The sequence below is a fragment of the Squalius cephalus genome (assembly GCF_949319135.1).
Source record: "Squalius cephalus genome assembly, chromosome: 4".
Taxonomy (NCBI): domain Eukaryota; kingdom Metazoa; phylum Chordata; class Actinopteri; order Cypriniformes; family Leuciscidae; genus Squalius; species Squalius cephalus.
The window spans coordinates 13,945,655-14,089,833 of NC_137125.1; the positions used below are offsets into that span (position 1 = coordinate 13,945,655).

Genomic DNA, 144,179 nt, shown 5'->3' on the forward strand with positions numbered 1-144,179 from the left:
TTCTAACAAATAATAATGTTATAGACATAAATTATTTCATAAAAATATTGTATACAGGTAACATTTGGGGTTTGGACATTTGTCAGCAGGATAATTTAAAAGGCAACAAAAATAAAAAGAGTGGCAGAAGAAATTTTAATGACAACATTACAATGTTTACATGGTACAATTACTGGTAAGCTACGTTTTTTTATTATTGCTTGACACAAATTTCACGATTTCAATTAAATTAAATTCTTGTGATTTGATTTAATATTGACTCATTTGGATAAATATTAGGTACACAAGATAGGTGTTAATTTTTAGAAAAAAATCTCACCTAATGCTGTAAACATACAGAGAGCACTATCAGCTGGTAGTATTATTTAAGGTTAAAGGGACATTGTGTAGGATTTTCTCCCATCTAGTGGTGAAATTGTATTTTACATTCAAACGAATAGTGCTTTCCAGCGCCTCGCTTTTTCAAATGCGTGTTGAATCTACGGTAGCCATTATGTACCAAAAAGCTATGACAGGAATCCAGGATGTCTTATAATAGCACTTCATCGAGTTTTCCTTCGGCTGAACTGGTTTGTTATTTCAAACAAACTGCAACTTGACACAAAGAACAAACAATTGTTACAGTTTTGAACAAACAAAACGTACAACCTTGTTTTTAGGGCCTTCTCTACTTTACTCAATAGCTGCTATTCATCAAAGAGCCTGTTTAACTTTTAACTATAAATGTTCTACTGTCTATATAATAAAATACACAACCAAGCAATGAAAAAAGCTTGTAATTAAGACCATAGCATTGATTTACCTGTCGAGAAGAAAGCAGGCAACTTTGAAAGCTTTCTCCTGCATTAGCTCTTTCCACCTGGAAAAAGCTATCCCGACATTAACACTTGTTTTTTGTAATCTCCGGTCACGTTTCCTTTTACGGTCTATAGGACTCCTTATCCTGTGACTCGGCATTTGTATGGTCCTCCATTATAAATAACCGTGCAGTGCAGCCTTTTAAACTTGGCGGGGCAGTGACAAGCGCCTCTCACTGCTCTGCTCCTCCGCTTCTGCTGGTTTCAGTCACGTGACGCTGGCTCTGAATGAAAATGCGTTGTGGAAACGCATTGGCTTAGTACTTTTTGTCCCTCTCTGCTATTGTAGTTTTTCAAGATGGTGGAACTACATGGAAGCCTCTGTGGACCTACCCATCCCATGTATATAAAGATAATAAATTCTTCGTTTACGAGGATAAGTCAGATCATTGGCAGAGGTATTTGTACACCATTGAGGACATATTTATGAATAAAAATATTGATTTTAGATAATAAAATACCTAAAAAACTACACATTGTCCCTTTAAAAATAACTCAAATTAAATATAATGTGTTTCTTATTATAATAACAACTAAAAGTAAAATTAAATATGTCAAGTAAAAATATAATAAATACGTAATATAGTACACATATTTAGCAAAATACTCTCTATAGCTCTTTTTTTCTAGCCAACTAATGTGCTATAGCCCGTATCATTAAATGGCTTTCCTGAGGTAAATGTTATGTGACAATTGTTCTCCAGCTATTTTATTGACCCCTTTCCGCGGTTGAAAAACACTGATTGATAGATATCATGTATGAGGAATATACATTTCTGTAAGTTGTACTGTATCTTTCAACGGTGTTCGTGTTTATTTACTATTAGCTAGTAGAGATGATTGGTTCACCTGCCGCTAGGGATCTGTCACGTCACATTTACAAGTGCCCAAACGGTATTTATTGTTTGAATTTCGTAATAAAATTGACAGAATCTGAGAGCTGAGTTTTTTTTATATCATAACTAACCTGATCTGTCTAGTCTGTCGGTCTCCGTGTCCTCTTTGCTTTGCGATTTTTCTGTGCGTGAGAAAATGGATGTGTGGCGTGAGAGAGTGTGAAAAGCGTCAATCGCGTGAGTCTCACGGTGAATGCGTGAGAGTTGGCAGCTCTAAGATTCAGCAGCCTTGAAATATCCAGTCAATTTAGGGATTTTTTTCAGGATATCTTGGTCACGTTGTTCTTTTAACCTTTGTATTTTGCGTTATTGTGCTCCACTTTCATGCTTTCTTTCGGCCAATCTGCCACTATGCCGTCCAGAAACAGCAGTGACATAAATTAAATTGATTGACATGATGTATTTTTTAAAAAATGTTTCGTATGGGCCAATTAGGGTCTTTTTTTTGTTCACGCTTAAGTAAATTTAAAATAAAAAAAAATTGTCTGGCCAATCCAAGGCCTCTGCCAGTGATGCGCGGGTTGATCCGAAATACGCTATTTTAGGGTAATGTGAGTGTGATTAATGCAGATAAGATTGTGAAAACTTTTGCAATGGTCCCGTGAAGAGACCGACTTAACCTGAATATCTAACGTTGCAGCTACGATAAAATGGCGCTCATTTTAAAACCGCGTTTTGACCTCTTGAGGACGGCATTTCACAACACCGTTATCAATGGGTGTCTCAATAAGCTTCCTAGGTCGTGAATCAGCTGATACTATTATTTTGTGTACTCAAATTCGTGCACTAAGTGATTTATATTAGTGATCACATAATCTTGTATTAGAATGATTTCTTTTTTTGATACACTTTGTATTGTACTATAGTCTAAGTATATTTCAATTATAGCCTAAATATATTACAATATGGAGTAAAATTGGTTGCAACTCCTGTTTCATAACAAATTTAAGGAAATAGCCCGAACTAATATAGTTATGTTAAATAATTTAATTAAAGGTCATTTTATTTTATTGTGATCAATTGTACTTTTATTTTTTTGTGATCAATTGTGGTTTTATTTTTTTGTGATCAATTGTACTTTTATTTCTCCATCAGGGTGTGGCCAACGTGATGCTCTGTCGCCATTGCAAGTTTACAGCCAAAAGCCAATCAATTCTCCTAAAACACTATCTTCTTGAGCACTGGCACGTGACGAGAACACTCCACTGCATTTACACACATTGTGTGTGTACTTTTAAAACCAAAGGTGCGTTAAAGACTCATCTGGCAAGATTTCACTCCGAAAAAAAAGTGAAACAGTTTTCTACATTCGGTTGCTCTGTTTGCGAGTTCAGTGACATCTGTGAGGAAAAGACATATTTTAGCCATCTTGCAAGCCATCTAAAGCAACATGAGACTGTAGCATGCCCTTTTGCAAACTGTACATTTGAAACCAATATATTGTCAACTTTTAAAACGCACAGAAATCGCAAACATAGTAAACGAACTCCACAGGATTTAAAAGAATCTGTTTTAACGCATTGCGAACAATTTGTAACTGAAGAGGGGAGTGAGGATATTGAGGAAACTAATGCTCCACTTGTGAACACCACTAGCGAGAATGATTCTTTAGATTGTAATACGTCATTGGAACACAAAGTTGCAGCACTATTACTGTGTATGCAAACAGTTCTTCATTTATCCACTAATGCCATTCAGGTAATAATTGAAAATCTTAACGATTTACTGTCTTTTTCAAGCTTGCATACAGTTAGTCTTATTAAGGACATTTTGCAAAGAAACAATTGTACTGTTAATGAAACTGTAATTTCAGAAATATCTGAAGTCATACATAAATCTAACCCTTTACTTGTCACTAGTGGAAAAGGGTCACTGGCAACACACCACAAACGATTAGCATATTTCAAAAACAACTTTACTGTAGTTGAACCCGTGGAATACGTTTTTGAAAGACCAAACAAAAAGTCATTTGTCTATGTTCCTATTTTAAAACTTTTAAATACTTTATTGAGCCGATCCGAAGTTTTTGAAAACACTTTCAATTCTTCAACGGAAACAACTGGAGTATATACTTCATTCAGAGATAGACACTATTATAAAGGAAACAAACTTTTTCAAAATGAAGATTTGCATTTGAGCCTAGGCTTGTACATTGATGATTTTGAAACTGCCAACCCACTGGGTACTTCGCGTAAAAAAAACAAGATAACAGCTGTTTACTGGGTTATACTCAATTGGCCACCACATTTTCGGTCAAACCTTGATTCCATTCAGTTGGCCCTTCTGGGAAAAAGTGACAATGTCAAAGAATTTGGTTATGAGAGATTCTTTGGTCCTCTGCTCAATGATTTAAAGATTCTTGAGAGAGAAGGCATTTTTGTAGAGCAGCTGGGTGAAAAAAATCAAAGGAACCATTTTTGTCGTTTCAGCTGATAATCTTGGTGCCCATGGTCTGGCAGGGTTTTATGAAAACTTTCTGGTGGATAAATTCTGTCGGTTTTGTCTAGCCTCTAAGAGTGAGATTCAAACAACTGAAGTACAAGAAGGAAACTTTCAATTAAGGACACCAGAATTGCATGATTCCAATTTGGAGCAGCTAAAATCTAATGAAAAATTGACAGATGTTAATGGTGTGAAGCGAGGCTGTGTTTTGCGAGATCACCTGTCTTATTTTCATCCAGTAACTGGATTCCCTCCGGATTTACTCCATGATTTTTTTGAAGGGATTGTCCCTTTTGAAATTGCTCTTTGTTTGCGGAAGCTGATTTCTGAAAAGATTCTCACATTGGACCAGCTTAACAACATCATTGAGTTATTTCCATATGACCATACTGATAAGGTAAATAAGCCACAAAAAATTCCAAAAACATTTGCATCTGACAAAAAGAAAAGTATTGGTGGTAACGGCCATGAGAATTGGACGTTGTTGAGACTTCTTCCGTTTATGATAGGCAGCCTAGTACCTGAAGAACAAAAGGCATGGCAAGTTTTAATGGACCTTAAGGACATAGTTCAGCTTGTAACCTCACCAACTTTTTCAGAAGATTCACTGTGCTATTTGGACTCAAAAATTTCTGATCATAGGCAGTTGTTCAAAGAGGTTTTTCCAAATGAAAAGCTTAAACCCAAGCACCACTTTGTTGAACATTACACTCATCTTATCCGCTGCTTTGGGCCCTTGCTTGACATGTGGACTATGAGATTTAAATCAAAACATAGTTTTTTTAAAAGGATCGTTCGTGACAGCAAGAATACCAAAAATATCCTGAAAACTTTAGCAAATCGACATCAACTGATGCTGGCATATGTCCTAAAGTCATCTAGTTTTTTTTTTAAATCAGTGCTACAAGTCAGCAAGGTCAAAACCATCAGAGCAGCTTCACTTGAACCAAACCTGAAGACTGCCATTGAAAGAAAGCTTGGGTGTCGTAACACTCTTTCTTTTGCTACAGCAGTAACTGTTCATGGAACAACTTACACAAAGGGTATGGCTGTCTCTGTTGGTTCATGTTCAGGATTACCAGAGTTCAGCATCATCCAGAATATTTTGATCACTGATGGTGAGGTTTCGTTGATTCTGAAAAGCCTGGCTGCATGGTACATTGAGCATCTTCGTGCTTACGAAGTTGTTGGAAGTGCCTTTGGAGAACTACACGTAAAGCTTCTCAAAGAACTTAATGATTTCTACCCTCTTACAGTGTACAAAGTTGGAAGAAAGCATCTGGTGTGTCTCAAGAGGTATATTCATTGCTAGTAAGTAATGTGCAGACCTACAAACACTAATACTTTATATAACTATATGATGATCTGATTGATTTCATTATGTTACTGTCTCTTATATTTCTGTACAGGTATCCTTTAGAACCATGTTGCTTCGTGTTATACTGGGCCCAGAAAACATTCAGAGGCTTGACCTTCCTGGAAAGCCATCATCACTGGAAGAGCTGAAGGATATAATCTGTCAAAAACTTGAATAATAATAAGAAGAATAACGTGATAATGAGTACTAGAAAGTTGCTAAAGCTTTAGTCGTGAAGCATTCATGCCTCAGTGAACCAGGGCCTGGTACTGGATGGCAGGGATGGAAAGTGAGTTTAAAGTTCAAAATGGCTAATTATCGACAGAAACTGCGCTCTACAGGCTGTAGTGAAGTACAGATCAACAAGAGACAAAGAGGTAAACAAGGTGGAACACTCAAAAAACCGAAAAGGGCAGAAATCAACTTTCTTCCTGATTTCCCAACTGGACTTGATGAAGCAGCACTGGAGGGGGAGAGAATGTGGCTTGAAGAAGAACTCAAGAAGAAGAATGTAAATCTAACCCAAGTCGATGCCAAAATGGACCTGACCTTCTCCCTAAGAAGACGTGAGGTGATTTCTGATCAACCACCTGTCACTACGATCAGACTAAGATGGCCAGCACTTTTCTTGGAACAACAAGTACGTTTAGCAAGTATTAAGTTAACCTATTTTAAGGCTGTTTTCACACTTGGCTCATTTGAAGCATTTGTTTTAGAAGGTGGTTAAAAAAAATCTTTGGTTCTCTTTTTAGGCATATATGAACAAATACGGTCCATTGTAAAATGGTGTGAAGTCAAACAAAGAACATGCAAAGTTGTTTCAAAACACAGAACTACAAATCTGCACATTGTCCTTAATGTTTACTTGTGTTATCAAATTTTGTTTTCCAGGTCTATGCAGAATTTAAAAGAATCACTGGTGTTGAGCTGAACTCAACTTTCCACAAATCCCTGGAAGTCAATGCCAAAGGTTTGATTGCGATGTATCGTTCCAGAAGAGGCGATAATGAAGATGAGTTGAAAGCTGTGCTAACAAGCCTAGATGAGCAGGTAAATTATCACACTGATAATATCACACGCTTGCATTTACTAAATATTTGTGTGTAAGGCTGTGCAATATTGCTAAAAAATAACACAATCAAAATTGTCAGTTAATATCGATAATTATCATGATAAATTATATCCATGCCCCATCTTTCAAAAAGGCGTAAATTTCTACGGCTTGTTCGACTTGAACTGGCGCTGCACAGACCAATCAGTTTATGACATCAAAGTACCGTGGAGCCGTCTGGTCTCTAATAATCGATCTCGCAGTACTTTGATGTAATTTACCGATCGGTCTGTGCAGCGAACAAGTCGTTCAAGTCGAACAAGCCTACAGTGTGCGCTGATCCAGTGCGTTGTGATTGGCCGAACACCTCAAGTGTGTTTTGGAAATGTCATGCCCCTTACCAAAATCACAAGCTTCAGCTTCCAAAGCAATTACAAAGACAGTAATGATGTCATTTTTACCAGATGAGTTGGATTCTGAAAATGCAAAGCCGATCAATCGGATACTCTTATGTATTTTCGGTAACGTTACACAAAGCTTTGTAACTTTGCAGATATTATGCACAAACCGCTACAGTACATACAGTACATAACACACTAAAGAAAAATGAAAACACAGCATATGATGCATCATATGTTGGTTATGTCATTATGTCATATTCTTGTGAGTTAATAAGATGTGGCTCTATTGCCTCCTGACCACTGTACATTCTAGTTGCTGTTATAAAATGAAGTCATTTGTAAAAATTAATGTAACCTATGTTTTTTGAATGCAGACCACAGACATAGCAATGCACCGAAGGTCAGCAGCTCTCAGAGGTCTTCAGTTTTATCTCAGAGAAAATATACCAATAGTAAAGACGATTCAGGTAAGTAAAAATACAAAACAAAACTGCTACTTGAGAGGTTTTATATAAATATTATGTATTAGAGATGTCAAAATTCACGCATTAATTTTTTTTTTTTTTTTTTTTTTTTTTTTACACGTTAAACGTCTTTAACGCAATTAATGCTGCATCTATTCTTTCCTGTCATCCTTTGACTAGCGTTATAGTAGGCTATATGCAGAGATGGGCATAAATACATGGAAATGTATTTAAAATACAAATACAAAATACTGTATGAAAAAATGTATTTAAATACAAATACAAAATACTGTGTGAAAAAATGTATTTAAATACAAATACAGTATTTTGTATTTTGAAAATACACAAAATACATGTGAAATTGGCCATCCAGTGCAGGTATAGGTCACAGTGAATGAAGAAACTACATAGGCCTACTGACTTTTCATTCCTAACCTCATCTCTGCCCTCTCTGTCATTCTGTCTTTCTTTCTGGCAATTACATATAAACTTGTGCAAAATAGCAGCCATTTATATACTTATTTCTGGTTACAATGTAGTCTATTACTTGTGGTGAACACTATTAAAAAAATCATACTGTATGTAAAACTGTGGAAACCTTTTCTGCTATCTAGCAAAGAATATGGATGGGCGATGTGGACAAAATCTCAATTTTACTTCACAGTAACAATATCATGGTTTCACAATTCTCAATATCAGTTTGATTCCACAGCATAAACTGAATTTCAAACTCTTTTGAGTTTTTTTTTGTTGTTGTTGTTGCTTTTTAAGTAATTTTATGTTTATTTTATGTAAAGTTTATTTGTTTCTATAAGTTTATTAAAATTAGAAAGTGTTTTAGAATTACTTAGATTCATTTATTTACACTGAAAAAAATTATTCATTGAATTTAAAGGAGTCATAACCTGCAATTTTCACTTTTCCACGAGAATCAATGTATGTTATGATTACCTAACGATTATACACTGGCCGGGAAGCCGATATTTAAAAGTGAAGCGTTTGTTTACCTCAGGGTAAATAAACCAGCGCGCGTGCACGCGCACTCAAATACGAGATTTTGATTTCAGCCCCGTCTTGACGTCATGACGGGGCAGGATATACCATATATGGACACCACAAACCTATGCCGCGGGAAGCCCGCCCCTCTCCCCCTCATATTCAGTTCAGAGTCGACTCGAGAAAGATGGAGAAACATAGTGCACACTGAGTTGCTCTGTTGTTGACTGCCAGAATCAACATGTAAATGTGTTTTCTCTCCCAAGAACGGACCAAGCTGTCAGGGACCAGTGGATTAAATTCATTTTTAATGACGCGGTTCCTACAACCCTTCCCACTGGCTTAACGTTATGTGTCTGTGCTAACTAAACATTTTACGCCGGAATCCTTCACAAATTTGAGGCAATATCAGGCGAAGTTGGCATCGAAGCTCGGGAAAAAGGGGCCATTTTCAACAATCAGACACTTGCCTGCAATTGAAACGGTAAGAATGATTTTTATTGCTCTACTGTGTGTAACAAACAGCAGCTAACTGCTAATGCGGCTATTGTATGCTAGCGGGAGTATTAGCTTCGAGGTAAACATGGGGAATGGCTGCTAACGTTACTTTGCAAACAACAAATGACTGAGATCATCATGAATTCGGCTATTGTATATTGATTGCCTAACGCTTATATATGAGGCGCCGTCTAGTTTGTGTGTGTGTGTGTGTGTGTGTGTGTGCTCGCGTCTTATATGAGTATGTGCGCGAGTTTGTGTGTGTGTGCGCTCGCGTCTCATATGAGTATGTGCGTGGAGAGTTCATATACATGTATGTGTGTCTACTTAGTATGTATGCAAGCGTGTTTCATATATGTGTGCGTGAATGAAGTTTGATTTAAACCCTAAACGGCGCCTCATACTTATACACTGGCCGGGAAGCCGGTCGCGGCCAGGTCGGGTTCATTCATAACTTGCGCCATGATGTCATTTGGGAATGATATGCTAAAGCGTTACCTGCGGTGTCAACCCCCCTCCTTCCTGCCACCAATCAACGCGCCCCTCATTTGCATTATTAAAATGACTGTCCACGACAGCCAAAATATCGCATCAGATCTCGCGAGACAATAATGCCTTCAGAAATAAGGGTCAGAGGAGCTCTGTGTTTATTTTTTTTCCACTTTTCTTTTTTAGAAGGGCCTGAAAGACTATAATAGAGCGTTGGGTATCCAAGGTAATACAAGGTTATGACTCCTTTAATAAAACAAATTATGGTAAGTGGTTGCACACAATTGATTTTAGCTACATTTAAACAAATGCATTAAGTAACTAAAATTAAGTTCAACTTAATGCCATCCATCCATCTTCTTCCGCTTATCTGGGGCTGGGTCGTGGGGGCAGCAATCTAAGCAGAGATGCCCAGGCCTCCCTCTCCCTGGACAACTTCCTCCAGCTCTTCTGGGGGGACACCGAGGCGTTCCCAGGCCAGCCGGGAGACATAGTCCCTCCAGCATGTCCTAGGTCTTCCCGGGGCCTCCTCCCGGTGGGACATGCCCGGAACACCTTCCCGGGAAGGCGTCCAGGAGGCATCCGGAACAGATGCCCGAGCCACCTCAGCTGGTCCCTCTCGATGTGGAGGAGCAGCGGCTCTATTCTGAGCTCCTCCAGAGTGACCAAGCTTCTCACCCTATCTCTAAGGGATCGCCCAGCCACCCTGCGGAGAAAGCTCATTTTGGCCACCTGTATCCAGGATCTTGTCCTTTCGGTCATGACCCACAGCTCATGACCATAGGTGAGAGTAGGAACATAGATTGACCGGTAAATCTTTCTTCACCACGACAGACCGGTACAGGGACCGCATTACTGCAGAAGCTGCACCGATCTGTCTGTCAATCTCCCGTTCCAACCTTCCCTCACTCGTGAACAAGACCCCAAGATACTTGAACTCCTCCACTTGAGGCAGGAACTCTCCACCAACCTGAAGTGGGCAAGCCACCCTTTTCTGACTGAGAACCATGGCCTCGGATTTGGAGGCGCTGATTCTCATTCCAGCCACTTCACACTCAGCTGCAAACCGCCCCAGTGCATGCTGAAGGTCCCGGTCTGATGGAGCCAGCATGAAAACATCATCCGCAAAGAGCAGAGATGAGATCATGTGGTCCCCAAACCAGACACCCTCCACTCTCCTGTCTGCGCCTAGAAATTCTGTCCATAAAAATTATGAACAGAACCGGCAACAAAGGGCAGCCCTGCCGGAGTCCAACATGCACCGGGATCAAGTCTGACTTACTGCCGGCAATGCGAACCAAGCTCCTGCTTCGGTCGTACAGGGACCAGATAGCCCTTAGCAATGGACCCCGGACCCCATACTCCCGGAGGACCCTCCACAGGACGCCGCGAGGGACACAGTCGAATGCCTTCTCCAAATCCACAAAGCACATGTGGATTGGTTGGGCAAACTCCCATGAACCCTCCAGCACCCTGGAGAGGGTATAGAGCTGGTCCAGTGTTCCACGACCGGGACGAAAATCACACTGTTTCTTCCTGGATCCGAGGTTCTACTATCGGCCGTGTTCTCCTCTCCAGTCCCCCTTCTTAAAAAGAGGGACCACCACCCCGGTCTGCCAGTCCAAAGGCACTGTCCCCGACCGCCACGCGATGTTGCAGAGGCGTGTCAGCCAAGACAGCCCCACAACATCCAGAGACTTGAGTTACTCGGGGCGGATCTCATCCACCTCCGGTGCCTTGCCACCGAGGAGTTTCTTGACTACCTCGGTGACTTCAGCTTGGGTGATGGACGAGTCCACCTCTGAGCCCTCAGCCTCTGCTTCCTCAATGGAAGACGTGACGGTGGGATTGAGGAGATCCTCGAAGTATTCCTTCCACCGTCCGACAACATCCCCAGTCGAGGTCAACAGCTGCCCACCTCCACTGTAAACAGTGTTGGTAGGGCACTGCTTCCCCCTCCTGAGGCGCCAGACGGTTTGCCAGAATCTCTTCGCGGCCGACCGGTAGTCCTTCTCCATGGCCTCACCGAACTCCTCCCAGGCCCTTTTTTTTGCCTCCACAACCACCCGGGGCTGCAATCCGCTTGGCCCGTCGGTACCCGTCAGCTGCCTCAGGAGTCCCACAAAACAACCAGGCCTGATAGGACTCCTTCTTCAGCTTTATGGCATCCCTTACTTCCGGTGTCCACCACCGCGTTCGGGGATTGCCGCCTCGACAGGCACCAGAGACCTTACGGCCACAGCTCCGAGTGGCCACGTCGACAATGGAGGTGGAGAACATGGTCCACTCGGACTCCATGTCTCCAGTCTCCCTTGGGATCTGGTCGAAGCTCTGCCGGAGGTGGAAGTTAAAGATCTCTCTGACAGGGGATTCGGCCAAACGTTCGCAACAGACCCTCACAGTACGTTTGGGTCTGCCGAGTCTGTCCAGCTTCCTCCCCTGCCATCGGATCAAACTCACCACCAGGTGGTGATCAGTTGACAGCTCCGCCCCTCTCTTCACCCGAGTGTCCAAGACATCAACTTAATGCATTTGTTTAAATGTAGCTAAAATCAATTGTGTGCAACCACTTACGATAATTTTTTTCATTAACTTCAACTAATCATTTTTTTCAGTGTACCCCTTTTTTATTATTATTTTTTATGTACAATAAAACTAAAGCGGAAGATTTTTGTGGTGTATCATTCATAAGTGCTTCTTTTTCCACTCCAACGTTCCAATAATTCCTGCCCACTAAAAGCTGCACGCATAAATTTGCTTCATAGGCCTATCTATGTAAATGATTTAGAAAAAGTTCCATCAATTCACACTTTATATCATCACTATGATATGTAGTGTCATATCACCAAGCCCTAACATGCAGTAATGCTTTAAACACATTTGACAAGCTATAGTTGATAAAAATCAACAACCGGTCAAGACTGATTGGCTTATGCCATTTTCCCACTTGTCTGTGCTCTTTTATTCTTTCATGTTAACTTAAGTGAATAATGCACTATTTTAACTTTAATCAACAATAGAATTGATCATGACATTCTCACCTTATTCCAAAAAATAAAATAAAAATCACTGATCCAATGCTGAGCTAGTGAATGTCTGAACTAGTTGATGCACAAAATCAATACCCTGATAAAGAGGTTGATTGGCAAAAAGTATTTTATGTATTTTGAAAATACAAAAATACTCATCTTAAATGTATTTAAATACAAATTACATTTGATTTTTTCCAAAGGCTGTAAAATACAAAATACAAAATAGTATTTTGTATTTCAAATACGTATTTTAAATACATGTATCTGAAATACTGCCCATCCCTGGCTATATGATCACACTATCAAGCGCGATAAGATGCAAAAGAGAAATTTGTTGCTGGTGTCCTGAATGTCTCCCTGTGAACATCTGACATGAGCACACAGAAAGCCACTTTAGACAGCAATGCCAATAGCACATTGAGTTCTCTTTCATGCTTAAAAGGACAAAAAACACAATGTTCTGAACGCCCATATATGGTGAGCGACCTTGTAAAGTCTTAAATTATTTAAAAACTCTTAAATGATTGTATAGGGTTGGGAAAAAATTTGATGTTTGTCAGATCAGGGTCATGTAAACTGACAGCAGCCTAAAAAATCTGCTGCAGTCAGTCATTGAACAAAAGAACAAAAAAAGAGAAATGACTCGCTGGTCTTTACTGACTCATTAGCCGCGTTTCCACTGTCGGGCCAGTGCGAGCCAGGGCTTTAAACGGGCCGTGCCGGGCTAATAGCCTCGGGCCAGTAGCACCGGGCCCAAAATCTGCTTCATTTCCACTGTCGGGCCAGCTCCACAGCGCTTCACTAAAACACGCCCTTAACACGCCTCTTTGGAGCAATGACACATAAACACATCATTTCACCAACAAATGGAAGTTTGTCAGAAAACTAATCGGAAAGAAATCACTGGAAACAGCGTGATCGCAAAATAAACGTGATAAAAGCGACCGTTTGCTGGCATTTTTGTTGTTTACTTGAATATTAAAAACCTAATCATCTATGTTTTACCACAGGTAGGCTAAACATTCATTTGTGTCAAAATTGCATAATTAGTCACACATAAATAAGTGGTTTAGCCTACTTTTAGGTCTATTTCACATTAGAAAGAGGACACACACTTATTCAGTCGCGTCTGTTTCTGTTTATTTGGTAGTTAGGGCTTTCAGAAAGAATGAAAATATGGGATGAATTTAGTATCAAAATGGTTAACACGTGCAAGCACACTTATCAATGAACTTGAAACATGTTGCAGAAATGTTTTATCCATGCCTTTCAACTTGCGTGTGCAAAATTCAAAATTGAATGAATGTGAAGCAATTTGTACAAATAGAGACATTTTTGTGAATACAAATGTTTTCCTTTGTATTAGTGTATCATAATTTGCGCATGCAACACAGAAGATGTGCATGTGTGGATCAGGTGACACGCGTGCATTTATTGACATCTTTTCTGAGTCGAACTTATTTGATTCATTTGAATTGAGACTTTCTTTTCGCGGTTTTTAAGCATTTCAAAACCCACACACAAACAACTACAAATGAATAGGCCTGGTGCTAATTATTAATGTGTGCACAACTACCCATCCAAGACATAAATGAATGCACGCGCGTCACCTGATCCACACATGCACATCTTCTGTGTTGCATGCGCAAATTATGATACACTAATACAAAGGAAAACATTTGTATTCACAAAAATGTCTCTATTTGTACAAATTGCTTCACATTCATTCAATTTTGAATTTTGCACACGCAAGTTGAAAGGCATGGATAAAACATTTCTGCAACATGTATCAAGTTCATTGATAAGTGTGCTTGCACGTGTTAACCATTTTGATACTAAATTCATCCCATATGAAAATGTCTACAAATATGCCACCAAAAATAGCCTACGACCTGAGGTCAGGAGCTCTCTCCCCCAGTAGGCTACAGTTATATTTTCAGTCATAGAAACAGAGAAAGTTCCCGAAAAAAAAGGTTGCTTTATTTTATGATAGTCTGGTAGGCTATAAAGAGACGAGACGTAGGCTACTGACAGATAAAATAAAACCAAAAAAAACATAATTGTGATAGCCTTTATGATTTGTCTGATTTCTTCAAGCATTCATATTTACTATGGTAATGGTTAGCGTGCATTTTGCATAGCGTATAAATATTTCTACCTTATACGGTGATCAAAATCCACATCGGATCACAAACAGAAGGCATTCAAACATGAAAGTGAGTTTTGTGGTAAATTATTTGATACGTTTTTAATGCTGACAGAATCATCCGGCGCTGCCGTCTCCAGACTCATGTAAACCCGCCTCTGTTCGTAACCACTCCTCTAGCCTGAGCTGGCCCGCTTTGGCTGTTGGCCCCGAGGAAGCCCCAGCGAGGCCCGATCAAGCCCCGGAAGTGACAGTGGAAACGCGGCTGGTCCTGGCACGCACTAGCACGCCCGCTCTGGCCCGACAGTGGAAACGCAGCTATTTAATGGAGATATCCGTGATATTGGCCTTCATTCATAGTACTTAGTAAAAAGATGCTATATTTATTAAATTGATTTATCCATTAATTATAGTCATTCAACATTAAAGTATAATTTAAAGCTATCAAAAGAAAAAAATACTTTTAATTTATATTAACTTGAACATTCTTCAAGAGGTTTTCAATGTTTTTGCCTGTGTAACCTTCTTGAAAACAGTGCTTTAAAGTTTCCAGGTATGTCTAACAATAATATTCAGGTAGGAAATATAATCGAATGTAAAAATTACACTGCACAGTCTTCACTATATAAATGAAATAGATTACTCATTACTAAAACATTAATAATACAGACTGCAGCATGTTTATTAGGCTGCTGTCACTTCAGAGGGTTATTTCAGCCAAAAATGACACATTCTGTTATTTACTCACCCTTGTGCTGTTCAAAACCTGTAAGACTTTTGTTCATCTTCGGAACACAAATTAGTATCCAGACAGGTAGTAAATACATTAAAGTAATCTACTAATCTCCCAACACTACTGACGAAAGCACCACTATGCATGTGTGTTGAGCAGGCGTTGCACATTGGAGATTAATAAAGTGGTAAATTTGTTTTATGCACAAAGCATTTACTTCATAAAATACTTGTTTTATGGAATGCTTTTTTTCGTGAATTAAATAAATGACGTTATTAGAGACTGACATGTTTGGCGCGTGTTTTTACATTTAGCGGTTGAAAATTAAGTTCAAGTAGTTTTGATGAACAGTTGTTTTTATTATCACATATAACAATTATCTTTTTCCCTCCAATTTATTCATCTATCTTATGTGGTTCAAACCAGAGAGGCAATGATGTGGAGAGGCAGACCAGAGGGATGCAAATTGGTCTCCTTGAGACAGTCATGATGCTGGAGGCCTGGATTCAGTGGTGGATGTCGCTGTAGTGGTGGAGGAAGAAGTTCTACTTAACGTTTCAGATGTACCAACTGCCTTTGGAGTGCTTTTTGGACTGTTCTACACTCTATATATTGATTATCCCAAACAGTGGAAGTACCTTTTTGAAGCAGTGCAAAAAGTATTTCTGGGTCTCGACAATGAGAAGTGTTCCGCTCGAATTCAGTCACTGAGAACCAAACTGTTGCAGGTGTAAAAAAAAAAAGAAAAGATCTTGTTTAGAGGTCAGAGGTGGTATAGGGATGACGTAAAAACCCAGAAGACTAATTTGCCACTGGTTCCCTCAAAATATTCCTATGCTTCTTAAAAAAATAAATAAAATAATATTAGGCTTTTTCAATTTGTTAGTGAAATAAGGTTTGTGGTAAACAAGTTGATGATCCTTAGATGTTTTATTCTACAATGATAAAAAAAAAAAAAAAACCTTTGGGGTGTATGAGTGTGTAGTTTACATTGCAGAATTCAAGTATTGTCAAATTGTGTTTACCACTGAGCTTATTTCACTAATAATCGAATCAGACTATCGGGTTTTGACATCACCCCTGCACAACTCGGAGTGTTATGATGCCAAATATTCAGTTGTTGTTTTTTAATACTTTTTATACTTATGAAATATCTCTGACATCATTTTGTTACCAGTTATGTTGTTGTTGTATTGTTATTAGTGGTCAAATCAATTAATCATCAGGGGTGCACATAACTGGTGCTCACGTGTGGTAAAAATAAACGACGCGCAGCAGAAAACATGGAAGGAAGCGCTTTTGAGTACCAACATTTTGGGCCAAAATGTTGGTACTCAAAAGCGCTTCCTTCCATGTTTTCTGCTGCGCGTTGTTTATTTTTACCACACGTGAGCACCAGTTATGTGCACCCCTGTTAATCATGATTAATCCCATCTAACATAAAAGTTTGTATATAATGTGTGTGTGTACATATATATATACAGGGCTTAAAGTATTCCGGCACCGTGCCGGATCTCCGGCGTGCGGCCATGAGGAAAAAAAAATTTGAATCTTGCATGCGGTTCAATATTTTCGAGTCAATTGATTTCACCTACCAATCATATGAAAGAAACGCAGCTCTACTAACGTTACAAGCCTATCAGAAGCAGAGCAGGGCGGGGCCTGGCAACACAGTGTGATTGAGATTTATATGTCACGTTAGCGTTGTCGGGGAAAGGAGCGCTAGTTCATGAAGCTTTGGATGATGTCCTGCACGGGCGTAATTTCCTATGGGGACACTTTCCAAAATCCCGTTGTCCTCCCCACCCCCACTCAAATTCGTTTGTTATGATGTTTATGATGTTTAACCGCACGCCGTCATTGCCACGGAGGAGCAGTGTATTACACTTTATCTGTGTAAAGTAGCTCACTCTGAATGTTCTAATGAGCGAGTAACTTAGCGGTTGCAGCACAGACAGCGATGAAACGCCAGAAACAACAGGTACGTGACTTTAATGTCATCATGGATGAAAAGAAAGAAAGGAGAGGTGTGAGTTGGTTCAGTAAATTAGCTCAGGTCAGGATAATCATATTTTCTGTCTACACCTGTTGATAACTGAGCTAACGTTAACATACACTGCTCCTTGGTAACTTCAGACTTGGCTAAATATTTAATTTGAATATTTAATTAAATATTCTGTGTAGCTTACAAAAAAAAAAAAAAACACATTCTGTGTAGGCCTACCATGAAAACGAGTCCACTTTAAACCGCAGCATTTTCTGTCAGCAATGTACAACAAGTAGCCTAACGTTAGTGCTGTCAAAGTAAACGCATGCGATTAATTTGTCCAGCTTTAACCATAGACTGTAAAAAATATGGACAAAGCGTCTGTGACGTCACCCATTGACTTTCTGAAGAACGGTTTTGAAGCCGTTTATGGGGGGTATGGGCGGCGCCATCTTGGAAAATCTTGGGAAATCCTAACCCCGCCCACCTTCTGACACAGCGCGTCACTCAGCTCACTCTGCTACTCCGGTTATCTTTGTGTATATTTTAGGCAACGAAATATGTTATAAAACACCATACTAACTCTTTTCGTTTTCATTTAAAGAAATCTTAAATATTATAGCCACACAAATGTGGTTCAGGCAACGCATATTGATTATATTCACTGCACATAACGTTTGCCTATTTATAAAAAAACAAAATATAAAACACAAACCTGCCTCTTTTCGTTTTAAATATAATATAAAAATATTAAACATTTTAATATGGTCCAGGCAATATGTGCATTTGTACTAAACAACAGATTTTGCAGTAAACAACATTATAGATCATCTTCGTTGTATTAAAATTTAAAATGACAAAACTCAACCCAGTCTCTTTTTGTTAAATTTCAGTTTTATCAATATTAGCCATTATAAAAGTATAAGTAAAAGGTATAAGAAGCTATAAAAATAAAGCAAACAATTCAGTCAAACATACAAAGTCAGCGCTCTGTCTAGTCTAACCATACAACGGTAAAGTTAAATAGCTTATAAAGTTATGAAACTTCCCCTCAGCCAAAACGATTGGCCAGGGAACAAGTTATAGATTCACAAAACCAAAAATCGCCCGTTAGATATACACAAGACGAATTATACCTCATGTTTAACCACTACAGAGACGCCAGGGTCAGCGGCGAACGACTAGCCGAGGAAAAGCTGTTCCAGGCGGGGTACATCGCGCTGAGCGCCCGGTCATCGCTGGATCTCACAACTGGATAAAATTTTCATAAATCTTTAAATAAACCACAGATTTGAGCTTTAAACAACTACATTCTCGCCTGAAAAACTCTTAAAACTACATTTCATGATACAGAAACAGTAGTATTATATTTCAAATGTGTTAAAAAAATGGCGCTTCTTATGTTGTCATTCTCCAGTTGGCGCAGCCTAAGCTGTCAATCAAGCTGTCAATCAAAGTTAACCACGCCCTTATTTGTCATACATTTTATATCTAAATACTATCTAAACTAACGAGTTAGAAAAAAATTCACTACCCTCGCCGTTGTCAGGCACTCGGAACCTATCGGAAAATACAATAAAAGTCCATGGGACCAACCTGTAAAAACATGAATTTATGCTGTGAAAACGGACATTTTAACATGGGGGCTATGGAGATTTGCTCCCTTTTGGGACCTTCCCCTAGCGGATTTTCGATGTATTGCAGTTTTTCGCACTTCCGGGTAGGCTTCATTTTTCAGATGAGAATGTTGCCCCTTGGCTTTAACGTGTTAAAATATTTATCGCAGCGTCTGTTCTTTCTGTCATCCTTTGGGTTATATGATCATGCTCTCCTTCACGCAAATGTTTTAAACTATCAATGCGCGAGAAGACAAAAGAGAACGCGCTGTCAGTGAATAATTGTCCTCCTGAAACACACACACACACACACAGAAAGACGCGCGCCAGTATCGCATTCGCAGTCGACAGCGCGCCATCGAGTTCCCTTTCGCGCTTGTACGAACCATAACACACACATTTAGGCTATGCCAAAATGTCAGTTTTGTCGAGTATCTTCACAAGAACAGTAAAATGAGTTAAATACAATCTTAAATAGTTCGTAAAGAGTAGAGAATGCTTGAGATCCTGTCAGCAGCGGCGGGTAAGTGACAGCAATTATCTCTGTTAGTAAAGTTAACCAAAGAACAATGGGAACAGAGAAAATTACTAACTGCCAAACGCTTAAGGATTAATCTATTTTTCATTTATAATTTATGCAGTGCGGACTGTTTTAGAAACGTATTCAATTTCTATATAATTCACATTGGTTAGACAGGTAAGGTACAGGTAAATATTACATTTATTATGGGTTTAAGTGATGATTGTTTTAAGTTTACTTAAATTAAAAGTTGTTATATTTTTTAAGCCTAATAAATGTTTCAAATTTTGGACAAAGAGACATAAGTAGCTATATCAGTGATACTGGTCTTTATTCATAAAAATATGCCATTAACATGCTTGAAAATAAATGGTGCCAATGAAGCCCAAGGTGTTTAGGAAATTTTGACCATTCTTTTAAAAGTGCATTTGTGAGGTCAGGCACTGATGTTGGACGAGAAGGCCTGGATCGCAGTCTCTGCTCTAATACATCCCCAAAAGGTGTTATATGGGGTTGAGGTCAGGACTCTGTGCAGGCCAGTCAAGTTCCTCCACACCAAACTCCTCATCCATGTCTTTATGGACCTGCTTTGTGCACGGGTACGCAGTCATGTTGGAACAGGAAGAGGCCATCCCCAAACTGTTCCCACAAAGTTGGGAGCATGAAATTGTCCAAAATGTCTTGGTATTCTGAAGCATTAAGAGTTCCTTTCACTGGAACGAAGGGGCAAAGCCCAACCCCTGAAATCCCTGTTTTGTGGAGGATTACGGTGTGGGGTTGTTTTTCAGGGGTTCCAGTGAAAGGAACTTAATGCTTCAGAATACCAACACTTTAGCCTGTATGTTTAGTTTGTGTAGATTGTTGTGAAATAAAGGCTAATGTGTTTTCATTTGTGTTTTTATCTCTGTTTTTAAACACACCAGAAAATAATTTTATTTACCTCAGTATAAAATGTAGTACAGAAATTTTTAGCTAAGCCCAAATAATAAATTCTGATTAAAACATTTTAGTTGAATGAACTTTAAAACTAGTTGAGCAAACATACTTTAAGTTGTAGTCAAGTTTGGGCCAACTAAAACATTTTAGTTGAATGAACTATAAAACTAGTTGAGCAAACATACCTTTTTAATTTGGAGTCAAGTTTGGACCAACTAAAAAATAATAATTGAAGCAACACTTTAAAGAGAGAAATTGAGTGAACGTAAAATTTCTGTGGAACTAGTTACTAAATAATAAGTTGAGACAACTTTAAATTTTTTACAGTATATAAGTCAAGTATACTTAAGTGCAATTTGAAGTATATTTCTGAGAAGTACATAAAAAGTAGACTGAAAGTAAACTTTCTTATTTTTAGTTTAAAAGAAGTATACTAATAGCACACTTGAATAAACTTCTTTTTGGTAAATCTCCTCCTGTGCCTCTCCGCATCCAGAGAGGCGTTCCCCAACTGGGCACAGAGGGGTCCACACTAATGAATAACAGATGTGGCCACTACGTTCATACAAAGGAGTACAGCGTGCATAAGCCTTGGACTATGCAGAGAGGTCATTTTGAGGTGAACTAATCCTTTGAGTTATGGCTTGTTCACAATCATTGTAAGGAAAGGCCATGTGGTGCAAATTCCAAATCTTCATACTGCGACTCAACAACACAAAAGTTTGTTGTTTGAATTGCCATGAATTCCAGATGACCACTAGAGGTCATTGTGTCTGTTTCATGAGTCCACAAACTCTTTTCTCAAGCTTTGTCCTTTTTTTATTTTTTAAACCTTCTCTTATTTTTGTTGTCGTGTGATTCATTAGCTTCAGTATAAATAGCCCAGTGTTGGTTCTAGTCTTTGTCTGGCTTTGTACCTGTATGATCGTGTTTTCTGGCGAGTTATTCTGCGGTTTTATTGTTTTTCTCTTGTATCTCAACATCATTCTTTTCCTAAAATCACTAATAACTCAAAGCTTTTCAGCGCATGTATCTTGGCAATAATAGCCAACAATACATTGTATGGGTCAAAATTATCGTTTTTTCTTTTATGCCAAAAATCATTAGGATATTAAGTAAAGATCATGTTCCATGAAGATATTTTGTAAATTTCCTACCGTAAATATATAAAACATTTATTTTTATGAGCGAATTCTGCACAACTTTAAAGGAGATTTTCTCAATGTTTAGATTTTTATGCACCCTCAGATTCCAGATATTTAAATTATTGTATCTCGGTCAAATATTGTCCTATCATAACAAACCATACACCAATGGAAAGCTTATTTATTCAGCTTTCATGTGATGTATAAATCTCAATTTCAGAAAATTGAGCCAATTTCAGAAAATTGAGCCATGGTTTTGTGGTACAGGGTCACATATACATAAAAAAATATATATACGCCTGCTTACGAGGAGAGAGAGAGAAGAAAAAAAAAACTTGCACACCCATGATATATTTAGTCAGAATCTAGTGAGGATACAGAGTCGTAAAGATTTAAAATAAGGTTCCATGTTTTATAAAAATGTATCAGTTGAGCCCCGAGTCGAATATTTCAATTTTTCAAGTGAAAAGAATGACATCAGATCCTTTAACCAAGACGTAGTTGGAGGGGGGGTTGGACACTTCCAATGCAACAAGATGCACCTTCTAGCAATAAGAGAAGCAAAAGCAATAACCTCTGCGTTCTGTCTCGTGATGGGTGACGAGTGAGACACACCAAAAATGGCGACTAGAGGACATGGAGATAGAGAAACATGCAGAGCCCTAGACATGAAGTCAAAAAAATAAGCTCAAAATGAGGCCAGTTTTGGGCAGCTAAAGAATGTATGGGTATGATCGGCGGGAGAAAAGGAGCATCTGGTACAGGAGTCCTCTGTTTCTGGAAACAATTTATGAAGTTTAGCTTTGGTGAGATGAATTTGATGAAAGACTTTTAGCTGAATGAGACTTAGCCGAGCACATACAGAAGTAGAATTAACTCTAGCAAGGGCCTCAGACCATAGCTCTTCCGATTACTTGATTTGCAGCTCATTTTCCCAAGGCAGGAGAGAGAGGACGTTGGTGTTCATTTCATGATCCTGAAACTTAGCTTATTTGAAGTATATTTTATGTAGCCTATAAATTAAGGTATATGTCCAGAAAAACTGGTAATGTGTATGTGTACTTAGCGTAATAATCTGTTTGGTTGTAAAAATGTATTACCCGTATGAAATGAAAGTGAATGTAGCTCTACCTGAGGATTCGTTCACAGACAGATGTTCAACTAATAAAGATCTGCATCACTGGCAAACAATAGGATGCTTTTGCAGATTTGCTTTTAATTCAGTGCCTGCAGGAAACTGAACAAATAATTCAAACGGATTTAAACATATTTTTGTCAACTTGCTTGATCAAGTCTTTGAACAGACTCGACTCAAAAGAGTGATTCATTTGTGAATGGGGCATCGCTCATGCTCCAGGAAAAAGAGACTGTGCGCTTGGAATAAACTACGCATTTCTTAATTAAATTATGTGTTTAACAAAGTAAAAGGACAGTTTTTTCATTAGAAATGTGTTTGAGTTAAAGTAACTAAATAACTGTAAAGTTAATCAAATATGATTTAAATCTACTCTTAAAAGTACAAATTAAGTACAACCCTTTCCACACACACAAAAATACTCAAGTAAATGTACATCATTACTACCACCTCTGAGTACACGTTACTGTAAAGTACTGTAAACTAGTTACTGGCAAGTTAAATCAAATCCCCTTTATTTCTAATGCGCTTTATACAATACAGATTTCAAAGCAGCTTTACAGTGATAAACAGGAAAATAATGATTCAGTGATGCAAACAGTTGAATGCTTCAACAGAGCTCTAACAAGAAAATATTGTCATTGTTCAGCTGAAGTCCGTTTAGTGTTTATTTAAATCCATTCAATAACTGTGTAAAGTTAATCAAATTATGAGTTCAGTTCGGCTAAAGCGGTTTAGTAGTATGATCAATTAAACTACAGCTTTAGACCACTTTGGCTATTTAGACCATTACGTTCAATATGAAAAAATCATTCTCATTTTTGTGTTCTCATTCTCACTAAACCAGAGACAAAAGTGTCCCAAAATAAACAATAGTAATGGTTTATGATCTATGTATAAGTGTATCTGTAGTAGTTCATGGCCATAAGTTTTAAGGTGCACAGATATTGGCTTGCAACAGAACATTATAAAGATACATTCCCTCCACGAAAGGTCTGGTAATGACTACTCTGTTTTGGGAAAACGTGTGCTTCATCTAAAACTTCAAATTATAATTTCGATGCTTGCTGAGGTGAGTCAGACCAGTGGGGATTTCTTTAAGACTGCAAGGGAAGCTCGGCTTCCCCTATAATGTCAAAAAATGAACGGTCAAATATGTAGCTTGTACTATTGTGTTAAAGGAACACTATGACTTTTTGGGACTTTAGCTTATTCACCGTATCCCCCAGAGTTAGATAAGTCCATACATACCTTTTTCATCTCCGTGCGTGCTGTAAGTCTGTTTGACGCACCCACCGCTAGCCTAGCTTAGCACAAAGACTGGATGTAAATGGCTACAGCTAACATACTAATCCCAATAAGTGACAAAATAACGCCAACATTTTCCTATTTACATGTTGTGATTTGTATAGTCACAGTGTGTACAAATAACAAGGTCATTTGAGACACAGCCATTTTTTAAACGTTTAAATACTGGGAACTATTTTCTCAGAAGGCGAAGCACTGCTACTTGGGCGGAGTGATAACGCAGCACCCAAGAAGCGCCTGCCGAGAAGTACTGTATAAAGACAGTACGCTTATACAGTCAGGAGCCATCTTGGAAAAAAGTCTCGACTAGTCGAGTCACGAACGCCGTTATTATTTTTATTTATAAAATATTTGTATTTTTTTATTTTCTCTATAATTTATTTTATTTATTTTCTCTGTTGCTTTCAGTGCTTTCTTCCGGAAACAACGGACCATATGAGATACCAAGTCACAGTTCATCTCACTTAGCACGGCGTTCGTGACTCGACTGGTCGAGACTGTTTTCCAAGATGGCTCCTGCCTGTATACGCGTTATGTACTGTCTTTATAAAGTATCTTCTTATTAAACTGTCTGTACATTTACAAAGTTCTCAATGCTTCGGTTTGCATGTAGGGACCCTCATTATGCTACCGTGTTAGTGTGGGGCTATTTTGAGCCTTGTTAGTGGTATTAACTAGCGATTTACTTTTACTTATTCTATGCCCCATATACTAGCGTTATAAGATAATCTGTTTTTAGAGATAAAACTCTTTACATTAGATTATCATGAAAACGCATCCCAGAGATCGATCGACTCGGTAACCATGTGTTAATTACTCCTAGGCTCATTTTTCACCGGAATTGTCCTTTAACGTTACATGCGCTGACATGTTTATGTTAAAACAGGGTACATGCTACTCGTGTTTAAAACCACACACTGCTTAAAACGGTTTAATCCAACTTACCAATGTGCCAGACACATTTATTTTACAGAATATTTTCACTAATTTGTAGTTCTGCTCCGTCAGTGCTTCACAAGAATCGTTCGCCACTGGAATGCCAAAATGCGGGAAAGCAAAAAGCTGACTTGTCTCCTGAATTGTGATTTTTAAGTGCACAGGGGTGTATAATATGTTTATGTTTATGTATTTGTAATAAGAAATGTTAAGAAGTTTCATTGTAACCTTACAACGAAAAAAAAAAGAAAAGTTTTTACCATAGCACAGATGTCAACATTTGTTTTTAGTGCATGATTTTCCATAGTAAGGTAAATGACATTTTCAGGATTGTCACATCCATAACGGTACATAGGCCTAATCCTCATGAATGGGCACATGAAAATTAAAATAAAGTTATTATTTCTGTGAAGAGGCATCCCTTTATTTGTTGGGTAGCCTACTATTGCTTATGGTTTGTGCATTTTATTTTAAAGAAGTCATACAAAGTTTTTTGTTTTTGTAACATCCATAACACGTGTATTTCCTTTTTTTAAAATAGAAAACTATGCATATTATTCTAATATTTTAAATCTATCGACAAGGGTTTAGTAAAATATAAACAGATGATTCAGTATATTGGTAACAAATACATTCTCTGAGAGTTTATATGTTACATCAATACCACATAATCTCAAATCCATTATTGCCCAGGACACGTTTTCCTTTTTAATACAGTATATTGTTAATTTTACAGCAATAAACCACACTTTCATATGTTTTTTCACTGTAAATTCTACAGTTATCACATGTTTTGTGAAATACGGTTTTATCCTGTAGCATTTCTACGGTATTTTACTGTTAAATCTACAGACATTTTTTACAGTGTACATATAATTACATATTATTAAATTTGTTCTCAATTACAATGATTTTTGTTTAAAACATGGATTTGTGTGTCATCCTAAAGACTTTTATACAGTTGTAAATGCCGTACCCAGAAAAACATGGTATTATTGGTAAAAGGGATTCTTCAACACTACTCTCTCCCATCTCCGTGTCTGGGTGAATTATCTATTAGAGATCATAAATGCAACAACAAATATGTGAGAAGTGTCTTCATTGATAGACTTCACTCAAAATATAATTAAATGTTACTTTGTTTTCAAAGATTTTAACCTGAAAGAGGTGAAGGAAATGAGAATGAGTTATCTTTACCTTTCCAAGTCTCCCTAAAGTGAAAGGACTTATAACTTTAAGATAATAAATGACATATACCCATCTAAAGAATTCCTTAAATCAAAATTTGATATTGGAGAAAACACTTGTCAATTTTGTGAAATTGATATTGAAATTATTGTAATTACTCAAAGTTGTTTTGGTCTCAATTGTACAGTAAAATGTCATAAATCCTCTTGAATACAAACAAATGAAGTTTGTTGTACTGAAGAAAGATTGTTCACAACACTACTTGGTCAATAACCTTTTTGATCTTGCTGAACACCATTCATAAATGCAGATTTCTGAAAATCCTCATTTTTCTTAAAAAAAAAAAAAAAAAAAAGCTTTTGCTGCTTCTCTTTGTACCCTTTATAATGAAAAAGCTACTACACTTTCGGGAAAAAAGGTACAGTTTTGTACCAAAGAAGATTCAAACCCTTGTCACTGAGGCGGCACCTTTTACCTTATAAAGAAACAAATTTGTACCATTACAGTTTGTACCTTTTGATGACATGATTTGTACCATGGACAACCAAAATGTACAAGTTTCATGGTTTAAGGAACCACCCAGTGACAGATACCTTAACTGTGTCAAATGTGTTCAATCAAGAACTATTAAAGGCCATTTTTCTATTGAATAACATACACATTCAACAACTGAACCCAAAATACATCAATTTAATATCAGAAACAATACATAGCAAATACATGAGTGTTTGAACAAACACTTTGTTCCAGGTAAACATTTATTTTTGTGTAAAGACATCTCTACAGTTTACAATGAAGATTTCCGAAATATTTTTAACAAAACTTTTCTCCATTTGCTACAACAATTCAACAAAACAATTACATTAAAATGTCACAATATGTGAACATTTTCCCATCCACAATAAAAATTCACAAACTATTCACAATACAATTTACAATTCTTTTTACCTTCCTCACAATACCCTTGCATTTACTTAACTTTAACATTTTCTAAAGCAGAACTTCAATTATGTAATGAGATGTGCACAAACCTAATGTTTTGCATGTGAGTGACTGCATATCTGGCTCCTACATACAAAAGGTCATAGACCACATAAAGGTCAAAGGTCAAGTGTCTGGTAGTCCAGTTCCTCTCCTGGCATCACACAAACCCAATCCTTCTCATGTGAAACACGAAACACATGGAAATGAGAATCAAACGATTGTGGGAGCAACAGTTTTCCAAACCGCATCTACGATGAAAACATACTTAACCTGAAAGAATAAAGGAACTTCTTCTGAATGCACAACATCAATAACAAACACATGTTTGGTGGTGTATTTTACATTATTCACACAGACCTCTTTCACACGTGGAAGTGTTTTACCTGCTAAATCTATGGCATGACAACTTTTGTGGCTTTTAAAGGATTAGTTCACCCCAAAAGGAAAATGTCCTAATAATTTACTCACCCCAATGCCATCCAAGATATCCATGTCTTTCTTTCCTCAGTGGAAGAGAAATTATGTTTTTTGAGGAAAACATTTCTGGATTTTTCATCTAACAATGGACTTCATTGGTTACCATCGTTTTTAAGTCCAAATCAATGCAGTTTCAAAAGTCTTCGAAGTGTTTAAACGGGCTGTACGCGATCACAGCTGAAGAAGAGGTTGTTATCTAGTGAAACGATAGGTCATTTTCAAAATTTTTTATAATTTATAGACTTTTTACCTTCAATAGTTTGGATTGAGCTGATCAACAAAAGGACAGGGAACTACGTCATCACGTTGAAAAGTTACGCCGGTGCCAGCAATACTATTTGAACTACTATTCATATTCATCAGAATGTTATTCATTTACTATTCATATTCATATTCACTGAATACTATTACTATATATATATAATAGCAAACAATACTATTTGAACTATCCGCCTACGTACGGTCGCATTGTAAACAGTGGGGCGGTACTTCTGCCCGGCGTCGGCGTGACCTTTCAACGTGGCTTTTCAAACGTCATGATTGGAGCGTTTGGGCTATGAATTACAGAACAAAACGACACACACACATACACATGGCGCAAACACGGAGCGGAAAAGACCCACTCGCGAAATTACTAAACAAGCTGCGCGAGAATGAAACCTGATCGCCGAACACGGAGGGGCGAGGTTCGGCAGCCGAACATTCGGTGCGTCCAGTTTCTATGGTATTTGAAGAAACACACAACATAGTGTGATATTAAGGTGTTGAACGGATTAAATGAGGGGGGATGAAACGCTCCATTCTTCCAAAATATATTCCCTCATTTACACACGCCACAGAGCATGATATGATGTTAATTGCTTAATTGAATCATGCAATATACCTGTATGAAATCTTCTGCACACTCATCCTTCTTCCACATTCAACACAGTTTTTACTTTAATTTATTTTAAGTTTTTACTGTCCATCTATCTCACTATCTGTATTGGATAGAAATACATAGTGAGATAGATGGACAGATACAGATGGTGCCCAACCAGAATGAGACTTTTACCGCCGCCGTTCCCGCGGCGGCAAAATTGGGATGTGTATTTGCTGCCTTTTACCGCTGAGTGGCGCTGTAATCACAGACTTTGAAAAGTGTCAGTTTATTCTCTTTATGACGTAATCTGCCGCGGCAGTAATCTGAGCTGAGGTCACAGATAAATTTAAGATAAATATTGTGGTTAAACGAATTCAAATTCATTTAATTTAAACAAAGTAGACACACGTTAACATTGTGTGCCCAGTTTTTCTATAATTTAGAAAGGCTATGTCAATAGCTTACTTGTCATTTACTTCGTGTTATTTTAATGTGTTTGTAGATTTATTAACTGAAACATAACAGTGAAATAGGCTAAATTAAAATAATTTACCGTAAAATTAAAACATTTTCAGGACTTGCAGTTACTAAACGATGTTAGTCGGTTTAAGCATTATTTGTTATATTCAGAATTAGGCTTACATGTTGTTATGATTATCAATTGAATTCTTTAATAAATAATCAACCACAATGCCTATTACTGCCGCAGCAAAAATAAACCAGTCGAATTTCAAAGTCGTTCGCGAAATTACTATAGGCTATACCGGGCAAGTGACAGGGCAAAACAGCAGCAACTGCGGCATTTTAAAAGGTAAGTTTCCTATCTGTTTATTAAAAAAAAATAATAGGAATAACTTTTTTCATTATTTGAACAAAAATGAGACTGATTGAATATGTTAAAATATAAACAAACAAAGCAGAGAATAAAACAAACTTTTAGGGAAAAAATATAGGCCTATTATGCTCAGAATTGGTTAACATTAACGAAAGCAAAATATGTAAAAATACATTTCAAACAAAATAAAACAAAACAAATTCGTGGCCGAGTGGTAGGCTATAACTTACGTTTCAAATCCCGAACAAACATGGGCTACTTTTTTATTATTAATTTGATTTGATAGTTCTAAAATATTGCTACACCATATTGTTTTTTTCTCCTATAGCCTATAGGCTATTGAATATTTTATATTTATAAAATAAAATTACCATTCATTTCCATTTTACATTAGGGACACATTTTTTCCAACAGAATGGCTGAATTAACATCTGCATAATAATAATAATAATAATAATATTCAGACGATATCTGTGGTCAATGCATTAACAATAGACTCTCGGAGCTTCAAACGATCTGAGATCGATTCTCAGTATAGCCGACAGTGTTTATGTTTTTCCGTTCTTGATGCTTAAATATGCATCTGTTTATTAAAGTCAATCATCTTGTTTAATTATCAATTGTACATTAACATAAATTTGCTACATTCCAGTTGAGCCGCTGCACGCTATGACATATCTGATGAAGGAAGACTGTCAGCCGATTGCACCAGAAAATGAAGATGATGAAGCTCGTCTTTAATCTGCTAAATTATGTTTTTTTTGTGTGTGTGAATCATTCACGAGATTGAGATGACTGACAGTAATACCCGGCCATAGCAACGGTAGACATTTTCCAAAACAGATCGAACAAATCAGAAAAATACTTTCAATACAGTATTGCTTTCAATTAAAAAATAAACAATGAAAATGTAAAAGAAAAAGAAAAAGAAAAAGAAAATTAATTAAGTTTGAAAACCCATCGCACATTTCAAGGTATGAATAAAGTGTCGGGACAGTTTATTTAGCCTATTTAAACAGGGTTGCATTGATTCGATAGAGTTTATTCCCTTTGTGATGCAAAATAAGAAACATTTTAAATTTATTGTCAAAGAAATTGCAGCTAAATTAAAAAATGAAAACGGTACAAAACGAAAAAAAGTTCAAAGCAACATAAATTAAGAACAGGCGTTTTTCTTTGCCTCTCTGGCGCTGGATATTTTTTTAGTAAGTTTGGTCTCCCTCACTGCGCGCGGCGGGTCTTTCTCGAAATTAAGCATTTCAGCGTAAAAAACACCATACAGCTGATAGCTGTGTGTCATCCACACAAATCACGAAAGAAAAAACTGTAACAAATAGCTTTTGTTCCTTCAAAGATACAACATGCCTTGCTGAATTCACCTCACAATAAAACGAGGTGGGTTAAAGAACTCTGTATCTGCTAAATTGAAATTGTGTGTGGAAAACCTTTAAATACAATCAATAAAACTACAATATATAATTTAATAAGATATAGGGCCTACTGTACATAGGCTATGGACTTTTGGAGATTTTGAGATTAAACCTTAAAATAACTTTGCCTTTGCCTGCTCATCAGGCTGGCTCCGACACTCTCCATATGAAAGACGGAACATTAACACCTCTGTCCTGCACCCCCACGATAAAGCAACTATTGCCTTCTCCAAACCCCCCACAGGCTAGCTGAGTTTGCAAAACAAAACAAAGAGTTTGCCACTCGTCCTGGTGTGCCAAAACACTTCATTATAAACTTCAATATTTCATTCAAAACAATCTCAAAACGCTTTGTGACATTTTGAAAAGCCGTGGATGCATTACTGCCACTGGAACCATGAACGCAAATACTGGTTCTGATTTTATTGTTTGTCGTTTAAACGTCATATATATATATATATATATATATATATACATTAACAGAACTGCTTTTGAAATTACGATTGGAATTATTATAGGCTACAGAAGTAAAGTCATTGTATAATATTGTTCCTTAGTGTAAAATGGAAATGCATGGTGATTTTATTTTGTAAATAGGCTATAAGCAAAAAACTATGTTTTAGAACTAGACAAATCTCTCTGCATCAACAACAGACTATAAAATGCATTAATAGGCTAATATAAAAATATCAATAGTCTGTTAGTTCGGGATTCGATCCCGTGTCATCTAAATGATCGTAACGTAAGTTCAACCACTCGGCCACGATTCACCCGTTGCGACATGGCCTAACGTTCCAGTGTGTGTTCGCTCACACGAGCGAGAAGCGCTCTTCATTCAAATGAACGCGCCGCCGCGTTTGTCGAACACTAATTCAACATGCCAGAATAAAACCTGGCTTTGGAACAATGCATAGCGCCACTCGTCGTGGTGTGCCAAAAAATTTACACTAATTTAGTTTCATTTATTTCAGTGTTAATGTTTGAGTTAAAAAATTCTCTACAAATTAAATTAACACAAAGTCGGCTGTAAGAGTCCTTTATAGGCTAAGTAAAAAGCAAAGGGCTTACAGTCTTAACATTTAGGCTACTTTGCTTAAATTCGATATATTTATTTTCAGTAGGGCCTAATAAATTTGTAGGGATGTAATTTCAGTATGCTTTACCAACGCTATGTATTCAATTAAAGTTCCAAGAGGTCTGGTATATATTTCCTTCCCAGCTGACACTAATATGCAAGTGCACAGCAAAAATCACAACTTGTGCTTGCTGCGAACGGAAGTTATTTAAGGTGTCTCAACTGTACACAGTCTACCCTACAGTGTGAATTCGTTACAAGGTTTCATTTAATTAATTTTTTTTCCATCTATGTTGAATATGAAAAGTGAACAGCACGAGTAAGATAGGATTGTCACGGTTGTTGAATGCATTGTTTCCTTCTTGCCTCGTGTCGTTGTTGTTTATGTGTGAGTGGGCGTTGTCCCGCTCACGTGTCTGTCAGTGCTCCAGCTGTTCATCATCATCACAATCACTGTTCACAGCTGCGATTCATTTCCATTCCCTACATATACTCACACCATTCTCTGTTCCAGTGTCGGATTGTTTGTTGAGGTCCTGTGATTGCCGTGTCTGTGTTTCCCGTGGAGTTGCCGTGTCTGTGTTCGTCTGCCTTGTCTTCCTGCCGTTCTTGTTCTTCGTCATTGGGTTCACCGCACTCCAGCACCGGGATCGGGATTCATCACCGTCACAGCACCAGCGCACCACAGACCATCAAGTCCCTGCACGAGCCTGAGTCGCCGCCCTCTGTTGTACTGAACTGTTTGTCTGACCCTTTTTGAGCTTAATAAATACTTTTGAGAACCTGCAACTGTTTCCAGTTTTGTCCCACCATGACAAGGATGCATTATATCGAGAGATGGATATGGAGTGGGTCAGACATGATTTTGACCACTTCATTAAGTTTTGTTTAGTAGAAAACCTTTCTTTAAAGTGAATTTCGTTTTCTATAAATTGTATCTTAATTTTAACCAATTTTTCATCAACCAATTGCCTGTATTTAATAAGTAAGAGAAGCAAATATAACAGACACTAATCATGGAGGCGCCCGCGCGGTCACTTGCGTTGCACGTCAGCTGGAGCGCATCTCATCCTAACTTAACGAAACTCAGCGTATGCCTCACACAGACATGATAAATACATCAAATACACAAAGCTTGAAATGTCTTCAAACGAAATAATTCAAAATGAAAAGAAAAGGCTACTCTCTGATAATCAGATTATGTCTTTAAGTGCATTTATCTCTAGGTGCGTTCACTACAAATATGGCGATCGTCAACTTCATCTTTGCAGTCGACACTGTCAGAAAACACTAGTTTATTGATAAAAATCAATGCACGCATCACCGGATTTACAAATACACATCTTGCTTGTTGCACGCACACATATTATGTCGACAAAACGATATTATGATATAACGAAATATTATGTTGAAATAACATTATTATTAATAATACATCTTTTAGAATATTTGATTAAATGCTGATTGTTGCGCTTGTTCAATTTAATAAAATTAAAACTTTAATTGTGATAATTAAAATAATTGAAAATTAAATATTTAGTGGCCAAGTTTTGCTAATTTATTATATAGGCTATTATATGCCTATTGCCTATATTAAGTAGGTCATATTAAGACAAGGCATATATTAAGTTATTTTAGCTGTTATGAGAAAAAATAAATCTAACGAAATCTAAAATCTAAATCTAATAAATCTAAAAAAAAAAATTCTAACGCCAATTCAACATGCCAGAATAAAACCTGATTTTTGAACAATGTGTAACGCCACTCGGCCTGGTGTGCCAAAACACTACATTTTAAACTTCAATGTTTAATTCAAAACAATCTCAAAATGCGTTGTGACATTTTTTTAAAGCAGTAGCCTAGCCTATATACATTAAGGGCATTGAAACCAGGATCTTAACTAAAACGCGTTCCGCGTAATCTCTCAAAATTTATGCCACACTACTCCATGTATTTTTTTTTTAAGGACTGGTTTTGAAATCACTATAAATTACTATGCAATTGTATCGCTCACGAGAGCTCTTCATTTATCTAATTCCTCAATAGAATAGTAAAAATATTCAGCGTCATTGCTCCTAATATCGTCTCTATTTTTAACTTTTGATTCTATTTTTTCAGTTCTAAAATTGATTCTATCTTTAGTTCTATTCTGTTGTAGCCTTATAGGCCTATTTATATATATGAAAAATATGCCTATTAGGCTTAGGGTTTTATATTTAACCCACTTACATTTTAAAATACGGCAATTGCTGCTGATTTGCACAATGTCCCTTTGCGCCACCTGGCGGTCATTTCGGGAACGACATTGAAATGCGGCTGGTTTATTTTCGCCGCGGTGATTTCGCCGCGGCAGCTGGCGCGGCGGTAATAGGCATTCTGGTTGGGCACCATCTGTAGTTTGCGAGAGATAGACAGAGATAGAAAGAGGTTGGCTCTTAAAATTAGGTTTTATTAACAAAGTTAGGGAGGAGCACGTTCGGATAATTAACACAAGTGGAGAGCACTCAGCAATCAATGGTGAGAGGTAGGGCTGAAACGATTCATCGAGTTACTCGATTAACTCGATTACAAAAATTCCTTGAGGAAAAAACTCTGCCTCGAAGCCTCGTTAAATTCCTATGACGTGCACTATACGCGCAGGGATCTGATTGTTTCACACAGACCGTTGTTCAATGTTCAGGAAACACACCATAGCGCATGATACATTTTGAATTTAGTTGGCGTGATGGCGGAGAGTAAAGATGTCCATAAACGGCAGAGAATGTCTAAAGTTTGCCGTTTCACCAAGCGTCGCTCAAACAAGGTAACATAGCCTAAGCCTATACATTGATGTTCGCTGATTTTAATCCCATACTGTATTTGTAGCGATGCCGTGATGCGGTTTGACTAGATGTTTAGCTTTGATGTTTTTAAGTAGTAAACGTATTCACATTCAATTGCAAGAGAGTATAGCCTAAAAAAAAAACCTTCACACACACACACGCATACACCCTCGTCTCTCTCACACGCCAGTCAGACCAATTGCGGCAATGCATCACATATGCTTAAACTTTTATGTAGCCATGCAACAATAATTTCAGCATGCATTCACTGTATACACCGGAACGTGATGGACGAACAAACATTGTATTGCAGTCTTTGCAAGCCTAAGTGAGAAACAAAATGCTGTTCTTTTTCTATTTAACAAAATGCATATTTGCAATAAAACATTCCCCTTTTCAAAGCTACACTATGTGTAGGTGTCTCCAACGCATGCAATTTGAAGCATCCGTTCGGAAAAATGCTTCACCTAAAATGCACCGCAATTCAAGTGATGCAAGCCAAATGCAGCGTTCTATTGAAAATGAATGTATGTATTTCTGCCGTACCAAACTGCAATGAAGATACATGTTTTACAGTAAGTTGACTTAACTGTATTGTTATAAATTGTTGGCACTGGCACTTATAAACACTAAATGTGTAAAAATTGCAATAAATAGGCTTAGTTTTGGAGCCAAATGTTGGAGTTGGAATAAATACCTCTGATTTTTTGAGAAATAAAAGCCAAATGCTTGATCATTTTACAGCCACATCATTTTCGTTATGCATTATTTGTTTTGGTTGTTTAAAAACACACAATTTTTTTTTATCCGATTAATCGATCGATTAAGTGCTAGATTAATCAATTACAAAAAGAATCAATAGCTGCAGCCCTAGTAAGAGGTGTATACACTCAGCAGTCTCACCTCAATCCATTGACAGTTTTGCAGCATCCCCCCACCACCCTTTCTCCACGCTTTTAGTCCTAACCACTTACATACGGGAGGAGTACTCTAGGTTTGGGCTGAGCTCGGAGCCCTCCCCCCGGACAGCACGCCAAATACGCATTAAACTTTACCCCCTCAAATTGTATGTAAGTGTGAACTCGTGAAAGTGCCTTTGAGTGTTGAAAATCAGCTGTAGCTTGGTTCGAAAATGTGAAGTTTGACAATCTGCAGGGAGAACAGAAAATGTTAATTATGTAGTGTAGGCTAGCTAAGTTGATATAAGATTTAAAAAGTGTTCCCCACAATAGTGAGAGATTCCCATTTCCTTACTTAAAAAAGCGGGCGCGTTTTGCTGGATTTTCTTCACATTGTAGCACTATAAACTTAAATTACTCCGTCATTTATGGTCATACAGAAAAAAGAAATATAAAAAAGGATCTGTGATATTTTTACTTTTGTATGTGTCCTCAAAACATTGTGCTTTTGTAAAATAAAGAAAATAAACAGGGTGTGCGTTCTGCCTCTCCGTCGTGGTGAACTTATTTTTCTTGAGCACGTCTATAAACTGAAACAAAACTCAGCGAATACTTGTCACACATTTATGAGCCATATACCTTTATAAACATTTAAGTGTGTAGGCCTACTTTTAAATGATCGGATTCAAACTGAAAACAAATATTCTCTGTTTAAGTAATTTGTATAAAACCAACAAGATGTCCAGCTTCTCAAACGCTTCCTAATTATTTTTAATTTGAACACGCCCACTCGCGCAAAAGAGATTGACATGCAAATCTCCACATGGAACGCGATCGCGCTCCTTAACTCAAAAACAAAACACCAAAACACTTCACAAGTCTCTGCTTTTCGTCGAGTTTGAAAGATGCGCCGTGAGCTTACATTGGATTTAGGCTACCTCAGAAGAAGAAGAACGCGGTTTGAAGACAAGAAAGATGTAAGGTAAGAAATTCTTACATATTAGTTTGTTATTGTTGCATAAATTTCACATTGCAGTTGAACTGTTGCTAGATATATGGTGAATATTATAATATTTAGACCCATGTTTACTGTTACTGTATTTGTGGATATCTGCTCAAATGTAGATGTAAATGGTAACCATAATGTTTTATATTTTGGATCACGATCGCGTTTGAAAAGCACCAAACGGCTTCATGTTTTTACTATTATCTCATTTCATATCATCATAACGAATGGAAACATTTGAAGTAACATGATAATCAATATATTTTTCTCTAGCTTAGTTGCTACTGAAATATTTTGGAAGATTTATAGGCTGCTATAGGTTATTGTTTATTATTATTATGTTATTATTTTATGCAGCACTGCGCATAGCCTATGCCTACAAGGCACAACAAACCTGGTGTTCATTATATTATATATTGTTGGAAACATTTATGTGTGTGTGTGTGTGTGTGTATTCTGTGAATTTTAAAAAGCAATTTTAACCAGAAAAATCTCAAATTTATTCCCAAAATCGTGCAGGCCTTTCTCTTGATATCAGTATGTTCACTTTTTTTTTTTTTTTTCAGTCCTGCTGACTTCAACATTCACATGAGTCTCTGTACATGAACATGGTAAAGTGAAAATCAAACACTTTGGAAATGAAAGGTATGTACAATGTTTTTAGGAATGGCACAATGGTCTCTGTCTTTGGATCATTGTTTTCAATGAGTGCTTTTTTGTCATTTGTTGTGTATCTTTGGATTATGTTGTGTTGTAAATAAATCCAAAAAATCTAATAAAAGCCATTCTTTTTTAAATCTCCTCATTCTTTGTGCAAGGTTGCTCAGAATGATAGGGCCTGATAGCTCCTAATATGGCCGTTAGGGGAGGGTCTTTGTCTTTCTCAGGTGTGAAAAGCTTACATATTAATGAGCTCCCGCATAAAGCTTTTTCACACAAAACACGTCGTAAAAATTTTAAATCAATATATTGTCTTATCTGAATGAGCAGTCAGGGTGATTTTCACATAGTTTTAGAGCAAATATTCTAGGATACGTCATACAATTTTCAAAAGTCTTGTGAAGAAATAATCAGTATGGGTTTCATGACCTTATTTCAGTGAGAATTTTTTTTGTATTTTCACAAACCACGCATAAATGTCATTATCTCAAAACAACAAACTTTTACACACATGCTGCTGATATATTATTGTAGCAGAGTTTGTGCTGAATACAGTGTACTTTAGCCATGAAAATGTCACAAGTAACAGAAATAAGCACAAATGTCAGAGCATGTCAGAGCATGTCAGAACACCTCCAGGGCCCAGAAAACAGCTCAGACCCCAGAGGGTTAAAGGGGTATCCAGAATCGTAATCCAACAAGCAGAGGGTCAAGCACAGGAAGACAGTCCAAACAAATAAACAAACAAACAAAACAGGCAGGGGTCAGAGGCACAAGAGTAATCCACGGGACAGGCAAGAAATCCCAAAAAAAACAAGAGACAAGAAAACCAGGGAAAATGCTCAGAAGTGCAGTGCAACAAAATACAAAACTTCGCAGTGAGTGAAGGGGTGAACCAGGCTTATATGGGGTGAACTAAACAAGAAGATGAGATACAGGTGAATGTGATAATGAGTGCTAATGAGTCCAGGCAGAGAATGATGGGAGATGTAGTCTGTGAGTGAACGTGAGAGTCTGGTGTGGAGTGCCCTCTGGTGGTTCTCAAGGGCACTCCAGCTGGTGACCGTTACAATAAGGAGGAGTTGGTCTCTAGACAAATGGTCTCCCTACACCCCCAAAAGGTGTAACCTCTGAATGCAAATTTCCATTGTTAGTACATGTTTCCATGTGGAAGGTTTGTCTAAATAATGAAATGCAACAGGAAGTTCGGGGCCTTTTCTGTACTTCAGATTGGTCCGTGAGGTTGAGAGGGAAACCTCTAAGCCTCATGTATTTCTTAAAGGTCCCGTTCTTCATGATCCCATGTTTCAAACTTTAGTTAGTGTGTAATGTTGCTGTTAGAGCATAAATAATATAAAGCTCAAAATTATAAAGCTCAAAGTTCAATGCCAAGCGAGATATTTTATTTAACAAAAATTGACTACAGTGAACGGCTCGTTTGGACTACATCCCTCTACTTCCTTCTTTAATGATGTCACTAGAACCGTTTTTTGACTAACCTCCGCCCACAGGAATGCTTCCTCAACTCTACTGGCTACTTGCACACTTCTTATAACTTACTGTTTACTCAGCTCTTACGGTGATTTTCTGAAGTAAAACTGACGCTTCATCTTTTGTGTGATGTACAATAAACTTTATTAAACTCATCAGTATATGTTTGATCATCATTCAGACAGCAGACTTGTAACGTTAGGCTATTAATAAATAATGGATACATAGCCTACAAGCAGATGACAAATACGTTATAATAACCGTAATTAAACTACTAAACTATACCTGTTTCATCTCTATACAGCACTCTGACTCTGTAGTCATTATTGTCCGACTCGAAATGAACACCGTTACTGAGAGTTTCTGATATTATCATCATTCCGTGAGATGAAATTGTCCTGAGAGACAATGAAGCTCCGCCCCCTGCGTCGTGCAGCAGAAGCTCATTTGCATTTAAAGGGCACACACTGAAACAGCTCGTTTTTCTGTGCCCCAAAAAATGACAATTTAAACATGCTGTAAAAAATTATCTGTTGGGTATTTTGAGCTGAAACTTTACATAAACACTCTGGGGACATCAGAGACTTATTTTACATCTTGTGAAAAGGGGCATAATACGGGACCTTTAATGTTGGGTTTGCATCTTTTCTTTATTCCAGAGAATTTGATGTTTTGTATCAATTATCTTTGAATTGATTATGAAATTGGCATGATACATTTACCTGACATAATAAATTGTTACATTTGATTATACTAACTGACTTTGACATTATTTTCATTGAAGAGTTAAACGGAATAGTCAAACATTCGCTCATAATTAATGATCCACAGATATCAGTGCGAGCTTACAATGGGTACTGTAGATTACCGTTAGATGACATACCAAATCAATGGAAAAACGGTATTTCTCAAAAAATAAACAGCGACATTTAGAAACGATAGCCGTTGCAGAACTCTGCAGTCTCGTTAATTGAATATTTTTACTATATTTTGACTGAAAGGAAGTAAGGAACCATGGACAATGGTTTACAATGGCGAGAAGCCTACAGAATATAAAGCAATAAAAACAAGGACAAAAAAAATATCTGATTAAATGTTGAGTAATGTAACACTTAAAGTTGAAAAAAATGAGTGACAAAAGAGAAAAAACAATGCTCCAGATTGGCAGAAAGAAAAACGTGGTGCAGACACGAAATGTACTTCCCATTGAAATACAGTAGATTGAAAGTCATGCTGAGTGACACGAAAAAAAAGGGGAAATTTGTGTTCACAAACATGAATCAATAGATTAAATTTCATGACTATGTCACAAATTGCCATGAGACTGGGTTGTACCAGCATAGTTTGAGGTAGATTGAGCTGTTCCTGCATCTTGCGGAGCTCTCGTCGTCTTTGCCAGCTGTGAGAGAATGCTCCATTCATTGAACGACAGATGCCAAAAGCACAATCAGTTCTTGCCTTTTCCTTTTGTAGTGAATAATTCACTGCCACATTCAAGTTATGGCCAAAACAGTTTAGCCATGGCCATTTGAGTTCCGAATGGCCGCAACGATATTGGCCTAGTTATCAGTTGTGATGCAAGAAATTTTACTCTCTTCTGTCCCAATCACGCACAACCTCTGTCAGCGCCTCAGCCAGAACATCTGCAGTGTGGTTCTCCAGGACAAATGTTGTGTCAAGACATTTTGCGTTCAGTTTCCAATCCTCTGAAATATAATGGACTGTAACGGACATGTAGGGGGTCATATTTATGCTTGACCACATGTCTGTGTTAAAAGCGCCAAAGTCAACTGATTTTAAATCCTTAATGATGATCTCACTTGTTTTGTTGTACAGATCAGGGATAGCAGTTTTGGAGAAATTCTTGCGCCCCGGCAGCTCATACTGTTGGTCAAACGTATGAAGTAGTTGTTTAAAACTTTCCTTTTCAACTGTATGATAGGGAACTATCTCCTTTGCGATATACTTAAAAACAGCTGCTGTGCACTGGGCCCATTTTTCACTGTTTCGTTTGTACTTGGTGCTCTTTGAAAAAGCTTCGACGATGGATGGCTGAAGTGTTGGATCTTTGCCAGCTGTCACTGCAGCTTTTTTGGTGCTAGTTCAGCAGCCTCAGCGGGGTGGTGAGTTCGCAAATGTACGAACAGGTTAGTTGTTTGAGACTCCCTCACGGACTCAACTTTCGTGCAAAGTTTGCAGATTGCTTGTGTTATGTCCTCCAGCTCGCCATTCGCATCTGATTTAAAACCAATAAATTGCCAAATAGGTGAAGTGACATTTTGCTTGTTAACCAACTCCATCTTTGCTTGCAGAATTATTGACAATGATTAAAATTTCCAGTGCGTCATTTCCCGAGATAAAAAGTAATGTAAATTAATTAGATAATTCAATTAGTGAAATGTGTAGAAAAGTACATAAATAAGTTGAAAAATTATTAAATAAATTATGAAATAAGTAAATTATTGCCCCGCCTGCCCCCACGCGATAATATTGTGTATCGCCGATCTCACAGGCTGACGATGTGTCGATCTGAAAATGAAGCATTTCGCCCAACACTAATAGTCAACATCAACCAAACTGTCCTAAAATTGAATGTTCAGCCCTTGAATAGATACAACATGATAATAACAAATGAAAAATCTGACATGAAAAAAAAAAAAAAATCAAAGCAACGTAAAAACTATGATAATGGGAAATGACATAGCACAGTGGGAATTAAGACAATTCATGAAGGAAAATAAAAATAGAACTAAAATACCTTTTAAAATAGATCCAAATGGGTACTCGGACGCAATCTGCCAATACTGCGGACCCAATCTGCCAATTATACCTAATTAATTTAAGGCTACAGTTTAAATTAAAGCAAATATTAACACTAGGGGTGTCTCCGACTAAGGATTTACACATTCGAATCAGAATTGTCGAATCTTTCTATAGTCGACTGATAGTCGAATCATCTATGTGTGTGTGAATGGCTTGGGAGGGGCACGACACTAAGTAGTCAGCAGGTAAAACTATTTTTATTTTATTTTACACACTGCACACAGCAACAACTTTTAATAAAGCGACCAAAACTGCCTGCCAACTGACAGACGAACTGACAATGGCTTTCTTATGTAAACCTCCATGCGTATCGACCATTTTTTACAGTCTATAGTATGGACGCGTATTTCGCATGCATAACCGTCTCTCTTTTGGGAACTGTGTATCCTGGCTCAAGTGTGCGCATTCATTCTTTAAAACCTTCACCATCCACAACATTCACTGGCCTCATGTCGAGCGCAATAAACTCAGCAATTTTGTCTGTGATTTCTCTTTTGCTTTTCTCGGACAATGGCGGTCTCAAATCTAGCTTTCTTTGAGTTAGTTTTGGCGCAGCTCCGGTACTACTACTAAATTAACTGCCGTCGTCAGTCTGATGCTGTGGGTGGATCTAGAAAAAAGACAAACATATTTTAAGTCCCAACATATGATATTACTATTCGTAAATTAAAAGCGCCATTATATATGAAAGAGTGAACTGTCTTTATTGGTAAGAAACTTACCCGTTTGGAAAGCCATGTTTGTTGTTGATGAGTGGTAGGACATGAGCTGTTGGCACAACTTGCATTTTACTTTTTTTGGATCATCTTTTACCCTTTCAAAGTGCATCCACACTTTAGATTTTCTTATTCCAGACATTAAGTAATCCCTGCCGCCAAGATGCTCCTCGTCTGTCACGGATCAGGGAAAGTGAAACTTAAATCTGACACAGGGGTGGTTGGATTTATTCACACACGTTAAAAATATTTATTGAACGCTTCTTTCTTTTCACGTTTTTTTTTTTTTTTTTTTTTTTTTACAGCATTATCATAACTAGTGCAAAATGCCCGTGCAAAATCAGTTTTTGTGTGTGTTTTTAGTAATTGTTGGTTTGGTGTGATTGAATGCTCATTGTTACAATTACACAGCAAAAGTTCAGTGACATTTTTATTTGTGCATGGTAGAAAGCACACATTGAACTCCGAGAAAACGCTATGCTTGAGGAAACAGTTTGTGAAAAGGCAACTACAAATGATGCCCGTGTAAGAGACTGTGAACGCATTGAATAGGATATGTTTAGTTGGTGAATAGCATAGGCTACTATTACACAGTAGTGATAACGTTAAGCGCACCAGAATGAAATATAATATTCAGAAGTAAACAGCATAGCTAACATATAGATTAAGTTAACATCCACAAATGAATAAGCATGTCGATTCAGGGAGCAGTGCAAAGTGCCCGTGCAAAATCTGTTTTTGTGTGTGTTTTTAGTAGGTTTCTTGGTAAAGAAAACACATTTTTACTCAAATTAATCAAAATGGATTTATCACATTTTGGAACCAAATTATAATATTCAGAAGTAAACAGTGTAGATGACTGAGTGTTTATGTCAGAATGTTTATTTTTAAACCACAACCTTCTTGGGGCTTCTTTGACCGATACAACTCTCTAATGTCAGAATGTTTATTTTTAAACCAAAACCTTTTAAAAATGATATATTTAACGATATCTTTAGCATTTCTCATCCAAACAACGTCAAACTTGGCACTGCACTTACTCGTGCCCGTAGCGAGACACCTGTCAAGTTTGAAATCTATCGGACTAACGGTTCGAGAGATATGCGGTTAACAGACACACAGACAGACATACAGACACACAGACAGACAGACAGACAGACGTTCCTGTAATTTATAGATAGATTAAAGGCTGTATAACTTAATATAACCATACAAAACCAGTAGTTCTGTGTGAAATTAGACATTGAGCACCCCCATATTGCCAAAATGGTATGATCCTCGTTTCATAACACCCGCGAAGATTCGACTGTCAGATCGGTGGTCGAATCAGGCTCCGCATATCGGTGCATCGAATCTTCGACTATTCGGGGTCACCATCATGAAGGTAATATGATGCCATAAAGAATCGCATGCGCAGGGTAAGATTTGTGGAACTGTACATAAGATTGCAAGTGTAAATTAAATTTGCATGCGCAGGGTAAGATTTGTAAAGGTGTAAATCGCCTTTTAAGTGTAAGAAAAAAATATTTGCAGCATTTTACTGTTATTCGTAAGTGTAATCCATGTATTGTGAAACTGCAGCTTCATGCTAACGCAAAATAAATAGGATCTGTATTCTTCTGACTTCCATTTTTCCGCGCTTACACTTTTGGTTCGGTTTTTGCGCACAAATACGGCCAAAAGTATTGCAGGCCTATGAACAGCAATTTGCAACTGAAAGCAACAGAGTCAGGAACTGCAAAACAGATTCATTGCGTAAAATCAAACTTTGTGTAAAAAAATAAACTGTTGCAAATGTCTAAATGACTTCTTGTGTGCATGGGTCAAAAAAGTTCCCGAAATAACCAGATTTGTACAGTTGCGTCTTTCTTTTACATGCGCTTCCAGTTTTGGCACGATTCTCTCACTCACTGAGTTTTGCAAGTGCAAAGAGGAGGGCGGGTCCACCTTCTTCATGTAGCCAATCAAATGAGCTTCTCGCTGACTCTAGGTTTACTCTTATCTGACTGGTTCAATGAACACGCCAGCCACCAGAACACATCTTATTCTTCATTTGGCTCAGAAGCGTTCTCGTTGCCAAAATGATACTTTTTTTTATTTAGCACCAAAAAGGGTTCTGCTATTGTTACAAGCTGAAGAACCCTAATTTGGTACCGTTTAGAAGCATTTTTCATGGCTCCACCGGAGACCCTCTGATGTGCGGCTCCACCGTTTATATATTATTTCTATAACTGTATCCACTGTATGTCCGAGTGATTTCACTGTATTCCTCCTTTTGATTCTAAACTGAACTCAAATGGCACTGAGAATTGGATAATAGACCAACATAAATGACTTAATTGGGGAACTTGAGAGATGAAACCATGCTGATGGCTTGGGTCTGTTGGAGTAGTGAGTTTGATGTGATTAAACTCAAGGTTCTGTGGGGTGTGGACTGGACTGACTCCATTCCTAGAGCTTCCCAACAAATCTTTGGGGTTTGGACTGATGTGGCAGTGAACCCGAGGTTACCCCGTGAGTCAGTCCTAGAGCTCCCCCTGTCCGATTTTAGGGGGAAATCGGGTCCATCGGAGACGTCCAATAGATTTCTTAGGCGCACTGAAAGAACACCACAGACACAGTGTAATCACCATGGTAAAATCTCACAGTAAAACTGGGAGTTGTGAAAAATATACACCGGTGTTTTGCCAGATGAGAAGTTTATCTATTTATCATGTTTTTACTATTTTAATTCATTTTATAACTGTTTATAACTGTTAATTTTCCTTGCTTTTATTGTGTGATTATTTTAGTTCCTTTCTGTGTAAAGCACTTTGAATTGCCATAGTGTATGAAATGTGCTATATAAATAAACTTGCCTTGCCTTCAGTGCCAGCGACTCCGCTCAGTACCTCCGGTCTTCCGTCTTTGGATCCACCAGCTCAGTCTCCGTCGCTCGTCACCCAGAAGTCCACAGCCTTGCCAGCAACATCTGGGCCCGTCCCTCAATGGACTCTGCCGTGGGCTGTCCGCTCTGGGATGCTCTGGGTCTGTGTCATCGGCCAACCACCATGTTCACCACCAGGGGTTCGGGTATCATCATCCCGCCTTGTCTGCGCTCACCACTCCTTCACCATCACCTCGCCCTCCTCCAAAACCCAATATGTTACCACTATGTTCTGTAAGTTTCTGTTTTCAAGGACCTGCAGTTTGTTTTAATTTGTCACGTGTCTTTGGTTATGGTCATTATTAGATCATTTGGTTTCCATGAATTATCTCGTTTGTGTTTATTTTGTTCCCTTGGATTCATTCTCTGTGCGATCACCGTTTTGTTTAGTTATGTTTGTCTTTGCCTGCCTGAGGTATTGTGATTAAACTTTGAGTGTTATGAACTTGATCTTTCTGTCTTCGCCATCCTGCCTGAAACACCACTGTGACATTGGACTGTATATACATTTGGCTCTACACCACTTTCTTCATCATTGTATTTGAGTTAACATTTATTTCGAGTAAGGAAAATAATTGATATGAACTGATGACAGTATGAATGATCATGAATGTGACAAGAGATCAGCAGAATGAAACACAGAGACGATCTCCTGATAGTGTGCTTTATTTTTCCACACAGTCTGACACTAAATGAATTATGCAGATCAGCGACGGTACACACACTCACAGTATCGCTGTTAAACACAGATGATCACAGTGTAATTCCAGTCGTTCAGGAGCTTCAGAGCTCAATCTGCTGCCTTCATCACCACAACATCTTCTTATGAAATGTAGGTGTTTTATCCTTTATTAGATCTCCATGAGCACAACAGCTTTATATGACAGGAGCGACACACACACACACACCCACACACACACACACACACACCCACACACACACACACCAGCCTCTGTGCCTCAGCTCACACTGAAACATCTCTATCATGAACATGACAAAGTCAAGATGATATTTGTGTGTGTTTATAATCAAAGACACACAGAAGGTGTTCAGGGTCAATATGACAGACTGAAATGTGTGAAATATTTCTGATCGTAACGAATCCTCTTGAGATTAGACAGAATCAGCTGGAAGGAAGACATCTGATATCAGCGAGTGTTTGTTTCAGTCTCAACAAGCTTTGATTCTCAGTAGAGACTGTAGTTTCAGACTCTGCTTTATTCAGTCTTTCTTGGAATATTATTATTTATCACAAACTCTGTGCTTTTACTTCACGACAACTGACTTTCAGGACGTTATGAACAGGGATCGTCTTGTTTTCTGCAGGAACAAGACAACACAAGAAGATGGAAACCAATCTCTGATGGAAACATTAATGACACAGAATCGTAGGTGAAATTCACAACATTGTATGTCACATGATGTAATCTCTGGATAATCCTGAATCGATTAGAAGACCATATTTCAGACTCATAAGAATCGACTCAAATGTCACATCAGCTGAGAAACTGAGCTTCTCCAAACACTGAATCAACTGAACTAATAGTTTGACAGAATGATCCGATGTCATACCTTATTAATCAAATACGTGTATGTTTGTTCAGAGGGAAAAGACTTGAAGATAAAGAAGACCAAAGCAGAGAAGTGCAGTGATGAAGAAATGCATTTAGAACAATGACATCTGTCAAGCTGACACTGCTGTAACAGTGGATATCAATTAGAGCTTAGATTCTCTGCCCGAGCCCGAGCCCGGACTCGACCCGACCCGACCCGCGGGCCGGGTCGGGCCGATATTTCCCGCCACTGTATTCGGGCCGGGCCGGGTCGGGTCGGGTCGGGCCCTTGATAGGCTAAAGCACGTTACGTGTCATGCGCAGCGTCTCGTCCACTCTCACTCGCAGTCTCGCACGCGTGACGCATCACACCTGCTGTGCGTGCTGTAGGCTACTATTCTGCTGCTTAAGTGCAACATGGAGCTTGAAGAAGCAAAGAAAAAAATTTAAACAGAAGAAATAACTTTGAGCAAGTTTGGAGGAAAATCGGAGGTATGGAAACATTTTAAACTAGTCGTGCGGAGTGACAATATGTGTTGGCTTTGTCTCGTGCATTAAATGCGGCACGATGCTCGCCTGTGACAGCAAAAAAAACCGGGACTTCGACGATGAACAGACACATGAAGCAGTCTTGCCATGGCAGAAATTATGATAGTAGTCAGCCTCAGGCCTCAATGTCCTCTTTTGTTACTTTTCCGATCCATTCAATTATTTCTGAATAAACAATGCAGTTTACATGCTTCTTCCTTGTCGCATTATTCATAAGATAAATAAATGCACGCACATGAACTTGATAAATGTTACAGATATGTTTACTATGCACAAACAAATGCCTTTCCTTTACATGTGCAAAATTCAGAATTAAATGAATGTGCTGCAATTTGTACAAAAAGAGTGTCTGTAGTAACCTACGTGTTTTAGCTATTAAATTAGCACATTTAGTTTCAAGTTTGTTAAGTTTCGTTTTGAAGAAAGCTTTTCTTTAAAGTGAATTTCGTTTTGTATAAATTGTATCTTAATTTTAATACATACCAATTGCCTGGATTTAATACATAAAAAGCAATAGGCCTATAGCAGACAATATAATCATGACATGCAATCGCCGGCGCGTCGCGGTCACTTACAGTACACCATTTGAAACTCGTAACACACGCTGTCACCGAATTTACAAATCTTGCTTGTTGCTCACACACATATTATGTTGAAATAACAATATGTTGTAGTAACATTATTAATCTTTAAGAATATTTGATTGAATGCTGAATGTTGTGTGTTTGTTCAATTTAATAAAATTAAAACTTTAATTGTGATAATTAAAATAACTGAATATTTAATATTGAGTGGGCAATTTTTGCTCATTTATTAATAGTATTTATATAATATATATAACTGTGCAGCTCCCCCCTGTAGCTTAAATGATCTAGCACAGCAGCACCTGCGTTAAAAAATATTCTGGCGCCGCCCCTGGTTATAACGGCCCACATATGGTCGGGTTTAAATCGGGCTCGGGCTCATAATTACAGTGAATGTGTCGGGCCGGGCCGGGCTCGGACACAACGTGCTCGGGCTCGGGTAGGGTCGGGCTTGATTTGTTGGGCCCGATCTAAGCTCTAATATCAATAATGGGGATCATCTTTCAGGAAGATCACCAGGGCTTTGAAATCAGGCCATAGAGCAACAATAAAAAAAATTTTTTAAAATAATACCGGAAAAAGCTTAAAAGGAGAAGTGAGAATATGGTTATGTAATGTGAGTAAGTGTAAGAACAGTGTCAATAGTGTGAGTCTCGCACTGAATGTCTGAGAGTTGGCAGCCCTGGCACTAGACTAGATTTGGAATTAAACTTTAATCCCCAAATCACAGAAGCGAACACCATATGAGATGCCATGAGATCTCTTATTTATTATTATTATCTTATTAATCAAATACGTGTATGTTTGTTCAGAGGGAGAAGACTTGAAGATAAAGAAGACCAACGCAGAGAAGTGCAGTGATGAAGAAATGCATTTAAAGAGAATCCGTTACATTCAGACTGTGATTCATATGGACATTTCTGTATAATGTCATTGATCTTGACTTATAATATTATGGCCAATATTTCTGGATTTAATTGAAGGTTTGAGAATGCTACTTCTCTTGAAGTTTCTCGAAAGCAGAAGACTTTGCTGACTGACTGAATTCACAAACTCTCTACTTGCTCTACTTAGCGCTCTTGATAAATGTCCACAGGCCGACTCTCATCACTTAATTCAGAATATAAACCATTCCTGGAGACACTTGATGTGACTGATGTCTGGAGATGGACGGGGTTTATTTGTTGTTGATATCTGAGGTAAAGCTGTGGTAAAGTATGCAAACATCACGTGAGCGTCACTACGGGAAGCAGAAAGTGTCTTCAGACTTCACGTCTCTGTTTTCAGCGACTCTCGCTGATCGGTTACATCAGCCGATGTCCAACACACCTAACATGACACATTCACAAGAGGAGCACATGGCAAGAACACATGAGGGAAAAGGGAATCACATGACAGGGACCATGACTATCGGTAAATGACTAAATTAAAGACATGAAACATGAAAGTGAAAACAAAACCCAAAGCAGCGTGACTTTTTTCCTTCAATTATCTACAGTCTTCTGCAATGCCCTCCAAATCTCTTGAAGCCTGACAGTGCACTTGGAGAGCCAAATAAGAGGCACAGAGACCAGATAGCTGCTCAGTTGTTTCTCAGTTTAATACAGTTGGACAGAGGATATGTGTGTCAATACACGCGTTAGCCTGTTTTCTGCTTGTGTCAAAGTTGCAGCAGGAAAATCATAAAGAGGAAGAGAAAGTGTATACAGCGCACAGAATGCAAACTCAAACAGGGTGACAGAGAGCCAAAACATTTTTTACACGGGAACAAATATCACATCACGGTAAGTCTTTCATTAATCTTCAGGATTATAATGATATCGAGCTCTAGGGTTTCTGCTTTTAGTTTAGATTAATTTACAGACTCTTTACAATCTGAAATATACAGAGGTGGAAAGTAAACATGTAAATGTTCAACACTTCTGCTCTTCTGTAGGCCAGGCGTTGATTCACAGACGATCAGCTTTAGTGAGAAGATCGATTATGACAAACAGATGTATTTTTGATGGCTACAGAAAATCTATACTCTCCAATTAAAGTGTCTGGATTGTGATATTTAAAGGAAGAAGGCATAAGGCAGTAAATAAATTATTTAATGTTTTTATTTCACCTATGTGAAAATGCTCAATAATAATAATAATAAACTAGATTAAAGTTTGTTGAGACAACCTTTAATTTGGCTTGACAAAGTTTGGACCAGAAAGTTTGAAGAAGTTTATAGTAGTTTGAAGTTTAAATTAGTTTGAAGTTTAAAGGAGCTGTATGTAGTTTTCAGAGACCTCTAGCGGTGATGAGCGAGCACTGTGAGTACCGGCCAGACAGACGCAACACACCGGAGAAAGCATCACACAACATCCTGGAAACTAAGGTAAACTCCCACTGCAACGTTACAATAATAGACTACTTTTATCAGCTTGTCGTTGAACTAATGCTCCATGTTCGTACCATGATAAGTATGGAACCCTATCAACCGTGCCGAATTTTGCCACTGCAAGCACCACTTCACATTGTCTTCAGGAAATATACATTCTAGGTTTGTAGATAAGGTTTCTCCATGATTCAAATGCCCTGCCGATGTTGAGACGTTTTTTTTCACTCGAAGTTCATCCGATTCACGTCTGGCCTTACGAGCTTCAGCAGAAAAAAACGTTTTTTTGTTTTTTATCAATATGTGGAGTTTGTGTTGGAGTCTGTGTTGTGCTGGGAGCAGGTCGTTTCTTAGTGTTATCAGACATGTCATAAAATGCATAAGTCATAAGTTGCAGTGTCGTCGCTGTTGAGTGCAAAGTCAGTAGACGAGGCGAGAGGCTCGTGAGCGCGCGTGCAGGTCACGTCACTGGATTTTACGGCAAATCCGACCTGGCACCTTCACATAAAAATAAGAATACTTGCTTTCAGATGTAATAGCAAAACCCGCAAAGTGGATCATTTTAATGTGTGATTACAATCCCTTCACACACAGGCAATAAAAAAAGGATTCGTTTTAGTAGAAAAACTACATACAGCACCTTTAATTGTTTAAAGTAGTTTAAAGTATAGTTTGAAGTAGTTTAAAGTTTGATAGATAGATAGAGGAAGTATTTGCAAGCTCTCCCACTTGGAAATCATGGAGGGGTCTGAAATTGTCATCGTAGGTGTATGTCCACTGTGAAAGACATAATCTAAAAAAAAAAAAAAAATCCAGAAATCACAATATATGATTTTTTAACTATTTATTTGTATGATACAGCTGCAAATAAGTATTTGAACACCTGTCTATCAGCTAGAATTCTGACCCTGAAAGAACTGTTAGTCTGCCTTTAAAATGTCCACCTCCACTCCATTTATTATCCTAAATTAGATGCACCTGTTTGAGGTCGTTAGCTGCATAAAGACACCTGTCCACCCCATACAATCAGTAAGAATCCAACTACTAACATGGCCAAGACCAAAGAGCTGTCCAAAGACACTAGAGACAAAATTGTACACCTCCACAAGGCTGGAAAGGGCTACGGGGAAATTGCCAAGCAGCTTGGTGAAAAAAGGTCCACTGTTGGAGCAATCATTAGAAAATGGAAGAAGCTAAACATGACTGTCAATCTCCCTCGGACTGGGGCTCCATGCAAGATCTCACCTCGTGGGGTCTCAATGATCCTAAGAAAGGTGAGAAATCAGCCCAGAACTACACGGGAGGAGCTGGTCAATGACCTGAAAAGAGCTGGGACCACCGTTTCCAAGGTTACTGTTTGGTAATACACTAAGACGTCATGGTTTGAAATCATGCATGGCACGGAAGGTTCCCCTGCTTAAACCAGCACATGTCAAGGCCCGTCTTAAGTTTGCCAATGACCATTTGGATGATCCAGAGGAGTCATGGGAGAAAGTCATGTGGTCAGATGAGACCAAAATAAAACTTTTTGGTCATAATTCCACTAAACGTGTTTGGAGGAAGAAGAATGATGAGTACCATCCCAAGAACACCATCCCTACTCTGAAGCATGGGGGTGGTAGCATCATGCTTTGGAGGTGTTTTTCTGCACATGGGACAGGGCGACTTCACTGTATTAAGGAGAGGATGACCGGGGCCATGTATTGCGAGATTTTGGGGAACAACCTCCTTCCTTCAGTTAGAGCATTGAAGATGGGTCGAGGCTGGGTCTTCCAACATGACAATGACCCGAAGCACACAGCCAGGATAACCAAGGAGTGGCTCTGTAAGAAGCATATCAAGGTTCTGGCGTGGCCTAGCTAGTCTCCAGACCTAAATCCAATAGAGAATCTTTGGAGGGAGCTCAAACTCCGTGTTTCTCAGGCCCCGTTTACACGTACATGGTTATTTAGAAAAACTGAGACATTTATCTTCGTTTGCACCCTTCGTTTACACGCAAACGGAGGATTCGCCAATGAAACCGATTCTTTCGAAAAACTCCGGCCAGAGTGGAGATTTTGAAAATCTTCGTTTGCCCGTTTGCATGTAAACTGAGAAAAACTGAGTTTTAGGCAGCGACGTCACAGAATGTGACTATTTTCGGGATTCTGATTGGCTAAGGTGGGCTTGAGCTTCTCGTTACACTGCCACCTACAGGTTTGGCATGCTCTTGACAGCATATACACAGGTTCGTGTGCACAATGTTATTTTTGAAAACAAAGAGGGGCAGAGGTGGGTAGAGTATCCAAAAACTGTACTCAAGTAAAAGTACAAGTACTTATAGAAATATTTACTCAAAGTAAACGTAAAAGTAATAATCTTAATAGTTACTTGAGTAAGAGTAAAAAAGTATCCAATGAAAAAACTACTCAAGTAGTGAGTAACTAGTTACTATATATATATATATATATATATATATATATATATATATATATATATATATATATATATATATATATATGGGTCAATGACAAATAAGATTTTCAAGAAGTAAAAAAATACATTTTAAGCAAAACAGTTTTAAAATGCATTTTTATGTCCAAAAAAATGTATGGTGTTGATTTATATTGGTTTTACAGCATTTTAGGCAGCATTAATTCATTATTAAACAAGATTTCTGATTTTACCACCCAGAAAATGTCAGGTGGTGCGACCATATATTAATTTAAAATAATATACATTTAATGTAATTATCATTACTGCGACTTGTAAATATGAATCATTGTAGCGTCTAAAATGTATATCACATGGTAAATTCCCTTTCTATTTCTTTATTTATTGCCCTTTTATTCCAAATCATATAAACGGCTGCTTTTCTGTGTGTTCAAACACCCATTTTTCCATAAGGACTTTTTATGTTTTGTTTTTAACTGTAAAAATAATTTGTATATGTTATATAAAGGTTTACCGTTATATTTCTTACTTCATTTTGCAATTGCAGTGGAAATTGATACATTTAAATGTAAATTTGCTGGTTGCACCACCTGACAATGACCGGTCGCACCACCTGACGTTGTGATCAATAATGATTGATATTCACAAAATAAAAAGAAAGATATGTCAATGAATTATATTCAGGTTTCAATTGGCTTTTTTTATTTTAATCCTCTGACCAATTTATACTCTATCTCAATCATATAATTAAATTTCATTAACAAGAAAGTGCAAAATAATACTGCATGTTATGATAACATTTGATCGCTTCTTTAAAAATATAACTTTGAAACCTCAAGGAACACATTTAATAAATGAGAGCATCTTTTATATGAAATAGTGAATTAGTGCAAATATTGGGCCCAGAAACATTAAGGGCAGAATTCAATCTACTGCTCATGCAATTAGATTCAGTAGTATCAGTAAGTCAAGAAAAAAAAACATTAAGATGTAAACAAGCTTACTAATGGCAATGTACAACCTATCTCTATAAAAGATACATGGTTTCAGACCCCTTCTATTTTAATTAAATGAAAATATATGGGACATACAGGTGAAACTCAAAAAAATTTGAGTATCGTGCAAAAGTTCATTTATTTCAGTAATTCAAGTTAAAAGGTGAAACTAATATATTATATAGACTCATTACATGCAAAGTGAGATATTTCAAGATATGAAAACCTTTTCAATATTCTAATTTTGAATTTGGGGTTTTCCTAAGCTGTAACCCATAATTATCAAAATTATAACAAATAAAGGCTTGAAATATCTTGCTTTGCATGTAATGAGTCTATATAATATATTAGTTTCACCTTTTAACTTTAATTACTGAAATAAATGTACTTTTTCATGATATTCAATTTTTTGGAGTTTCACCTGTACTATATCATTTGTAAAATAAATTACTTTAGTTTAAATATTTAATAGAATGGGTAATGGTTTGTTAATCATTCAAATTCATGACTAATAACGATGCTTTTCTGTAATGCTGTATGACACTGCTATCAAGTATGTATTATTAACATGTAATAACTGTAATTACCACAAAAAATAACAGAACACCATATTAACTTAAGTTGTAATGTATCTAGATGTACATAATTAACATAATACATTGCTTTTCATTTGGCAAGGTACTCTGCCTTTGCAACTGGATCACTTTTTAAACGAGCTCTATGTCGTGCTGTTTTCTCCTTGCTTGATAATGGCATTTACAAAAACAAATTAAAATAGATTAATTTAAAGATGCAATTGTTTTAGTATCAATGTTGATTATACAGTCCTATATTCTTGAAGAATAGGACTTTAAGATGGACAATGTGCTTTTTAAATTGTCACTCATACCATAATAATATATATATATATATATATATATATATATATATATATATATATATAGATTGCACCTTTAAACAACTTAAATATATTTTTATAAATATATAAAGCTTTTAATATTTTCAAAAGACTTTTTTTTAGTTGGTTTAACTGTAACTCTGGTCGCGACACCTGACATATTGGTTGCACCACCTGACATTTCAAACTCATTTCAAATCTAACAGGCATTAACTTGGACGCCTATACAAATGTTTGACCATGTGCTCAAGGTTATACATACATTTTTTAAATCAAATACACATTTTTATTATAACAACACATTTTCAAAGTTTTCCAGGGGTCATACCACCTGACATGATAAGTTGAATCAACCTCATCATTACTCAAAAATGTCAAATTATCTAATATTTATGGGAGGGTAACTAACCTTGTTACTGCATCAAAGGGGTACTCTGGAGTGTTCTGTGTGATGTCATATGCTGTCACATGGTTTTCTTAAAGGAACATTGCATAAAATTGCATTTTTATGTCGGTCGCCCTCCCTGACATTAGTAGAAGTAAATTTTTCGGACAAAAGTTTTTTTAAGTAATAGAATAGTTTTGAAATAGGATCGATACACTATTTCCCCTCATTTATAAGGAATTTAACATAAAATCATGCCAAAATATTTGATTAAGTATTTTATTGAGAAAATTAACATTTATATCTCAGTTTTGTTCTCTGCTTGTATGTTCGGACGGTCGCACCACCTGACATTTTTGGTCTTTCAAACACCAAAACTCAAAAAATCTATTGAATTTCAATAAAATGAAAAGGGTTTCTTATAAAGGACATATTGTAGATCCATTTGATATATGACATGCATCTATTCAAATTCTTTTTAGGAAAATAATGAATTTGGACACAAAAAATACATGTCATGTCATTGACCCATATATATATATTTATGAAGACTTCATGATGCAAAAGCCTCTGAGTGCCATCTGAAATTTTCTTCTAAAACAATCATTTGTATCAAGCTCGTATATTTAAGTTCAGCAATTTCAATTTAATTACAATTAATAGGTAGGCTACTTTTCATTGCCATTTAAGTGTGAACATAAACATACAAGCTTGATAAAAATGCTCTTTTAGAAGAAAATTTCAGATGGTACTTAGAGGCTTTTGCCTCTTAAGTCGTCATATATATATAATTATATTATTTAGATTTTGTTTATTTAAATTACTATTATTATCAGCTATCTTTGCAACAAAAACAGAAGAGAGACGTGCATTATTTGTGCCATCTGTATAGCTCGAAAATCATTGCCTGTCCTCTGGTTTGTATAATAGTAACTTATACATTTGGATTATTAGACAATATCGAAATAAAGTGAATCTGCAGAGTGTTGCATTTAAAGGCGTATTGACAGAGAAGAGTTAAATACTCTTCACATGTGCTCGCGCTCATGACTGCTACTGAACATCTGAACACAAAAAAAACCAAATGAAAGTACATCGACGGATCTTCTTCTGACTGTTCTCCAAAATATAATCAAATGTATATTTCTGCAAGCATGTTTAAACTGGTTAACTGTGTCTATGGCAGGCAAAGGAATTCGTTTTCAAGTCGAGTTCGCACGCCACTGCGCAACAATAGACACAATACCGCGGGATGGCGGGTGTTCATAAACTGTGAACAATGGTAGCTTTATTTAATGTAAATTAATGTATATGTCCAAAAAACAGTAATGTCATACTTTCTAATATCGTGGCGTAATAATCTGTTTGGTTGTAAAATGTATTACCTGAAATGAAATGAAATCGAATATATCGTCCTGACACCTGTGGAATCATTCATTCACAGACAGCTTACGAAGATGTTCAACTAATAAAGATCTTCATCGCTGGCAAAAATATGATGCATTTGAAGATTTGCTCTCACTTGACTGTACTGTATGGTCCACTGCCACTTCATCTAACGCTCTTGATGTTATTGCTCTCAGCTATTGCTGCACCTATCTCTCACTTCATCAATGCATCTCTTACCTCTGCTTCATTTCCTCTGTCACTCAAAACTGCAGCTGTTACCCCTGTTCTCAAGAAACCCAACCTTGATCCCTCAGTTTTATCTAATTATCGTCCCATTTCAAATCTCCCCTTCATAGCTAAATTACTAGAAAGTACTGTTGCCTCCCAGCTTCAGTCTTTTCTAGTTGAAAATAATCTTTTTGATCCTTTTCAGTCTGGTTTTCGCCCTTTGCATAGTACTGAAACTGCACTAGTTAAGGTACTGAATGATCTGCTTCTCTCTGGTGACTCTGGTTCTCTGTCTATGCTCCTGCTGCTTGACCTCAGCTCTGCCTTCGATACGGTCTCCCATCAACTACTCATTTCTCGCCTTTCGGATGTGGGTATTTCTGGTGCTGCTCTTTCCTGGTTTTCCTCCTATCTCTCTGACAGACTGTTCTACATTTCACTTCAGAATTTTCGCTCACCTACTGTCCCCCTGAAGCAAGGTGTCCCTCAGGGATCCGTTCTTGGGCCATTGTTATTCATAATCTATATAATACCTCTTGGTCAGATCCTCCGCCGTCATGGTTTTAATTATCACTTTTACGCTGACGACATTCAATTATATACTACCTGTACATCTACTTTATCTCTCACAACTGACAAAATCTCTGCTTGTGTACATGAAATAAAAGATTGGCTTCATTCAAATTTTCTAAAACTTAACATGGACAAAACTGAGATTATTTTCACTGGACCTCCGTCACTCACTAAAAAAATTCCTACCAACTTCACCTGTGAGATCGCTGGCTCTCTTATCAAACCATCTAGTACTATTAAAAATCTTGGTGTAATTTTCGATTCCAATCTATCTTTCCACTCTCACATTAATTCTATCACTAAATTGGCATTCTTTCATTTACGTCGTATCGCTCAGCTCCGTCCCTTTATCAGTATCTCAGATGCTGAAACTGTCATCCATGCATTTGTCACCTCACGTCTCGATTACTGCAATGCACTTTTCATTGGCCTATCAGCTAGCTCCATTTCCAAATTACAATACATTCAAAACTCTGCTGCCAGACTACTCACCCACACCAAGCGTTCTGCACATATTAGCCCAATTCTGCATGATCTTCACTGGCTTCCTGTGGCTTACCGTATCAAATTCAAAATTCTCCTTCTCACTTTTAAGTCTCTGCACGGCCTGGCTCCCCCCTATCTCTGTAACCTGCTTCTCCCCTACACCCCGACTCGCTCTTTACGATCCGCTGATTCTAGCCTTCTCGTCGTCCCTCGGCATCGTCTTGCTTCAATGGGGGGCAGATCATTCAGTGTTGTTGCGCCCAAAATGTGGAACTCTCTCCCCCGATCACTCTGTTCTGTTGACTCTATCTCTGAATTCAAATCCATGCTCAAAACTCACCTATTTTCTGAATGTTATAATTCTTAATTATTATTATTTTTTTTTATTTTTTTTTTCAAAGTTATATCTGTCTGTATTATGCTGATTGCCTCCCCATCTACCCATTTTTCACTTACTGTACTTGCACTCTCAACTGCCTACTGTTGTTCTGTCTGCTGTCTTTGTCAACTGCCTTGTTGTTTGTCTATTGTAAAGTGTCCTTGAGCTCTGGAAAGGCGCTATATAAATAAAACTTATTATTATTCTTGATGTGCTTAAATCTTCCTGTTACGACTCCGAGTCCAGTGTGAATTGAAATCGCTTCAGATGATTCAGTGCGTGCAGGGAACTGAACAGAATCATTCAAACTGATTCGCGAACCGATTTAGACAGATCTGCCAACTTGTTTGATGAAGTCTCTGAACAGAATCGACTCAAAAGAGTCATTCATTTGTGAATTGAGCATCGCTCAAGTCCAGAAAAAAAGATACAGCGCGCTTGGAATAAACTAAGCATTTAACAACACATATTGCATTAAAATAAAGTAACGAGAGGAACATCGCCCAATGTAACGAAGTAAAAGTACAGTTTTTTCATTATAAATGTACTCGAGTAAAAGTAAAAAGTACCCACATTCAAATCTACTCTTAAAAGTAAAATTTTTCTAAAAAAGTACTCAAGTAAATGTAAGGAAGTAAATGTACTTCGTTACTACCCACCTCTGAAGAGGGGTGAAATGTCCGTTTATGAAAATAGCCATCCACGTGTAAACGTAGCCTCAGTGACAGCCCAGAAACCTGACTGATCTAGAGAAGATCTGTGTGGAGGAGTGGGCCAAAATCCCTCCTGCAGTGTGTGCAAACCTGGTGAAAAACTACAGGAAACGTTTGACCTCTGTAATTGCAAACAAAGGCTACTGTACCAAATATTAACATTGATTTTCTCAGGTGTTCAAATACTTATTTGCAGCTGTATCATACAAATAAATAGTTAAAAAATCATACATTGTGATTTCTGGATTTTTTTTTTAGATTATGTCTTTCACAGTGGACATGCCCCTACGATGACAATTTCAGACCCCTCCATGATTTCTAAGTGGGAGAACTTGCAAAATAGCAGGGTGTTCAAATACTTATTTTCCTCACTGTAGATAGATAGATGGAGCAACCTCGGTTGCTGGGCTGTTCTGGGTGGTTGCTATGGTGTTCTAGGCGGTTGCTTATGTACAGTATTTTGGCTGGTTGCTAGGGTGTTGCTATTGCTTGGGTGTCCCTATTTTCCTGAACTGCTTTTACATGCCCTTCACTCAAAGCATTCCTGATTTTGGATCCTCCTCCTTCCTAATGTTATATTCAGCCCACGCATCACCTTTACAGACCAAAAAAACTTTACAGTCTAAAAAAATATGATAAAAGTTAAATAGTTAATGATGGTTAAGTATATTTTGTTTTTCTTTTTCTTTGTTTGTGTTAACCTCTCTGTTTTGTTAAAATTAGCATTTGCTATGTGTGCCATAAAGCTGGGTTCTTTAAACATCAATGGTACCAGAGAGGATGCAAAGAGAGTTTCCCTTATCAGTTTGTTTAAAGTTAAGGAATTAAATGTCATTTGTTTTACAAGAAACGCACGCATAGCACCGTTGAAAATGAAACTGCTGGAAGAAAAATTGGGATGGGGAAGTTGTTCTCAGTGAGTCATAAGAGTAGTAACAGTGGTGGAGTTGGTATCCTGTTTTCTAGAGATTTTTTACCCATTTCTTGTGTTACTGAAGAAATCATTGAAGGTTGCTTGTTAAAAATACAAGCTGTATTTTAAAGTGAAAAATGACTTTCATCAATGTTTATGCTCCAACTGTAGGCACAGAAAGGGTGGTCTTTTTAAACTCTCTAAATACTGTAATAAGTAACTGTAGCGATGATGGATACATGTTCCTAGGTGGTGATTTTAACTGCACTGAGAATGCAACTCTAGACAGAAACCACCAAGAACCACATGGAGCCAGTAAGAATTGTCTTGTTAAAATGATTTATGTGATGTTTGGAGGCTTTTTCATACTACTCAGTGTTAACCCCCTGAGGTCGACAATCGCGCCGGCGCGATAGGCTCGCTTTTTTTCAGTTCAGTTCAAAAGAAATTAATTTTGCTCTGTTGACTTTGATATTACAAGCAAGTTTCATACATCAATCGATTCTGTTAAATGTGTATTATTTTTGTGTATACTCACAATAAAAACAAAGTGTTGTGCTTTTTGCCAAATAAAGACAAATAAACGTGATGCGAGTTCTGCCTTCTCTCTGTCAGTGAAGACCATTCTGAAACGCGTCCGAAAATGAACTGTAACTCAGCGAATACTCAGTCAAACAGGCATACAGACACACAGGCATGAAGCTTGAATTCTCTTCTTTTAAATGAGGTAATTTATATAAAAAACAAATATTCTCATCTTGTGAAATCTGTATTAAAAGAGAGCGATTCCAGTCGAGCTAATTAGAGCTCAGCCCACGGAGAGCGCGTGCTATTCAAACGCAAATTACTGAGGCAACCCAAGCAAACCTGTGAACGCCCCCATATCAGCTTGAGAAAAAAAAAATTTAATCATATCATTGTAGCCTACGTGTTTACACCATCTGGCAGCGCTGTGAGGAATAATAATAATGGAAAATCTACCTCAGAGTGCGGGTATTGCAGGAGCGAGGATCCGAATATGTAGTACGTTTTTTTTCCTTCTCAAGTTAATCGCGTTTCTGTGAATGAATGAACGGCAGCCGCAGAGATGCGCGCTGTTTATCACAGCTCGAAAAAAGACAGTTTAAATTTAAATTGCGTCTCTGTGTGAATGAATGATGATGTTTTAGCAAACTGTATTGCTATACTGAGTTGAGTAAAAATCGACAGAAATATGTTGAAATAAAATGTAGGCTATTTGTATAAGCAACGTATTAAACTGAAAATTAACATTTATATGCCCTAATATTTCATAAAAACAACGTTACAGTCAGGCGTTTCTGTTTGTGAATGAATGTTTCGGTTTTAGCAAACTGTATTGCTATACTGAGTAAAAATCGACTGAAATATGTTGAAATAAAATGTATTTGTATAAGCAACGTATTAAACTGCAAATTAACATTTATATTTCTTATAATAAAAACGAAAGACCTATGTTACAGACATATGAAAGACAACATTTCGTTGATTAGTTTTGGATAGATTATACATTTTTACTGTAAAATATCTGCCACCTCAAATAAGCTTTTGTTTGCCAATTTTTTATCATGTTAAATATAGTATGTTTTGTCAAAAATAAAGTAATCAAATAATCAATCAAATCCTTAACTTTGAAATATGTATGATAAAATGTATACTTTAGTTTTTACAAAGAAAGATTACACTTGAATTGTTGTTGTAATTGTAACCTTTTTAATAAAAAAATATATTTACAAGGTAGATGTAAACAAACTATTAAAAGGTAAATATAAGCCTTTTCTTTAAATAATTTTTATTGTGTTTTATTAGTGACAAATTTGGGGAGAGGATAAATATTCCAAACTGAAAATACAGTATGAGAATTAACTGCACAATTACTAGACATGTTTTCCTTGGATATTATAGGCCAAATTGCAAGCACAATATGTGGAAAAATAAAAAAGAATTGACATGCTTCCAACTGTTGCTCTTGCATTCTTGTGGCTCAGTGACTCACCTGAATGAATGGCTAATTAAGTAATGCAGGCCCCATTGTCTCCTCAGGTGTGAACCACTAAATGTGCATGATCGTTGACGCCCACTCCGCATATTGCCTTTCCAAACAGAAAGTGCTTTGCAAAATTCAAATCAATGTATTGTGTTATGTGAATGATAAGGCAGGGTGATTTTCACATCATTTTGAAGAAAAAACACTAGGCAATGACATCCATTAGACAAAAGTCTTATTGGCACATATTTAGAATGTGTTTTATGGCCTTATTTCAAAAACTTTAGTTTTTAGTTTTTTCAATAACCATGCATAAACATTATTCTCTCAAAAATGCAGACATGTACATTCTTGTTGCTCACATATTATGGTAGCCCTGTTTGTGCTAAATAGTGTGTAATATTTTTTGCCATTAATATGTTTATAAGCAACTGAAAAAAGCACAAATGTCAGGGCATGTCAGAACATCTCAAGGACCCCAAAAACACCTTAGACCCGAGAGGGTTAATATACTTGGACTTATGTTTGGCAGTTTGTGACTTTGCGAGATAAACATAAGGTAGCACTGGTATTCCAAAACATTCAGTGGCACATGCCAATCAAAAACAGACGTGACACAAATAACACGTTTGAAAAAATATTACTGACTTTAATGCATTTAAATTATATATAAAATATCCCAAAATTAGGCTATTTACTTTTTGTAAATAGTGTCACAATTACGTCAGTATAGACGTTGATTCATCTGTCAGTCACTACTGGAGGTGTCACAAGTTCACAACATACGGTGACATGTTCTGCAACTCTGTAGCTGTGTCCCAATGTGAAGGCTGCATCCTCCGAAGGCCGTATTCGAAGGCCGGTTGCATCATCGCTGCGCGACGAAACGTCACAGCGGCGCGACGAAGGATGTCCCAATTCAAAGGCTGCACACTTCGGAGGTCGCATTTGAAGGCCGACTGCGTCACCGCGGCGCGATGAAGGCTGTCCCAATTCAATACTGCATCCTTCGAAGGCCGTATTTGAAGGCCGGTTGCGTCATCGCGGCGCGACGAAGGCTAAAGCGACGCCAAATCCACCCTTCGTTTCCCCGTGAAAGGAAGGATACATAAATGGACACTTAGCGGACTATCCTACCCTATCCTACCCCATAAGGCGCGCCAGTGACGACAGCATTTTTATTAAAAAAAAAAAAAAAGACGGCCGAGAGTTCGGTGGCGGACGGCAAATTCACATTTAAATGTAAGTATTATGTTTTAATTTACTCAAATAGCTAGTGAAACCTGAGTTAAAAGCCACAAGTTTTTCTTTCTTATAAACTTCATCTTAACTCCTTCGTAACCATTGCGTGGCTTCATTTGTCAGGTGGTCTGAGGCAAAACTTGTGCTAATAGTTTAATAATTGTTTCAGGAGGCAAGGAGTCTAGTCTAACTTGTGTGAATAAGAAATATCACTCACCCCATAAAGCCCACAAACAAAAGTAAAGCAGTAGATAAGGCAATGGGGTTTCACTTTTATGTGTTTTTGTAGTGATGTCATGGAAGCTGTCTACAAAGGTTTTAACCACATTGGAGTATCCATAAATATGATTTCTGAATATGAATATGATTTTAAAAATACAAAGTAAGAAAGTTTTGAGATCACATCTTTGCTGAAATGTATTGTTATGTTGTTGTTAACCAGCGCATGGTTAAAATCATGGTTAATCTGGGACAGGTGAGGGTGTGAGTGGGAAACCCACTGCTGAAACTTGGCCCTGGTTTGTACTCATGGATGAGGTGTTGGGACAGAGGCATTGCACCAACCCCCCGTCCTCATTGCCTCAATCCCTGAGGACACACCAGGGCCAAGTTCAGCAGTGTGTGACCAAGAAGAGGAGGAGCCAGGGGTAGTAGCAGCAGCATCAGCACCAGCACCAGCACCAGCACCACGAAGAAGGTGAGACAGAGAGGACGAGTTTTTGGACTTGATTAGAGAAGACATGGGACTGCAGAGGCGAGGAGAGCACAGGAGAGGATGGACTGAGGATGATTGAGAAATATATATATATATATTCTTGTTTAACTTTTTTTCACTTATATTTTTTAAAAGGAAAAAAAATCTGGATATTTATTTATTTTTATGCAACTTTAAATGTGTAAATAAAAGAGAATTCATTGCTGTCACATGCCTGTCCTGTCTCGTGTAGCACATGTGGTGTTTGTGTTCTGTCTCTGTGTTGACCCCACCCTCCTTGTTCTCTCATTATTGGTTTCATTTGCCCCACCTGTTGTTCCCTTATCACCTGCCTGATTTGTCCCTTTTATAAGTTCCTTTGTGTTTGCAGTCTGTGTCGGATCGTTGTCTTGTACACGTCTCCTGTTCGCCCGTGACCCTTTTTGGTATGTTCATTTTTGAAGTTGTTGTTGTTTTGTATTAAGTTATGTTTTCCCCCTCGTGGGTTTTGTTTTGTGTTTATTGTTTCTTTTGTAATAAATATCATTATTCCTTTGCATTTGAGTCCTCCCTTAGTTTTCTTTAGTTAACGTGACAGACCGATCCGACCATGTCAAGGACTCAGCAAAGGATTTCAAGTCATCCACCAGCCCCCTCTGTCTTGTGCCCCCAATACGAACGTATTATCCGTTTTCAGGCACTAAGTTCCCTCCGCCAACAAGGGACTGATTTGAGGAAGTTCGCGGCCGAATTCCTTAGAGAGGATTACTACTTAATGAAGGGCCTCTTAAGGACCTTTTCTTTTATGCTCTCAATGAGCCCATGGACTGGTTACTCAGGAGGGCGTATGAAAAGAGTACCTTTGAGGCAATGGTGGAGGGTCTCGCTCGCTTGCAGGAGCGAGATGCCAGGAAGAGGGTCTCAGTTCCGGCGGTCCCTGTTCCGGTGGTCCCGAGTCCAGTGGTCCCAGTTCCGGTGGTCCCAGTTCCGGTGGTCCCAGTTCCGTTGGTCCCAAGTCCAGTGGTCCCAGTTCCGGTGGTCCCAAAACGGAGGAGGAGAAGGAAGACTCCCTCCGTGACAGTCCCGGTGGTCCCAGTTCCGGTGGTCTCAGTTCCGGTGGTCCCGAGTCCGGTGGCTCCTAACACGGAGACCATCCCGGCGGTGACTGCCGTCCCTGATGCACTGCCTAGGCGTCTTGCTCTGCCCGCGCCGCCCAGGCGTCTTGCTCTGCCCGCGCCGCCCAGGCGTCATGCTCTACTGGCCCTGCCCGAGCTGCTCGCACTGCCTGCGCCACCCCAGCGATCCATCACTTCTGCTGATCCAGAGACTGTTCACGTCACATCTGCAGAGCCTGTGTCTTCGGACAAGATGGCCGCCGCCGCCGAGCCTGTTCACGTCATGCCTGCCGAGCCTGTGTCTTCGGACAAGATGGCCGCCGCCGAGCCTGTTCACGTCACGCCTGCCGAGCCTGGGTCTTCGGACAAGATGGCCGCCGCCGAGACCGTTCACGTCATGCCTGCCGAGCCTGTGTCCCCTGACAAGATGGCCGCCGTCGAGGCTGTGTCTGTTCCTGAACCTGAGCCGGTGCCTGTGTCTGTTCCTGAACCTGAGCCGTTGCCTGTGTCTGTTCCCGAGCCGGTGGTGTCTGTTCCCGAGCCGGTGGTGTCTGTTCCCAGTTCCTGAGCCGGTGGTGTCTGTTCCCAGTTCCTGAGCCGGTGGTGTCTGTTCCAGTTCTTGAGCCGGTGTCGTCTGTTCCAGTTCCTGAGCCGGTGGTGTCTGTTCCAGTTCCTGAGCCGGTGGTGTCTGTTCCAGTGCCTGAGCTGGTGTCTGTTCCTGTGCCATGGCCGCCTGAAGGGTCGTCTCCACCCTGGCCGCCCGAGGGAGGGTCTCCACCCTGGCCGCCCGAGGGAAGGTCTCCGCCCTGGCCGCCCGAGGGAAGGTCTCCGCCCTGGCCGCCCGAGGGAAGGTCTCCGCCCTGGCCGCCCGAGGGAAGGTCTCCGCCCTGGCCGCCCGAGGGAAGGTCTCCGCACTGGCCGCCAGATGGACTGACATTTCCGCCCTGGCCGCCAGATGGACTGACATTTCCGTCCTGGCCGCCAGATGGACTGACATTTCCGTCCTGGCCTCCCGAACTCTGTGGTCCGCCCTGGCCTCCCGAACTGTCCATTTTTCCTGCCCCACCCTGGTCTGTCCTTCCTGTTCCCCCAGTTTCACCCTGGTCTGTCCCTCCTGTTCCCCCAGTTTCACCCTGGTCTGTCCCTCCCGTCCCTCCCTGGTCTGTCCCTCCCTGGTCTGTCCCTCCCTGGTCTGTCCCTCCCGTCCCTCCCTGGTCTGTCCCTCCCGTCCCTCCCTGGTCTGTCCCTCCCGTCCCTCCCTGGTCTGTCCCTCCCGTCCCTCCCTGGTCTGTCCCTCCCGTCCCCAGTGGAGCGTCTGGTAGCCGCTCCTTAAGGAGGGAGTAATGTCACATGCCTGTCCTGTCTCGTGTAGCACATGTGGTGTTTGTGTTCCTGTCTCTGTGTTGACCCCACCCTCCTTGTTATCTCATTATTGGTTTCATTTGCCCCACCTGTTGTTCACTTATCACCTGCCTGATTTGTCCCTTTTATAAATTCCTTTGTGTTTGCAGTCTGTGTCGGATCGTTGTCTTGTACACGTCTCCTGTTCGCCCGTGACCCTTTTTGGTATGTTCGTTTTTTGAAGTTGTTGTTGTTTTGTATTAAGTTATGTTTTCCCCCTCGTGGGTTTTGTTTTGTGTTTAGTGTTTCTTTTGTAATAAATATCATTATTCCTTTGCATTTGAGTCTTCCCTTAGTTTTCTTCAGTTAACGTGACAATTGCTCTGGACATTGTTTATTTTTGTAATGATAATGATAATGATAACAAATTCTTCTATACCTTTTTTCCCCCAACTATTTACAACATACGTTAAACATATCAAAATCAACATAAACATTTAAATTTACAGTACATAAAATAAGAAAAAATGATGTAGACTTTTATTCAGCTGAGTGGGAGACCCTGGTGTGCTGCTGGACCGGGATGGGCACAATAGAGACCCTGGTAAGGCCTCCTGCTGGTGGGACATCATCTGGGACAGTCTTCAGAGTGTTTGACTGCATATTTTCACTATCCACTAAGTTGTCTACCAACAGGTTTGCAGGGCTGACTAATGGAATAAATATTGAGATACTTTATTACACTAAAGTACTTTTAATAACCACTAATACCGCATTGGTGAAAAACTACTAGTCATATATTTCAAACCTTAGTTAAGCAAAATGATCTTGCATACTCTAATGTACTTAAGGCATCAAGAATAAAAGTAAAGGAATTCTGCAGGAAAAAAACCTTGTCAGGGTTTTTATGATGGTTCTGCTTTTATATTACTGCATATGTATGCATTTTACTTCTGAATATTTTCAAGGTTGATACATTTAAACTATATACTTTTGTGTACTTTAATGTTAAACAATGCATCATATTGTAAAATAACATAATTTTGTAGTGTTGCTGTCCTGTGTGGGAAAATTACTCGCATATTAACCAAGTATGTAGCTCCTTACATACCACCACTGGTTATTTTTAAAATTAAAGTAACAAAATGTAGTCCTATTGTTACAATATTAACAAATTGTTACTAACTACAGCTCCGTCCCATTTGGCGCATCTGAAGCGCTCGGACCGGTCTAGCCTACGGACGATTGTTCTTGTCGCCTAGCAACAGTGACTGACAGCTGCCGAGGACGAGCGGGAGTAACATTCGCACTGGACTTTTTATATTCAACTGGGTCTTATATTCAAATAAGGTTGAAAACCTGTGTAAATATATTTACCACGGTCCATTTATGTGCATAATAAAAAGAATACACTAGCCTACAAAATCGCATCAAGGTAAGATATAAATGAACATTTGAAAGCCGAAAGTAACGTTACATGGCCTGAAACATCCGTACCATGTCCTCCAGAAAAATATAAAACATAAAAATGACAATAGCCAATTCTGGCTCCATAGCTGTTTACTCAATTATATCAAATGAATTATCAGGATGGCAGCATACTCTCGCACCGTTGCTTGGCGCCTGGAGTGGTAATCGGGAACACCTGGCTGCGCAATTAGGAAATTCTACGAAGGCTACATGGTGCGTCGTTCGGAGGATGCATAGGCTGCATCATTTGAAGTCCGTGGCCTTCGAAGGATGCAGTCTTCACATTGGGACACAGCTTGTGTCAGTCAGGTGTTATGTCAGTGTCAGTTTGTCGCGATAATGTCAATGATACATGCCACTATCCACTGGCACATGCCAATGAAGACCGGATGTGCCAATAAGCATAGTGACGTGCCATTGGCATCTGTGCGTCATATATTTGCTTCTTATTTATTAAATACTGGCAATTGATTGATGAAACATTGTTTAAAATTAAGATACAATTTATACCAAACGAAATTCACTTTAAAGAAAGGCTTTATTCAAAACAAAACTTAACGTGGTCCAAATTGGGAGAGTCTAGAAAGCAGTAAAGCTCCAGGCATTGATGGCCTTCCTGTGGACGTTTATAAAGTTTTCTGGCCTGTGATTGGCTAAGTTGACAGTTTAAGTAAAGGACACTTACCATTGAGCTGCAGGAGAGCAATCCTCACTCTTCTTCCCAAAAAAGGGGTTTTACAAGAGATCAAGAACTGGCGGTTGACTACAAACTGTTGGCAATGAGACTGAAAAATGTTTCATGTTAGTCATGTTGACCAGACTTATTGTATATCCAATAGGTTGATATCTGACTATCATTTTAATTTGTGATGTTTTGGACCTCTCCAATTCATTGGGTTTTGAAATTTGCCTGATTTCAGTTGATCAAGGAAAGGCCTTTGACAGAGTCGAACACCAGTATTTGTGGCAAACGTTAGATGCGTTTGGGTTCAGCTCTGGCCTTATAAACATGATTCGAGTCTTGTATAGTGACATTGAGAGTATTTTAAAGATCAACGGTGGTTTCAGTGCTCCTTTTAAAGTTCATAGGGGGGTCAGACAAGGATGTTCATTATCTGGTATGCTGTACTCCTTGTCCATAGAGCCTCTTCTGCACAAATTAAGACAATCTTTTTTCGGTGTAAACCTTCCTGGATGTGAAACAGTTTTTAAAGTATCTGCTTATGCCGATGATGTTGTTGTCATTGTCAAAAAACAAGGAAGACATTGACACCCTTGTAGAAAATATAAATGTTTTTGGTGTATTGTCCTCTGCTAAAATTAACTGGGTGGAAAAGTGAAGCTGTAACAATCAGTGATGAGTTAAGTAGAAAACTTGATTGGTTGATTTGGAACGTGGGTGGGTTTAAATATCTTGGTGTTTATCTTGGAGATGATACTTTTGTGTGTATTGGGAAACTGTTTTAGAAAAATTGGGTCAATGTTTTAGAAAAAGTTGAAGGACGTCTCAAAAAATGGAAATGGGTATTGCCACACATGTCTTGCCACAAACCATTGATGTGTAAACTAAATTTGGTGACACAACAGTGTGTAACATTGAAGTTAATGACTAATTTTTGTAGAAGCGAACACCATATAAGATGCCATGAGATCTCTTATTTATTATTATATGTCAAGACATAGCAGATAAAAACAATTTACTGGAGAGATGGTCTTCATTCGTCAATACACAAAGGTTGGGCATTTATATGCTGACCAGTAACTTACATTATCTTTACAAGGTAGAGAAACGTGTTCATGTTTAAAATTGAATGTATATTTCATGATACACAATCCTCATTCCTTAAAGAGAATACTTCAGTCAACATATGCATCAGTGGAAACTATGCTAGATTGCATTCACATTCTTCTGTGGTTAAAACTAACTCATTTCACTCCTCTCCATGACCTTGGCATGTGATCCTCACACACACTTGCTGTGCGGATATATGAATGCTTATAAAAATGTTATAGCCATGAAAAAAGGCTTTTATTTTTTCTAAATTCTCGAGTGCTTTGGCCTTATATGATTTTTGCAAGTTGAACTATCCCACATCAAAGAGCACCGAGATACTGACTTTATACTCCAGTTTGGATCTTGTTCAATCACATGTTTGTCTTCACTAGTGATGGCCGCTTTCGTCACGTGAATTCGGTATAAAAAAGGCTTTGTTACGTCACAACTGTTTCCAAATGTTTCTAAATTTCAAAGGTTCACTGTTGGGGTCGATCCCAGTAAACCTGTGTTTATGGTTTTTACCTGATCTCGGATCAGTTTTATAGTTTTGAAGACATTTTAATGAGATGTTTGTGTAATTTGGTGAAGGACAGCCCTGCCATTCAACAATCTAAACTATGTTTCCAGTACAGCAACATTACTCACTGCTTAACTACTGTAGTATGATGATAATTGAAGAAATCACCTAATTCTAGTATCAAAATGATAAACCTGTCAGATAACTCGTTCAGAGTAACAGTACTAGAGCATAGACTGCCTTAATGTTGAGACAACAAATGGCAAAAGTGTAAAAGGGAAAAATTAAAAACAGATTATGAGGTGGTAAAGAAATAGATTTTCACAATGACTTTTGGAAATTACAGGGTGAAACTTGTGCTAAATGCAATTTTGAACCATTGACAAAATCAAATGCTTACAGATGTGTCTATAATGAGGATGATTATTCCTGGCACAACAAACTGCTGTTCACGAGCAGTGTATGTCACTACTGAAATTATTCTCATTAACATTATAGTTCATGGCATTTGACTGCATACAACAGTACTGATTATATATATATATATCAGTTTGTCTTTATGTGAAATCTGGAGGGAATAAGTGAATTCTTCCTGGTGCCTTGAAGGGAAGAATGTAGTGAGCAAGTCTAAGCCAGATGTGTGAATTTTCCAGATGTGACAAAACTCTTTCTAACAATGAGAAATCAAAACTAATGACACACAAGTTGTTTGTGGTAACAAAGCTTATGTATTCCTTTGTAAGGGATTTTAAGGATGTTATTTGGCTTCTATTACTGGCAATGTGAGTAATGTCAGAGGAGAGGATTATGTGAAATATCTTTTAATCATGACACAGATCGAGAATTTAATCTCTGAAACTGAAAATATGATCAATGTACAGAATGAAGTACAGGCACTACATGAGGCCACCTTTGGTGTTTGAGGACACAGCAAAACTCACTTAGTTCTTTTGCTGACATTGCAGAAGAAGTGCATGTAATGAGGAAGCTTGTTTTACTAAATCGAATGGCTCTTGGTGTTCTGTTAGCCTCCCAGGGGGGAACATGCAACTGTTATTGTTCATATATCCCAGACAACAGTGGAAGAGCAGTGCACGATTTAAAGGGTTAGTTCACCCAAAAATGAAAATTCTGTCAGTAATTACTCACCCTCATGTTGTTCCAACCGCGTAAGACCTTCGATCATCTTCGGAACATAAATTAAGATATTTTTGATTAAATCTGAGAGTTGTCTCACTCCTCTATAGGCTGCTAGGTGACCGAAACTTGCTGGCCCAGAAAAGTTATTAAAGAGATCGTTAATATAGTCCAAGTGACTCCAGTGGCTCAATCTTAAGTTTATCAAGCGACGAGAATATTTTTTGTGTGCAAAAACAAACAAAAATAACGACTTTATTCCACTATTCATTTCCTTCTCTCTGTGCCTCTTAGTGTTTTTGCGCTGCGCGTCTGTGTTGCACGTCATCACGCATCACACACATGACCAGCGTCGGCCATTAGTGAGCCTATGTGGTGACGTGTAACACAGACGCGCTATGCAAAAACACTACGTGAACCAACTAGAGGCCCAGAGAGAAGGAAATGAATAGTGGAATAAAGTCGTTATTTTTGTTTGTTTTTGCGCACAAAAAGTATTCTCGTCGCTTGATATACTTAAGATTAAGCCATTGTAGTCACTTGGACTATATTAACGATTTCTTTAATAACTTTTCTGGGCCAGCAAGTTTCAGTCCCTTAGAAGCCTATGGAGGAGTGAGACAACTCTCAGATTCAATCAAAAATATCTTAATTTATGTTCCGAAGATGAAGGTCTTACGCGGTTGGAACAACATGAGGGTGAGTAATTACTGACAGAATTTTCATTTTTGGGTGAACTAACCCTTTAACTAACTCAATACGGATCATGTCTTTACTCCTCTGAGTGGGACACATGGTTTGGATCAATATTGGGGCCACTGTGGAATCTTATGAAAGCACCTTTATTAGTTAGTTTCAGGACTGTTTCTCATCAGACTCTTGTACATTGGTTTGTTTTGTGAGACACTCAACTGGCATTAGGCTTTCATCCAACATCAGACACACATAGAACAGAGCAGAGAAGAGCTGTTCTGTTAAAGAGCATGTAGAAAGAAGAGTACGGCCTGATCACACAAGCTTTTCAGAGTATCTACCTGAATTTTTGGTCAACGATACCAGGGACACCGAAACACCGGGGAACATGAAATTTGGTGGGCATGAAGCCCCACTAGACTTTTACGGAAAAATTTCGTTTGGTCCCTGGGGGCCACTCACACTGACATCCACACGCACAGACACACACCCATACAAATCCACATGCACAGACACACACACAAACACACACGCGCGCACACACATGTACGCACGCATACATACACGCACAGACACACACACCAACACAGACACACACATACACAAACACACACACACAGACAGACATGCACATACTACTACTTTTTTTAGGTATCAGCCATATTTTTTGTGGAAAGCCAGTGCAGGCCTGAGCGGCGGTCATATATTGTACCGCCATGCGTACATCTAGTTAGTTATGTTGTTGTCATTTGATTGATAATTTATTTATATTATTGGTTTCATATATATTGATTTCATCTGGGATGTGTGTGTGAGAGTTGGCGAGAGCAGTTAGCATAAAGCCTACTGTAGAGTAAGAGATTTCATCTGGGAGGTGTGTGTGAGAGGTGGCGAGCGCAGTTAACCCTCTGGGGTCTGAGGTGTTTTCTGGGTCCTGGAGGTGTTCTGACATGCTCTGACATTTGTGCTTATTTCTGTTACTTGTGACATTTTCATGGCTAAAGTCTGATTACACTGTATTCAGCACAAACTCTGCTACAATAATATATCAGCAGCATGTATGTAAAAGTTTGTAGTTTTGAGATAATGACATTTATGCGTGGTTTGTGAAAATACAAAAAAAAAAATTGGCACTGAAATAAGGTGATTAATGATCACATCATTAATATGTATGGATTTTTAACACCTGAGAAAGACAAAGACCCTCCCTAATGGTCCTATTAGGAGCTATCAGGCCCTGTCATTCTGAGCAACCTTGCACAAAGAATGAGGAGATTTAAAAAAGAATGGGTTTTTGATTGTTTGGATTTATTTACAACACAACATAATCCAAAGATATACAACAAATGACAAAAAAGCACTCACTGAAAACAATGATCGAAAGACAGAGACCTTTGTGGCATTCCTAAAAACATTGTACAGAGACTCATGTGAATGTTGAAGTCAGCAGGACTCAGTGGCATCTGGTCCCTGAAAGAAAGAAAAAGTGAACATACTGATATCAAGAGAAACTATAGGGAATATAGTTCTAAAATATATTGGGAATAAATTTTAGATTTTTCTGGTTAAAATTGCTTTTTAAAATTCACAGCATACACACACACACACACACACACACACACAAATGTTTCCAACAATATATAATATAATGAACACCAGGTTTGTTGTGCCTTGTAAGCATATGCTATGCACAGTGCTGCATAAAATAAAAATAACAATAACCTATAACCGCATATAAATCTTCCAAAAGATGTCAGTAACAACTACGCTCGAGAAAAATATATTGATTGTTACTTCAAATGTTTCCATTCGTTATGATGATATGAAATGAGATAATAGTAAAAACATGAAGCCTTTGTTTGGTACGTTTTGCTTTTCAAACGCAATCGCGCTCCAAAATATGAAACATGGTTACCATATTATACATCTACGTTTGATCAGATATCCACAAACACAGTAACAGTAAACACGGGTCTAAATATTATAATATTCACCATATATGCAATGTGAAGTTTATGCAACAATAACAAACTAATAAGTAAGAATTTCTTACCTTACATCTTTCTTGTCTTCAAATCGCGTTCTTCTTCTTCTGAGGTAAAGCCAATGTAAGCTCACGGCACGTCTTTCAAACTCGACGAAAAGCAGAGACTTGTGAAGTTTTTTGGTGCTTTGTTTTTGGGGTAACGAGTGCGTTCGCTTTCCATGTGGAGATTTGTATGTGAATGTCTTTTGCGCGCGTGGGCGTGGTCAAATTAAAAATAATTAGCAAGCGCGTGAGAAGCTGGACATCTTGTTGGTTTTATACAAATTACTTAAGCAGAGAATATTTGTTTTCAGTTTGAATCCAATCATTTAAAAGTACACACTTAAATGATTATATAGATATATGGCTCATAAATGTGTGACAAGTATTCACTGAGTTTTGTTTCAGTTTTATAGACGTGCTCAAGAAAAAAAAGTTCACCCAGACGGAGAGGCAGAACGCACACCCTGTTTATTTTCTTTATTTTACAAAAGCACAATGTTTTGATTCGATTGTAAGTGGACATACAAAAGTAGAAATATCACAGATTCTTTTTTCATATTTCTTTTTTCTGACCATAAATGACAGAGAAATTTAAGTTTATTGTGCTACTATGTGAAGAAAATCCAGCAAAACCCACCAGCGCGTTTGTCGACCTCAGAGGGTTAACAGTGCATTAACTAATGTTAACAAATACAACTTTTGATTTCAATAATGTAGGCTACTAGTAAATGGTGAAATTAGCATTAAGAAAGATTAATTAATGCTGTAGAAGTGCAGTTTATTAATAGTTAATGTCAATTAATGTAGTTGACTAGAGTTTAATAAATTGAAATATAGTGTAAAATGTTACCGATCTGTTACACACTGATTCTGACGTCTCATGAATTCAGTGTCGGACAGATCAGTTTTAACCATTCATTAAAGTGAATCAGTTCAAAGGAGTCATTAGTTCGCGAATTATGCAATGTGTCATTAACGTACGTCTACGTGTTGTGTGATTATCCCGGCAGATAGGACATCGCACAAGATTTGTGTCAAACACAGAAAACATAACTTTTGTTTATTGAAAGTGTGGTTTATGTCAGCTGAATGTGCGGAACGCTTTTCAGAAAAGATAAGGCAATGTATTTTAGCACAATTCACACCCAGCGGTAATTCAAGAAATAAATCTCCGAATGCGCCACGTAAAAATTCGGTCTTTCGACCTTTTATCATCGTGTCAAATTGTTAATAAATTTTGATTAATATGAGCGAGGGAGAGAGAGCAAGAGTGGAAAGAGTGCGCGCCCTCTCTGCTCGTTCTTTCAGTTAACATGTCATGCACCCTGTCACGAGTGCAGCAGTCATCTACATTAGGCTACTCACCGATCAAATAAGGCTTTGGCGGGACAAAAATGCGCTTTGGCGGCCGGCAAAAAAATTCAATGCAGTAAAAACCCTGATGTTTCTTAAATGACTGAAATAGAAGCGAACTCGTGAACAGGTTTGGCAGCAAGCCAGCCAGGTACCCAGTTTGTTTCAGCATGTCACAAAATATCGCTCAGGTTCTACTCGCAACATATAAATAAATCCATGCGAATTTTAGAAGAAAGGCCTGCACTTAACACAAATTGAAACTCATAGGCCTAGTTGGATGGGGGTTCGAAAATTGAATACCTCGACAGATGATGTTTATTACTTTTTAATACTTTTTAATGGCCTTCATTTTGGCTAATTTCATTTACTACCTTTTAATACTTTTTACAACCCTGCGGACACCCTGTGTGTGGAGTTACGTTTGAACAAATCACCTGAAAGATTCATGTGTGTTTGGTTCGTTCTCAATCGCTACACAGGGCCAATAGGAGGGCAACATCACCTATCCTGCCACATAAAGGATGATAGTGTTGATGATTTTCCTTGGATATGAGTGAGTGAGAGTGATTAGCTGCTGAGAAATAAGATTATAGGACCCCTTTAACAGATGAGTTTGGATGAGAGTCCTGATCCGATCACAGCTTCATTTCATAATCCAAATAACATTTAAGTGCTTATGTCAACATGTTAAAAGTGAAACTTCTTTTTATCCTGCAGCTGTGAATCTGTGAAGGGCGATGGCTTCTGTTAAAGTTGAAGATCTGCTTGAAAAATCACTGAGTGATCTGGACGAAGCTGAATGGAAGAAGTTTAAGTGGCACTTAAAGAAGGATCATGAATGTATAAAAAAGTCTGATATGAAGAATGCAGATATCTTAGACACAGTGGATAATATGGTATCATGTTTTGGGCAAGAAGAAGCTGTGAATAACATGGTGAAGATCCTGAAGAAGATGAACCAGAACAATCTGGCTGAGCAGCTGGAGAACAATCACAAGCAAAGTAACATTTAGTTCACTCTGACTGTAATGTGATTGATTGTTTACCAATATAAAGATTTGACTTAAACTTTGCTGTACTGATGTGTTTGTGAGACTTATGTTTCCCAGTGAGTGATCCTCTCTCTCTCACACACTCAGTTCAGGCTGAAGGCAATATGAAGACGTCTGCAGCTGTTGGAGCTCATTCAGAAGAGATCAGGGGTAAATAATCCCTGTCTGTACGTGGAAAAAAGTGAAAATATAACAGCAGCCAACAATTACAGGGCCAAGAAGAACAGCAGCAGATCTTAAACAAGTACATTTATTATAACAGATTGTCTAGTCATTTTTTACGAATGGTTAAATGGTTTACAAGAGTCTTAAACCCTGAATTAAAACTTCTACAAGCAACTTCTACATACACAGGGTCATTGCAATAACCCCAAACTAACACTAATACAGTCTCATGTCTTGTTTGGTGTGCTAGATGTCAATGGATTGATCAAAAATCTTGTAATAATTTTGGTCCGTGTGGCCTTAAAGGAATAGTTTACTTAAAGGGATACTTCACCTCTGGGAAGATGAATGTGTATTTAAAATAGGTCATTTAAGTAAAAGAAATGTGAAGAAATTTTTGAATTTGGAGCTTTCTAGACTGAGAAAAGCCAGAAAATTTATTTTTGGCTTAAGTGGATGAAAGACAACAACTCCCAGAATGCACTTGCTTCGCTGCCTTAGGAGGCCACGCCTACCGGTAAGAGTGCTCAGTTGAAAACAACAAGGCTAGCCTACGTGATGAGTTTGCCAGGGATTTACAGAGCACCCAAAATGTCCGGGATTCGGCTTTTGCGTTCTACAGTCGCCATTCATTATGTTTACTGTGGCGAGCAGGACGAGGCTGACGGCCGCGGGAGAACGGCGCGAGGCCGGTGGCGTCATTACTGAGACGCACCGGTCTCGCTCGCATCTCTCACGGAGGAGCAGGAATTTTCTTAGAAATGGTAAAACGCACATCAACCGATCACTTGTTTAGCGTTCATGTAAACACTACATTCAGATTAACCGATCGGAATGAATTCAGTTAGATTGAAACAAAAGGTGTGCATGTAAACAATGAATGGCGACCGCAGAATGCAAAAGCTGAATCCCGGACATTTTTAACAGTCTCCCTCGCCGGACAAGTCCGGGAAAAAGAGGATGGTAACCCCTACTTACTCAGCTTTCTCCTACTATTCAGCTTTCTCCACAGAACAAGAGCGTGCTAGCTTAGCTTCCAAAGAAAGACGGCTGACACTGTGTACATTCTGTGAGTGAGATCCCACCCTCTATGGGCGGACTGAAAACATGCGGAACAACGCCATCTATTGGCTGTAGTCTTTAGCCTCTGGCCAGAAAATCCTCCGATGACGCAAAATGACGATTTTTGCGTCATCGGAGGATTTTTTCCAGACAAAAAATACATAAATCTCTCCTCTCAGGGGAATATGAGGGTGGAAAGCATGGTAATTCGAAAATACTACAGGTTTTCTACTAATACAAAGCTTAATGCTAAATCCTGAAGTATCCCTTTAAAAAGGATAATTCTGTCATTTTCTCACCCTCAAGTGGTTTCAAACCTGTATGCATTTCTTTCTTCTGCTAAACACAAAGGAAGATATTTTGAAGAATGTTGGTAACCAAACAGTTGATGACCCAAACTCATTGACTTCCATAGGAGAAAAAGAAAATACGTTCATACAGGTTTGAAACAACTTGACGGTGAGAACTATTCCTTTAAGTTGGTCTGCATCCAATAGTGACAATCCGATAAATCCAATTCCAATTGCTTCAATTTTAATCATTGTTTTAATCAAGGCATTTCTATGTTGCAACTTAAACATAATCAGTGTAAGATGTGCATGTAAACACTTGCTGTAAGAGTGTGATTAATTTGAATATAGTAGAAGAAGGATTTTTTTGAAAAACACAATCACTTACTTTTTGCTTTTTCTTTTCCCCTCTTTCTTAAAGGCTCAACTGCAGACAGTCAAGTTACTCTTCATGATTACACAGAGACCAGCCGTAGACTGAAGGACAATTTAAAACAGGACTATGAGCAGATATTGGTTGGTAATTCAGAGACGGGTCATAAGGAATACCTGAGCGACATCTACACTGATTTATTTGTGGTGGGGAATGAGACTGGAGGAAGAGTGAACGACCATGAAGTGATACAGATCGAATCAAATCACAACCGACCGACTGCCAAGGAGAAGCCAATCGTGTGTAATGACATGTTTAAAGTCCAGTGTGACACGGGTCGACGAAACAGAAAAGTGCTGACAACGGGGATCGCAGGAGTGGGAAAAACTGTCTCTGTCAATAAATTCATCTTTGACTGGGCTAAAGGAATAGAAAATCAGGATATAGTCTTCATATTTCCACTTCCATTCCGTAGATTGAATTCGATTAAAGAAGAGTACAGTCTCATGGGACTGCTAAACAAATATGTCTTTAATGGTACTGAAGAATTGCCCTCTCTTCCTGAAGGTGATGGTAAAGTTATGTTCATCTTTGATGGGCTGGATGAATGTCGCTTTACTTTGAGCTTTAAAGAAGATGACACATTTATAAATGTAAATGAAAAAACAACAGTGAGTAAGATAATAATAAACCTTATCAAGAAACACCTGGTTCCCTCTGCGCTCATCTGGATCACATCCAGACCAGCAGCAGCCAGTCTGGTACCCCGAAACTACATTGATCAAGTGACAGAGGTGCGAGGATTTAACGATGAGCAGAAAGAGCAATACTTCATCAATAACAGCAGTCCTGAGGTTGCTGGAAACCTCATCAGTCACATCAAGAAATCCAGGAGTCTGTACATAATGTGCCATATTCCTGTCTTCTGCTGGATCTCTCTTATTGTTCTTCAGCCTCTACTGGCTCGAGAGAGTAATGACAAAACTCCCACAACTCTTACAGGGATGTACACAAGCTTCTTAATTTCTCAGAAGCAACAGATGGAAGAAAAATACTGTGATGAGCCTGAACCTAATTCCAATGCAGAGTCTTTTGATCAGATTATTCTGAAGCTTGGGAAACTGGCCTTTCAACAGCTGGAGAAAGGAAACCTGATTTTCTACAAAGAAGATCTTGAGGAATGTGGACTAGATGTCACAAAAGGGTCGTTGTACTCTGGGTTATGCACTCGAATGTTTCAGGAGGAAAAGGTTTCAGCAATAAAAGTTTACAGCTTCGTACATCTCAGCGTACAGGAATTCCTTGCTGCTCTTTATGTGTTTATGATGGGCAAAGACAAGAAAACAAACTCATTTCTTCAATCCTGGAGAGAAAAGCTGGCATGGAAACTGTCCAAAAACCCAATGTTTCGGCTTCATAAGGCTGCAGTCAAAAAGGCTTTACAGAGTGAGAACGGACACCTGGACCTTTTCCTCCGGTTCCTCCTGGGTCTGGAGTCCAATCAGAGTGACCTGAAGGGACTACTGCCAAGACTGGAACTCAAAACAGAGAACGTGAAAGACACTATTGACTATATCAAACAGACAATAGAGACAGAGAAATCAGTGGAAAGAGCCATCAATCTCTTCCACTGTCTGAGTGAACTGAAAGATGACTTTGTGGAGGAAATCCAGAAGACTCTGAGCTCAGGAAAACTTTCAGCACAGAATCTCTCCACTGCTCAATGGTCTGGTCTGGTGTTTGTGCTACAGATGTCAGAAGAGACTCAAGAGATGTTTGAACTGCAGAAATACAGAAGATCTGATGAAGCACTGGTGAGACTTCTGCCGGTGATCAGAAACACCAGAAGAGCACTGTAAGAGTTTTTATACACAGTTAGTCTTTTGTAATTGCCTTCATTTTAAATGGGTGGCTTGCTGGCCTAGACAGTTCAGAAAAAATAATACAAGTAATGTGTGTGAAAATAAATGCTGGTTTGATGTTTTATGAACGGCTAATTGTTTTAGCTTTGCTTACTTCACTACACTTAATGTTTTTTTCAAGCTCCAGATTATAAACGCTAATAAGCATTACTACTGCTCTTTGTTTTGTTCTCTACACAGGCTACAGTGCTGTAATCTCACAGCTCAGTCCTGTGAGAGTTTATCATCAACTCTACAATCATCAAACTCCTTTTTGAGAGAGCTGGACCTGAGTAACAATGACCTGCAGGATTCTGGAGTGAAGCTTCTTTCTGATGGACTAAAGAGTCCAAACTGTCAGCTGGAGATACTGAGGTTTGAGTTCAAATACTTTATTTTTATAGCAATGAGTTAATTGTTAAATATCCCACTGCTAAAATTTATTCTGTATGCAATTACATTGTGTTTTTCTTCTTCAGATTTCTCACTTGTAATCTCACTGCTCAGTGTTGTGAGAGTTTTTCTTCAGTTCTTCAATCCTCAAACTCCTTTCTGAGAGAGCTGGACCTGAGTAACAATGACCTGCAGGATTATGGAGTAAAGCTTCTTTCTTATGGACTGAAGAGTCCGAACTGTCAGCTGGAGATACTGAAGTGAATATTTTAAAATAATGAACTATGCTACAGTTGGTACTCAATCAGAATAATACTTATACCGCCGCCGTTCTAGCGGAGGTAAAATTTGTGGTGTGTATTTGTTGCCTTTTAGGCGCTACAATCACCGACTTTGAAAAGTATCAGTTTATTCTCTCTATTGTTAAGAACTGGTAGCAGATAATTTCAAGTGAAACGTAGTTAAAACTAATTCATAATCCTCAATACTGAAATATCAGTACAAATTTAGAACTAAAACAAATGTAGGCTTCTATTATTGCAGCAAATTTAAGCAAAGTAGGCTAAATGTTAACAATGTGTGCCCAGTTTTTCTATAGGCTAATTTAGGAAGGCTATGCATGTCAAGGTTATGTGTCTTATACTTAGTGTTATTTTAATTTGTTAGTAGGCCTAGATTTATGAACTGAAACATTACAGTGAAATAAATTAAACTAAATGATCGTAAAATTAAAACATTGTCAGGACTTGCTAACAAATATAAGTTGGCAGCATTTGTGTTTTAGCATTAATTAAGAATTAAATAGGCGAACAGTATAGGTTGTTATGATTAGCATAATTTTCTTTAATAAATAATGAAAACATTTCAACATAAAACATTACAATAGAAAAATGTCACATCAATGAGGCTTTGCGTAAGCATAAGACATTAGGTACATGCTCATAAAACAGAGGTCAGACGGAAGCTGTGTGGTCAATGCTTTAACATGTGCGTCGCGGTGCTTCAAGCGTTCAGAGTTCAAATCTCAAATCTATCCTCAATTTTTTGTAGTTTAATAGGCTTTTTGTCAAAAATAAAACTTCTGAAATGTTCATTTATTGACTGGAAAAAAAAATTGGAGCTTTGTTATTCATTGTCAGTCAATTTTATTAATAGGCGTTTAGATGATAACATTGTAGCCTACATGCTGTTAACCGATGTTGGTTAACCGATGAAGTTAACCTACATGCTGTTAACTAATGAAGTCAAGCGTTTTGTTTAATTACTAATGGCACATTACAACATAAATTTGGTACATTCCAGTACAGCCCCTTGAGAGCCACCAGAGGGCACTCCACACCAGACTCTCACGTTCACTCACAGATTACATCTCCCATCATTCTCTGCCTGGACTCATCAGCACTCATTATCACATTCACCTGTATCTCATTATCTTGTTTAGTTCACCCCATATAAGCCTGGTTCACTCCTTCACTCACTGCGAAGTTTTGTTTAGTGTCACACTGCAACTCTGAGCGTTCTCCTGGTTTTCTTGTTTCTTGGTTTTCGGATTTCTTGCCTGTTCTTTGGATTACGTGTCTGGATTGCCCCTTAATAAAGCTGCTATTGGATCTCACCTTCGTGTCTCGGAGCATTCATGACAGATCCAGAGACTTTTCACGTCACTGCCGATCCAGAGACTGTTCACGTCAGTTCTGCCGATCCAGAGACTGTTCACGTCACATCTGCCGATCCACAGACTGTTCACATCACTGCCACCGCCAAACCAGTGTCTCAGGACAAGATGGTCTCTGCCGAGCCAGTGTCTCAGGACAAGATGGTCTCCGCCGAGCAAGTGACTCAGGACAAGATGGTCTCCGCCGAGCCAGTGACTCAGGACAAGATGGTCTCCGCCGAGCCAGTGTCTTCGGACAAGATGGCCGCCGCCGAGCCAGTGTCTCCAGACGAGATGGCCGCTGCCACGTTGCCTGAACCCTCAGCAGAGATGGCCGCCGACACGCCTGAACCTGAGCCCTCAGCAGAGATGGCCGCCGACACACCTGAACCTGAGCTCTCAGCAGAGATGGCCACCTGCACAGCCTGATCCACCTTGGCCTCCTGTCTTACCGCAGTCTCCAGGTCCTCTTCCACTTCACGGGCCTGGCCCTCCATCCCGCCCCCGGGCCCTCCTCTGCTCCACCACCCTCCTGGACTGTTTTTCTGAGCGTCTGGAATCCGCTCCTTAAAGGGGGGGCTATGTAACGGTCACCAGCTGGAGTGCCCTTGAGAGCCACCAGAGGGCACTCCACACCAGACTCCAACGTTCACTCACAGATTACATCTCCCATCATTCTCTGCCTGGACTCATCAGCACTCATTATCACATTCACCTGTATCTCATTATCTTGTTTTGTTTAGTGTCACACTGCAACTCTGAGCGTTTTCCTGGTTTTCTTGTTTCTTGGTTTTTGGATTTCTTGCCTGTTCTTTGGATTATGTGTCTGGATTGCCCCTTAATAAAGCTGCTATTGGATCTCATCTTCGTGTCTCGGAGCATTCATGACAGTTGCGTTGCACAGACGATAAAACCCGAAGGTGCTGTTGAAGGAGATTTTAAAATAAATTATTGTTTTTGAATCATTCACGAAATTGAGATGACTGACAGTGTTACCCGGCCATAGCAATGAAAGAACATTTTCAAAACAGATCCATACATTGAACAAATGAAAAAAATACTGATTTTGTTGACTTCTACAAAAAATAACAGACTAACTAAATAGTACTGCTTTCAATATAAAAAGCAATGAAAGTGTAAACGAGCACAAAAATTAATTCAGTTTAAAACCCTATCGCACATTTCAAGGTTTAAATAAAGAGTCGGGACAGTTTATTTATTTAAAACAAGTAGAGTTTAGCGTTTCCATAAGCAATGCAAAATGAGAAATATAGAATCTTTTTCTTGCAACATTTTTAATTTGTATTGCCAAAGAAATCGCAGCTTTCAAGGATGCGCTGGATCTCTTTTTAGCTGTTTTCTCCCTCACTGCGTGCGCCAGGTCTCTATTGAAATGAAATGTTTCAGGGTAGAAACACATCATACATCTGAAAATACTGTATATGTCACTGCGTGTCATCCACACCAAATACAAAAAACAACTGTAACAAATTATTTAGCCTTTGTTGCTTCAAAGAAAAATAATGCCTTGTTGAATTCACCTTAGGCTACAATAAATCGAGGTTGATCGCATTTAGTTTAGTTGGCAATCATACACACTGCTCAAACATTCTAAAACTCCACAAAACTAGTTGAAACAACTGGACTGAACTGGATTAATTGTTTTTCTTTAGTGAAAAAAGAGACAGATTGAGCCTTGCCCTTTGGTTGCACTTTTTGGACTTTCTCCAAATGTCACTGGCTTGCCTGGAAATGCTTCAAAGGCTTTTGCCTTCTCAACATTATTAGCTAGACGGCGCATTCTTCTGCTCTTGAAACAAAATCTCCCTCAATCTTTTGATGACTGGCTGAGAGATGTAATGAGCTTCATATATTTATTTACTATTCTCCTGTATATGTATCCTGGTATTGTTGTAAAAGGTCAATAAACAGATTTTTTTTAAAGAATTGAAGATTTTTAAGGGAAATTGAGAATTTATTAGCAACTATAATTTTAAATGAATGCATTTGAAATACTTGCAAATAATAATTTATTTTGCACAGAAAAAATATGCACAGATTCAATGTTATTTGTATGACTGTTAATGTTTCTTGTCTAAATGCAAATGATATATTTTCAATTCAAAACAATGTAATTTAAAAAAAAAAAGTAATTTATTCTTAGATTCTTTTGGGAAAGGCAGCCAAGATCAGTGTGTGATAGTAACGTCTAATTGCCAAACTAATGTGATGTGGACTGTTGCTTATGTCTTTGTAGATTGTCTGGCTGTATGGTGACAGAGGAAGGTTGTGGTTATGTGTCTTCAGCTCTGAGTTCAAACCCCTCACACCTGAGAGAGCTGGATCTGAGCTACAATCACCCAGGAGATTCAGGAGTCAAGCTGCTCTCTGATAAACGCAACCATCCAAACTACAGACTGGATAAACTCAAGTATGTAGAGCAGGAAGAGTTGATTAAACAACTCCAAGAACAGCATTTCAATCTTCACTTATTACTCACATTACTACATTTACAAAAGTTCTTATTGAGAATTTACAGAGGTTTAGCTCTAGTTATGCTACAGGGCTGTTGAATGCTTCATTCTGATTTGTTGACGAACACTGTAAGGTGTGCAATTATTTACAGTAAAAATATAATATTTTTTTTTATCCATCTATCATATGAAGGAGGCATGTTTCATGAAAACGCTTCATGCGTTTTCTCAAATCAGGTGTACGATTCCATTTATAGGGCCCTATAAAATCCGTTTTATTTTTTCCCAAATTCCGTTTTATTTTTTCCCAAATTCCGTTTTTTCCATTTTAATTTTTGCAAATTCCGTTTTTTCCGTTTTAATTTTTGGGAATTCAGGTTTTTTTTACCCTTTACTGTTATTTTAGTCGTAAAAAGAGTGTTTTTAATGTTAATGATTAAAATGTACACAAATAAAATAGGAATGACCCTAAATTTATTGAGGTAACAAACAAAATTCTCATTTTAAGAGGTGTTAAATGTGGTTTGTTTACATTAGTGAATGTATTAGGCTAACTAACATGAACCACGAGCAATACATTTGTTACTCTATTTATTAATCTTTGTTAATCTTAGTTAACCCTAACCCTGTATTTTTATTATGTTACTTCACACAGTGCATTAAGCTAACTAATGTTAACAAATACAACTTTTCATTTAAATAATGTAGGCTACTAAATGGTGAAATTAACATTAATAAAGATTAATAAATGCTGTAGAAGTGCAGTTTATTAATAGTTAATGTTAACTGATCTAGTTAACTAGAGTTTAATAAATGGAACCTTATTGTAAAGTGTTACCGATTTTGTTATACACCGAACCGATTCAGTGTTGGACAGATCAGTTGTTTTAACCATAGACAGTATGGTTTTAACCATTCATTAAAGTGAATCGGTTCAAATGAGTCATTAGTTCGCGAATCGGACGTAGGCTATCATTAGCAGACTTGTACGCGTTGTGTGATTATCCCGGCAGTTAGGACATCGCACAAGATTTGTCATCAACACAGAAAACATTTCATCATTGGATAGGTTTTGTTTAGTTTATTGAAAGTGTTTTTTATGTCAGCTGAATGGGCGGAACGCTTTTCAGAGAAGAAGGCAAGGTAAAAAAGTTTTTTTTTTTGCACAATTCACACCCAGCGGCAGCCTAATTCAGGAAAAAAATATCCGAATGCTCCACGTGAAACTTCGTTCTTCCGATCTTTTACCATTGTGTCAATTCTCAATTGATTTAGATTAATAAGCACAAGGGAGTGAGAGAGAGCAAAACAGTTTGAAGACACGCGCGCGCGACCGGGCCTCTCTCTCTGCTCGTTCTTTCAGTAATATGCGATTTTCCTCAGACATACGTTTTTCTCCCACACAAAAACATAATTTTATTCCAAATATGTAAAATTCCGCGAAATTCCGCGTTGACATTAGATTCCGCGTTAATTTGCCAATTCCGCGATTCCGTCCGCGATTCCGTGATTGTGGAAATTATAGGGCCCTACATTTATACCTGGTCACATAAATGTGTTTTTGCAAAACAGATATTAATCCGATCTTTAATTCCTGCGCTATATGCAGATTTAATCTGCACGTCACCGAAAGCAACAGATATGAGCTGTTTTTTATTGATCATCAGCTAAAATTTAAAAATCAAAGACCGCAATAAGAGAAAGTGGCAACAGCCCTGGTAAGATAATTTTGGTTCTTTACTTTTAATGATGATGATTGTGTGTTGAGCATCTGCGACTTACTTTCACTTTGATTTGCGACAGTTTGCGCTTTGGCTTGATGAATAGATGCTCAGCTGCTCATCTGCGGTGATGTGTGCTCCAGTGGCATCGTCATATCTGTCTATAACATGACATTTAGCCTATAAAATGCTCACGTGTTTATTTTTTTGCATTTTTGGGAGAAGTAACATTTATATGTGGTTTCGACAACCAGATGCATTTGCACTTGTCCAGTTTCGTCTGGAAAGCGGCCCAGTCCACCTCCTGATGTGGTTTGAGCGATCGTATTCAAATCCGTCTCGAATGCATTTCGAGGGAACAATTAGCTATTTTGAAGATACAATTTGTAACCAACAGTAATGTGGTAATGGTAATCTTGGCGGTAACAATGAAATTGGGATAATGATATATAAAAGAAGGTTATCTGCATAATGGGACAGTTTATAAGAGGTTCAAAACCAGGTAATGCCCTCAAACTTTTCCTCACTTCGCAACCGAATGGCCAGTGGCTCAATAGCCAAGGCAAGTAATAAAGGTGAAAGGGGGCAACCTTGGCGTGTGCCTCAATGAAGGAGAAAGGCTTTAGAAAGTGTAGCATTGCTTTGCACAGATGCTACAGAGGAGGAGTATAGTAATCGAATCCATGATAAAAAATTGGAGCTGAAACCAAATTTATTTAAACTAAAAAAACAAATACTCCCACTCTACCCTGTCAAATGCCTTCTCAGCATCAAGAATGGTATTAAAAAGTCTTCTGGTATTATAAAATGAGAGTCTCCCAGTCATGAAACCTGTCTGGTCAGGGGAAATAACAGCAGGCAACGCTTGCTGAAGGCGAAGGGCAAGAACCTTAGATAGAATTTTAAAGAATATAAAGGATAAATATTCTGAATGTTCTGATCCAATCTGACTTCTGGGGCCTGTTTCAGAAAGGAGGTTAAGTGAAAACTCTGAGTGAAAACCCTGAAATGAGGGAAACTCTGTGTTACGTAAGACAGAAACAGGATGTAACTGCAATAACGCTCTTTATTAGTAAACAGCACACTGATCAGAACACTGAACACAGACGACCGCCAACACAGCAGGACAGGCGGGCGGACACAAACGCAGGGTGGAACTGTGACGCAGGGACCTTGGTGGACAATAGGTGCTGGTGCTCAGTCCAAAGATGATCCCTCGTGATGGTGCTCAGGTCCAGTGAATAATCCCTCGTGACGGTGCTCAGTGATCCAGTGCAGAGTGCAGAGAATCCAGGGACGAACATGACGAAGACATAGGGAATCCAAATCCACACTAGCAACATGTTAAAAATGCCACTGACTTCTAAACATGCTAGAAACATGTTAAAACATGCTAGCAATACATAGCTAAGTGCTAAAGCATACTAATTCAATGAAACAGGATGTTGTTGTTACTCAAGAAGGCAATGTCCAATCTGCACAAAACTTCATACTTTTGATAAGCGTTCTGTCCTGAACACATGACCATGCTCATATTCAGTTACAGTCATAGCGCCACCTGCTGGCAACAGGAAGTGACATGTTAAACACTGTTGTGGACTCCTGATAACATATAAAAAAGTGCCAGCAAGTGCTAAACATGCTAACAACATGCTAACAACATACTAGAAACATGCAGCAAACACTTAGTTAAGTGCTAAATCATGCTATTGCTGCAATTAAATAGGAATTTCCTGTAACACAGGCATGGAATGTCCAATCTGCCCCAAACTTAATATGTAACATGCAAGAAACATGCTAGCAACACATAGCTAAGTTTTAAAGCATGCTAGAAATGCCAAAGGAAGTTGTTGTAACTTAAGCACACAATGTCCAATCTACCCCAAACTTCACACGTTTGATAAGAGTTATCTCCTAAACACAAGTCCATGCTCATATTCAGATATAGCCATAGCGCCGCCTGCTGGCAACAGGAAGTGACGTTTAACACTGTTCTGGACTCCTAATAACATAAAAAAGTGCCACCAACTGTTAAACATGTTAGCAACATAATTGAAACATGCTATCAAATACTTAGCTAAGTGTTGAAGCATGCTATTACTGCAATTAAATATGAATTTGCTGTAACTCAGGCATGCAATGTCCAATCTACCCCAAAATTAATATGTAATATGCCAGAAACATCATAAAACATGCTAGAAATTATAATGGAAGTTTTTGTAACTCAAGCATACAATGTCCAATCTGCCCCAAACTTCACATGTTTGATAAAAGTCCTGCACTGAACACATCTACATAGCGATATTTAGATTTAGATATTTAGACATAGCCCCACCTACTGGCAACAGAAACTGACATGGTTAACAGTAATGCAGTACTAACCACATAACTATTGTGTACTAAGCATGCTAGAAACATACTAAACATGCTAGCAACTACTATATATACCTCCTTAAATGCACATTGCCCAATCATGCTCTGTCTTCCTAAAGCCACCGAGTGACGATGGCACGGGTGCGAGGGCCCTTTCATCGCTGCTTGCAGCTTTAATTATTTTTGCTTTCATTAATTACATGTTGCAACTGACTTATATTTTCTGCAGCCGAATGATGTGGAATAAAGCCAGATTAATCACTATGATCACTAATTTGCAGATATATTTTCCAAGACGTAAAGCTAAGACCCTAAAACCATAAAATTTGACCATTTAGTAAGATCCTTATCTTTTTTTTTGGAATTAAAGAGATAAGAGCTATATTAATTTGCTTTTTAAAAGTGTCACTTTTGCATCATGTAGAAATGTATGACACTCAACTATATCTATACTATCCTTCGGTTGATATAAATCTTTTAAAATGTTCTGCAAAAGTGTTGTTTATCTCTCTAGGATTTGTTACTAAGCCTTTTGTAGGTGAACAAATATTATCAATAATAGCCCTAGCTTCACTTTGTCTGAGTTGTAAAGCCAATAACTTACTGGGTCTTGGCCCATAAAAATTCTGCCGGACTCTATGCATAATGAATTCAGCCTTGCAAGGGCAAGAAGACAAGCAGTCTCGGATGAAATTCAGGTCACTCTAGTTGCCCATGTCTTTGTCCACGGTATGACTATGAGGGAGGCTGGGCAACGAGTATACTTTATAGTTCTCACTCCAGAATGTTATCTTTCTAGGCCAATGCTGGTGTTTCAACCATATGTGGAACATTCTTAGACTTGTTCATCATATTGTGTCCTTGAGTGGAGGCTCTCCTGTCACGACCAACACTCTTTACCACTCCAATACTATTAAATATTAGAATAAGGTTTGTGTGTGCTCACTGCCATATGATGGTCACACACATCTTACAGTTTTTTTCAACTGCTTACACACATTTTCAAAACGTTGCCTCTTTTTTTCAAAACTTTACACACAAATCCAAGAATTGCACACACAAAATGCTAAATGCCTCACATCTCTTGCAAAATGAAGCACTGCATTCAAAATATCACAAACATCTCAAAAGCAAACATTTGTCTTATGTTGCAAACACCTTTGCCATAATATTATATTTTGGATATATCATATACACACAGTTATTCAAAACCTAAAGCTCTTCTTTCATGAGCTTCTATGTACATTTCTGTACAAGATTGAAAGTAATTGGCTGAGAGATATTGAAAAATTCACGGTAAACACGAAAGTAAGATTGAAACCAAAACAATAATTTTTTTTACTGTAAAAAAACTGTGGTTGTAAATACAGTATTACACAGTCCTACAGTATAACTCGACCTTTAACAGGCCTATTCTAAAGCCATGATTGGTTGGTGTTCAGTAAAGCAATGAGTGTTTGCACATGTGAGGAGTGTGTGTGAGTGTGTGTGTGTGAGGAGCAGTGTTGGGAGTAATGCGTTACAAAAGTAGTGCATTACAGTAACATATTACTTTTTGCTGTAACACAGTAGTGTAAGGCATTACTAATCAATTTTCAGTAATATTTTACTCGGTACATGTTCAGTAACGCTTTTAGCCCAAAATGTAATTGTTAAAAAAAAAAAAAAAAAAAAAAAAAAATTGGGGAAAACCCAGCAAGACCGCGAGACATTAACGAATGAAAAATGCAAGTTATTACCTGTTCGTGGTCAGTCAATAGCCGCGTGTGGTGTCTAAGTTTGTAAATAAAGACTAAATGACAGCTTATATATTTGTATGGCGATGTATTTCATTCATCTCCCTCTTACTGGTGTACCTTTGTATTGTGTGACATAGTCCAGTAAAGGCGTGTTTAGGGCAGGTTTTATAGGAGTGCAGTGAGGCATGATTTCGGTCTCTGTGCTCTCGCTGGCCAGTGGAAAAGCGGCTAATGGGAGAATATGGTAGAAGAAGATTGTACATTCGCGAGATGGACATATGCGCATTACTTTTTGTTCTGTGTTTTCTTTCTAACCAGTTAGGCCAGGGTTTCTCAAACTCGGTCCTGGAGGGCCACTGTCCTGCACAGTTTAGTTCCAACCCTGATCAAACACACCTAAGCAAGCTAATCAATGTCTTCAGGATCACTAGAAACTCACAGCTAGGTGTGTTTGATCAGGGTTGGAGCTAAACTGTACAGGACAGTGGCCCTCCAGGACCGAGTTAGTCAGGGGGCCAATTCTGAAAAGGGCTTCCGTTAAGACTTTTGCGGACATGTTTTGGTACAAGCTGTCAACCTATTTTTTTAGTTAGAAGACATCCATAGGTAAGATATTAGGGTGGTTGTCAAGCTGAATTTTTTTTTTGTGACTTTTACAAGCAATTTTAGGCCAATTTTTTGGTTTCCTGCTCAACACGACATGCCAACAGTAAACGTTGAATATCTCCACAACCACAAGGACCATATTCATAAAAATGGTATCAAATGAAAGCCAACACTCATGGGATGTCTGCTGAAGTGTCAGAATGAACATTTATTGTACAGTGTAAGAGACAACAGAACTAGAACATGAAAAAAGCTATCTCCGCTTAAAGAGAACCAGTTTTCAAAGTGAATATCAGCTTGGAAACATAACCTAGTATCCCAAAACCTCTATCAATCAGTACCCATATCTATGGGAATGAGTCAAGCCAAGTTTAAAGCTTGTAGGGAGAGACAGTGCAATGCTGCACAAGTTATAACACTTTAATGTCAAGGCGGAAATTTAGAACTGTAGATGATGGTCTATGGTGCTATTTGACTTAGTGTACCAGGTTGTAACACAAATTATATTTAATTCACATATCACTATAGTTATTAATTCCATCCTAACAAAACTGCTTTCTCACTTCTTTAGGGTTAGGGGTTAGTAACTAGTTAGTAATAATAACTATGTAATAGTCGTATGGCAAAGGTATGTTTTTCCCCATCAAAGCAGTGGCTCTCAGGTTGGCAGAGGCTGGCTCTCAGGTTGTCAGCCTCATCACTTTGAGACTGAATCGACTGAATAAGCAAGGTCAAGCTAAGCGCAATGCAAATAATGGTGTGTGTCTTTTATATTGCAAAAATATTGCACAATATTATACTACAATAATCTCCAGAAAGAGCACAAAGACACCACTTCCTGAAAAATCACTTCAATCAAAGGGCTTTATCTTGGCTGTATTTTCCAAATTTGTCTTGACAAATGAAACATTTTTCCCAATCAATATCACTTCCTATTTGTTTTTCTTTGGACGCTAGGCTTACAGCTCCCTCTGGATCCATGTTATCTCATCTGAAGGCAAAGAAATTTTTCACTACACTAGTCTGATTGGTTTCTGAGTGGATCACTACAATGCCCTCTGAAATAAGCTGAGGGCTTTGCTATCTAACAAACTTATTAACACTTTTAGCTACAGCAGACTGTAAAATAGGCTGCTGTCCAGCAAATAAATTAACCTGTTAAGCTGCAACCCCACTTTTGAAAAATCCCCAGAAATGACATACCCAAACTGAAACAGATACAGTTCATGAACCCTTTGTACTAAAAGCACAAGTATGATCTCATTTGAAAGCTTGACACCTGGCAGGTTATTGTAAATGTAGAATTAATTATTGTCATAATGAAAAAAATAGTTATAAATAGCTTCAAAGTTTTGTAAAGTTATTAGAAATTTATTTTTTATGAAACATCTTCATGAAAATAAAATTGAAATTGGCACTGTAGCAATCTAGAAATGCACTGCAGCTAAAGCCACATGTCTGACCATATTATATTTAAAATATGAAGATAAGTCTAAAACTCTGTTTTTAGTTAAATGTTTTTCAAGATAGAAGCACCTAGAGCAGGTGTCACCAACCCTGCTCCTGGAGGGCTACAGTCCTGCAGATTTCAGCTCCAACCCCAATCAAACACACCTGGACCAGCTAATCAAGCTGTTCAGGGTTGCTTGATAATTACAGGCAGGTGTGTTGGAACAGGGTTGGACCTAAAGTCTGCAGGACAGTAGCCCTCCAGGAGCAGGGTTGGTGACACCTGACCTAGAGCTAGCTAGCATGTTAGCTTAGCACACCATCAATACATGACAATTTGAGATTAAAACCATGTTTGTGCTCCAAACGTACTTTATAACACAAGTAAAGTGTTTTAAATAATCTTCTGTGATCTAATTTGGCATCAGATAAAAAAATCAGACAGAAAATATACAATTTGATAGTATTCTGCACAATGATTAGTCTATATAGATTAGCATTACATTATAAATATAATCTATTATTATGAAAATACCTGGCATGGCTTGAAAAACACAGGTAACTCAAATATCATTGCAATCATGTTTATTGTCTTCAAAAAATCTTTATCTGCATGTAACAGCGCGATCTCTGTAGCTTTGTGTTTATCAGTGACGTCCTGGAATGTCACATGATCATGGCTCTTTTTCATGTTCCATATATGGACTATTATTGTGCATAATAGCGCCCTCAGGCTATTGGTATGAATTGAAAACACAGTACAAAGCGCTCATAAAGATTACATCGACGCATTTAGATATAAATTCAATAAATATTATTCCTGTCAATAGAATCTGATGTAAACCTATGAGAATCTATCAATATTTGTCCAAATCTGCACATTTTTTAGCTAAAGCCCTGAGGCACGTTGTTTTGTGTATCGCTGTCATGACGACAGCACAGAGTTTTTTTATGAATGAAAGCGGCTGACGCGCATAATTCATATTAAAGGTATCGACTCATTTTTTCATTTCATAACTCCTGACACAAATTAAGAAATAACTGTCGCTATAAGTTTCTCAGAATACAATAGTGGTCAAATACTGAAACTTGAGTCTTATATATTTTTAATGATGTATAGTTTGTCAAGGTATAACATTAAATCTGATAGTAACTTTGAACTAAATTAAAAAAACGCTTCAGTGCGCGGGCGCACTGGCAACGGTTAACAGGTTAAAAACATAATATTTCCATTACACATCTGCACAAAACTTAATTTACCTATTAGTAAGTAAACTAGTAATTATGAAAGTAAATTAGCCTAGCTATACACTCACCTAAAGGATTATTAGGAACACCTGTTCAATTTCTCATTTATGCAATTATCTAATCAACCAATCACATGGCAGTTGCTTCAATGCATTTAGGGGTCCTGGTCAAGACAATCTCATGAACTCCAAACTGAATGTCAGAATGGGAAAAAAAAGGTGATTTAAGCAATTTTGAGTGTGGCATGGTTGTTGGTGCCAGACGGGCCGGTCTGAGTATTTCACAATCTGCTCAGTTACTGGGATTTTCACGCACAACCATTTCTAGGGTTTACAAAGAATGGTGTGAAAAGGGAAAAACATCCAGTATGCGGCAGTCCTGTGGGCGAAAATGCCTTGTTGATGCTAGAGGTCAGAGGAGAATGGGCCGACTGATTCAAGCTGATTGAAGAGCAACTTTGACTGAAATAACCACTTGTTACAACCGAGGTATGCAGCAAAGCTTTTATGAAGCCACAACACGCACAACCTTGAGGCGGATGGGCTACAACAGCAGAAGACCCCACCGGGTACCACTCATCTCCACTACAAATAGGAAAAAGAGGCTACAATTTGCACGAGCTCACCAAAATTGGACAGTTGAAGACTGGAAACATGTTGCCTGGTCTGATGAGTCTCGATTTCTGTTGAGACATTCAGATGGTAGAGTCAGGCGTAAACAGAATGAGAACATGGATCCATCATGCCTTGTTACCACTGTGCAGGCTGGTGGTGGTGGTGTAATAGTGTGGGGGATGTTTTCTTTGCACACTTTAGGCCCCTTAGTGCCAATTGGGCATCGTTTAAATGCCACGGCCTACCTGAGCATTGTTTCTGACCATGTCCATCCCTTTATGACCACCATGTACCCATCCTCTAATGGCTACTTCCAGCAGGATAATGCACCATGTCACAAAGCTCGAATCATTTCAAATTGGTTTCTTGAACATGACAATGAGTTCACTGTACTAAAATGGCCCACGCAGTCACCAGATCTCAACCCAATAGAGCATCTTTGGGATGTGGTGGAACGGGAGCTTCGTGCCCTGGATGTGCATCCCACGAATCTCCATCAACTGCAAGATGCTATCCTATCAATATGGGCCAACATTTCTAAAGAATGCCAACATTTCTAAAGAAACATTTCCTTGTTGAATCAATGCCACGTAGAATTAAGGCAGTTCTGAAGGTGAAAGGGGGTCAAACACAGGATTAGTATGGTGTTCCTAATAATCCTTTAGGGGATTGTATGTCTGGTAAGTATATAGCTAGTTGGAACACAGTTTAGCTTACCTGTTTCTGGCAACATTTGATGGTAGAATGGTAGAATCTTGAGGTAAATGTTTATGTAGACAAATAGATCAAGTTAATCTGTTGTGTGATTGTGTGATTCACTCCTTTATAAAGTTTTGTTCAGACTGTACTGTTGACACCTGCTGTGATAATCTTCTCTGGATCTGCTGCCTCAATCTGCTGCCAAATCACAGCTGTGCTGACACAACAGTGCCCCTTGTGGTGTGATACTCTTGTGGTATTTACTGATTATTATTTTTTAATGATCATGTTTGCACATAAGTTGGATTATATTGAACATTTGCCCAAAATTACAGTAGGTAACATGGAAGAAAATGGAAGCACTTTGGGAAAAAAATCCGCTTTTACCACTTTTAAGAATATAGTGTTAAAATGGACAAAAAAAAAACATTTTCTAAGCTGACAACCTGGCTAGAACACATGTTAAGGGGTTAAATATTAATACTGGATAGGTTGTATACTTGTACCAAAAAGTGTCCAACAAAGTTTTAATATCAGTTTTGGCCCCCTGACTAAGTTTGAGAAACCCTGAGTTAAGATATGTTTAGGTGGTAATTTTCATCATGTTTTCATTACGCAATCATGTTTTTGATGCGGTGGTGACGCGTTCATGTAAAATATAAGGGTGGCGCTGCCAATAAAAACACCTAAAAGCTGTCACAAAGAACCGGCAAAAGTTATGATTATGAATATGTCAAATATAGCAAGGAGACATTTTAATTGTTTATTAATAAACAAGTGTTTTCTGTGTCAGTGTTGGCTGCAAAGATGAAGTTGATGATGCTGGCTCATAATCTTCGCAGTAGTGAACGTGCCAGAGAGAAATGCACATTTCATATGGATTACATAAGCAGAGAGCAATCTGTTTTCTTTCGTTTTGAATTGTTCTGTTTAAAAGTAGACATGTCTGTGAGGCAAATCGGCGCTGAGTTTCGGTTCATTTATGAGACGAGCTCCAGATCACGCACCGGCGCATCTGTGTCCTGATTATCTCTTGTCTAGGCCTACTATATTTACTTTATTTACTATATTTATTAAATCCAAGCAATTGGTTGATGAAACATTGCTTAAAATTAAGATACAATTAATACAAAACGAATTGTGCTTTCTTTTTGAGGTCTCTGTGAAAGTTTTAAAAAGCTGTCTTTTAGTGTCGCTTTCAGAGCGCTCACGTCCGTAACTGAGAACTGACAAGTCCGTAACATTGTTTTTTCCTCATAAATGCGAACGCGACAAATAAAATAAAATGAATTATTATGTTCTGTGGAGAGCCAACCTTTCTTCCTCCGGTGGGTAGTGTTACTTTTGGTTTGCTTAGTGTAATTTACAGAATTACTAAAAAATATTTTGCTACCTAAAAGTTAAAGATTTTTTGTGTCACACATGCATGCATGTCTATTTCCCTCATATTAAATATAAAACACATGTGTAGACTGATATTTTCCTTTTATTAAGGGAGTAGCCTATGGATATATAAACAGACGTTTCAATATATTGGTATTAAATGCATTTTCTGAGAATTTATATTTAATATATAAGTTTTTACTGCAAATGTCACGTCCATAACGCTGGAATTGCCTAATTTTAAAGAATTTATCCTCAACTAGTTTTGTGGTGTAGGTCTACGTATTTTATAATGTTAACTTCAAATAATAATAATAGTAATTTAAAGTCCCTGTAAAGTCAAAATTAAGTATGTGTTCTGAGTTTGTCACACTACAGAAAAATGTGTTATTAGCCACCCAGCCAAATTTGAATGATAAAAAAAGCAGCCAAGTAAATAAAATAAGCTATCAAAATCTTGAAAAAATGAGCTTTGGTCTCTGCTCTCAAACGCTGGGGGCGTGTCTGCTGGCTGCGCTGAAACCACGCCCACTCGCGGGAAAGTTGTTGACTCGCGGGCACGCACTGCCGATGATGGCACCAGTTGTCGGCGCGTCGGGAGGATGAAGGCCGAGGCGGGAGATAGTCAGTTCGGCCCCATTAACCAGTAACAGCGGATTATCAGTGAATCCCAGTTGTCTCTGACGAAAGTTTATAAAACTATCCTGTGTAAAATGATCACTACAGAGGCGGGTGTTGGTGGTGATCCTCAGCTCTCCATCAAGGTGGCTTTTCACAAAATTAATCCACCTCTTCTTGATTTGATCGTTGTTGGGAAAAGGCATAGCTAGCTAGCAAACTGTAGGCTCTAGTAAATAATATTGACTGTAACTCGCGATTGAGCGGCGAACTGATAGGGGAGGGGGCAGCCCCAGGGGCTCCAGTGCGTCATCATGTAGGGGCATGTCCAGGAGCTTAGGGGCTCCAGTGCGTCATCAAGCCCCCGTTTTAGCCCCGCCCAAAAAATTCGGAACACAGCAATCGTGAAAAACTGTTTAACGGTCTAACTCCACAATTCAGTACTTCACAGTCTTTGTAATATGTTTTAGCAATACATTTCTAACATTTATAATGTGTTCAGAATTTTTTTTTAGAATTGCGTTTACAGGGATCTGGACGGGAAGGATAAATCTGGGGGTTAGAAGGGACGTGTCGCAATTCTGCCTTCTCACAGCGCGACACAGGTGTCGTGATTTCGGTTTCATATCACATATTGATACAGCCCTAGTAATTTTAGAATGTTACAGTTTTTCTCAATTGTTTACACACAAATACTGGTACTTGAGACACAATGACCAAAACATGTAAATCATTCACCAACCCTCTGAACCAATTCTGCTAAACTACAAGCACAATTCCTGGTTTACACTCAAATTGCAGTTCTAAAACACACCTTTTTCAAAACATTACACATAATTCTCTGCTTTTGGCACAATTTTCACGCAGAAAATCTCTTGTTTTCACAAGGAACACACAGTCATTCAGATATGCACACTGACTCATTACATTTGCAAACACCCGTCACACAGTTTTACAATTAGCAATCAGAGCTTTAGCATAAAAGGGCAACAGGTGAGCTCTTCAATGGAGCAATGGTGTGTGAGTGTTACTGATTAACTGTCACTGTGTGTGTTTTGTAGTGTGGATCATGGAGGAGAGATCTGGATTACAGCAGGACTACACAAATGTACGTCTACACACACACACACACACACACACACACACACACACACACACACACACACACACACACACACACACACTCTCCCTCTGTCTATCTGTCTCACACACACACACACACACACACACACACACATGGTGGAATATTTGGGGAAGGTGCACTTCTGATGATCTGTTGTGATATTAGTACGAAGAGTTTTGAAAATGTAAAACTTGCTTGTGAAAATTGTGGCAAAGCAATTAAAAAAACTGTAAAAGATCATAATTCCTGATTACAGAAATATTTGATCATAAGAATCCTATGTTTTCTGTTTGGTAACCATGGCGATTTCAGTCAGAACCTCATTCAGGACAAAAGCTGTTACATAATGATATTTCTTTAGTAATTTATTATCATCGGTTGCTTACAATCCTAAATGGACGAGTCAGATCTGAAATGAGGACTCAAGATATAAAGTTACTGTAATTCACTGATGTGTGTTTTCTCTCCATCAGATTCTCATCAGTTCACTCTGGATCCGAACACAGCGAATAAACACCTCCGTCTGTCTGAGGAGAACAGAGTGATTACTAACACTTACACAGTCCAGTCGTATTCTGATCATCCAGACAGATTTGATGAATATAATCCTCAGGTGTTGTGTAAAGAGAGTGTGTGTACTTCCTGTTACTGGGAGATTGAGTGGAGTGGGTATGGTGTGTTTATATCAGTGTCATATAAGAGCATCAGCAGGAAGGGATTGGGTCATGAGTGTGAGTTTGGACATAATGATCAGTCCTGGAGTTTGTTCTGCTCTTACTCCAGTTACTCATTCTGGCACAATAACATAGAGACTAAACTCCCTGTAAAGCCCATCAGCAGGAGAACAGGAGTGTATGTGGATCACAGCGCAGGAACTCTGTCCTTCTACAGCGTCTCTGACACACTGAGCCTCATCCACACAGTCCAGACCACATTCACACACACACTCTATCCTGGGTTTAGGGTTTGTTCTGGATCATTAATGAAACTGTTTTGATGAATGAGAATAGACTGATGAGAGATTCTACCCATGCTTTGAGCTGCATGATAAATCAGTGACAGTGAGATGTTCTCTTATTAGGCTTGTTTGAGATGCGCCTTGCCTCGCCTGAAATGTGTGCGAGAGTAGGCGGCTGCAGTGAGAGGAGGAGTGAAAAAAGCGCAGGCAAGCCGGACAGTTCTCTCTTCTTGCAGTGGATCTGACACCTGTGAGATCAAAGATGGATATCGCGGGATTCACGGAATTCACGCTTGTGCAGTGTTGCTAATAAACTGGATGGAATTTAAGTTCTGTTGCTTTTATATGAAAATAAATATAATGTACAAGACACCCAAAGTAGTACTTATTTAATTCCATTCCAAATACACGTTTATCAGTTTATCAAGGTCGACAATCGCGCTGGCGCAATAGGCTCACTTTTTTCAGTTCAGTTCAAAAGAAATTAATTTTGCTCTGTTCACTTTGATATTACAAGCAAGTTTCATACATCAATCGATTCTGTTAAATGTGTATTATTTTTGTGTATACTCACAATAAAAACAAAGTGTTGTGCTTTTTGCCAAATAAAGAAAAATAAACACGAAGTGAGTTCTGCCTTCTCTCTGTCAGTGAAGTCAATTCTGAAACGCGTCCGAAAATGAACAATAACTCAGCGAATACTCAGTCAAACAGGCATACAGACACACAGGCATGAAGCTTGAATTCTCTTCTTTTAAATGAGGTAATTTATATAAAAAACAAATATTCTCAGTTCATGTAATCTGTAAGAAAAGAGAGCGATTCCAGTCGAGCTCATTAGAGCTCATTCAAATGTAATGTGACCACGCCCCGGAGAGCGCGCGCTATTCAAACGCAAATTCTGAGAACCATTTCAGACCAGTGAAACGCCCATCAGCTGTAAACACAGCGCGCCGCGAGAGTGAGGCATAATATAGCCTACCTAATATTCCTGGAGAAAAGTTTCCTCAGAACAGTGCTGATATGAGGAGCAATAGATCCCGCTGAGGAGTGAGGTAGGCTAAGTTATCTTTTCTCAAGTGTTAATGTGGAATAACGTTATGGAATAACGTTATGGAATAACGTTAGTGTAGGCCTATGTAAACTGCAATAGATGAATCGCGTTTCTATAATATGAATCGCGTTTCTGTGAGATGAATGAAGGGTACATATTTGTAAAGATTGTTTAGCCTAAATATAATTCGTGTGTCTGTGTGTGAAAGAATAAACCGCTTTAATCAACTAAAATGCTTTGCTATACTGAGATGAGTAAAAATCGACTGAAATATGTTGAAATAAAATGTCTTAAGCAACATTGTATAAGCAACGTATTAATTCAAACAACAATATTGTTGATGATAAATTCAAAGTAAAAAAAAATATTTTCAAAACACTATAAATCCATCCTTTTTTCCCCCAAAACGCTATAAATACATACATTTTTTCCCAAAAAATTTGTAAAAAAAAAAAAAAAAAAGTCTTTTGTCTTTTATTTTTCGTGTTTGCATTTATGAGGAAAAAACAATATTACGTGAAAGTTCTCCATTATGGACGCGAGCGCTCTGAAAGCAGCACTAAAAGACTTTCAAACTTTCACAGAGACCTCAAAACAGAGAGTACAAATCCTTTCTTTAAAACGAATTTCGTTTTGTATTAATTGTATCTTAACTTTAATAATTTTTTCATTAACAAATTTCCATGGATTTAAAACATATAAAGTAAATATAGGCTAGCAATCACAACATAAGGTGCTTGAACTGGAGATATCATCATGAATCAGACCGTAGCCTACCCGCCTCACAGGTCTAAAAAATGTGAATTATATTTACAGAAAGCTGGTTCTAAACAAAACCATCCAAAACAAAAAACTATGTAGCCTAATAAATGTGCATTTCTCCGGTGCGTTCAGTAGCCTACTGCAAAGATCGCGAGTCAATAGCCTATCGTTAACTTCATCTTTGCCAGAAGTTAATAAACAATTAAAATGTCTTATTGTAATATTTTACATATTCATAATCATTACTTTTGGTGGATCTTTGAGGCAGCTTTTTAGGTTTATGGCGTTTTGGAAAAGAGCTCTTCACGTACAAACACCGTTTCACCAAGGCACAGCGGCCCTTCAGCACATAAGAACAAAAAGAGAAAAAGCACAGACTTACTAATTACGAAACTTTGATGTGGTTGAACAGGTGAAACAGTCACAAATTCCTCTGCAACTCAAACCTTCTCAGTACGAGTTATGAAGGAAGAGAACAGCATTACAGTTTTCAGCGCGTCCTCCTCTGATTGCTGTGTTCTGACTGAAAAAGTGCGTGCAGGAGCACATGCGCGAAACGTAGGTTTGTAAAATGTCCTTTTGTAAAATGACATATGATAAAATAAAAATAATTAATATATCATTTTACAAAACGGTTTTGCGCATGTGCTTCTGCACGCATGGGCCGGGCCACTCGGAGGTTGCTTCCGGGAATAGTAGGCTACTGCCCTACAGTATTAAAAATCGCATATAATTTATAACATAATTGTTTAGAAGGTTATAGTGTGCGTTATGTGTTTTCTCTTTTAACTTCTTTCAGCTCTTTTCATGTTTGGGGGGTCGGATTGTACAAAATGAATCTCCTCTACTTCTTCCAGGCTCCTTCAACTTGATGGCCCATTAGCCATTGAGGGAGTGTCTGTTTGTTACGACTAGCTCGTTTTAAAGCCGCAACATAAAAGAGGAACCAATCAAACACTGTCGTTTGAATAATGAAGATAGTTTTTATTATCTTCAATTAGAATAATTACCATTCATACAAACATTAACATAAGTCTAGGGAAAGGAAAACAAACAAAACAAACTACAACAAAACAAACATTAAAGTTACATGACATAAAGTAAGTATAAGCAAAAGATCAATAAGAATGAGCTGCTCCTGTGAGAGTCATCCCACAGAGAGTGCTGAACCAAATGAAAACTCAAACACTTAAATACTAAACTCTTAACAAGCAATCAATTAACATTTAACAATTAACATGGGGGAGTGACTCAAAACTCCCACAGACTGCCACCATCAGGGAAGGAGTCACTCAGGGTCGTTACACCTCCCAATCCAAAAAGAGGTTCCCTGAAGAACCGACAAAGAGAAGAAGAAAAAAAAATAAAGAAATATGAACAGCAACATTTCTCTACAGATATTTAAAAAAAAAAAACATCAGGGTAGTTTATACTCATCTCAATAATCCCGTTCCATTTTTCTCTCGAATCTCCTGGGCCCTAGGATAATCGAAGAAAGACAGAGAGAGGGAGAGAAAGAGAAATGCACAAACGCAACAAGAAATTTTACACGCGCGAAAGCGCATCGGCAATCAGATTATCCTTGCCGCGGATATGTTTGATCGACAGATGAAAAGGTTGTAAAATCAGACTCCATCTCATAATCCTTTGGTTTTTACCACGCATCCGATCTAAAAAGGTCAAAGGATTGTGATCGGTGTAAACTACGATGGGACCACAAATTGAACTAAGGTAGACCTCAAAATGTTGCACTGCTAGCACAAGGGCTAAAGCCTCCTTTTCTACAGTAGAGTAAGCCTGCTGATGGCGGTTAAATTTTTTTGAAAAATAACTAACCGGATGTACAATTTCATCGGCATCTTGCTGTAAAAGAACCGCGCCGGCACCAGAAGCACTGGCATCTACTGCAAGGAGAAACGGTTTCTTAAAATCAGGTGCAACAAGTACAGGAGCGTTGGCTAACAGGGCTTTCGCATTGTCAAAGGAGCTCTGGCATTGTTCTGACCACTGGAATGGTTTCTTGGGACTCAATAGATCAGTTAAAGGAGTGACTACACTGGAAAAATTCTTACAAAACCCTCGATAGTATCCTACCATTCCCAGAAACCGACGGAGTTCACGACGGGTACTAGGTGTAGGGAAACTACTAATAGCGTCAACTTTGGCATCGATGGGTTTTACATGACCTCGACCAACCACCTTACCCAAATATGTTACGGTGGCTTTTCCAAACTCGCATTTGGCAAGGTTAATTGTCAAATTGGCTTCGGCAAGACGAACAAAAAGCTCTTGAATTTGGTCAAGATGTTCAGACCAAGAAGAACTAAACAAAACAACATCGTCCAGGTAAGCCTCGCAACCCGATAACCCAGACAGTACTCGATTTACCAACCGTTGGAACGTAGCGGGGGCATTTCGGACCCCAAAAGGCATCAGGTGTTACGAAAGCAGACAATTCCTTTGCACGAGATGTCAAAGGTACTTGCCAGTAACCTTTCAAAAGGTCGAATTTGCTGACATACTGTGCAGAGCCAACTCGATCTACGCAATCATCAATCCTGGGTAAGGGGTCACAATCAGGTTTTGTCAGTGTATTCAGTTTCCTGTAGTCAGTACAAAAACGATAAGTATTATCAGGTTTACTTACAAGAATGCAAGGAGAGCTCCAAGAACTAAAACTGGGTTCTGCCAAATTATGAGCAAGTAAGTAATCTACCTCTTTCTGTAACAACTCTCTTTTTACAGGGTTTACTCGATATGCATGCTGTTTTACAGACTGAGCCATACCGACATCAATGTCATGTTCAATGACATGAGTTCGAGTAGGGACATCAGAAAAAAGAGAGGGAAATGAACTTACTAACTTAATTATCTCAGTCTTCTCCGATTCAGACAAATGAGACAAATAGTTACTCAAATTAGCAAGAACTTCAGAATTTCGGAGTCGTCCTTCCACTACTCCTCGAGAAGGAGAGAATTCGGGTCCCATCTCATCAGATATTTCTGAAGTATCCTGACCAACAATAGTTGACACTATATCAACAGGCAAAGAAGTCACAGGAGTCATATAAGGCTTTAACAAATTAACATGACAAACCTGTCGTTTCTTTCGGCGGTCAGGTGTGTTCAAAAGATAGTTGTTATTGGAGAAACATTTTTCAATGGTATACGGACCCATAAACCTAGCCTGAAAAGGACTAGTCAAAACTGGTAACACTGCCAGCACTCGGTCCCCTACTTGAAACTCTCTAAATTTAACCTTTCGGTCAAACAATCTCTGCATCTTCCCCTGAGACTTACCTAATTTTCGTTGGGCAATAGCTCTAGCTTCATAGACTCGGTAACGAAAACTGCTTACGTAATCTAAAACATTTTCTGGCGGATCAGAAGTCTTCCATTCATCGGCCAAGACAGTAATAGGGCCTCTAACGGTGTGTCCAAACACTAACTCATTAGGACTGAACCCCATGCTCTCTTGTACGACTTCACGGATTGCTATCAACATCCAAGGGAGTCCCTCTTCCCAGTCACAATAAGATAAGATCTCAAAAGTGATCTCAATAAGATCTCAAAAGTGACTTCAGAGTCTGATGGAACCTCTCTAACACCCCCTGGCTCTGGGGATGATAAGCACTTGAGATGTTATGTGTGACTTTAAGTTGTTGCATGACTTTAGAAAAGTTTCGAGACATGAAGTTCGACCCTCGATCAGATTGAATAATTTTTGGAATACCGAAAATAGACATAAAACTAGTCAACGCCTTTAAAATTGATTTAGTCGTGATAGATCTCAAGGGGAAGGCTGCAGGATAACGTGTGGATTGACACATTACAGTAAGTAGATACGCATGTCCCGCCTTAGATCGTGGTAAGGGACCAACGCAATCTATAATCAAATGCTCAAAAGGAGTTGTGACAGCAGCAATAGGCTGTAAAGGGGCCAACGGAATTTTCTGATTTGGCTTCCCAGTCATCTGACATATATGACAGGAGCGTATGAAATTAATCACATCACGTTTGACTCTAGGCCAATAGAATTCTCTCAAAATCCTGTCATATGTCTTCCGAACACCCATATGACCAGCAACGCCCTCATGAGACAGCTGCAGGACGGCTTGACGAAAAGTAGAAGGAACAACAATTTGGATCCTAGGATCTAATAAACTGTCAGAATGGATGGGTTGTTTCCTACAGAGCAATCCATTTCTGAGGAAATAGACAGGAAGTGAGTGCTGGTCACCTCCTTCATTCACCAAAGAAAACAGATCCTGGAGGGTGCCATCTGACTGCTGTTCTTTAATTAGTTCATCTCGAGAAACACTATAGAGGGGAGATAAAGAACAAATGTTAACACAGTCACTACAATCAACAGAACTTGCAGGGATGGAATCAGATTTTTCTACATTGCCAATGACAGACTGTAACTCAGACACAGGGATCTTATCTTCAGTACCATTGCAAACAGTATTACTTCCTGGGTGAGAGGAATCTACAGAAAAAATTAAGGTATCACTAAGATTAATCTCCCTGTCGTCTGATATTTTCTTGGCCTTCGCTCTAGTAATCGCACATGTAGGATATAAGTTATGACAGTCAGAGGCGTCATACATTTTTCCTCCAGCAGGAACTACAATAGGTAGAACCCCATCATCTGACTTTTCCCACACATTCCCTCCTGCTAGATCATTTCCAAGTATAACGGTGACACCAGGTACAGGAAGTACTGAACGAACTCCTACAACGACATCACCTGACACAAGCTTGGAATTAAGATGAATGCGGTGCAGAGGAACTTCCATAAATCCCATCTCAATCCCTCTAACTAAAACATTTGTCCCAGTAGCAGTACTATCAGTCAAAGGCAGAAGTCCTTCCAAAATAAAAGACTGTGAGGCTCCTGTATCTCGGAGTACACAAACAGGAACAGTCTTCTCAGAACCAGGCAAAGACACGGTTCCTTCTGTAAGAAATGGTGAATAATCATTATGACTCTTAACATCATCTACCTCAGAGATATTCTTCTGCATTTTCACAAACTGAGCAGGAATATGGTTTTCACACGATGTAGAAATTAAACCTACTGTTTTGGCAGATCTCTCTTTTTTCTTAAGAATCACACAATCAGAAATTTTATGTCCTGCCTTTTTACAATAGAAGCAAACAATCTCTCCTTTTACATGTGTAGCAACATTGTGACCAGGAGAAGAATGATCAGGAGATGAATGAGAGGCAACATTTTGACGTACAGCAGTCGTTTTGCTTTTACCAAAAACGCTGGACTTAGATCTATGCAGATCATTTAAATGGTTAATCGAGCCTCTGTGAGTAATAACAAATTCATCAGCCATAAGAGCAGCATCTGACAATTTACTCAGCTTATGCTCATTTAAATACATAGCGACAGCATTTGGTACGCAATGTTTAAACTCCTCCAAAAGTATCAGCTCTCTAAGCTGTTCATAAGTGCTAACTTTCATTGAAGAACACCAACGATCAAACATGGTTACCTTTTCTCTGGCAAATTCAAGATAAGTGCACTTCTCAGATTTAAAAAAACTTCTAAACCTCTGACGATATGCCTCAGGTGCTAATTCATAGGCTTGTAATAGTGTAGACTTAACAGTTTCATACTCACGGCTTTGCTCAACAGTTAACGCAGAGTATACTTCTTGTGCTCTCCCTGTTAAAACACATTGCAATAATAACGTCCAAAATTCTTTGGGCCATTTTAATGATTCTGCAACACGTTCAAAATGAGAAAAATATTTCTCTACCTCTCTCTCAGAAAATGGCGGTACCATCCTAATGTTTTTAAAAACATCAAACACAGGTGCAGCAAAAACTGATTCGTTAGCTGACACAGACTGTGTAGCACTAATCTGAACTGTTTTTGCATTCAGCTCTAACTCAAGCTTCCTCAACTGAAATTGTCTTTCATCCCTGTCTCTTTCAAGCTGCAACTCCAATTTTCGCAAGTCAAACTGCTTCTCTAACTCTTTCTCTTTTAAACTCAAAGCATCACGTTCGACACGAAGCTTTTCAGCATCAACGCATAACTGCTTCTCTTTTAGAGACATTTCACTAACCTTTACACTGCTGTCATCAACATCATAATCAGGAAACGATTCACCCTCATCAGGGTTAACGTTAATATTGGTAACAACATCTCTTATCTCTAAAACACCCCGCTCGAAAAGTGCGCTTTTCAAAGTGTTCGTTATAGTTTCTTTAAGCTTCTTATCGTTACTCGTTAACTCCACGCTAAAATGCTCAGCAATCCTCACCAACTCTTCCTTCGTGCATCTCTCCAGTAAAATTTCTGAAGGAAACGCGAAGAAATCTTCAATGACTGAAGACATACTTATTAGAGTTAAGCTAACACGATCAAAACAGTAAACAAACACTCGCGTGAGAACGCCACTAACTTACAACGTTGAGACTACAAATCCCATAAGCCACTTCGCCAGGGACCGTCGCAGTATGACACGCTGCAAACTCCGCCTAATTACAAGATAAAAAAAGGAAAAAAAAAAAACTTACCACAAGTAATTTTCCCTATCTTCTTAACAGGCATGACAAACAGCACAGACACAGAGAAATAGTAAACAAAGTGTCACCTTAATTTAAATGAAAAATGAGAGACTTCAGTTCCTATCTACCTACTCAAGAAAACTAACTAAACCTACCTAATCTTCGAAGGTGTACCGGACTCGAGGCGGCGTTTAAACGCTGAACTCATGGACAATTGGTCATTTAAACCAAAAGCCTGAAGCGTACCCCCGACAGAGTTTTTAAAAGCTCCGTCCAGAATAACCTTCAAAAATAAATAAGGCAAAATAACAAACTAAAATAACAAACAGTGCCCCGATGGAAGGATTATTTAAACCCAGCTGAGGTCACTCTAACTTACCGAAGTCTACTTATTTAAATGTCACACAGGTGAACACAAAACATTATACTTACTCATGCATGTAACACATCCCGGACGAGCCCCCAATTTTATGTTACGACTAGCTCGTTTTAAAGCCGCAACATAAAAGAGGAACCAATCAAACACTGTCGTTTGAATAATGAAGATAGTTTTTATTATCTTCAATTAGAATAATTACCATTCATACAAACATTAACATAAGTCTAGGGAAAGGAAAACAAACAAAACAAACTACAACAAAACAAACATTAAAGTTACATGACATAAAGTAAGTATAAGCAAAAGATCAATAAGAATGAGCTGCTCCTGTGAGAGTCATCCCACAGAGAGTGCTGAACCAAATGAAAACTCAAACACTTAAATACTAAACTCTTAACAAGCAATCAATTAACATTTAACAATTAACATGGGGGAGTGACTCAAAACTCCCACAGACTGCCACCATCAGGGAAGGAGTCACTCAGGATCGTTACACTGTTCTTCTTTCTTTCGTGTGTCCTCATCAAATGTCCAGCTCAGTAGAACTCAGCCACGTTCTCATCTCAGGTCCCACATCGAAGAGGCCGGCCTCCGAGGGTGGTTTATACAGTGGACAGGTGGTGATTATGTGCTCAGCGGTCTGCTCTGGCTCCTCACACTCACACACTGCTCTGTCCTCCAGGCCCCACTTCCTCATCGATGCTTTGTAACGTCCAACCCCAGTTCGCAGGCGGTTTAGCAGAGTCCATTGCCGGCGTGGCAGATCCTCTCCTTCAAGACCGCCTCCAGGGTCATAGATGCAACGGTGGATTCGTGAGGGCCCTGCTGACTCCCACTCCTGCTTCCAGGCTGCCGCGAGCCATGCCTCTGTAGACAGGTCCTCAGGGATGGACCTGAGCAGGTCTTGTGCTGCCTTGTTGTACGGGTGGCGGGACTTCAGTCTATGAGGAGGCAGTGCTGTTGTGGTGGTATTGTGCAGGATATGCCAGTTGTATCTTTGGGCTTTCCTTGCAAGAGCGAGGGTAGCAGCCTCTCGTCGGAGGCCGGCCGGGGCAATTCCCGCTAGTGTTGGCAGATGGTAGACAGGGGTAGATTTCAGGCAGCCAGTTATAGTCTGAAGGGCGGTGTTTCTGGCAGTGTCGACTTTCCTGGTGTGTGGGCTTCTGCACCAGGCTGGGGCACAGTATTCAGCTGTGGAGAAGACGAGAGCTACTGTTGATATTCGAAGCACCTTGGCAGTTGCACCCCAGCTAGTACCAGCGAGACGTCGGATTATTGCGACCCTTGATGACACTTTGGCCGTCACTACTTCAAGGTGTTGTTTGAATGTTAGAGATCTATCCAGGCGTACGCCAAGGTACCGTGGGGCTTGCTGGAACTCAAGGCGCTTGTTATTAACGAATATGTCCAGTTCCCGTCTGGCCTCACTGTTGTTCAGGTGGTAAGCTGCTGCAACTGTCTTGCCGATGCTGAGCTGTAAACGCCACTCACGCAGGTAGGCTGCCAAGGTGTCCATGTCCTGGTTTAGGCTGGCCTGCATCTGCTCCCATGTTTGTCGTCTCATCATAATGGCCAGGTCGTCAGCGTAACCATATTTCCGGGATGTTGTTTCCGGTAAGTCGTGGATGTAGATATTGAATAACATCGGTGCGAGGACATAACCCTGCGGAACACCATTCCTCAGCCTTCTAAGCCTGCTGCATTGACCGTCACTGGTCTTTAAGGTGAAGCTGCGGTTCGTCACCATCTCAATGATGAACTTCACCATGTGCCGGTCGGGAATGATCTTTAGTAGCTTTAGGTGGAGTCCGCGGTGCCAGACGGTATCGTGAGCGGCTGTGAGATCAAGCAACACTACTCCAGCCTTCTGTTTTTCCTGAAAGCTGTCCTCAATGTCTTGGGTGAGCAGTGTCACCTGGTCAACCGTTGACCGACCGCGCCGGAAGCCAGCTTGTTCCCGTGGGAGTTGAGGGTCCACTATTGGCTCGATACGATTATAGATCAGCCTCTCCAGGGTTTTGAATGGGACGCAGAGCAGTGAGATGGGTCGGTAGGATTTGGGGTCTTCAGCAGGCTTGTTTGGTTTTGGAAGGGCTATGACAGCAGCGCGGCGCCATATCTTCGGGAGCTTGGACCTCCGAAGGCATGTCGAGTAGAATGAGCAGAGCCATACAGATGTTCTTACACTCTGGTGAGTTACAAACTCAGGGTGGATGTAATCATGGCCTGGTGCTTTCCCTTGTTTGGTCTTACTCAAGGCAGTCGGGAGTTCAGCTGTTGTAAATTCCCCTGACAAGTTGGCGTCCACACTAGCTGCTCTACACAGGGAAGTCACCTGGTGTGATGTTGTGCGGGCAAAGTTCTTATCAGCATCAGGGAAACAGCTGTTCTTAAGGAGCTGGGATGCGATGGCATTTGCTGTTATTGGGCACCGGGAGGTCGATGGTGTTCTACCTGTCAGCTGATTTATTGTCCGCCACGCCTTACGGCTGGAGTGGGTGAAGTCAATTGACTGAACTACTTCTGTCCACCTTGACCTTCGGGTGGCATCTAGCTTCTGCAGAAGTACCGTTGCTGATTCTTCAACTTCCTCCCTGGAGCTTGCCTGCTGGTGGACATGCAGGAGGTGGCTGCATTCTCCATCCCAGCCCGGGATGTAGTTTGTGTTAAAGCCACGGGGGATGGTTTTCCTTGCTGCCCCAAGGAGTACTCTGCAGTAGGCTGCATACCCAGCGTCCACGTCGGCGTTGTCTGGGTCTGGGAGACAGAATGATGTCTTTTCTGTGAATGACTGCCAATTTGCCTTACGAAAGTTCCATCTCCTGACGGGTTTCCCTGCAACTGGCTGCACCAGGGATGGGACCTTTATGATGGACGGTCGGTGGTGTGAGCGGGGGAACCTATCCAGGACACGTCTCTCTGGCTTTTGAGCCGTGTGCCACACAGCGAAAGCCAAGTCCGGGTTGGTGTGGGTGTTCCAGCGTGCTGAAAAGAAGCTTGGAGGTTCTTTGGGGTCGAACAGCAGCAACGCATTGGCACTGGAGGCCCATTGGCTTAATGTCTCTCCATTTGGTGTAATATGACTGTAACCCCAGTCTATGTGTTGGCAGTTAAAGTCCCCTGCATAGATGGCGGGTGCAGGTGCCGATGGAAGTGATGCCATGGTCAGCATTGATGGTGGGGGCTTGTAGACATTGACAACCGTTGTGGTCTGCACCTTAGTGGACAGCCATTCGATACTCGAGCCTGGTGGAGATTGGCCAGTGGCTGTCCAACTAAGGTTGTTCCTTACAAAGGTTGCAAGTCCATGCTGTTTGCTGTGGGTAGACACGGTGTGTCTCCTGGAGGAGGATGGCTGCTACTTTGTGGGAGTCAGCGAGATGGTAGATGACTTCCATTTTGGCGGTGGTAAGGCCCTCTACATTAAGTTGGAACACCGACAGACCTTGGTACTCGATGGTCTGGATGGTCACTCGTCCTGACATGGACGCACCATTTCCCTTCGGTCTCTTGCACCTCGGTCTGCCAGCTAGATGATGACTGGTTGGCGACATTAGTTTCGCAAGCTGGTCTTGCACCATTTCTTGCTACTCACGGAGGAGGCCGCGTGAAGGCTGTCGTCATCTCCTCCAGAGTGTCTGTCACACCCCTGGTCTGAATCTAATTAATATTGATAGGCCATTACCACTCCCACTCCCAAACCTATTCTGACAAAAAAACTGTTTTACAAAGTGTAAATCAATGTATTGTTTTATTTGAACGATTAGGCAGGATGATTTTCACATCATTTTGAAGCCAGAACTCAAAGCGAACATATCCTTTAGTCAAAAGTCTTGTGGACACAAATTTTGTATGAGTTTTGTGGTCTTATTTTTTTCAATAACCACGCATAAACATTATTCTCTTAAAAATTCAAACATATTAATGCATGTTGATAGCATATTATGGTAGCCCTGTTTGTGCTATATAGAGTGAATTTACACCTTTGCCATTAATATGTTTATAAATAACTGAAAAAAGCACAAATGTCAGAGCATGTCAGAACACCTCCAGGGCCCAGAAAACCCCTCAGACCCCAGAGGGCTAATACAGACATGTGTTGTTGTTGTTTTTTTTGTATAAAAATTACATTGCATTACCCATAAAGATCACACTGTCAGATATACGTATACACATAAAATGTGATATCAGAGTTTTAAAATCAAACATTTTAAAAGAGAACAATACATCACGGTTGTTTGAACCAATGAACATTAAGCTGTGTCGTCAGTAAGTCGTTTCCTATCATGCTTTTGATCAGCGCAGTCGGTGGAGAGCAACTGCGTGCGACTGCAGAATCCGACACGTGCGCCTTGAGGTTGCGAGAGTTTTTTTTACATACGACACGTCAGCATGACATCAGAGCAAGACTCGGACACATTTCTAACCGGCATGCATCTCGTGCTGATCACCGGTGATCGGTTCTGCGCAGATTTTGCTCATCTCAAACAAGCCTATTGTCTCTTCATTACATTAATAACACAGCTGAACTTCTGTCAGTGAAATAAAGACAAACAGACAATGATACACAGAGAAGAGAAAGGAAATATGAGACACAATGAGACTCACTGAAACATGTCTGGATGATACGAGCAAAACTAGACTTTCAACTCTAAACTCAGTTTAAGACATTCAGAGATGTTTTAACTGATCTTCTCGATTTGTTCAAAACATGATTCCTCTGCTTTGGGTTATGTCTGTATTATTAACCCTCTGGGGTCTGAGGTGTTTTCTGGGCCTGGAGGTGTTCTGACATGCTCTGACATTTGTGCTTATTTCTGTTACTTGTGACATTTTCATGGCTAAAGTCTGATTGCACTGTATTCAGCACAAACTCTGCTACAATAATATGTCAGCAGCATGTGTGTAAAAGTTTGTAGTTTTGAGATAATGACGTTTATGATTGTTTTGTGAAAATACAAAAAACAATTGTCACTGAAATAAGCTCATGAAACCCATACTGATTATTTCTTCACAAGACTTTTGAAAATTGTATCACGTAGCCTAGAATATTTGCTCCAAAACTATGTGAAAATCACCCTGACTGCTCATTCAGAGAAGACAATATATTGATTTAAAAACTGTAAGACCTGTTTTGTGTGAGAAAGCTTTGTGCGGGAGGCGTGATCACATCATTAATATGCATGGCTTTCACACCTGAGAAAGACAAAGACACTCCCTAATGGCCCATTGGCCCTATTATGCCTCGTTTCCACTGAGCAGTTTGGTACGGTAAGGGACAGTACGGTATGGTTCGGGTCTGTTAACCATGATCTGGCTAGAATTTCCACTGCCAACAGTACCCTTACTTGATAGGCGTGGTGTTTCGATCGACGTCATTTTCGCGCGAAGAAGAACATAGTAAACTACAATGGATGACATACAGCAGATCTTGTTCTTGCTTCTCGACATGTTTGTCACAAGAAGACAAGCGCCGACATTAGGCTTTTCTCAATATCAAGTACGCAAAGTTTGTACTTGCCATGTGCGACTCCTACAAGGTACAGCGCATTCTTAAAAGCGTCACTCAGCTCGCTCTGCTACACCGGTTATCTCTGTTAACTTACTCTGTATGTACATTTTAAGCAAAAATAAAACGAAATATGTTATAAAACACCACTCTGCCTCTTTTCGTTTTTCATTTAAATAAATTAAACATTATAGGGACACAAATGTGGTTCATGCGCAACGCATATTGATTATTCACTGCATGTTATACGTTATTCTATTTATAACAAAACGAAATTTAAAACACAACCCTAACGTTACCTCTTTTCGTTTAAAAAAAAAAAATAAAATAAACATATTCCAGGCAATATATGCATTTGTACAAATGTTGCCATAAACATCAGTGATAATCTTGTAATAAAAATGACAAGAAACCATATTTATTTTTGTAAAATTTCAGTTTTATCAATAATAGCCTATATAAAAGTTTAAGTAAAGTACAAGAAGCTATACAATAAGAAATAAAGCAAACAATTCAGTCAAATATCCAAATGCAGCGCTCTATAGTCTAACATTACAAGTAAAGTTAAACACAAATAACGTTAACTAAACTTAGCCCTCAGCCAAAACGATTGACAGGGAACTCATTATATATTCACAGGACCAAAGATCGCCCGTTAGGTCTACACAAAACGAATTATATCTTATGTTTAACCACTACCGTCGGAGTCAGCGACGAACGCCGAGGACTAGCCGAGGAAAGGCTTATCCAGCCGGGAAACATGAGCGCCGAGTGCCCGCTGAACGCATGGATCTCACAACCGGGGAAAAAAAATAATCATCTTTATAAATAAACCACAGATTTGAGCTTTAAACAACAACATTCTCGCCTGAAAAACTCTTAAAATTACATTTCGTGATACAGTAACAGTAGTATTATATGAAACTTTATATTAAAAAATGGCGCTTCTAATGTTGTCATTCCTCTTGTAGCACGCGCAAGTGACAATTCTCTGTCAACCAATCAACGTCCTGCAGTGAGTCTAGCTCCACCTTTTAGTACCGTTCCACTGTGCTAGGTACCCCAATGGAAGGGTACCTAAAAAGTGGTACGGTACGGTTCGGCATTTTGGTACCATTCACAACTTTTGATAGTGGAAACGCAAATAAATGCGTACCGTTCCGTACCGTACAGTGGAAACGAGCCATTAGGAGCTATCAGGCCCTGTCATTCTGAGCAACCTTGCACAAAGAATGAGGAGATTAAAAAAATAATGGCTTTTTGATTGTTTGGATTTATTTACAACACAACATAATCTAAAGATACACAACAAATGACAAAAAGCACACTATTGAAAACAATGATCCAAAGACAGTGCCATTCCTAAAAACATTGTACATACCTTTAATTTCCAAGGTGTCTGATTTTCACTTTACTATGTTCATGTACAGAGATTCATGTGAATGTTGAAGTCAGTAGGACTCAGTGGCATCTGGGCCCTGTAAAAAAAACAAAAAACAAAAAAAAACAGTGAACATACTGATATCAAGAGAAACTAGGGCTGCACGATTTTGGGAATAGATTTTAGATTTTTTTTTTAGATCACAGAATACACACACATACACAAATGTTTCCAACAATAATGAACACCAGGTTTGTTGTGCCTTGTAGGCATAGGCTACGTACAGTGCTGCATAAAATAATAATAACAATAAATTAAGTCTTCCAAAGATTTCAGTAACAACTACGCTAGAGAAAAATATATTGATTACAATATAAAAACATGAAGCCTATTGTTTGGTGCGTTTTGCTTTTCAAACGCAGAGCGCGTTCCAAAATATGAAACATTCAAACTCAGAGCTCGCTCCAAAATATGATACATTATGGTTACTATATTATGCATATCTACATTTGAGCAGATATCCACAAACACAGTAACAGTTCAACTGCAATGTGAAGTTTATGCAACAATAACATAAACTAATAATTAAGAATTTCTTACCTTACATCTTTCTTGTCTTCAAATCGCGTTCTTCTTCTTAGGTAAATCCAATGTAAGCTCACGGCGTGTCTTCCGAACTCGACGAAAAGCAGAGACTTTGGTGAAGTTTGCTGCTTTGTTTTTGAGGTAACGAGCGCGTTCATGTGAGGCGTGGACGATTTGCATGTTAATCTCTTTGTGTGCGTGTGGGCGTGGTCAAATTAAAAATAATGAGCAAGCGTTTGAGAAGTTGGACATCGTGTTGGTTTTATACAAATTACTTAAACAGAGAATATTTGTTTTCAGTTTGAATCTGATCATTTAAAAGTACACACTTAAATGTTTATAAAAGTATATGGCTCATAAATGTGTGACAAGTATTCGCTGAGTTTTGTTTCAGTTTATAGATGTTTTGTTTTGTTTTGCAATGTTTTGATTTGATTGTAAGTGGACACATACAGAAGTAGAAATATCACAGATTATTTTTTCATCTTTCTTTTTCTGTATGACCATAAATGACGGAGTAATTTAAGTTTATTGTGCTACAATGTGAAGAAAATCCAGCAAAACGCGCGGGCGCGTTTGTCGACCCCAGAGGGTTAAGCTGCCATAGCGACTGGGAAGACTTTCCTGACTATCCTTTATCTGCTTATATACAGCTGTTTCTGCACAGCTGGCATTAGCGTCTCACAAGTCAGTCAAGTGGAGAAGGGCTTGACAACATCTAAAGAATTTCTCCAACGTCTCAATGATGTGGGTGAATTTATATATATATATATATTAGAGATGTGACGGTGATAATATTCTCCCACCGGTTAATCGACTTGTGACAACACCGGTATTACCGGTTTCATCGTGGGGGTGGGGGGTGTTAGAGTGATGTATTATTATTTTTTTACATGGCGTCAATTCATCATTCGTATTGAGTTTGATTGACATGCGATCTGACCAATCAAATTCCACCATTTTTGTGCGATAAAGCAGTCAGAAGAGTTATTGATAAACTTCGGTGGATTTGAACTTGGCTTTAACTGAGGCAATCTGTCACGACACATTAAAGAGCCAAAAAACGGTAGGCCTATTTTATTTTTGTTTGACTGACCAAATTTGAAAGTTGAGAATTTGTTTCATATTAAATATTACCTGCTCGGTCCTGTCTTTCAGCGCGTTGTCCGTGTCCTCTATTTTTCACTGCTTGAGATTATGTTGAGAACAATAACGCCCTATTTGAGTGTATAGGGCGCGATTTCGGATTCAACCACAATGTTTGAATGGTGGGTTTGTTATTATTCATGAAAAACGCATGTTATTATTTCAGCACTTCGCGAATGGACAGCGACTCTTAAGTATCACGAATGCGTTCTCGCGCATTCATGTTAAGTGCATTTTTGGGAAACGCGCGTGGAATTGCGGCGTGTGACGAGTGTAACCTTGCACATAGAGAACGCTCTTAAGATCCAAGATACATCGTTATCGGGAAACCCGGCCCTGGTCTCCGCACTAGCCTAACTGAAAGCTATGAAAGCCGTGTGGCCAACCGGTAAAAAAAAAAACTAAAAGAAAAAAATACATTAAAGAAACTATTCCCTCTGATTTTGTTTCATTAATAAAGTTTGACTAATCGCAGCAGTCTCACATTCGTTTAGAGCTCGTGTGAATTGCACGTATAAAATGAAGTTAACGAACAACCTCGTTCCATCAGGAAACGCCACATGAATTTCACTGCGCTTTATGAAGAGTTTTTATTTTGCGTGAAGAAGCCGTTCGCCGGAGATGTGTTAAAAGATTCATTCATGCACACAAGAGAGTGTATTCATGATTATTAGGCTACCGGTATACTAATTCTCCTGGCGCCGGGTCTGAGTGAGTAATTTACTCTCTTACCTTTGTTCTTTGATTAACATTAATGACACTCCATCTGACACGCGTCCCATTTTCTCACAAATCTCTACATTCATTTATGATAGGCTATTATTTAAATCATTTGCTCTTATGAGAACACTCGACAAATCGGACATTTTGGCATAATTTGTGTGTGTTATGTTTTGTTCAAGGCCGAAAATAGAACTCGATACTGACGCGCGTCTTTTCCGTGTGTGCGTGTGTGTGTAATAGGCAGGACTTACAGCGCGGTCTCTTGTTTTGTCGCGCTTGAATGGTTGAGCGTGATCATACAACGCTAGTCAACTGGTGACAGAAAATACGGATACTGCGTAATTGCTTTAAAAAATTTTTTTTTTTTTTTTGCGGTGCTGCGGTGGGCAAGTGATGCAACCGGTGTTGCGACTGAACACCGTGTAACACCGGTAACACCGACTATCGCGCCAAGCCTAATATATATATATAAAAAACAGAAGATACGACTCGTTAATCACTCGTCAAAGTCCTCGAAGTCTTTGGTTCTCTTGGCAAAGTTGCAGCAAGTTTTGGCTTTATAGGGGCATTAATTAGCTTCATCTTCGGATTCATTCCACCATCGGATCCAGAGTTTGAGTTCATGAAGGAACAGTTTGCAGAGGTCAACCGTAAACTCGACTCTCTCTCCCTTCAAATTTCAACCCTGCAAACAGAAATGGAATGGACAAGCTATGCAAGCAGCTTTGGCAAAGATGAGAATGTGATCAAGAACTCCTGGGCCAAGTTAACAGAATTCATAAAGAGCGCTCCTCTTGCCTCCACACAGGAAGGGAAGACCAGACTGGCTGAGAGGTTCACCACTTTCTATGAAAACACTGGCACAGAGAACAGTGTTGCTAATTTCTACAGATACATCACCGAGAACAATCCTGTCAGCTTGAATAAGAATCTCTTACAGCTCATCATTGAGAAATCCGATGGGGATTTTGATGTCCTGGTGCAATACTCAACCTACTTCACCACTCTGAAGGTTTCAGGACTAAAGTTAAACATGTTTTATTACAAACTAAAGGGCTATGATGGTGAAGTAAAGGCACAAGAAGCAGTCACACAACTATCCAACACTTTATCAGCCATACAAGATGCCTTGATTGAGTGTGCTGATGGCTTTGAGAAATGGGCTCTTAACCCTCTGGGGTCTAAGGTGTTTTTGGGGTCCTTGAGATGTTCTGACATGCCCTGACATTTGTGCTTTTTTCATTTGCTTATAAACATATTAATGGCAAAAAAAATTTACACACTATTTAGCACAAACAGGGCTACCGTAATATGTGAGCAACAAAAATGTACATGTCTGCATTTTTGAGAGAATAATGTTTATGCGTGGTTATTGAAAAAACTAAAAACTAAAGTTTATGAAATAAGACCACAAAACACATACTAAAGATGTGCCAATAAGACTTTTGTCTAATGGATGTTATCGCCTAGTGTTTTTCTTCAAAATGATGTGAAAATCACCCTGCCTAATCATTCACATAACACAATACATTGGTTTGCATTTTGCAAAGCACTTTCTGTTTGGAAAGGCAATATGCGGAGTGGGCGTCAACGATCATGCATATTTAGTGGTTCACACCTGAGGAGACAATGGGGCCCGCATTCTTAATGAGCCATTCATTCAGGTGAGTCACTGAGCCACAAGAATGCAAGAGCAACAGTTGGAAGCATCTCATTGTGCTTGCAAATTGGCCTATAATATCCAAGGAAAACATGTCTAGTAATTGTGCAGTTAATTCTCATACTGTATTTTCAGTTTTGGAATATTTATCCTCTCCCTAAATTTGTCACTAATAAAACACAATAAAAATTATTTAAAGAAAAGGCTTATATTTACTTTTAATAGTTTGTTTACATCTACCTTGTAAATATATTTTTTTTATTAAAATGGTTACAATTACAACAACAATTCAAGTGTAATCTTTCTTTGTAAAAACTAAAGTATACATTTTATCATACATATTTCAAAGTTAAGGATTTGATTGATTATTTGATTACTTTATTTTTGACAAAACATACTATATTTAACATATGAGCAAAAATTGGCAAACAAAAGCTTATTTGAGGTGGCAGATATTTTACAGTAAAAATGTATAATCTATCCAAAACTAATCAACGAAATGTCGTCTTTCATATGTCTGTAACATAGGTCTTTCGTTTTTATTATAAGAAATATAAATGTTAATTTGCAGTTTAATACGTTGCTTATACAAATAGCCTACATTTTATTTCAACATATTTCAGTCGATTTTTACTAATCTCAGTATAGCAATACAGTTTGCTAAAACATAATCATTCATTCACACACACACAGAAAGGCGATTTAAATTTAAACTGTCTTTTTGCGAGCTGTGGTAAACAGCGCGCATCTCTGCGGCTGCTGTTCATTCATTCACACGGAAACGCGATTAACTTGAGAAGGAAAAAAAACTTACTACAGTATTCGGATCCTCGCTCCTCGCAATACCCGCACTCTGAGGTAGATTTTCCATTATTATTATTCCTCACACCGCTGCCAGATGGTGTAAACACGTAGGCTACAATGATATGATTAAACTTGTGTTTTCTCGAGCTGATATGGGGGGCGTTCACAGGTTTGTGTGTATTGCCTCAGTAATTTGCGTTTAAATAGCACGCGCTCTCCGTGGGCGGAGTCACATTACATTTGAATTAGCTCTAATGAGCTCGACTGGAATCGTTCTCTTTTAATATAGATTTCACAAGATGAGAATATTTTTTTTTTATATAAATTACCTCATTTAAAAGAAGAGAATTCAAGTGTCATGCCTGTGTGTCTGAATGCCTGTTTGACTGAGTATTCGCTGAGTTACAGTTCATTTTCGGACGCGTTTCAGAATGGATTTAACTGACAGAGAGAAGGCAGAACTCGCATCACGTTTATTTTTCTTTATTTGGCAAAAAGCACAACACTTTGTTTTTATTGTGAGTATACACAAAAATAATACACATTTAACAGAATCGATTGATGTATGAAACTTGCTTGTAATATCAAAGTCAACAGAACAAAATTAATTTCTTTTGAACTGAACTGAAAAAAAGCGAGCTGGTATCGCCGACCCCAGGGGGTTAAGGACGCTGAGAAACTTAACAGTCAACGATTCGGACGCCCTGAGTGCACTTGCGCCATGCGCCTTAGACAATGCGCTTAGAGTTCTTCCCTTTAAATAAGCATTAAACTATGATACTACAATGTCTGATAAACTAAAACTTCTAAGCCTGTCTAACAAAATTACATGGTCCACTGTGTCAAAACACACTGTGTATGGATGTATCAGGCAATTATTATCATTATAAAGGCCCTTTCACACCGAATGCATAACGAAAAAGTGAATAGTTTGTGTGCGAATAGTTCACGTCAAAACCATTCACATCAGCCGCGACGCGAATTTGCGACTTTCTGTGACGTTCAGAGCTTCAACATTCCAAAATTTTCGCGCCGACAGTTGAGAAAATGGACACTTCATCATCATCATCCAGTGAAGACGAGCTTGTCATTTTCTTTAATAAAAGACAGAAAAGAAGGTTTTGGGTGCACCCAGTCTTACAGAACAGAGAGTCTGAAGGGGAGTATGCCAATCTTGTACAGGAGCTAAAACTTTATCATGGCCGGTTCCGCACTTACTTTCGGATGTCTGTGGGACAATTTGAGGAGCTCCTTCAGACAGTGGCACCGCATCTGACGAGACAAACCACAAACTTCAGGGAACCAATTGATGCGGAGCAGTGTCTGGCAGTCTGCTTAAGGTGAGCTGTCTTCTTAAAATCATCAGCCCAGGCTTTAAAAGAACTATGTTACAATTCACGCTCTGCAGCGTCTGTGAACATAAAGCCCGCCTACTTTGATTTGATTAGTCATCTCAAATATTCTGACATTGACGGGCAATGACAGACCAATGAGACTCAGATGAACACACACACACACACACACACACACACACACACACACCCTGCCCTCTGTTTCTGACATGCTGCCTGTTTCATGTTTTAAAGGGGACTGAAGCGATCACGAAGTTAATCACAATTTTTTTTAAGGGGGCTAGGCAGAAGTTTAGCTAGCTAGACTTTGACTTAATTATAGATGAGAGAAACATGAACTATGCAGAAGACCCAGGAACAGTTTTACTTTTATTGTTAATAATCACGTCTTAACAACAGTTTTTTACTTTTGATAAAGTATGGTTTATTTATACTCTCAAATGTACATTATTCGAATAAATTAATTCTCATCATTTATATTCCACAGATTCCTTAGCACTGGGGATTCTTTCACCACCATAGCTGCCAGTTTCCGCCTTGGAATTTCCACTGTGTCCAACATTGTGAAGCAAACCTGTGATGTCCTCTGGGTTACCTTAAAAGACACCTACATGCCAGTCCCCAATGAGGAGCTCTGGAAGACCTGAGATTCTCTGAAAAATGGAACTTCCCCAATTGTATCGGTGCTTTGGATGGGAAGCACATTGTGATTCAGGCACCATCTAATTCTGGCTCCCAGTTTTTCAATTATAAGGGCACCTTTTCTGTGGTTTTACTTGCCTTGGTTGATGCCGACTACCGCTTCCTAGTGGTGGATGTAGGGGCAGCAGGCAGCAACAGCGATGGTGGAATATTTTCCAATTCTTTATTGGGACAGGCCCTAAATACTGGGAGTTTAAACGTTCCGGAGCCTTCTCATCTGCCATCTGCACCAGAGCTGGGGGCGTTACCATTTGTTGTTGTTGCAGATGAGGCATTTCCTTTAAAAACTTTCCTTCTCCGTCCCTACCCTGGAAGACGCCTGCCACGTGACCAGCGCGTGTTCAACTACCGGCTCTCTAGGGCTCGACATATAGTTGAGAATGCTTTTGGCATTCTCAGCCAGTGCTGGAGAGTCTACCAGCGCCGTCTGCAAGTGGCTCCAGAGACAGCCGACAGCATTGTGAAGGCAACTTGCATCCTGCACAACTTCCTGCGAAGGGCCATTGGGAACCACGGTGCAGAGCCTGACAGTTCTGATGGCGCAGAGGGCAGTGAGCTGGGTGACATTAGAGGTCTTCGAGAGAACAGGGCATCAGCTGAGGCACTAAGGGTGTGAGACAGATTCAGAAATTATTTTAATTCACCTGCGGGCCAAGTTCCATGGCAGGTTTCTCATGTGAACCGAGGTCTCCCTCAATGACGACTATTTTTTGAACACAGGAAAATTGTTGCATTAAATGGATTCACAATGATAAGCGCACTGTAGCGTGCTTTGTTAAATGCAGATTAAAGGCCCTTTGCCTCCAAAGCTGCATTTAACAAAGCACATTACAGTGCGCTTATCATTGTGCATCCATTTAATGCAACAGTTTTAAAAAATGTGAATCATATTAAAGTCTCAAACAAAGTTATTTTATGTTATATATTTTCCATTGTAGTTCATATAGGCTTATTAATTTCTACTCTTTAAATGCTTATTTCACTTTAAAATGTTTTGTAATTCTTGGTCTCGGGTAATATTAATCAACTTTAACTATATGATAAAAAGCAATAAAAGGGTGATGTTTTATTTAAAGGTGCCCTAGAATGTGAAATTGAATTTATCTTGGCATAGTTAAATAACAAGAGTTCAGTACATGGACATGACATACAGTGAGTCTTAAACACCATAGTTTTCCCTTTCTTATTTAAATCTCGTTTTTGAAAAACACCCCTGAAAAACAGGCGAATCTCCACATAACACCAACTGTGACGCAACAGTTGGGATCATTAATATGTACGCCTCTACAAATTTGCATATGCCAGCCCATGCTCAGTGCCAGGCGAAACTGCGCAGCCGAATCATCAGAAGTTCTGCAGGTGAAGAAACAAGCGAGGATCATAGGGAAAATGGCAGATCTATCTATAATCGGATACCGCTACAGTTTAATTCGAAGTTGTTAGTTGCTCTGCCCATTTCACCATGGACTGTTTTTCTAACCTGGAACAATATCAAGCAGCCAGGCTTCTCTCGGCGTCTCAAACGGACGAAGGGGGCAATTTCAACTAACGTTATATTCCCGCAAGCGGTAAGTAGTGATTTTATTAACGATAATTTACACTGTGTTATCTAGATCCAGCGCGATATTGTTTTTTCCTCAAGAGACATAGTGGCTTGCAAACGAGCGAACGAAGCATGGCAGTTGCTCAGTGTTTGGATGTACAAATGAACACAAAAGTATTTTTTTAGTTCCTTCATCCGAGCCTCTGGAGAACCAGTGAGTTATGTGAATTTTTGATGTGTAATTGTTCAAGTTCAGACAGATAATCTTTCTCTCAAAGTCGTTCAACACTGTTTATGCATCAGTAGATCGCGTTGCAGTGATAAGATCTTCATTCACGCGATCAACAGGCTGTCATCTGCTCAATGCTGGAATAAATCTAAATACTTAAAACTTCTCATGATTCGTTAATCCTGATAGCTGTAATATTAAAAACGTATAAAAGCTGTAATAGTAAAAGTTTTCCAGATAGCTCTACATGTAACGCCAGATATTTCATATGCAAGCATGTCAGCCAATCACAGCAGTGGGCAACAACACTGAAGTCTCACAGCAGACACGCCCCTTCAAACAGAGTGTTCAAATCAAAGGATGAAATCAGGCTAGGAAATATGCCTTTTATTTCTAAATTATAACAAAATTTGATCTAAAAAACATACTAACATTATAAGGGCACCCCAGGAAACATTATAAAATAATAAAATAATCCATTCTACGGCACCTTTAAAGGGGTTACGTTATAAATTAGTCCAATTGAGATGTTCAAAAATCCCTCAATTTTAATTTCTTCCTGGTGGTGCAGGTGGTCCTGAAAAAGCAAACGTAACATGATTAATTTGTATTGTTCAAAAAGTAAATAATTTGAGGCCACATTTACACATAGCCGGGTATTTAGAGAAACGAATATTTCTCCCCCTCCGTTTTCAAAAATAACATTGTGCTCAAAAAAAGTTGTCATTTACATCAACCTGCATAAAAACAATGGGCGGCAGTGTAGGGAGAAGGATAAAGCCATGCAAGCCAATCAGAATCCTCAAAATCGACAACAACGAATAGCACGAGCGCCTTCCTGTTCCTTTCAAAACAACAGACATGGCGCGAGGTTCATTCGTGTGGGACAGACAGCGAAGCAAATGCAAACAGGCCAAAAGCGTTTGCACAAAAGTAAAAATGAGTACCACCTTAACAGCATCCATGATCAAATAGTAGCCAAACAAACTCTAAACATAGAGCGCTCACATAACGTAAGCATTTTTTGGCGCATAATGTCAAGTCAAGTCAAGTCAAGTTTATTTATATAGCGCTTTTCACAACATAGGTTGTATCAAAGCAGCTTCACAGTAATTAATTAAAACAATACATCAATGTTTGTTTCTAGTGGAACGTCCACGTTTGGTAATGCTGATCAATAGTATCGTTGATTGATTAATTAAATTAAATATCCCCAAATATCCCCAACTGAGCAAGCCAAAGGCAACAGTGGCAAGGAACCGAAAAAACTCCATCAGGTGACCTAATGGAGAAAAAAAAACCTTGGGAGAACCCAGTCTCAGTCGGGGGCCAGTTCTCCTCTGGCGTTTATGAACTAAAGGTCGGATTTAACTGTAAGATTAAAAGTATTATATGAATGCCTGGCTGAAGAGATGCGTCTTTAATCTAGTTTTAAACTGGGAGAGCGAGTCTGAGCAACGAACAGTATCAGGAAGACTATTCCAGAGTTTTGGTGCTAAATGTGAAAATGCTCTCCCTCCTTTGGTGGATCTGGATATCCTAGGTATGACCAAAAGCCTCGAATTTAGTGACCTTAAAGAGCGCGATGGATTATAGGGCGATAGAAGATCTGTTAAATAAACTGGAGCTAAGCCGTTTAGGGCTTTATAAGTCAGTAACAATACCTTGTAATTAATACGGAACTCTATAGGTAACCAATGTAGTGATGATAAAATTGGTGTTATATGATCATATTTTCTTGATCTAGTTAGAACTCTAGCGGCGGCATTTTGGACTAACTTTAGCTTGTTTATTGAGGATGCAGGACAACCAGCTAATAAAGCATTACAGTAATCTAGTCTCGAGGTCATGAATGCATGAACTAACTTTTCTGCATCAGATAGCATATTACGTAGCTTAGCAATGTTTCTAAGGTGGAAAAAGGCTGTTCTTGTAACATATGAAATATGATTTTCAAAAGACAGGTTGGAGTCTAATATAACACCCAGGTCTTTTACTGTAGAGGATGAAGTAACAGGAAATCCTACTATGTTAACCCTTTAGGCGGCAGAGGTTTTTTCATAAAACGTTCGATTTTGACATCTTAATTTCAAAAGGCTATATCTTAAAAGTGATAAAAGATAGAGACTTTCTGTAAATTAGAGAAATATTAAGGATGACCCAAAGTTTATGTAGGGATTACATTTTCCCATCTAATTTGCATATTATGACGTCATATGGTGGCGGCCATCTTGGATAATAGAATTTTATGTTTTTTGTTGTTTATTTTTTTTATTTATTTTTTTTAGCTGACAAAGACGCACACATCACAAGGACATGAACACACAAAAAAGAACACATATTGTACACTACTAAATGGTCAGGGAAATAGATAGTAAATCAACAGTGTAATAAATGGCAGACAAAAACAATTGTTGCAGGGCTTTTGCTGTAGAGATAATGTCTCCCTATTCATCCAGGTGACATTTCTTGTAGTGTTTCATGGTGTGGTCTTGCGATAGACTATGCATAATAGCCCCTCTGCCCCGTGTCACATCGCCTCTTCTCCTGCTACGAGCAGCAGCGCGGGCGCGGCCAGATCTGCCTCACGCACGTGCCGAGTGTGCACAGCTCGGACTACTGTCATTGTCATTGCGACTCCCCACCCTGCCTCCACGTTGCCCCCTAACTGTCCTATGAATACTTCGACCTCGTCTAACATACCCAGTGGCATTAGACAAAGTCTCCACCACAATACTGTCGCCGCGATTGCGGAGAGGCACATGGCTAGCGCGGTAAAAATCTCCCGCGGCCGCCTCGTTCCCCACAACACTAACACGCCTGCTAACTTCGCGATGAACACTCCGACCCCGGGAAACATTGTTCCCACCACTGACATTGGGCAAAGGACCATCTAACGTTATATTGGGCAAAGGGTTCACCGTTTGTGCTTGGTGTAAGGCTATACTTTCACTTTCAGAATCACCGTCATTTTCTGAAGGCAGATAACGTTATTCCCCTTCAGAATTAGGGTCCGCGAATAGAAGACCCAACACTTCATTGCGGGTAAGCTTTATTGATGCCATTAGATAATAATAATAATAATAATCGAATGCAAATACTCGCTGACGTTGACAATATTGCTCTGATAAAATGGCTCACTCGCACACTAGCTCCGCTTTTGTTCGCACTGATTCAATGCGCTCTAGCTCGAAGATTTTGTAAAGAAGCATGACTTTTTTTTGAGTCGGGGATGAAGTATGACATGTCTGCCAACTAGTGGAGGGGAGGTCGAACGAAATATGACACCCTATTTGACAAAATCGGCCGTTTTATTCAGTGCCGCATCTTGTCGAGTAAACTCGACCGTGGCGCCCAGAGGGTTAAAGTTGTATTGTGAGAGGTTTTGTGGGTGGTTTTTTTAACCGATAAGTATTACCTCTGTCTTGTCTGGATTTAATAAAAGAAAATTACGCGTCATCCAATCTTTTATATCTTTAACACACTCTGTCAATTTGGATAATTTAGCGTTTTCATCTGGCCGTGATGAAATATAGATTTGAGTGTCATCAGCATAACAATGGAAACTAATTCCATGTTTCCTTATAATATATCCAAGTGGCAGCATATATATTGAGAATAATAGAGGGCCCAACACAGATCCCTGCGGCACTCCATAGTTTACTGGAGTTATGATCGATTTTTCTCCATTTAAATAAACAAAATGGTAGCGGTCAGATAAATACGATCTAAACCAGCTTAATACTTGTCCTTGAACACCAGTATAATTATGTAGTCGATCTAAGAGTATTGTATGATCTATAGTATCGAACGCAGCACTAAGATCAAGTAAAACTAATATTGAGATACAGCCTTGGTCAGAAGCTAAAAGTAAATCATTTGTGATTTTAACGAGCGCAGTTTCAGTGCTATGATGCGGCCTGAACCCAGACTGAAACTTTTCATAGGTGTCATTTTCTTGCAAGAAAGAGCCCAGTTGAGCGGACACAACTTTTTCTAGTATTTTAGACATAAAAGGTAGATTTGAAATGGGTCTATAATTTGCTAGATTATGTGGATCTAATTGTGGTTTCTTAATGAGAGGTTTTATAACTGGCAGTTTAAATGTTCTTGGAACATAACCTAAAGATAAAGACGAGTTAATAATATTGAGGAGAGGCTCTTCCACTATAGGTAACACTTCTTTCAATAGTTTAGTTGGTATAGGATCTAGTAAACGTTGTTGTTTTAGATGAAATGATAAGTTTATTTAACTCTTTTTGTTCTATAGTTGTAAAGCACTGTAATTGTTCTTGCGGGGTAATAGTTGAGGCTGAATTATAAGGCGCGATTGAGGATTGAATGTTTACAATTGTGGTTCTGATGTTTTCTATTTTCTCAGTGAAGAACTTCATGAAATCATTACTACTAAACTGTAACGGAATATTTTGTTCAGGAGACATCTGTTTATTTGTTAGTCTAGCCACGGTGTTACATAAGAACCTAGGATTGTTATGGTTGTTTTCTATTAGTTTGCGGAGATGCTCAGCCCTGGCCTCTTTTAGGGCCTTTTTATAACGTGACATACTGTCTTTCCATGCGATTCTAAAGACCTCTAAGTTAGTTTTTTTCCATTTACGCTCTAAATTACGGGTTTCCCTCTTTAGAACATGCGTAGTATTGTTGTACCATGGTGCTTTACTTTTCTCTCTGACCTTTTTTAATCTAATGGGTGCAACAATATCCAATGTTCCAGAGAGAATGGTGCTCATAGTGCTAGTTAATTCCTCTAGTTCATCTGTTTGTTTGGGTTCACTGAGCAGCTGAGACAGATCAGATAAGCTATTTGAAAAATTATCTATGGTGGATGGAAGGATTGTTCTGCCTAATCGATAACGTGGCGCAGCATGATATATTACAGGAGTACGTAATATGCAAGTTACCATGTAATGGTCAGTGACATCGTCACTTTGTGGAATGATATCTATATCGGTTGGATCGGTTCCATGTGATATAATTAAATCGAGTGTATGATTAAAACGATGAGTTGGTCCGGTAACGTTTTGCTTGACCCCAAAGGAGTTTAATAAATCTGTAAACGCAGCCCCTAGCGCATCCTTTGAATTATCTATGTGGATATTAAAGTCTCCAACAATTAATGCTTTATCGAAATAAACTAATAGGTCTGAGAGAAAATCTGCAAACTCTTTTAGGAAATCAGCGTAAGGCCCAGGTGGTCTATATACGGTAGCCAAGGCTAGAGATAATAGGGATGTTTTTCGAACATCTAAGAGTGTAACATTTAGTACAAGTACTTCAAACAAAATAAACTTATAGCCCGTTTTCTGAGTAACATTGAGAATATCTCTATAGATTGTTGCAACACCGCCGCCACGACCAATCAGACGGGGCTCGTGCTTATAGGAGTATCCTGATGGAGTAGACTCATTTAGACCGAAATAATCATTTGGTTTAAGCCAGGTTTCAGTAAGGCAAAGTACATCGAAGCTATTATCTGTGACTATTTCATTTACAATAACTGCCTTAGGTGTGAGTGATCTAATGTTTAGAAGACCTAGCTTTAGAAATTGTTTTTGATTACTAATAGCAACATTTTCTGGTTTAATAACAATTAGATTTTTTCTAGATGCTGCAGTAGATTTATTATTTGATCTCACTAAACGAGGAATAGACAGTTATCTATGCAATGTTCTACACTATTTATATCAGTTAAATTGGTGCAGCAGAGACTATGATTTGGACTTTTGGTTACTAGTCAAAAGGTATTTAACATTTTGGAGATGTTATAATGTGACATTTGAGTTGACACGGCAACACATAACCGGCGTTTTCAGAAATCTCCACTTTGGTTGGAGTTTTTAGAAATAATCGTTTTCTGGGATAAAAACTGCGTTTTCGTGTAAATGACAGGCCAAAACGCAGGGAAATATCTGCGTTTTTCCATCGTGTAAACGGGGCCTTAATTTGCCTGTTAAATCTAAAGGTATTTCATGTAAGTAAATCTTGTATTTGTATTTTTTTTTTATATTTTCTTTTTATACTTTGAAGCCAGTGAGAAAAGACCAATGTCTTGATTATTATTTATTTGTTGAGATGTATACAGACAGAACTTAAAGGACACAAAATAATAATAACTGACAACACAATATAAAAAAATAAACTCATAGGACAGTGTAATTTGACGTAGACGGAAGGCTAAACTCCGCCCCATAAACGTCCTGAATTTTTTTTTTTTTTTTTAGCCAGGACTGCCGCTCTGAAGGCAGCCTTCTCATGGCTGGGGCCAGGCCCATTAAAAAATGATACGTCTCATCTTTCTCCTCTCGCTGCCTGACTTTCTGGTCCTCCCTGGCCTCTTTCCTCGATAAGTAAACCTCAAAGAAGTCCTTAGACTTCCTTTTCTGAGGAGGTGGACAGAAAGGCTCTCCCTCACTCTCGGATGTGCCCTGACCTGCATCATCTACCACCTGCTGCTCCTCCTCAAGATTGCTGCAGACACTGTTCAAAAGCATTCTGTAAACTTTCCTGTGCCTCCTCATTATACAAACACTGCATTATTTTTCAATTTTAACTTCATCGCTGTATTTTCAGAGAACTTAAAAATTAAAAAAGCTTATAAATCTGAATAACTAAACAAGATACAGCTACCTTCTGAAAGAAGTAGAAGCCTCAAGGAAGCTCATGCACTCCATATACTTCCACCTCTTAGTACGTTTTCCAGCCTGTCCACTTTTAGTTAACTTTACCTCTCTCCTTTTTCTAACATTGGTGTCCCTGAGGTTTTTCCACAGTTTTTTTGCATCATCAACACAAAGCGTTTTGTAATGTCAATACACATTACATGTAACACACGAAGTAACAAGTTAAAATCATTCGACTAGACACTGTAGATATCACACAAAGAATATATAGTAAACCAAAAGCAGCCCTAAATAATCTCACTACATTTAGTTACATTTTCAAAGTAAACACGTGGTGCGTTCAAGTCCTCCTGGGAAGTTCGTACGTACGAGGTGGGAAGTCGTGCTTATAACGGCATATGCGTTCAAGTCACTTTCGTCGGAGCAAGATGGCGGAGTACTTTCTCTTAATTAATTACACAAAAATACAGTAAGATTCTTAAACTCGTGTTCTAGAAAATGAAGAACAAAGAAATGTGCATCAGGTGTACTTTGTATACTTATGTTTTTAATTAATTTATGAAACCACTGCCAGCTCATCGTTATATGTTGCATTGTTATATTATAATACTATCATATTCTGTGTTGGCGATTAGCTAACTGCATTGTAAATAGAAAAGCCTGACAATCACAGCTAAATACCTTTACGTATTGTGTATTCCTTCATGTTAATCACTGACACGCCCCCAACTCGTACAGATCGGGGCTTAAAGAAAATCCCGAGCTCCCCACTGGTATTTACCACATTGTGGTGGCGTTCAACTCGTAAATACGATCTATACGAGATGACTTGAACGCACCAACGGTCTCTGTCTCTATCTTTGACGATAATAGCGTTAGCTTTCTATCCCAAATGTAGTTTAGCCTGCTAGCCTACACAGCACAGGACTACAATGACTAAAACACACAAAAATAAAAATCACACAACACACTCACAGTCGTGATAACCGAGTTGGTTGGCAATTCTACTCCACACATTGTCTTTTAAATCGTTGTCCTTGTAGCTTTTGTTACTTTTGTCAAACAAAACGGGATTTGTTGACACACAAGCAATAAGAAGATCCGCCATTGTTGTTGTGACGTCACCTTTGTTTCCTTGAATGTGATTGGCTGAAGCCTTTACTGTCGCCGCAAAAAAAAGTTAAAAAAAATCGACATTGAAGCGAATGAAATAAAAGTCGTTTTTTCGCCGCAGCACATTCGCGTTCGGTTTGGAAGCACTCATTACACAAACAGCTGATCGAAAAATAAAACCATCTCGCGAATTATTCGTGCGTCAAAATCGCATCCAGTGTGAAAGGGCCTTAACATTTAGATACTGAGAAAATATACTGTAGGGGGCTGCAGGGTTTTCGTCTTGAGAAAAGTCTGGACCATTTTTATGCTTTGCTCAAAATAAACTACTAATAACAAATAATCAAACAATGTAAAAAACCTAATTAGCACAATTACCCAGTAATTTCAAAGTTTTATTGTCTTCCATTGCAATCTCGAAATAATTTTCCAAATGGTAACAGTTTATGAAATTCTCGAATCAACTGCATTTTTTTTTACCTCACAAAATGATCAGTGTCTCTCTTTCATATATGAAAACCCACAACATGTTTACTTTTGTGTAGGTTTCAGATGGAGGACCCTTTCAGAAATTTCAGAAATTGCGATCGTCAGAAATTTTTAAAGCAGTCTGATTTAATTTAGGTACCTTATTTTATTATAACTCTTGACTTGAGATCATCCACACATTAGATACGGGTTCACGTATGGCAAGCAAATCCGTGTATCATTCTTTCATATTTTTTTTAATATAATTTAATATTTAAGGCCCCTTGAAATTAAAATTTAAGTTTTTTAGCTTTTAGTATGAATGTTTGCCTTAAGGTTATGAATAAGCTGGTGTGTTCCAAAAATGGATTACAGATTTTAATGACGTCACCGCGGACTTCAGCTTCTCGTCACATCTTCTGTCCAATCAAATGCTCTCTAGAATTTAAAGCTCCACCCCCTATGCGATAAATACCACCTGGCCAAAGCGACCGTTAACACACAGAGCAATATGGGTTGGAGACGTGTGTTCGGTTGCACAAACGCTCAAGTTTTTTTTCAGGTTTCAAATGGTACATGGTTCAGAATAAAAAGGCTACACTGTAAAAAAATTCACCCGTATATTTGTAGTAAGCTGTGGTTCCAGCCCTTGACCACAATTTTACGGTTTCAACAATGCTGTAATTTCACAGTAAATTACTGGCAGCTGTGGTTCCAGCCATTTATCGTAATTCTACAGTGATTAATTTTACGGCTGTGCTGTAATTTCACAAAGTACTAGCAGCAATGGTTCCATCTATAATTCTACAGTATAAAAAAGTTAGAATATAAATACTGTTTTCTATTTACTCTATTGTCCTATATCTATTAACATCCCTATATGTAGCATAATGTATACAGACATTCCAAACAGACTTTTTACTCAATGGAAAAAATGAAGAAGTTTATGTTTATGAAAATTATGTTACAGTATTGTTTGCCATTTATTTAAAATAGGTAACAGGTTTTAACAATACAGTAACAGTATACACTGTAAAAATGAATACGCTATATCTACTCAAAATTGTGTCAACAGATTACAAGCAATATTATTAATTCAATAAAAAAAATAAATAAAAAAAAGCATTTCCGGAGGAACTGCAAAGTGTTCTTGCTCGGGTGTGGTTCACTAACGTGAGCAGGTAGTGGATAAGGGTGCCTTGAAGTTTGCTGATCTGAGAATTTCAACAATAGTACTTTTTTTCAAGATTGTGCAAAAAGGTGAAAAGTTATGTGCATTAAGAGACATGTCTGCAATGTAGACTAGTGCCAATGGAATTGTTTATGTGGCTTGGTTGTTGGTTTTGAAATAATTGGTTATGAATTTAAAGCAGAGAGTGGGAGTGTTTTGGGTGATGAAATAGTAGCCTATTGAAAAGAAGTTGACAGTCTTCATTTACTGTATCCAATAAGCCAATACAAAACTGACCCAGCTGTTCTGTGGTTGAGTGTTCCCTTTGAATAGGAACAAATTTACTATCTCAAATTAAGGTCTACCGTAATTAGCGATGCTTTGATTGCTGCTGTCAAGAGGTTGTCATCACCTACACAGAAACGCTGATTTTTATAGCTTACCGACAGTCCTCATATTGTAATTAAATGAAAAACGGTTTCACTATTAGCTTGTTCTAGCAATGCAATCGCAACAACATGGATAACGCTGTTTGGCCTTGCCTAACTTTATATGCCATATGCTAGAGTTATACATACCGCTGCCATTTCAGGGCTTGAATTTCAGTGTGGGAATGTGGGGATTGCGCATAATTTAAACCATTCCCGCAAGGTTAGCTTTTATAGTGCGAGAAATTCCCGCACAAATATATTTGCTTCATCTTAGAGCAAATGATTAAAAAATAAATTCACAGATGCGAGAAAAAAGATGTCAAACTGTCTTTTATTCTCGAATTTAATTCCTCAATCAGCGCTGGACCGGCATTCTCTGTCTTCCGCTGAGCCCTGGCCGTAGACTGATCATATGTTTCACGCTGTCAATGCAGTGGTCTGCGTTGCGCTGATCTTATTCACACTATCGAGTGTAGATGCAGCATTCTAACATTGAGTCATAATGAGCTGTTTGTGAAGAAATTATCCACTTCCAAATTATGTAATTTTAATCACGAAATTGAAACATTAAAAACAATTTGCTCTTTATGGTGTGCGAGTGACGAACCAACTGATCAGCTTGCAGTGTAACAACATTAAATGCTTGGCCCAACAGCTGATCATAGCTGTACAGGGCGCCTTATTATTTTTCATCTCCATAAATATATCTAGTAGTAAAACTAATGCAAGGGCTAGAAATTAATTAATCTTTTGTTGATACTTCCTTGTCATCATGGAGAGCGCAGTTCATGGTTGCATAGCAACGACAGACGCCACGGGACAGCAAGCGCTTGTGGAAAGGAGACAGCGGTGCGCTCGCGCTTTCCACTTGTTTTTACAAATCTAAGGTGCGTTCCATTCGACAGGGTCCATACGCAGTGTTCACTGTTCTCCTACTCCCTGGGCACGGTATATCAGTTGAAGTGTAATTTGTATAACAATGGCGAAATGTATGAATACTTACACACATACCTAAACTCGTTAGTTATGACCGTTCTGACTGGTGATGACGTGGTGCGCGAAATGACAGTTGGGTGATCATCGCTCTCCACTTCCTGTTAAGTGATGTATCGATGTTCCCTTATTCCCTATGCCGTGCGCAGTGCCCTTCGAACTGAACATGTTCGCTCCCTTCGGACTGGAATCTCACTTAAGATGGCGGAATATCCTGTGAAGTCCACTTCGCAGTCCACAACGCACCTCTAGAGCGACGTTGTTGATTGTTTGAGCATGTGACTGCGCGTTTCTCCTTGTTTTCTATTGTTGTTGTATGATTAAATTAGACCAATGCAAAAAAACGAAATTCATGCCTGCATTTATTAAGACAAACCTAGTAAAAACGAATGCAGTATACACTGACTTGGCAGCTCTGTGAAATGTAATACAACAGTGCCACCTACTGTCTAAATGCATTAACATTAAAAGTGTGAGGTGAACTCTTGCATAGACATAGGTAAATGGGTTTGTCTATTAGCCTGAAATAAAACATTTTAAAAAAAAAATCAGATCTTGTGCTTCCTCACATTGGAGTCCCGAGTTCATGTATAAAGTTTGGTTTCGATACATGACAGACTTCCTGAGATATGGACGACTTCCTGTTTGGCAACTACACCGCTGATTTCGTTTGGCTGTGACGGGCAAACGCTTCCGAAAATCAAAAATCCTTCTAGTAACTTTTGTGAGGCTTGGTCCAAGGATCATGTACGTCTAGTTTCGTGAAGTTCGGACCAAATTTGTGACCTGTGAAACTTTAGTTTGGCTTTCTGTTCAATCCACTATGGCGGACAAACGACATGGACTCGTGATGTCATCTTCGCGAGCAACTTACACCAGTACTGACCGAACGTTTTAAAGTTGGAACGGTGTCTCTGTCTCAAAGGGCCTAGGCGCAGGAGCTGGCCAAAATTTTTCTCCCGGGAATAATAATAAGAAGAAGAAGAAGAAGAAGAAGAAAACTTAAGAAGAACAATAAGTGTGCTGCTTTCAGCAAGCACACTTAATAAATGTTTCTTGATCGGCTATTTGGTATCCTATATGCAATTGATTTCTGAAGTGTCACTGATGACTGGAGTAATGACGCGGAAAATGCAGCTGCGATGACAGCAATAAAATGCATTTTACAATGTATTCCCAAAGAAAAAAGATTATTTTATATATAAATATATAAACGTTAAGTACAAGAAGCTATGATTCACTATGGCCGTGGTCATCGTGGTAAGTGCTAACGGTAAGTGTTTAAAACATTAAAAAGTCTTACAGATCTAAAACTTTTAAACGGTAGTGTAGTTTAAAAGTTTTGAAGTAAAGCCTTTATGTCAAGAAAATGTATAGTCAGAATACAGCTTTTAACTTCGACTTGTTTTTGTGAATAAGCTACAAACAATTCATAGAGGTCAGAGGTCATGGTGGTTACAGAGAAACCATTTCCCCCCCAAAAAAACTCACTAATGTTAACAACATTTCAAAGCATACCTATTGTGTTTTAAATTTTTTAAGAGAGAACTGATCACCAGGCATTTTCCCCCAAGATTCTTAATAGTTTAAACTGGAGTGTAAATACACTGCAAAAATGATTGTCCAACTTAGTGTTTTTGTCTTTTTTAAAAACAGTCCAAATATTAATAAAAAAAATGAATCAAGATGCATTTAATAAATGAGTAAAATCGAGCTGTGTTTTTGGACTTTACAGCAGCTTTTGATGTAATAGACCATAGTCTTCTCATAGCCAAACTCAAAGCATATGGTTTTTCACATTCAGCAATGACCTGGGTGCATAGTTATCTTTCCAATAGGACGCAACAGGTCTTTTTCAATGGTAGTCTTTCCAACTGCTTAACAACATCATGCGGCATAGTACAAGGAAGCTGCCTGGGTCCACTTTTATTCTCAATATTTATAAATGATTTTCCACATGTTTTTAGAAAGGCTAGTGTTATTATGTATGCTGATGATGCTACTTTGTTCACTGCAGCATCAACATTACCTGAACTCAATGAGAATCTCCAGCATGAGTTAAATACAGTAGTGGACTGGGTGAAAAAGAATAAATTGGTACTGAATATTTCCAAAACTAAATGTATGATATTTTGCAATAGATACATGTTACCAAGTATCACCTCACTTAATCTGCATATAGAGAGCAATGTGGTTGAGCAGGTTATCAGATTTAAACTGCTGGGTGTTAGACTAGATAATTTATTATCTTGGTCAGACCAGATTGACCACATTGTCAGTAAGATGGGCAGGGGTATCGCTATGTCCAGAAAATGCTCTGTATATTGTCCAACTGCTACATTGAAAAATGTCATCCAAAGTCTTGTTCTGCCTCACTTATATTACTGTCCAGTAGTTTCGGCCCAAAAACATCTAAGAAAACTTCAAACTGCACAGAATAGAGCAGCCAGAGTAGCTGTGCATTGTTCTTTTCGCGCTAGTGTGCGTGAGATGCATATTAAATAATCTTGGTTAACAGTAGAGGCAAAAGTAAAATATCTTCTGTTGCTCATGCACAAGGTCATGGCTAATGCATATAACTTTATAAAAGAAAAAATATTGTTTAGTGGATATGGTCATGAGCATGTGACACGCTCAGTCAGCAACAAGATAATGATTACTCCTAGTCCAAGATGTAATTTTATGAAGAAAACTATTGTATACAGAGGGGCTGTAGAGTGGAACTTACTTCCATCCAGCGTCAGGGAAATCAAAAGTCAATTTTCTTTTAAGAAAACAATAAAAAGGAGATTACAGGAGTGAAAGTATTATCTATTTTTATTTTTGCATGTTTTGTTTTAAATTGCATGTTGAATAGATGTTGCTTTTTGCATAACTGCATAATTTGTACTGTCCTTTTAAATGTGTGTCATGGCAGATAATATATCGTATAGTTTTCATAGATCTTACTGATGTATTGATTAATAGAATTTTGTATTTTTGTATTGTGATTTCAGTGGACCCCAGGAAGACTAGCGACCACCATAGTGGGAGCTAATGGGGATCCAAATAAAACAATAAAACAAGATGGTGATTTGGCGGTTTTAACTTCATAATTAAAAATATATAATGTATTATTTTTAGCATCTAATTTTTCTATATTAATTAGAAATCATTAATCTCATAACATTATGTATGGTGTTGTAATTGCTATTTTAATGCATGGTTAGAAAAATAAATGGTTAGCACATAGTTAGAAAAGAATGCCCCTGGAAATCAATTTAAGGGGTCAAATATTGGCTCTCAATGGGAATGTTAATGTCTGCCGGTGATATTCCATAAAAAAAAAAATATATAAGCAAAGTTAAACATGACATTTACTATGAAACCAATAGAATTAATGCATTACACTTGTGAATTTACATTCAAATGTTTTATGTTTTATCTTCAAAACATTTTGTATCACTGGATCTCAACCTTCGTGTCTCGGAGCAGTTTGTAACAGTGGTGTTCTTTTGGCGTGCCTAAGAAATGTATTGGACGTCTCTGATGGACCCGATTTTCCTCTAAAAGTAAAGTGAAAATCTAAGCAGTCTGTAGCCATGTCTTTTTTAAAATTTTTCATATTATTTGTATTTTATTTTATAGGGGTAGCTAATAAGCGAGTATTAACAAAAAATGAATTAAATAACAAAAAATATCAGGGGTTAAAAAACAACCCAATTTACTGGGTAAAATTAGAACAACGTGTTCTGTCCTATATTCACACAGCCCTTGGGCTAAAAACAACCCAAATTGAGTTGTTCTTAAACAAGTGTTTTTAGAGTGTGTTTAAATATTTCACATATGTATGTTGAATGTTTTAAACTTAATACACATAATGTTGAAATTGTCATTGTATGTGCTTTCTTGTCAAGTTGCTATGAAAGTTTTTACACCAGTGCATGGGGCCAATTTTCATGATCTCACCTAGGTCCCCACAATCCCATGGGCTGGCACTGTGTGTGTGTGTGTGTGCGCACGCTTGTGTACAACCAAATACAATGCCCTAAAAAAAAAAAAGAAATCGAAGTGATTAGTCAACATCCTCATAATTCTTTTCTAATGCTTTCATGCTTGACACAGAGTCCAAATCTCCTAATTATCATACCAAAAGACTTGCGCCCTAAATAAAAGGCTTCAGACAACAATGGTCATGAGCGCTTGAACAAATGCCTTCACAATGCTGTCACTATGCCATTCTCAACTCTTTACAAATGCAAATAGACTGCGTGAATATGTGATTCTTTTAGAAACTCGCAAGCACGTGAATGGCATGTGAATCATGAGAGAGAATGACTGATATTTCTTAATACTTCAGAGGTTTAGCGGTCTGCTTTGTTTGTCATTGGTTATTCGACTATTAAACTAAACTGTCGAAACACAATTTTAAATAGAATAGTTGATTTAGGATTTAACATTAACAACACTTTAAAAATATATAAATCTTAATAATGACATCTTTTCTCTTTGAACACTGAAGTGATTACACTGCTGTCAACTGATTGTGGTTCATATAGATTTTTTTTTTCTCCTTAACAACGATTTAAAGATCCTTTGCGAGGTGTAAGCAAAAAGATTAGAAATAGCCTACATTTGACCCAGCTTGTTCCTATGTATCATAACGGCTTTGTTTGGGGGAAGCAGGGTTTTCATGACCTTTGAGAGTAGGCTAATCAAAAAAAGCTGGGTTGTTTCAACCCATGGTCAAATATGCACTAACCCAACCTTGGTTTAAAACATTTAATTACACTTTTAAACCCAATGGTTGGGTTTTTGACCATATTTGACCCAAACATGGGTTGTAACAACCCAGCATTTTTTTAAAGTGTGCTTAATATACTGCATGATAAATCTAATACTTATGACAATGCACTTCTTTCATTTGATGCTGAAAAAGTGTTCCACAGGATGAAGTGGCAATACCTGTTCAAGACTATAGAAAGGATGGCATTTGGGGAAAAGTTTATGAAATGGGTCTAGATCCTGTATGCTAACACTTCAGATGAGATCCTAACAAATGGAGAGAAATCTGCCCCATTCAAACTTTACAGGGGAACTCGTCAGGGTTGTTCGCTTTCTCCATTTATACAATGGGAACAATGTGCACAAATGGTTTGGTTACCAACATTCTTCAAAATATCTTCTATGTTAAACAGAAGAAGGAAACTCATACAGGCCTGTAACATCATGAGGGCAATTTAATGATGACAGAATGTTTATTTTTGGATGTACTAACCCTTTAACCTTTTTTTCAGGATTATTGGAAGGCATTTTTAATGGGTCATGTATCGATCTGCATCTCTACATGGGAACTAAAATTAATTTACGTGGAAGCGATAAAAATTCTGTATTATAAATTTTAAGGCCAGACTAGTAGTATGTTGAGGGTTGGTTTGTAGGGAAGGACTACACGCCTGCGCACATATATTCAAACGCGCATACCTATAGATTGAACTCGTAATACGCATGTGCACGCCATCGCCGTTCTCACTGGTTCGTGTTTTTGAATTTTGCGCAGAAAGTACGTAAGAGTTTTCTGTTAAAATGGTGTCACGTTTGCGGCCCCTAGGTTAATAACTAATGATCGTTGCGACGGAAGTGAATCAATCAAACTAACTTTAGCTGGACAATAACTGTATTCTAGAGCTGCTGTAAAGCCAGAATAATCTTTGTTGCTTTAATTTCCAATTATCAATGTAAAGCTGCTTTGGAACAATCTACATTGTTAAAAGCGCTATATAAATGAAGATGACTTGACTTGACCGCACTTTCACGCACACTCAGTCCTCTCTGAATTGGATTGTGGAAAGTAGTGCTTCAGCAAGTGTACATCGATGTCGTTCACTCAGAATTCAGACACCACTACAAAATGCCGACACCCGATATATAGTGCACTATATAGTGGATAGGGAGCGGTTTCGGACACAGCTTTAGTCATGTTTGTTCTTAGTTTCACTTCCATGGACTTTTAGTTAGTATTCATTGGTTCCTGACTTCCTTTGTTCCGCTCCCTCTGCTTGTTTGTCTCCATGGTTACTAATATGATTTGTCATTCTGTTCAGCTGTGTTCACCTTGTCATCATCTGTATATAAGTTCCTGTGTTTTTTATGTTCGTTGTCCTGTCGTCTTAATGTGTTGTGGTGTTTATCTGTGAGTTTCATCATCTGTGAGCTATATTAAAATACCCTTTACCCTTCATCGTCGTGTTCGTGATCCCTACAATCCGTGACAGTTGGAGGCTAATCATGTAATGGCCTGTTCTTGTAAAAATTAGAAAGTTCTGGGGTGTCTCATTACATGCATGGGATGACCACATGTCTTGCCTTATAAGATTCATTATTTAATGAAAAACAAACTTCATATATTTTGGTCCATCTGGAAAGTATTTATGACTTTTTATAAAACCTTGATGGTAATTATTTTATAGATCTAATAGTTAGTATAAGAGTAGGCTACATAACTGTATTTTATACATGGAGATGTTTTATATATATATTTTTTATATATATGGGCAGTCGTGATTAAAGAGTCAGACTGGTAACTCGATGTTTGAGGGTTCAATTCTCAATACCGGCAGGATCTACTGAGGTGCCGATGAGCAAGGCACTTTATCCCCAATCATGTGATGGTTTTCAGTAGGGGTGCACGATTCAGAAAATGTCACGATTCGATTCGATTCCGATTTTTAGGCTCAAGATTCGATTCAAAATCGATTTTCGATTCAAAACGATTCTCGATTAAAAAAAAAACGATTCACAGTATGTAAATGTAGTTTACTTTTTCCTATGTGATTGATTGTAGACATACAATTTTAAAGAAAAGAAACACAAAAAACTCAATGTAGTTTGATATAACTTTACTTTGTCTTCATGCAAAAATAAAAACTTTTTCAACTAAAAAGTGCAAAGTGCCAAGCTTTGGCCAGCTTTCAAATACATTTCAAGTTTCATTTAGCTTTAAAGTGCTGTAGGCTACTAGGTTAACTGTTGAAATGTGAACTCGACTGGGCACATTGAACTTTATAAAACTAGGCCCTTTTTTTTTTAGAACTCTGGCAATACAGTCCATTCAACAGAACTTGTGTGATGTATCAGAATCACATAAAGGATCAACATTTAGGTGTATGTGTGTGTGTGTAACCAGTTCATGGTCCACCACTAGCTGAAATGTGTAAATTCTTTTGTAGAAACAGAAGCTGGTCTACGTGTTCTGGAGTGAGCATGCTCCGCTGTGCAGTTATTATGTCTCCGGCAGTTGAAAACACTCTTTCTGACGCAACACTTGTACCAGGGATGCATAAATAGCGCTTAGCTAACTTAGCCAGGAGGGGAAAGACAGTCTCATGGCTCCTCCACCAGATGAGGGGGTCTTCTGAGAGTGATAATGGGGAGGTTTCCAGGTACTTTTTCATCTCCTCCTCAGCTCTGGTGTTGGAGGATTTAGGGACCACCCCGGCACCGGCATCACTGAATGTCTTGCCTAACAGGCTCTCCAGTGAAGTACATCTTCTTTTGGGTCCAGGAGGGCCTTCATCATTTAGCCCTTCATCTGGGCCACTGGGCACCTCAGCATAATCCTTATGCCCCACCTCATGCTGCAGTGAAAGATCATAATAGAAATCACAATTAACAAATAATCCTCATGTTTAAATTTCAAGTTTAGTGTTATTATCCCTTGTAAAACACGATCCCACTACAAGATACAATGGAATACATCTGAAATATGTGACCCTGGACCACAAAACAAGTCACACAGGTATTTTTGTGGCATTAGCCAATAAAGCATGATATGGGTCAAAATTATTGATTTTTCTTTTATGACAAAAATCATTTGGATATTAACTAAAGATAATGATCCATGAAGATATTTTGTAAATGTCCTACCTTAAATATAACAAAAATGTATTTTAAGGCAAAACTTTAAAGGCCATTTTCTTAATATTTAGATTTTTTTGCACCCTCAGATTCCAGATTTTCAAATAGTTTTAGTTCAGTGTATGTATAAATCTCAAGTTTAAAAAATGTACCCATAATAACACTGGTTTTATGGTCCAGGGTCCCATAGGCTATTGGTGCATCTCTCCACAAGTAACATTCATCACACACACACACACACACACACACACACACACACACACACACAGAGTATGGTTGTGCATAATCTGTATTATAAGCTATTATGTTAAACACATACTTGTGATATAATACAGTTTTGCAACATTGTTTTACATGTTTTATTGTTAAAGATAGAAATAGTTAGCCTACCTCAAGTGCTGCAGCTTCAGCTATCACTTTGGATTGTAAGTCATGCTGCTCATCTTGGGAGAGAAATGGAAGGGCTTTAAATCTTGGGTCCAAAATTGAAGCTGTGTAGAGCATATTTTTATCAGCCACAGTCGAGTATCTCTTCGACAGATCTTCGTGAATGGCCTGCTTGATTTCTCGGACAATTTGAGTTTCCCAGCTGAAGCCTGTTTCTGTGTCGTGGAGTAACTGTGCATGCAATGGAGCAATCACAGACAAAGTCGGTGTGCTATCCTCACACATGATGTTGGTTGCATCCTTTATTGGTTTCAGGGTCACAGCGATTTCTTCGGCATTGTTGACATCCGCTTCGCTCAGGGTACAGATATCTGTTCCACTTTTTCTCACCTCGGGAGAGAGAAGCGCAGCGCAAATGGCTGGTTGTTGCTCGAGGAATCTTTCAATCATATCGAAGGCACTGTTCCATCTAGTAGCCACGTCTGTCTTTAACTTGTGAGGTGGCAGTTCGAGAAGCTTCTGTTTCTGCTCAAGGATATGACTTGCGCTGGTGCTGCGGTGAAAAAATCCGGTGATTCTCCTAATCCTCCCCAGCAAACGTGACACAGCCGGCAGTTTCAAAGCTCTCTGAGCGGCGAGGTTAATGGTGTGAGCGAAACACTTAACGTGCTCGAAGTTGCCGATCTGCATAGCAGCTAGCATGTTGGCGGCGTTATCTGTGACGATTACTAGGTCGGAGGTTGTGAGATGCCATTCCTGAGCAACAGTCTGAAACATCTCATTCATATGTGCTCCTGTGTGGCTCTCAGTCATTGCACGAGTTTGCAAAACACGACTCTCAAGTTGCCAGCAATCGGTGATATAGTGAGCGGTAAAGGTGACATAAGATTGAACTGCTCTTGACGTCCAGGCATCGCAGGTTAATGCAACTCGTATTGCTTTCTGCAAGCCGACCGTGACCTGTTCCTTTGTCTGTTGATATAGCTGAGGTATCGTTTTTTTCGGTAAAAAGGCGACGAGATGGTATAGAATACTTAGGCTCAATTATGTGCATCATATATCGAAAGCCATCATTGTCTACCATGCTGTAAGGGCGTAAGTCTTTTGCAATGCAATAGGCTATGGATTGCGTTATTTTCTTTGCCCGTTCAGAGTTCGGTGGGAGTTTAGAGCATTGAAAAAGAGTGCGTTGGTTGACGGGCAAATTAGTTACAGGTTGTTGTTCGTCCGCGTCTTTAATTTTAATCTCTGGGTGATGGCGTACCATGTGATTTCTCACGTTTGTCGTGTTTCCAAAATACTTAACTTTTGCTTTGCAAAGCCGGCATATAGCATGAGTCCTATCAAGTTCCGTCTTTCCCTCGAGGTTATAAAAGCCGAAATGCGCCCAAATTATCGCCTTCAGTGAGGATGGAGCAGGTTGAATAATTCTTTCTGTGAGGTTTGCCATTGTTTGCGCCGAATGACTTTTGCTGCAATTCTTCTTTTGTTATGACAAGCGTGTGGAGGCGTCAGTGTGAATTCGACGCAGCGCCATCTATAGGAATGCTGAGCTAAACTCATTTCAGGACAATATTAACACGGCAAAAAATATATATATATATATATGAATCGATTTTTGGAATTCTATGAATCGATTCTGAATCGGCAAAGCTTGAATCGCGATTCAAACGTGAATCGATTTTTTTGCACACCCCTAGTTTTCAGTGTGTGTGTTCATACTCACTGTTTCTAATGTGTGTGACTGTGCACTAACTTGGATGGGTTAAATGCCGAGGACAATTAGCGAGTTACCATAGTTGGCCTTCACATGTCACTTTCAATCATTGTATTATTATTATTATTATTATTATTATTATTATT

General features: G+C 38.7%; 2 protein-coding genes across 2 annotated transcripts; both read left to right on the forward strand.

Moving 5' to 3' along the window:
- Positions 1-49,514: 49,514 nt before the first annotated feature.
- On the forward strand, positions 49,515-99,494 carry LOC307156656 (NACHT, LRR and PYD domains-containing protein 3-like). The gene is made up of 10 exons (XM_079868135.1): positions 49,515-49,609; positions 50,094-50,193; positions 75,679-75,963; positions 76,101-76,163; positions 77,952-79,758; positions 80,006-80,179; positions 80,284-80,457; positions 84,109-84,282; positions 97,837-97,883; positions 98,372-99,494. The coding sequence occupies exons 3-10, from the start codon at positions 75,699-75,701 to the stop codon at positions 98,893-98,895; spliced, it is 3,228 nt and encodes a 1,075-aa protein (XP_079724261.1). The 5' UTR covers positions 49,515-49,609; positions 50,094-50,193; positions 75,679-75,698; the 3' UTR covers positions 98,896-99,494.
- LOC307156986 (uncharacterized protein) lies at positions 64,295-66,198 on the forward strand (the record flags this gene model as incomplete). The annotated part of the gene is made up of 3 exons (XM_079868716.1): positions 64,295-64,481; positions 64,623-65,055; positions 66,153-66,198. Exons 1-3 carry the CDS (start codon positions 64,349-64,351, stop codon positions 66,196-66,198), a joined length of 612 nt encoding a protein of 203 aa, XP_079724842.1. The 5' UTR covers positions 64,295-64,348.
- Positions 99,495-144,179: the final 44,685 nt, after the last annotated feature.

Excerpts from the sequence above, each read along its gene's own strand:
- LOC307156656 (XM_079868135.1), top strand. The coding sequence starts at position 75,699 with ATGGCTTCTGTTAAAGTTGAAGATCTGCTTGAAAAATCACTGAGTGAT. Across the intron at positions 75,964-76,100 it reads GGAGAACAATCACAAGCAAA|TTCAGGCTGAAGGCAATATG; the intron begins GTAACATTTAGT and ends TCACACACTCAG. Across the intron at positions 79,759-80,005 it reads AGAAACACCAGAAGAGCACT|GCTACAGTGCTGTAATCTCA; the intron begins GTAAGAGTTTTT and ends TTCTCTACACAG.